A 128382-nucleotide genomic window follows, 5' to 3' on the forward strand; every position below is an offset into this window, starting at 1 on the left:
TTTTGAGTTAAGTGATGATTTAACCCTTTCGTATTGTATCGATCTCCAGCTCGGGAACGTCGGGAGGAGAGAGAAAACTAATGCCAACAATAGAAGAAGAGCTAGAAAGAAGATCATTACTATACAGCTTACTAATGCCAGTGATGAGCCAATTCATGGGAGGCTTAGAGAAAGGCAAAGGAATGTACTTTCTCTTCATAAAATCAGAATCCAAAACCCCAAGTGGGCTATTGGCTCGACCCGTCTTAACAAGCTACTACAAAAGCGCCCATTTCAAGCACCGCCCATTCGACCCATACACCAACTACACCAGCCCCAACGAAGCCATCCTCTGTTCCGACGCCTACCAGAGCATGTACGCCCAGCTCCTCTGCGGCCTCCACCACCGCACCGACGTCCTCCGCGTCGGCGCCGTCTTCGCCTCCGGCTTCATCCGTGCCATCCGCTTCTTGGAAAAGCACTTCCACCTCCTCTGCCACGACATTCGTACCGGAACTCTGAATCCCCAAATCACCGACCAACCCATTCGTGAATCCTTAAAAAAAACCCTGAAACCCGACCCGAAATTGGCGGATTTCATCGAAGGGGAGTGCAGTAAAAAATCATGGCATGGGATTATTACCCGGATTTGGCCTAATACTAAATATGTCGACGTGATTGTTACTGGGACAATGTCGCAGTACATTCCGACATTGGATTATTACAGTAATGGGTTGCCGCTTGTTTGTACGATGTATGCTTCTTCTGAGTGCTATTTTGGTGTCAATTTGAACCCAATTTGTAAGCCTGCGGAGGTTTCTTATACGCTTATTCCAACAATGGCGTATTTTGAGTTCCTCCCTGTTAATAGGAACATGTCGTTGACTGAAAAGGAGCTGCAGCTCGAGCTCGTTGATCTTGTCGATGTTCAGCTCGGACAAGAATACGAGCTCGTTGTCACCACTTACGCAGGTAAGCGTTTCAAAATCAAATGATTATCAAACAGCTCGTAGCTCAAGAACATGAAACATGACATGAATTTGATGATGTTTGTTCTGTTTTTGGTTGCAGGGTTGTATAGGTACAGAGTGGGGGATGTACTAAGAGTGGCAGGGTTCAAGAACAACGCGCCTCAATTCAATTTCATTTGCAGGAAAAACGTTGCTTTAAGCATTGATTCCGACAAGACAGACGAGGTTGAGCTACAAAACGCTGTCAAGAACGCATTGAGCCATTTGGTGCCATTTGATGCGACAGTGAGTGAGTACACGAGCTGTGCTGACACTTCAAAGATCCCAGGCCATTATGTTCTCTATTGGGAGTTGAGTGTTAACGGAGCTAAAACGACACCGATCCCGCCCTCCGTCTTTGAGGATTGTTGCTTAACGATCGAAGAGTCTCTCAATGCCGTGTACCGTCAAGGTCGGGTCTCTGATAAGTCCATTGGTCCTCTCGAGATTAAGATCGTTGAAACTGGAACGTTCGATAAGCTCATGGATTATGCTATTAGCTTAGGAGCATCGATAAATCAGTATAAGACACCGAGATGTGTCAAGTATGAACCCATCATTCAGCTATTGAATTCGAGGATCGTGTCGAATTACTTTAGCCCTAAATGCCCTAAATGGGTTCCAGGTCATAAGCAATGGAGTTGAAAATGACATTTTTTTTCTCTCGAGACGCCCGCGTAAGGATGTCAATTCTCATTAGGAGATCGAACCAAGGACCTATGAAAATCGGGGCTACCCCTACCCATGGCCAACGTTCGCTCTCTTCTTAGAAATGTACAAAGAAAAATTGTTCCTTTCTTCGTGAAAGTAGTCTTCTTTTTCTTTCCCTTTCCTTTACCCTTAACTTTTTATGATTATAACCCTTTTTCTTCCTTATCTAAACAATAATGGATTGAAAAAAATACCGAGCTTGTCGATATTCGAAACCCTAATCCTTTGACAATCGAATTCGGTTCTCGCTTCACGACGGGTAAGACTCCTCTCAACTTCAAGGAGCTCGACTTCAACCCACAAAAGTATTTTTAATTCTGCAACCCCAACAAACTGAATCTCGTCCAGAGCAAAAAAAAAAAAGAGGTACACGAATAAACCGATACCACATCCAAATAAGATGAATGAACGAAAGAGCTTAAAAGAACGGAGTTACTATATTGGATGACCTCTTGAGAATTTTTAAAAAGTATACAAGTGAGTGACAAAACATACTGAAATGACTCACGTTGGTCTGTGACAATGATTTTTATTCTTAAAAACAACAAACAACATGATCATGTTCGTGAGGGAATGTCGGGACTATTAAGACCTAACCCACGAGCCAAATATTAATAAATTAAATTATACGTGTCATCCGTAATCATTAAAATATTTAATCTTATGATTAAACAATAATATAATAATGTGGATTAAGTTGTTTTTGTGACCATAATGATCACGTTTTATAGGGAATTAGATTCTCTTCTTTAAGTGAAAATCTCATGCATTTTATCCATTAAATAGCATAAAGATAATAAATACCTTTTCTTTCTTTTTTTTTTATTTTTTATTTTATTTTTATTAAATGAAAAGGACACCAACTTTTTTAATTTCATATGCTGTTTTCCAATTAAATTTTAGTGTTTTTTTTAAGTGTAATTTTTATTTATTAATTACATTTTTTTTATAATTATTTTTAAAAATTAAATAATCACTTTTTAAAAATAATTAAGTTAAAATATAATCATTATCAACGTCTGATCTCACATAGGTTGGAGAGAGGAACGAAACATTCCTTGTAAGGGTGTGGAAACCTTTCCTTAACAAACGCGTTTTAAAACCGTGAGACTGACGGCGATACGTAACGGGCTAAAATGGACAATATCTACTGTAGACTGTGAGATCTTATGAAGCTTTTCTTATAAGGACATGGAAACTTCTCCGTACTAGACACGTTTTAGAACTCTGATGTTGATGACAATATGTAACGGGCCAAAAACGGACAATATCGACAAAATTCGAATCATTGGAAGTTTGTCTATGGAACACCAATGATTTGAAATGACATACATAATGGAAACTCTCTAATACAAAGTTATGGTTTGTAATACGGATTAAGCACCTAACGACCTTCATAGTCCCCTTACAACAGTGAAAATTGTTTATACAAATCAACGTGAGTCATTTTAAAATAGTTTTTGTTCTCACTCGTATGCTTTCAAAGGTCACTGAACGTAATTGTTCTATACCAAGTGTCACAATCGTACTCTTTTGGAACTCGCAATGCAATTGTGCAACAGTTACTCACACCTTTCGAGTAAGTTAGCCAACTAAAACTGTAATAGCTCAAGGTCACCGCTATCGATATTGTCGTCTTTGGGTTTTCCCTTTCGAGCTTCACTTCAAAGTTTTAAAACGCGTTTACTAGGAAGAGATTTCCACACCTTATAAGAAATGCTTCGTTCTCGTCTCCAACCGATGTGGGATCTCACAATCCACCCCACTTGAGAGTTCAACGTCCTGACTGGCACATCGCCTACTGTCTGGCTCTGATACCATTTGAGGTTTCCACACCTTATAAGAAATGTTTCGTTCTCCTCTCCAACCGATGTGGGATCTCACAATCCACCCCGCTTGGGAGCACAGCGTCCCCGCTGACACACCGCCTAGTGTCTGGCTCTGATACCATTTTAGGTTTCCACACCTTATAAGAAATGTTTCGTTCTCCTCTCCAACCGATGTGGGATCTCACAATCCACCCCACTTGGGAGCCCAGCGTCCCCACTGACACACCGTCCAGTGTCTAGCTTTGATACCATTTGAGGTTTCCACAGCTTATAAGAAATATTTCGTTCTCCTCTCCAACTGACGTGGGATCTCACAATCCACCCCGCTTGGGAACCCAGCGTCCCCAATAGCACAGAACCCAGTGTCTAGCTCTAATACCATTTGAGGTTTCCACACCTTATAAGAATTCTTCGTTCTCGTCTCCAACCAATGTGGGATCTCACAATCCACCCCACTTGAGAGTCCAACGTCCCCGCTGGCACATCGCCTACTATCTGGCTCTGATACCATTTGAGGTTTCCACACCTTATAAGAAATGCTCCGTTCTCCTCTCCAACCAATGTGGAATCTCACAATCCACCCCACTAACACACCGCCCAGTGTCTAACTCTGATACCATTTGAACAGCCCCAAGTCCACCGCTATCAGATATTATCCTCTTAAATCTTTCTTTTTCAAACTTCCCCTCAAACACGTATGCTAGAAAGAGGTTAATTTTCACACTGTTATAAGAAACAATTCGTTCTCCTCTCCAACCGATGTGACATCTCACAACGAAAAATGAAAAGGGCACAAACCAAAATACTGTTACTAAAACCGAGAGAGAGAAAGCGGATAAGAAAGCGGTAAAGAAAAGACACAAAAGAATATATTTCGCCCTATTTCCTCTTCCCCACACTCCATTATTTTGTCTTAGAAAACAAACAAAACTAAAAGCAGTTTCCTTTGAAAGACAAGAAACCAGAGAGACAGTTTCATGAGGACAAACAAAAAAACACTTCAAATTTCAGATAAAAGCAAAAAAGCTACTCTTACTGCTACTGCTACTCCTCCTCATGTTAGTAGATAAGGCCCTGTTTGGTTACGTGTGTACCCATATTCCTTTGTCCCATCCACTGAATTATTTTTTCTTTGACCCAAACACCCCCCTTTTCCCCAACTTGAATTATTTGCATCTCATATACAATCAACTTCAAATTTTTAAATACTATAATATACGACGATTAAATACTAACATGACATGTCGGTTAAATTAACTATATTTATTTTTTTATTAACTCGACGAGTAAGATGGAGTTAAGGTGTTCAAATGACTCGATAATCCGACCAACCCCAGTTAGTTAACCCAAAATATAAAGTTGGGTTGGTTTAGATTTTTTTTTTCCAATCTGGGTCGGGTTCAATTTTTAAAAAATCAAAATTTTGAGTTGGTTTGCAAGTTGACGTTTTTTGGTCGAGTCAACTAAAAAATAGAGTTACAACTCAATTCTATTTTAAAGATTATTATGAAAATTAAGAATATTTGACGTATGTAACCCAAAATATAAAGTTGGGTTGGGTTAGATTTTTTTTTTCCCGTCTGGGTTGAGTTCAATTTTTAAAATATCAAAATTTTGAGTTGGTTTGCAAGTTGACGTTTTTTGGTTGAGTCAGCTTTTTTTTTTTTTTTTTTTCAGTCTAGTTTGGGTCGGGTTCAATTTTTAAAAAGTTAAAATTTTGAGTTGGTTTGCAAGTTATGTTTTTTGGTTGAGTCAACTACCGAGTCAACCAAAAAATAGGGTTACAACTCAATTCTATTTTTAAGATTATTACGAATATTAAGAATATTTGAGGTTTGTAACCAATGTCAGTGATGTCTTCTGACTTATGAATGTTTGATGTTTGAAGTTTATGAGATTTTAGTTAGTACACTTATGAATGTTTGATGTTTGAAGTTTATGAGATTTTAGTTAGTAATGTACTGTGGATTACTAGATTTTTAAAAAAATAATTATAAAAAAAAAACCCTAAGTGGATTATGAACTCTATTCGAGTTGGGTTGTATCTATTTGGGTTGTTCGGGTTGCTCGGGTCACCAATCCAACCAACTCAAAATTTCAGCTTGGTGTAAAAGATTTCTCTACCAACCTGTATACAACCCTAATATGAGATTTGAACGCTCGATTTCAAGGGAATAAGTACATATCGACCATGGTTATATTTACGAGCGTGTCCGTGACTACAAAATAAAGTAAGTTGTACTTCGGGCCGAGAGTAGATTATTGATATATGATTATTATTATTATTATTATTTTCTTTTGGTAAGGAAATAAAAAGATTTGAAAAATGGGTGGGTCCCACAGCGCACTTAGTAGTATAATCCGAAAAAAAAGAGGAAAATAAAGAAAATTAGACATTTACATGTAATTTTACAGATGCTTCTGCCACTGGACCACAGCTTATTTCTAATTTTTTGCCACGTATTTAATATTTATCTACTCACCAATCACGTATTTTTTTTTTCCTTAATTAAATTCTAAAAATTAAAAAAATTATTTATTTTCCACTCCTTCGTGAGACATTGATCTCGATCTACCTAAAGTAGAAGTTCCCGTGAAAGAGGCTCTCGAACTTTACATGGATGTGTACGGAAAAGGGAACTAGCCTGCATTAGATCGCTCGAAAAGAGAGCCCGGATAAGAGTTTTTGAAAAATTAGCCCGTCGGTAAGGCTTGTCTTGCTCACATTTCAATCTCTCCAACCTAAACCAGCATGCACGGCTCTTTGATCCTGATCACTAGAAGAAAAAAAACCCTTTTTTTATTGTTAACGTATCCTAAGATTTTTAAACTTGTTTTATGACTAGTTCAATTCTACGAGATCCCACATCAATTGGAGAGATGACCGAGTGCTAGCAAGAATGCTGGCTTCCAAGAGGGTGGATTGTGAGATCCCATATTGGTTGAAGAGGGGAACGAACGAAAGATTCTTTATAAGGGAAGCCCGAAAGGAGACAATATCTGCAAACAGTGGATTTAAGCTGTTACAGGCTCGGTTTGGTTCATAAATACTTAATATTGCGTTGCTTACCTCTCTAGTACCGATACTAATAAAATCAACACGAAATTTAAAAGAAAAACGTAAATGATAGAATATTTTATTGATATCGAAGATAAGCGTGAATGAACTTAGAGTTTAGGGTTTAGGGTTTAGGGTTTCGGGTTTCGGGTTTCGGGTTTCGGGATTAGGGTTTGAATATAAAAAAGGAGGGAGGCAATAATAGGGCGTGGAATTGGTAGGGAGAACAAGTGAGAATCTAGGGAAGAAGAAGATTAAAATCTGCCACGTCTACAAATATCTCTTCCAATTCCGCTTTTTCAGGGTCTCCAGTTACTAGTGACGTGGCGTCAACTATATCATTTATACCCTCCTTACTTTTCAACTTCTCAAATCACTCCCCATCACTTTCTTTATTTATTTTATTTTTTAAATTAGTGGTTCATGTGCAAATTTAAAAAATTTAAGCCAATTAAATTAAAATATTAAAAATTAGTTTTCAATATTTTTAAATAGTGAAAGTTTGGGGATCTATTTGTAATTAAAAAAAATAAAATAAAATGTGAAATATTTCTAAATTAATAAAAATACTTTAAATTTTCAAAAGTTTTAATAATACTCTTAAATTTAAAAAAATCTAAAAAAATACCCGTTTCAAAAATACATTTACCATTAATTCTAAAGAAAAATATTAATATTTTATTTCAAATATACCTTAAATTTTTAAAATTTTATTAATACATTTAAATTTTTTATTAAATTTTTTTTAAAAAATACTCGTACCATTGATATTACGTTTCAAAAGTAACATTAAAAAATTTAGAGATTATATATGAAGTCTTGATAGACTGACAAGAATTTTATAAATTTTCTTTTATTGATGTAAGAGTTTTTTTAAAAATATAATAAATATTTTTTATTTTTTTTTTAAGAAAATTCGATATTAATGAAACTTTTTAAAAATTTAAGGGTATTTTTTTAAATAATGTAAAATAAAGTTTTAAGAGTATTTTAAAAAAAAAATTAATATTTAATTTGGAAGTATTAAATGGGATTATGGGCCAATAGAAGGGCACAAACTTCACGTGCAATTGATTACCTTTTGAAATATATGGTAATGGACACGTGCGTGCACATCTTTGACTGTTTTACTCCCGGTGGCCCCACCCACACGTGGCAAATATCAAGGATTTGTTTTCTTGCCGGGTCTTCTACCCGGCCTTGATCGGCCCAGTTAGGGCCCATGTTTCTGCTCATCCACAGTTTCAAATCCCATCCACATAATATTTTTTTTTATATATTATATAAAGAAATCTAAACATATCTATTTGTGCTTTAGATTATGATTTTAAATAATATCATCGTCTTAATATTATTACTTAAATGTTGAATTTGACGTATTGATTAACGAACGAATGATGATTTGACACGATACATATTTCAACGAGTGGTGGCACAATGAAGATGATGGACGAATGAGCAAGTAGTTAATCTATTAGGGTTGTACACGGGTTGGATTGGAAAAGTCTTCTGTTTCAAGTTGGTCGGATTGGTGACCCAAAAACTCGAATAAAGTTCACAACCCAACCAAACCCGGCTCGATGGTCGGGTCGGGTAATTGGGTTATTCATAATGTATGTTACATTAATAACTAAAATCTCAAACGTCAAACATTCATAAGTAACAACGAATCACTATCATCAGTAACAAAAGTCAAATATTCTTAATTTTTCATAATAATTTTAGAAATAGAGTTGGGTTTGGTTATAATATCTTTTCGGGTCCAAAAAATATCGATCCATGAACCAACTCGAATTTTCGATTTTCAAATAGATCAGCCTAACCCAAATAAAAAAAAAAAATTAACCGAACTCAACCTTTATGGTTTGGGTTGAGTAGTTCAGGTTAGTAGGGTTCTCGGGTTATATGAATACTCATATCTACTACGAGCAAGAAATTAATCAATTTGGCTTACTCACGTGTATTATTTTATACAATTGATATGCTCGTTTGTGTTCCACCGAGTAGAATAATCACTAGTTAGTCAAAATAGTAGTTAGAATAATATTTCTTGACCTCTTAAAAAAGTTGTTTTCTTAGGGGTATAATTGGAATTTACATCTAAATGCTCGCTTTTGGCATAGCGGGTCCCAGCGGAAGGCCCGCACGACGGGCTATTAGCTCAATGGTAGAGCGCGCCCCTGATAATTGCGTCGTTGTGCCTGGGCTGTGAGGGCTCTCAGCCACATGGATAGTTCAATGTGTTCATCAGCGCCTGACCCTGAGATGTAGATCATCCAAGGTACATTAGCATGACGTACTTCTCCTATTTGAAACCGTTTATTCTCCTCAGAAGGATAGATGAGTCGATTCAGGTGAGATCCAATGTAGATTCAACTTTCTACTCACTCGTGGGATCCGAGCGGTCCGAAAGGACCACCTCAGCTCCTCTCTTCTCGAGAATCCATACATCAGTGAAGTATTAATCATCTCGATTATAATAGAATACCCTCGTAAGTATAATTAATTTATTGTGAGAATCATATAATTTAGAATAAGACATGAATTTTGGAGTATTAAATATAAATATATACTATGGTCATGTGCATTTTGTCCTTGTGTTTCTATTTGACAATGCATAAGATCATGAACTCTTGGAAAATGGTGCCATTATTCTCTCATCCCCATCCACTAAATCATTTCATATCCCAATATTAGAAATGGGGAACAATACAAATCGTGACCAATAAATTTTCTCAATCAATGTAACATCCATTGATGTTAAATTTAAGATGCCGGGAGAGAACTGATACATGTCGATATCTAACCACTGGTTCTTAAGTTCGTCACGTGGAGGTGGAAGTCTGAATTTTAGTTTTATTAGTCGAGAGTATATGGTCTAAACCAATTGAGTTATGCTCAAGTTGACATAAAATCTAACTACTTAAGGATATTAAAATCGTACCCGTTAAGTAAAACCCTAAACGGGTCGAATTCCATGCTCAAAATAACTAAGAAATAATGAGAATTGAGATGCATAATATAACAGCTCAAGTCCACCGCTTACAGATATTGTCCTCGAGCTTTCCCTTCAAGGGTTACTCCTCAAGGTTTTTAAGGAGAGGTTTCTTCGTTGCCCTCTCCAACGGATGTGGGATCTGACAATCCACCCCCCTTGGAGGCTCAGCATCCTTGCTGGCACACTTCCCGGTGACTAGCTCTGATATCATTTGTAACAATCCAAGCCCACCGCTTCTAGATATTGTTCTCTTTGGACTTTCCCTTCAAGGGTTACCCCTCAAAGTTTTTAGGGAGAGGTTTCTTCGTTCCCCTCTCCAACTGATGTGGGATCTCATAATCCACCCCCCTTGAAGGCCCAGTGTCCTTGCTGGCACACTTCCCGGTGACTAGCTCTGATATCATTTGTAATAGTCCAAGCCCACCGCTTCTAGATATTGTTCTCTTTGGAGTTTCCTTTCAAAGTTACCCCTCAAGGTTTTTACGGAGAGGTTTCTTCGTTTCCCTCTCCAACCGATGTGGGATCTCATAATCCACCCCCCTTGGAGGCCCAACGTCCTTGTTGGCACACTTCCCGATGATTGGCTCTGATATAATTTGTAGGAGTCCAAGCTCAGCGTTACCATATATTATCCTCTTTGGACTTTCCCTTCAAGGGTTACCCCTCAAGGTTTTTAGGCAGAGGTTTCTTCGTTCCCCTCTCCAACCAATGTGAGATTTCACAATCCACCCCCCTTAGAGGCCCAATGTCCTTACTAGCACACTGCTCGGCGACTAGCTCTGATATCATTTGTAACAGCCCAAATCCAGCATTACCAGATATAATCCTCTTTAAGCTTTTCCTTCTAGGGTTTCCCCTAAAGGCTTTTAAGAAGAACTTTCTTCATTCTTCTCCCCAACTGATGTGAGATCCCACAATCCATCCCCTTTGGAGGCCCAACTTCCTTGTTAGCACACTGCCCAGTGATTAGCTTTGATACCATTTGTAACAACTCAAGTCCACAGCTAGCAGATACCATTTGTAACAACTCAAGTCCACAGCTAGCAGATATTGTCTGCTTTGACCCGTTACACATCGTCATCAACCTCACGGTTTTAGAACACATCTACTAAGGAGAGGTTTCCAAACCCTTATACAAAATGCTTCATTCCACTCTCCAATCGATGTAGGATCTCACAAAGTCCAAAAAAGACGATATCTGTTAGCGGTGAGCTTAAGTTGCTACTGTTCGAGATGGAGATAGAACACAAGAGAAAATGATAAAGTGAATGAATAAGACTCATCTACTCCCACCATTAACCTAAAATTATTAGTTTCTTTCTTTCTCAAAGCTTGAAAGCTCCATTTCACCATCTCCATCTTCTCCCCCCATCATTTTCTCCATTTTATTTGCTTACTTTTCAATGCTTTGCTGTTAAAACCCTAGAGCTAGCTAGGGTTTTGTGATGATCTTGCATGCCTTTAAAGTCATATAAATAGTCCTATTTTGATGCTAGCTATTCAAAATTGACTACACATTACATTATGGTGCTTTCATTATTGTATCCCAATCAAATTTCATTTTGTTTTCTAGCGATTCGATTGGTTGATAGTGCCTTTATTAAAGTCACTTTAGTCAATCATTGGCGTTAAGGATAAAGATATATATAGTCAACAACCTTAGGTTGACCATTAAAGTTACATTATAAGTCTGATGTAAACGAGACTCGAAAAGAAAGAGGCCCCAAGTTCAATTAAACCTAAGAGTAACACTCCTCGGTTAACTAGCCCTGAAAAGCTAATCAACCCATCGAGCTTAATGGGTTTTGGGTCAAGCCTCGAATTGTTCAGTGTACCAATCATGAACCTAGGGCCGGAAGCATGAACGTTAAGGAGCAGACAGGATAAACCCTTGTCAAGGGATGAGGAAAGTCTAGTGTCAAATTTGAACTTCTTGGGGTAATTCACGTTTACGAAAGAAAGCTCTCTAATCTAGCTTTTAAGCTTCGAAACGTCTGTGACAAACGACACGCCAATCTTGCGAGAATTCAGCTTTGAATTTCTTTGTCGATCGCATACGAATCAAGTGGATTCGTTTCGTTAGTTTCAGGTATCGACCTGCAAGAGCGGGTTAGTTAATCGAGAGTTTAGTTGGAGGTTAAGAGTTAACTAGGGTTAAGTTCCCTTGGTTTTCATTGTTTCCTAACATCATTGGACATTGACTTTATGTACAATATAACATATTGGGCTTGAATATTGGGCTTGATTTTCACCTTGGCCCATAACATATTGGGCTTGAATATTGGATCAGACATGTTAGTTAATGGGCCGAAACCATCCACGGCCCAAATTTTTTCAAAAATATCTCATCCAAAGCGTGAAAGCGCTATCCCCTTCCAAAAACCTCATCTTCTTCCTCGAAATTTTCGGTATCCGCTTCGTCTCTCTGTAATGCTAATGGCTATCAATCTCTCCTTTTCTCCTCACTCTCTAATTCCATTTCAGAAGCCTTCGCTCTTACCGCGCCAGGAACTCGGTCGCTTTCTTCAGCTCAACTCAGTGAGTCGGATTTCGAATGTTCGCCTTCGTTCTGGCTCTCAATCGGGGGTTTTGGTTCGAGCCGCTTTGGATAGCGATTACTCGTCAAAGAGGAGCAGTAGCAATGAGGAAAGGGAGACGTTTATGTTGCCTGGTTGTGATTATAACCATTGGCTTATTGTCATGGAGTTTCCCAAAGATCCTGCTCCAACGAGGGAACAGATGATTGATACCTATCTCAACACTCTTGCTACTGTTTTGGGAAGGTTCTCTCTCAATCTCTCTCGCTTTTGCTCTCTCTAATATGCATATCTTCGTTTTCGTTTCAAATGTTTGTATGAGGATTCCATTTGTGTAGAGGATTAAAGAATCTCTGCTACAGTATGTTTTTGTGTGTCTCTCGGCTGAAGTGTTTGGAAATTGATATATTAATCGATATGAGAGCGTCTTGTGTTGTGGTAAATATGCGTTAGGTAACAGGTGGGAGTTTGGCGGGGTTTGGAATTTCATTTTTGAAATGGAATTAAGAACAATCAACTATCAGTTTGCTCGAGAGATTTTTGTGCTGTCTGTTTCTTTGTTCCCGGGGCTCTTCTTTGCTTCTTTTACTTGTAGAGCAGCTCCTATAATAAGAGAAATGATTGGTACCTTGCTCAGATTGGCAAAATGATTGGAAATTATAAGAGATTTGAACAATGGGGCGGCAATTTTACACAAGTTGATATATGTGAGAGAAATCACCAAATGCATCTTGAACCTACATTCAATATTATGCAGGGCATCACAAAATTAAAGGTTAGAAAGACCTTTGGGCCTTTGGTTCTTAATCGCTCAAGCCTACCGCCAGCCAATATTGTCCTTTTTGGATTTTCCCTTAAGGGGGTTTCACCTCAAGGTTTTTAAAATGTGTCTACTAGGAAAAAGTTTCCACACTCTTAAAAGTTAATGTTTTGTTCTCCTCCCTAACCGACGTGGGATCTCAATATCCACTCCCTTCGGGGCCTAGCGTTCTCGCTGGCACTCGTTATCTTCTCCAATTGATGTGGGACCCCCCAATCCACCATCCTTCGAGGCCCAACGTCCTTGCTGGCACACTGCCTCATGTCCACCTCCCTTTGGGGCACAGCCTCCTGGTTGGCACATCGCCAGGTGTCTAGCTCTAATACCATTATAATAGCCCAACCTACCACTAGCAGATATTGTCCTCTTTGGGCTTTCCTTTTCGGACTTCCCCTCGAAGTTTTTAAAACGCGTCTGTTAGAAAAATGTACACCCTTATAAACAATGTTTCATTCTCATCCGAATGTGGGATCTCACATAAAATTAGGTTTCCTTTTAAATATAGAATTCAGATTTACACCCCTAATAAATCAATTACTTATCATAGATTTATTAGACACAAAATTGAAGTTTAGGTAACTACTTTTGATCGCTCAATAGACACAAATTCAAAATTTCATGAATTGAACTTGTAATCCTTAAATCTTTATTTTATTAGCGTTCAGTGACTCTGAAAAACTTAGAGATATGAACGTTCTGGGATTTTCGCAAATGGTTGGTCAAGGATTTTTTGATCTCTCATGTGAAAATTTTCTTGGAAACAGCATGGAAGAAGCCAAGAAAAACATGTATGCTTTCAGCACCACCACCTACACTGGATTCCAATGCACAGTGTCCGAAGAAACATCCGAGAAATTTAAGGGTAAGTGTTGGTTTATGAATTTTTCTTGGAAGCCCTATTCTAACAGCTTTGCTGAGAGATGCTATTTGAACTTTTCCATTGCAGGACTACCTGGAGTTCTTTGGGTGTTGCCAGATTCTTATATAGATGTCAAGAACAAAGATTATGGAGGTTTGGTTTATATCCTCTCTCTTAGATGTCAAGAACAAAGATTAGGAGCTTCTTTTAACTAGTTTTGTCCAGATTAACTTAGTTTCATGTTGTTAACTTTTAGGTGACAAGTACATAAATGGAGAAATAATTCCATCCAAGTATCCTGTTTATGAACCAAAGAAACGAAGAGAAACCAAATATGAAAGTAGGAGATATGAAAGAAAACGGGATGGCCCTTCTCCTGAACAACGAAAGCCGAGACCACAAGCAACAACCAGAACGGAATCAAATTCAGGATAAGGTAATGTAGTGATTTTTCCTTCCAATATTTGTAGTGCTTGCATGGGAAAGTAGAATGTTTTTGTTCATTTTCCTTTGCAATCCATTAGTGTATGACTTGAGATTGTGCTTTGAACTCTACTAAGAATGATATGATGCAGAATTAAGAGGTAGTAATCCGCATACTTTCATATTGTTCTTGGAATTTTGTACATGCTGTTCTGTATGTAGTTCATTCATGTTCATCCTTGAAAGGACTCTTGTATTGTGATGTGACCTTGTAGCGCAGAATGTCATTGGAGAATATATGGTTTAGAACAGTGATTTCTTTTTATGAAGACTCTTATTCTTTTTATGAACTTCCCTTCAAGATTTTTGAAACGCGTATGCTAGGGAGAGGTTTCCACACCCTTATGAGAAATGCTTCGTTCCCCTTCCCAACCAATGTGGAATCTCACAATCCACCTCCCTTGGGGACCCAGCATCCTTGCTAGCACACCCCCTAGTGTCTGTCTTTGATACCATTTGTAACAGCTCAAGTCCACCGCTAGTTGATATTGTTTCCACCTCCCTTGGGGACCTAGCGTCCTTGCTAGCACACCCCCTGGTGTCTGGCTCTGATACCATTTGTAATAGCTCAAGCCCACCACTAGCCGATATTGTTTCCACCTCTTTTGGGGATCCAGGATCCTTGCTAGCACATTCCTTGGTATTTGTAACAGCTCGAGCCCACCACTAGCAAATATTGTTTCTTTGGGCTTTCCCTTTCGGGCTACCCTTCAAGGTTTATAAAACACGTCTGCTAGGGAGAGATTTTCACACCCTTGTGAGGAATGTTTCGTTCCCCTCCAACTAATGTGGGATCTCACACACTAATACAGTAAGTTTGTGGGAGTAAGCAAAGAGAGAAGTTAAATTTGGATTGATAATTAGTATCTTATCTATGAAATGCTCGGTAAAATCGAGCTTTATTCTTGATTTACTTATTTGACCTCCATAGGATCAAGGTTGAGATTACAGTTAAAAACTATCCATTGATGGATATTCTCTACTCTTTTGAATATAACACAATAATTGTCTCTGTTCAACCTTGCAGAAATAACAACTTCAGAGACAGGTAACTACGGCAAAAATAATATAAACTTCACATTAAAGAGTGTTTATTATCATTATTGTTATTATTATTAATTCAACCATTAATGATTGCTTCAATAAGTTAAAAAAAACAAAGTAGTTGCAATCATTGACACAATTAATGCTTGTTTTATTTTTTGTAATTATTTTTTTTTATAGAAAATGCATTTATATAATTTTTTTTTTTATGAGGACATTATTGCATAGGCTGTTTTTGTTTAATATCTAATAAAATTTTAATTTCTTTTGAAAATATCGTATATATGTCGTATAATTTAACGTCTAATAAAGTATTATTTTTAAGTTAGGGTAAATAAAAAAAGTGTTTGAAAGACTATGCAATATAATCATATTGTATATAATTTGTCTATCTTATGCTAATATCCTTACAGACAGATTATCCAATCCCTTAATTATTCCTAATTGCTTTTTAATTACTTTTCTTAATTCTTAATTACAAGATTACTGTTGTCTCCTTTGGACCGACGGTCCAACTTCGATTCCTGCTAAAATCACCCTCTCGGTGTCGGAATGGCAGGTGCCATTCAATTGTTTGGTCCACGTGCGTTAAATCAGTTCGCTATGGTCACTGTCACCCGTTCCTATCAGGTAACGTTATCATTATTACTCCCCTCGAATTATTATTATTATTATTATTATTTTATCGTAGGCGCGTGACTTAACAGTGGCGTATAATTGTAATTAACGATGTTTATGATGTCTAGTTTTGGAATTTCACACACCGGAAATTATCCCGGGATTGGGGATTGGCCAATACCAAATCCTATGTTTCACGAGATTTTTATAAGAATCTGTTGTGAGGTGCATTTACCGTTTTGCCCCTTTCTTTTTATTTTTAATTTTGTAATGCGACAACGTTTTGCCGTTCGTCTTCCCCTGTCTTCTCCTCTGCCAGATGTGGCGTTTTTCTTTTTTTATTTTCACACTGAAAAAAAAAAAAAAAAAAAAAAACCTGGTTTTGGGTTGGATTTTTATGGACCGAAATGCCCTTTTTGTGTTATAATTTGTTTCCTACCATGTTTATCGAGAGAAAAAAAAAACGTTGCACTTTGTGTTTATTTGATCTCTGAACTTTTTAAAATGTCTGATATGTCTCGAAACGTTCAATTATGTGTAGAGTAAACTCTTGAACTTTCAAGTTTGTGTTTAATTACGTTTAGGGTCATTCGGACGGAAAACTGAAAGTGCAGAATAGACCAACTGAAGATGGAAGAGTGGACGTTGTGGACAACCTTTTTCGCAATGATTTTCTCTACGTTGGGAACTTGGGCGGGCATAATCAACTAGACCCAGTGCGAGATTCCTTCAAATCCAGAATATAATGCTATCTAGATGAGTGAGATAATCTCAGCCATCTTTAAACTTTCAATCTCGTATCTAATAAATTTTAAAAATATTAATCGATAATTGATTTGTTAGATAATTAGTTGACTTTTATTCTAATGACGTTGGTCAATGACTTATCATTGAAAATTTTATAGATCTATTATACATAAAATTAAAAAATTTATTAGACGTTTTAAAATTGGGGGAACCAATAAACATCATTTTGAAAATTAACACTTTATTAGTCCGTTTTTAAAGTTTAGGACTTATTTGACATTGGACGGAAAATTCGTAGGCCAAAATTATTCAATTAGGCTATCACAATTTGAACCGATACAAATTTTAAAATATTTTATTTCATTTTCCCTCACCTACCTCTAATATATAATTATATATATATACACAAATTTGGGGAAGCCCTAGGAAAAATTCAACACAAGGACACGACCGTAATTTCACAGTGCCCTAAGCTCATCTAATTGTTCCCATAAACAGTCTCTCCACTTTTTCTCCCTCACAAAAACCACACCCTCATAAACCTCGTCCCCTCTGTCTGTCTGTCTGTCTGTCTCTGAAATTCAGCCATGGCCGACTTGTTTGGCAGCTGGAATTCCAGAATTCGGATCTCAATTATCATCTTGTTTGTGGGTTTCTGTTCTTCCTGTTGCTGCAGCAATTCTCCCAAAGATTCCTCTTCTATTCACTCGCTCCTGCGCTCCATGGGGCTGCCGGCAGGGCTGGTGCCCAAGCAAGTGAAATCTTACACACTGGGTGAAAATGATCGGCTGGAAGTGTACTTGGATGGGCCATGTATGGCCAAATATGAAAACAGAGTGATTTTTGAAAGTGTTTTTAGTGCTAATCTTAGCTATGGGAGCTTGATTGGAGTGGAGGGTATGTCTCAGGAAGAGCTCTTTCTATGGCTGCCGGTTAAGGATATCATTGTTAATGATCCTTCTTCTGGTGTCATTCTTATTGACATTGGTGTCGCGCATAAACAGCTCTCTTTGTCGCTCTTTGAAGATCCTCCTGATTGTAACCCTCAAGGTGAATTTTCACTTAGATCTCTTTTGATTTTTGTTGGGTTTTGATTCTTTTTGTTGATCTTCCATTAATGGCTTCTCTTGGGTCTGTTTGTTTTTGTTGATCTTTGGGATCATCCATGGCTTCTTTTGGCTCTGTTTCCTCTGTTTTGGCATTTGCTGCTACTTCTTGTGTTTCTGCTATCATCAATGGCTTCTCATGGATTTGTTTCCTCTGTTTTTGGCTTGGCTACGTCTTTATTTCCTCTCTGATTCACTCTAAATTGATGGGTTCTTCTTATTTTTCATCGTTTTTCTCATCCATGGCTTCTTTTGGCTCTGTTTCCTCTGTTCTAGCATTTGCTGCTACTACTAGTGTTTCTTATCTCAACAATGGCTTCTCATGGCTTTGTTTCCTCTGTTTTTGTCTTGGCTACATCTTTATTTCCTCTCTGATTCACTCTAAATTGATGGGTTCTTCTTATTTTTCATCGTTTTTCTCATTCATGGCTTCTTTTGGCTCTGTTTCCTCTGTTTTTGCCTTGGCTACCTCTTTTCTTTGATGGGTTCTCCTTATTTTCATTTTTTTTTCTCATCCATGGCTTCTTTTAGCTCTGTTTTCCTCTGTTTCTTATGAACTCTGTCACTAACATTCATTATTTTTTCTGTAAATTGCTGGGTTCTGTTTCCATTTGTTTCCTCACAAATGGGTTAATTTTGATCTTGTTTTTTCATACTTGAATTCATTCCTCTGGCTCTAACGTAGCTTCTCAATCAACAGTTCTGTTGGCTCTGCCTTCCTCTCTCTAGATTGGTTGCTTTCTTCATCTCTTTCCCTTCATTAATGGCTTCCCTTGCCGCCATTAATGGCTTCTTCTTCTTCTTCTTCACTCTGTAAATCAATATTTGGTGACACCCATTTGCAAGCTCGAGTTCATTGTTTTAGACAGAGAGATAGAGATCTGTTCTTGTTTTGTTTCTTTCCATGACTGAGTTTCTTTGTGTCTGGTTTTTTGCAGCTGCACTGACGAATCCTTTGAGGAAGCGAAGAGACTTTGAATCTCTTAGATAAGAGGGCCAAACAAAAAAAAAAAAAACAAAAAAAAAAAAAAAAAAACAATGTGAAATTCAAGTTTCCAACTTTTGTATTTATATTATTTTGTTGCAATAATTTTATTTTTAACTTTATAAAGAAATCATTTGTCACACTTTAGTGTATAATGAGAGCTTGTGTGGTGAAATTTTGGAATTAAAAATACCTTTTTATGTGTGTATCGTCGTCGGTCTCACTGTTTTTAAATCACGTCTGTTAGTGAAAGGTTTCCACACCCTTATAAGGAATATTTCGTTCTTCTCTCCGTGAAATATCACAATCCACTCCCGGGAACCTAACATTCTCGCTAGCACACTGTCTGGTGTGTACCCCTCTTCAATCGATGTGGGATCTCACAATTCACTCTCCTTGGGGACCCAATGTCCTCACTGCACACCACCCAGTGTCCGACTTTGATGTCATTTGTAATAGCTCAAGTTTTATCGCTAGTAGATATTGTCCGCTTTAGCTCGTTACGTAGCGTTGTCAGCCTCATGATTTTTAAAATGATTTGTTAGGGAAAAGTTTTCACGCACTTGTAAGGAATGCTTCGTTTTCGTCTTCAACCGATGTGGGATCTCACAATCCATTCTCCTTAGGGACCCAACGTCGTCGCTGGCACACCACCCGGTGTCTGGCTTTGATGAAATTTGGAACAGTTCAAACCCCACCGCTAGCAGGTATTGTCTACTCTGGCTCGTTGCGTAGCGTTGTCAGCCTCATGATTTTTAAAACGGTCTGTTATGGAAAAGTTTCCACGCCTTTGTAAGGAAGGCTTCGTTCCCTCTTCAACCGATGTGGGATCTCACAATCCATTCTCCTTGGGGACCCAACGTTCTCGCAGGCACATCACCCGGTGTCTTGCTCTGATGCCATTTGTAACAAAACTCAAGCCCCACCGCTAGTAGATATTGTCCGCTTTGGCTTGTTGCGTAGCGTTGTCAGCCTCACGATTTTTAAAACGGTTCGTTAGGGAAAAGTTTCCACGCCCTTATAAGGAATGCTTCGTTTCTCTCTCCAAACGATGTGGGATCTCACACAAACCCTCCCTCTCCAACCGTTAGGGAAAAAATTCCTTTTTGTGACGATCGAGCGAGATATATGAATGAATTGAGATCACGTCAAAATGAGATGAGAGTGCTCTTGAGAACAGTATGGTTGAGAAAATCTTAAAAGAATTGAAAGTTACTATCTATACCCATAAAAAAAACCTTCAAAATTAAGCGTTTTTGGGTTGAAACAATCTTATATTGTGCGTCTTTTTAGTAACTTTCCTAAGAAACATGTGAGCGAGATCAAACCATACCGAAAATAATCAGTGGATACCATCTTTACTCTTAGAAGCAACAAACAGGTAACATAGTCATGTCTCAAGAGAATGTCGGGGTCATTAACGAAATCATTACTCCTATGAATTTTCCTCAGAAGCATGCGAGTCAGGATAAAACATGTTAGATGACTCGTGTTGGTGCATGAAGGTAGTATTTACTCTTTGAAGCGACAAACACATAACGTCGTCATACTGTAGAAAAATGTCGGGATCACCGGGCGCTCATTTTTAATGTTCTTAAAATAATTTATAAAGACAAATAATTAGACAAGGAACCAAAGCAAAGGATATTGTAATCTAATTAATGTCTTTTTTAAGGTAATGTTTGGTTCTATTGTACTCTAAATTAGGATTTGTCTCTTTCTTTTTGTTCAATATCGATATTTAAAATTAAAATTAAAAAAAAAAACCATTTATTTATTTATTTATTTTCTTTGATTTTCCCATCAAATTCACCCCTTTTGTTTTTTCACATTTTTTTTATTTTTTAAAAAATAAAATATTTTGGATTAATTAATAATTATATTTAATTTATTGGCATTTTCCGCCGATAATCATGCAATTTCCTTAGCATTATTATAATTTTCAATTTTAATTTATATTTTTCGTCAATAATTATGCGATTTTCTCGGCATTATTATCCAATAGTGATGAAAAGTGGGGTCCACTAGTTTTGTTTTACGCGAGAATGTGGGTCCAACTGACAGATGGTTTAGGTGGGTCCCACCATTCACATGCCTAATTTCCAGCGTGGGCTCCAGATAATTCCAGTTTTGCCACGTGTCATATGGCTATTAGTGGAAACGAACGAGTTTAAAGCGAGTTAATGTGGGCCGATATTTGCACACTGTTGACGTGGACTTGACTTTTATAAATTTATTAAAAAATAGAGTTAGATTTAATATTTTAAATATATGTTTGGTAATAATAATTTAAAATTATAAATTAAAATTGAAAATTAATTAATTTATAGATATATTTTATGTTATAAATTTGGTACATTACTAATTTTATAATATATTATACATAATTTAGTTTATCGAAAAAAAATAATAAATTTATAGCATTTTGTATCGAATAATTCAAAAACAATTTTTTAAAAATATATATGTTCTTCGTTAAATCCATTTAACTTTGAATTTTAAATTATAAAACAAATGTTCGTGTTACTATTTTTTTTTTATTAATATTCAAATGTTCGTGAACTTGGCTTAGTATGAATGCTAGCGGCGTGCTTGACACATGCAAGTCGGACGGGAAGTAGTGTTTTCAGTGGCGGACACGTGAGCAACGCGTAAGAACCTGCCCTAGGGAGGGGGAACAACAGCTGGAAATGGCTGCTAATACCCCGTACGCTGAGGAGCAAAAGGAGGAATCCACCCAAGGAGGGGCTCACGTCTGATTAGCTAGTTGGTGAGGCAATAACTTACCAAGGCGATGATCAATAGCTGGTCCGATAGGATGATCAGCCACACTGGGATTGAGACTGAGACACGACCCAGATTCCTACGGGGGGGCGATAGTGGGGAATTTTCCGCAATGGGCGAAAGCCTGACAGAGCAATGCTGCATGGAGGTAGAAGGCCTTCGGGTCGTGAACTTCGTTAACAACTATATTGATAAATTAATAGTTTGATTATAAATTTGGTCCAAAAAGTTTACACAATTTCAATTTGGTCCCTATACGTGTAAAATTTCAATTCAGTCCTCATAATATCGAGATTTGAACTTTTGGTTTCAAATAAAGTAGTACAGGGCATGTCTCGATTTGAACCATATGGTAAAGTCAAATCTCACAAACCTTCACGTTTTTACCCCTAATTTTTCTAATATTACGAATTTGACCTTTATATTATATAGATTCAGCTCTCGACGTTTAAACGATAACAAATGTCTCACCTAATAAAATATGTTCGAGACGATATTGAAATATTAAGTAAGTCGGGAAAATGATGACGAATGGGGCCTTTCATGGATGTGAATCATCACCTATCCATGCAAAACATATTCATTATTGTGGGACCCAAAACCTTCTCTCTCTCCCATTTAAAGAAAGTAAACGACGTCGTTTTCCTTTGACCTTTCTTCACCTTCCAACCTTAAGGCTTAAGGCTTCTTTTTATTATTAAAAAATGCTTAATTAATAAATTTATAGTATATTATTTCCCTATTTAGTATAAAATTCAATATTTATAATTTTTTGTAGAATAATTAATTAATTTGAAATTTAATTCCAACTTTCCATATTATATTTCGTTTTAAATCATTATTTTGATAAGATTTTGAGAGAAAATTAATTTAATTTAATTAATTTTAAATTTAATAAAGAAAGAATACAACCGTTTTAATTCATTTATTTATGAAAAATTAATAATTATATTTTATTAATTTGGAGCTTTAATTAATATTACGTTGAGAATCGAAATAAGAATATCAAAATAATATTTTAAAAAGGCCGACATCTGATCCACCAACTAAATGGGCCGGCCCATATGACTAAAAAACTCTTCCACGTGGAAAATTGGATTTTAAAAAATAATTAAAATGAATGGGAAATTGTGCGGATGACCCAAAATATTGGGACTAAATTAGATTTGACCTAGTTCCAGCGGTTGCCACGTGTTGCTTAGTGTCAAATATTGTGGAGTGGATTAGATCGTATGCAACCGAGTGCATAGTAACCACTTCGGTAAATTACCTTCCTCTCCAACTTCCTCTCTAAAAATTATTTTTTATTTTGTTTAGCATGTGTGTGTGTATATATATATATTTGCGAGCTGTTATTTAACTGCTTTGTATGACGTGGCGAAATTTGATTGGTTGGTTTATAATAGAGCGCGAAGCACTTTATTATTCCTCCAATTTTACAAAAATAGTTTCAGGAAATCGTGTGACGTGGCAACCCAAAAGGAAGCGCTTTTATTTAACTGCTTTTTGTGACGTGGCGAAATTTGATTGGTAGGGTTTATAATAGAGCGCGAAGCACTTTATTATTCCTCCAATTTAACAATTAAGCAAAGGCTCTTCGATTCTCTCGTTGTAGTTTCAGGCGATCGTTTCACCACAATGGGAGGAGGAGAATTTGTTAGGGCGGCGGCGAAGATGGCCGGAGCCGGAGTTGTTAACGCCGGTTTCCGAGGATCATCGATGGTGCCTCAGTTTGGGCAATTGCTTCGCAGCGCGTCGAAGGCATCGTCGGTTTCCGTCGGATCGTCTTCTCGAGTGCCGTCGGCGAAGGCCACTGCCGGTGCCGAGGTGGACGTTGTGCAGAAACCGATGCGGGAGATAGATGACTGGGAATTCGCCAATTTTGAGGACGATTTGGCCGTGGACGCCGATGGACCTGAGCCGAGGATTGTGTTTGGGACGGTTCCTAGTTTTGAAGAGGCGAAGGAAGCTGCAGCAGAGGTGAAGGAGGCTTTGGATAGGTATGCCGTGAATTTCTATTCGATTGAGTTTTGTTTGAATCGATTAATGAATGGTTCTGCTCTGTGCTCTGTGCTCTGTGCTTTAATCCGTGCTTGGTATCGAATCTGCTCGTTTCCATTTCATTAGGTTGTGAATCGTTTGTGTAATTGTGTGTTCAAGAAAATAAAGCTAAGAATTAATCATAACCCTCCACATATCAAAGGAAGAAGTATGTTTTGAGTCTTTTCATTGTTATAGACTATTGTCCGGTAGATATTGTTTCTTTTGTGAAGAATTTTCTGTTCGGTCGTTTTTAGAATGGTATGCTAAGGAGAGATTTCTACACCCTTGTAGAGATGTAAGATCTCACAATCCACAGGGCTTTCTACACCCTTGTAGAGATGTAAGATCTCACAATCCACAGGGCCTGCGTCCTTAACGCTCGTTCCCTTATGTGGGACCCTCGAATCCTCCCCTATGGGGCCTTGCGTCTTTATTGACACCACCTTGTGTCCACCCCCTTTGAGGCTCAGCTTCCTCTCAGCTTCCTCGCAGACACATTGCCGGTGTTTGGCTCTGATACCATTTGTAACCGTCCAAAACCCACTTTGAGGCTCAACCTTCTCGTTTGGGCTTCCACTCATGGCTTTTAAAATATGTCTCCTAGCAAGAGGTTCCACTTCCTTATAGAAAGGCTTCGTTCTCCTCCCCAACCGATGTGAGATCTCACAATCCACTCCTCTCGGGACCCAGCGTCCTCGCTGGCACTCGTTCCCTTCTCCAATCGATGTGGGACCCCCCAATCCACCCCATTTGGGGCCAGCGTCCTTACTAGCACACGTCTGTGGCCACCCCTTTGGGGCTCAGCCTCCTCGCTAGCATATCGCCCTATGTCTGGCTCTAATACTATTTGTAACAATCCAAAACCCATCGCTAGTAGATATCGTCCTCTTTGGGCTTTCCCTTTCGAGCTTTCCCTCAATATTTTTAAAACGTCTCTCTTAGAGAAAGATTTTCACATCCTTATAAAGAATGCTTAGTTTTCCTCCCCGACCAATGTGGGATCTCACAGCTTTAATGTGCTATTTTTCGAGCTTAGTTTGTAATCTTTGCTCTAATTTCCATCATCTCCTGGCCACCTATTGGCACCCCGAATCAAAACCATGTTCTGGGGTGGCATTCTCTATTCTCCTTGATGTTTTTGGTTGATTTTTTCAGGGTATACTTGTCTTCTTCACCAGAATCTGGTGGATCAAATCTGATTGTCTGTTCATACAGTAAGCCAGAATCCGAGTCTTGTTTATCCATTGAGGTAAGTTCACAGCCGCAGACTTCAGTGCCTCAGCATGCAATTCAAGCATTTAGGCTGCTCAAGGAAAGTGCTGAAGCTCAGGTAATCAAACTAATGCTCTTCTAGTATGAATATTAATTTCTTAAGCTAATGTCAAGAAGTTCTTACAAGAGGTTCGAGTCCCTCTTTGAAATGCACCCCCCACTCCCCTCCTCCTCGAGTATATGCTTCAACATGAATTAAACAAGGGTAGATTAATACAATAGAGACTACAGTTTTTGTAACTGCCCAGGTCCACCGCTAGTAGATATTGTCTTCTTTGGACTTTCCCTTAAGGTTTTTAAAACGTGTCTGTTATGGAGAGGTTTCCATACCCTTATAAAGGGTGTTTCGTTCTCCTCCCCAACCGATATGAGGTCTCACAGACATCGTTATGTCAAAAATAACATACTAATCGGAAGGCATGCGTGGTTATCCACTTTGTGAGATCCCATATTGGTTGGGAAGGAGAACAAGACACCCTTGAAAAGGGTATGGAAACCTCTCCCTAGCAGACACGTTTTAAAAACCTTTAGGGGAAGTCCGAAAGGGACGTTTTAAAAACCGTTACAGTTTTTGTTGTCCCTGCCACAACTGTTTTTCATATGAATAACATTATTTAAAATCTTGATTTTTGACCCTACGATCTTTTTCTTCTTTTACAAGACTTTCAACGTGTCATTTAGAAGAAATTCAAGTTTGATAGAGTTTCAACACTTAAATGAGTCCTGTTTTTTTCCTATACAGACTGTTGTTGCCTCAATAGCCTCTGACCCCAATGTCTGGAATGCAATGTTGGGCAATGAAGCGCTAAAGAGCTTCTTGCAATCCCATCAGACCAGTAAGGCTTAGTCTATAATAGCTCTGTAAGCATGCTTTTCTCGTCTCTAATGGCACGATTATACTCGTTGCAGACAAGGTACTCGAGTATCACGAAGAACTCTCTGAGGAGCTTGAAGAAGAGGCACCAATTGTGAACCATGCTGAGGAGTCGAGAAACGTCTTTGACGAGACGTTAGAATATATTACGACTTCAATTGATGACATGCTAGCTAATGCATCCAGTTTTCTTCAGAAAATATTTGGAGGATCTGAAGTTTCAGGAAATGACAAAGCAGCCTCTGGATTCTTTACTACAGAGATAGCCATGGGATCATCAATTATGGGACTGGTTGTTCTCGTCATCGCCTTACTGGTTATGAAGCGGAATTAGATGTCGATATGATGTTCTTTTCGATAAATTTGTCGTCATTTTGGTCTTCGAATGTCTTATTCTATTCTATTGATATGAGACGTATTACTGGGTTGCATACATGATGGTAGGAATGGTTGTAAATATTGGCTATTGCGCTTTTCTTTATGGTATTTGCTGGACTTTTTACGTGCATGGGGAGTTTTATTGTATGTAACGTTTATATGAACGTATAATTCGTAAGTTGTGAGATCTCATGTCGGAAGTGAACAAAATATTTTTTATAAAGGTGTGGAAACCTCTCTTTAGTAGACGCTGCGGGAAAGCTTAGAAGGGAAAGCGATAATATCCGTTAGCGGGTTTTGGCTGTTACAAATGGCACAGAGTCAGGCACCAAGTGGTGTGCCAGCGATGATGTTGGCTCCCAAAGAAAGTTACAACCAAAACTTACTATGATCTTTACCATCATTGCATAGAGGCATTGAAGATAGACTAACAGCCAGTCCATTACTAGCATATATTGCCCGTTTTAGCCCGTTAGTTGTCATCCTCATGATTTTATAAAACATGTCTAATAGGAAAAGGTTTCCACGCTCTTATAAACATGTCTACTAGAAAAAGATTTCCACACCCTCTGTCTAACTGACATGGGATCTCACGGTTTCCACATCCCCTATCTAACCGACATGGGATCTCACGGTTTCCACATCCCCTATCTAACCGACATGGGATCTCTCACGGTTTCCACATCCCCTATCTAACCAACATGGGATCTCACAATCCACCCCTGCTTAATGCCTGACTCTGATACCATTTGTAAAAATTCTAGCCCACCACTAGCAATACTGTCCGTTTTAACCCGTTATGCAATGTCGTTAGCCTCACAGTTTTCTCACGGTTTCCACATCCCCTATCTAACTGACATGGGATCTCACAATCTACCCCTACTTAATGCCTGTCTCTGATACCATTTGTAAAAATTCTAGTCCACCACTAGCAATACTATCCGTTTTAACCCGTTATGAAGTGTCGTTAGCCTCACAATTTTAAAACGTGTCTACTAAAGAGAGATTTTGAGAAACACTTCATTTCTCTTTCCAACTGATGTATTCCTCTCTCCGACTAATTTTTATTAAATCAAATTATTAAAATAATTTTAACTAATTAAATTTGGATTTAATTTTATATTATTCATATTTAAGTGGATGCAAAAGTCACTATTCAATATTAAATATTAATAATTATTCTCAAACTAATGATTTATAAAAATAATTTATAAGAATACTTAAAAACAGAAACAACAATAAACATAAATAATTGAAAAAAAAAAATTTTTAAAAAAAGAAAGAAAATCAAGATAAATAAATAATAATAATAATAATAATACAAATCAATATTTTTGCAAAAAGGGGCCTCATTTAAAGCAAAAATGTAAAACCGTAAATATTTTTGGGACTTTTAATAAATTACAAAATTTGTTGGGCCTAAATGGAAATAACTTATAATTCTGGACCTGTATCCAAACACCCAATCTAGGGCAACCCATCAGCCCTCTTCCCTTTCTCTTCTAAAAACCCTAATCCTCTTCCTATTTATCACTCCATCGTCTGCGCCCCTCATCCCCTTCCCCTCCCCCCCTATCCCCGAAACCCTAATTCCCATCCTCCAATGGGTCGTGTGATCAGAGCACAACGTAAGGGAGCTGGATCGGTCTTCCGATCTCACACCCACCACCGGAAGGGTCCTGCCCGTTTCAGGTCCCTCGATTTCGGCGAGCGAAATGGGTACCTGAAAGGTGTGATCAGCGAAATCATCCACGATCCGGGTAGAGGTGCACCGTTGGCCCGTGTCACCTTCCGACACCCCTTCCGCTACAAGCACCAGAAGGAACTTTTCATTGCCGCTGAGGGTATGTACACTGGTCAGTTTGTTTACTGTGGGAAGAAGGCTAATCTCGTTGTTGGTAATGTGCTTCCCATCCGAGCCATTCCTGAAGGTGCTGTGGTTTGTAATGTGGAGCACCATGTGGGTGACCGTGGTGTGTTCGCTAGGTGCTCTGGTGATTATGCTATTGTTATTAGCCACAACCCGGATAATGATACTAGCAGGTAAACTTGGATTTGTTAACTTTATTTTTGTTTTTCTGAATCGAAGCATGGCTGTTGAAGAATTTATGGATTTGTTCTTGGATTGTTTGAGTATGGTTGCGTATTTTGCTTGACTTTCTTTGCTATGTTTGTGCTATAATTCGTTAAATGAAACTTGACCTGAATCGAACAAAAGGGTTTGATTTGAACAAACCTTTTGTGGTTTGGTTACAGATTTCATTGAACATTTATTTTGATTTTCCATCGTAAGATTTTCCGTTTACTTGAAGTTCCATTTGTGCTCAAATTGACAAGAAATAATCGGATTGATATGTGGGAATTTTCTTATTAACGCCATAAAGTACTTTGTGTGGAATATGATGATTTTTGAAGGAAGAGTGTTTGAAAGTGTTGTGGTTGTAATACTTTTTCGCCTTTTGGAGTTCATAGTGTCATTCTTTTGCAACTAATTCATGTTGCCAATTGTTCCTAAATGAGCATTTCCAAACTCCCAATAATCTTATGTGGTTTCTATCATTGTTATAACTCTTTTGCCTTGGTGATTGTTCCTCTTTTCTCATGAACATGAACATCAATACGAACGATAGAACTTGTACTCGCTCGATTAAAACTCTCCATATCTATGTTTACTTGCTTAGTGATTTGCTAGCTGTGGCCAATGTGTATTCATATCTCTCAAGAAGGCAGATGAGGAGTGTTCTCATTGGAGTGAGCATAGATGATATGTTCTATCATATTAGTGAGATGAAAAACAGGGAAAAAGCTCAAAGAGATTAGATATTTCTAGTCAACTACAGTTTTGTTTATGAAATGATTCAATTCGATTCCTACTCTGCCTTCATCTCAAAATTCTGTATTTTGCAGGATCAAGCTACCATCAGGAGCCAAGAAGATTGTACCAAGTGGGTGCCGTGCTATGATCGGTCAGGTTGCTGGAGGAGGAAGAACAGAGAAGCCACTTCTCAAGGCAGGTAATGCATACCATAAGTTCCGTGTGAAGCGCAACAGCTGGCCCAAGGTTCGTGGTGTTGCTATGAACCCAGTTGAACATCCCCATGGTGGTGGTAACCATCAACACATTGGTCACGCCAGTACCGTTCGTCGTGATGCCCCACCTGGTCAAAAGGTTGGTCTCATTGCTGCGAGAAGAACTGGTCGTCTCCGTGGACAGGCTGCTGCTACTGCTGCTAAGTCCGACAAAGGTTCTTAGAGCAACTCATTCTGTTTTAAGCTTATTTTGCTTAATACTTAGCCCCTTTCATTATGTTTGATCTGTTTCGCATTATGTTGAAGACCATATTTAGGAGTTTTTGTTTGAGTTTTGTTACAAGATCCTTTTTGAACATATTCCCTCTCTCCCTTGTTTCTTGTTGCTACAATGAATTTGAATATCTGGTGAAAGATCTGAGCTTCTTCAAGGGAGTTTGGAAATAATATTAGATCACCATTAAAAGATTTGATGTAGACCATGAAGAACAAATAGAATTTGATGTCTTTATAAAAATGGTAGTGCATTAATGGAGAAGATGAAGAGACCAAAATGAAATTTGATCAAATTTTTAATTATTTTTATGTTCTACACCAATTCTTTCGACTCAATCGACGGGTTGAGATGCATTTCTTGTTAATTGGTGTGCACGTTTGTTTAGGGTGTAATTGAGACTAAATTTAAAACATCATGATCTAGCATGATCTAGTATTTGTGAGGTGAGGTTGATGGCAATACGTAATAGTCAAGGTGATCAATGCCTACTAGTGGGCTGTTACAAATGATATCAGAGTCAGACATTGAATGGTGTGCCAGGTGTGCCACGAGGACGCTGGTTCTAAAGGGGGTGAATTGCCAGGTGTGCTACGAGGACGTTAGTTCTCCAAGGGGGTGAATGACGCTGGTTCTAAAGGGGTAGGTGTGCCATGAGGACGCTGGTTCTCTAAGGGAGTGAATGACGCTGGTTCTCTAAGGGAGTGAATGACGCTGGTTCTAAAGGGGGTGAATTGCCAGGTGTGTCATGAGGACGTTGGTTCTCTAAGGGAGTGAATGATGCTTGTTCTAAAGGGGGTGAATTGTGAGATCCCATGTTCGAGATACATTTTTTATAATTTCACATGGTTGAAGAGGGAATACTTTTTTTACATGGGCGTGGAAACTTCTCCCTAATAGTCGCGCTTTGAAATTGTGAGGTTGATATAACCTCCCTAATAGTCGCGCTTTGAAATTGTGAGGTTGATGTAACGAGCAAAAGTGGACAATAAGTGGTGAACTTAACTGTTATAAAATATTTTTCAATCTTATTATAACAAACAAATCGATTGATACAGAATGAGATGGACTGTTCGAGTTGAAATGTCAATTGAAAGAAGTCGTGTACTATGTAGATAAAATTATGATCGAAACTATAGATGTGAAACATCACGGCCTAATAATCGAGTCGTTTATATGAACACATTTTTCACCTAAAGTCACCACTTGCGAGTAATTACAAGTTTGGTATTTAAACCTTAAATTTCGTGAAACAAATATTACACCGAGGAATACTTATTGGGCCGGTCGTTACAAACAGAGGCCCATATAAAACAGCTACATGGGCCTCAATTTTGTGCCCTACTAACCATAAAGAAAACCAGCGAAAATGACAGAAAGACACATTTACCCTTCAACAATAAAATCGTTTCGCCAAAGGCCAGGATATTTCGGTAATTTCAGCTAATACCCTCTTCCTCTGCGTTAAAGCAGAGTCCCCATCCGCCCCAAGACTCTGATTTTTCTGTCTAGATTTTTCTTCCCCTTCCAGAAAGGGTTTAGTAGCTTAAACCCCAAGGCCATGGCTCTCAGATCGGCGGCGGCGGCGGCACCTCGGAGTTTGAGGCGGCTCATTACAGGTACTTCAGCTCGTACTCTACCGATATTCTTGCAGGCTATTCATGATTGCGAGAAACCGACGCCGCCCAACACGAATGCCTTTGTTTCTGGCCGGCTGTTCTCCAGTGCTTCAACTTCCAGTTTTATTCCTCCGCCGCTTCCTCCGTCGGCTCAGCAGCGTGAGCAGCCTGAGCCTAGTACTAACCTTTTCGTTTCCGGTAACTCATTCTTTCTTAATCTAGTTGACTTTCGTTTATTTGCTTTGAAAACCATTAATTTGTCGCGTTTATGCGTTTTGTTAATCGTTCCATTTCTAGTCGTGACTCTGCTAATGATATTGTGTTTTATGGTTTCATTCCCGCTGAATTTTTATCTATCCGGCGTTGGTGGGGAATTTCATTTTTGATGTTGTTCTTTTGTCGTCTTTCAGGCCTCAGTAAACGCACTACTACTGAAAAACTTAATGAAGCCTTTGCAAAGTTTGGGGAAGTTGTTCATGGTCTGTTCTTTGTCTTTCCCTATGTTTGATTGGTGCTTAGGTCTGAAGAATTGCCATTTTTTACCTTTGGTTTTCCCTTCTGTTTACAGCAAGAGTCGTGACTGATCGAGTGACTGGATATTCTAAGGGATTCGGTTTTGTTAAATATGCCACTTTGGAGGATGCGGCTAAAGGCATAGAGGGCATGGATGGCAAGGTCAGTTATTTGAATATGTCTTCATTGTGTTAATCAAAATATCACACAAATAAATACAAGATTCCTGAATATGGTGTGTATTGTAATCCACAAATGCGTACAAGTCAGCATTCTAGAGTATTTGATTGGCAGGCAGCATATAGAACATATTACATCTTACAGAACTCTGATTTGACTATGATACTTGCTTTGCAACCTTGAATCTTTATTTACCTGGTTTGGGCTGATAATTTTGCTTCAATTTCCCATCTGCAATGGTGTCTGCTTGATGTAATTCTTTCAAACGTGGCATTATTATGATACATGCTTCTCTTCTATAATTTGAATCCTTTGCCATTCGAGCAGCATGGTGGTGAGAGTAGCTTGTTATTTGGCATCTAGGCTGATTTTTTTATTTATTTTTTATCTTTGCATAGTAATGGATGTTTAAATGTTTTTTTTAATATTCGATGTACTCTTTAGAAGATTAAATTAAAATACGACCACTATATGTTCGTTGAAGTCTAAGAGAATTAGAAATGTTTTTCTTTAATGTTGGAAAGACGAAATGTTTAAGTTTAGCTTAGCTGCCCAAGCTTGGAAACATTATTATTACTATTATCATCAATTTTTACAACTATTGCCAATGGCTAAATGGTTAATAAATCTTTATAGTCAAAAGGTCCAGAAAGAACAGACTTTGACAATGCCAAATGATTGTTGTTGAACAGTTAATGATCTAGTTTCTTTTAAATCCACTTTGTCAAACTATATATATAACTTCTACGAGGATGAAGCATTCCTGGTAAGGGTGTGGAAAAATCTCCCTAACTGACGCGTTTTAAAACCTTGAGGGGAAGCCTGGAAGAGAAAGTCCAAAGAGGATAATATCTGCTAGCAGTGGGCTTGAATTGTTATAATGATATCAAAGCTGGACATCGATTGTGAGATCTCACACCGGTTGGAGAGGAGAACGAAACATTCCTTATAAGGGTGTGGAAACCTCTCCCTAATAGTTGAGTTTTAAAACCTTGAGGGGAAGTCTGGAAGGGAAAGCCCAAAGAGGACAATATCTGCTAGCAGTGACCCGTGTTTTGCATCAGCATAATTTTTAACATTTTAGCAGAACATTCCTGTTATTAACCATTCCAATTGATTTGATTCCATACCTCCTTGATGTCCAGTCAAAACATCTACCTCTGATAAACTTCAGAAATTAGAATGCTTGGAAATAGGACTTGTGAAACCAGGTTGATGGTAGCTTTTGAACACATGTTGCAATTTGTTTATTTACAATTGAATGATGACGAATTTCTATTTGTCTTCCCTCTTAATGATCCAGTTCCTGGATGGTTGGGTTATTTTCGCCGAGTACGCAAGGCCGAGACCGCCTCCCGAGCACAATGCAGTCCCTCCATATGGCCGGCAATGACTCTCGTAAACTTCTGCAATGGAGGGTGCTTGCCCATCCATTAAACTATTTTGGTCTGCAAAACGGCACCCAACATTATTTACATGATTCAAGTTCTTTCTTCAATGGAGGTTGGTTCTTCTCTTCCATTGCTGTGAGTGAACCTTTTTGTTATACGTACCATGTATGACCTATTTTTGAACACATTCAGTCATAGCTATTATAAATGTATGTTCGCAAATATACTTTTTTGCACTTTATTCTTGTTGATGATAAGTAGCCATTGTTTGATGTTGTCTTGAAGTTAGTTCTTACGTTGCTTTGATGGTTCATTAATGCACTTCAAGACATGTAGTTGATGTTAGCATGCTAATTTCGAACCCTTTTTACTTATTAGATATGCATTTACAATACAATAGTGCATGACCATGACCGATCATCAAATTATGTCTACACCCACAAAGGCTATAATATAATATGGTGGGATGTGACTAGTTGTCAATTCTTCTTACTCGGATTTTATACTATCAAAATCATTGTTGTTGCTTATTCATTCTTAGCTTATAACATTGATTTCTTTCAAACTGTTTTCAACGCACTTTCTCGTTCTCGCTCACATTTTCTAAAACATTTCTTGTACTTGATTCAAGGCTTGATCATACTGCAAAGTACAACTTCTGTACGGCTAACTTGTTTGTCAGGATAGAACAAGTGTTGTACAATCACTATCCCACTGCCACAAGAGTGCAATTGTGATATTGAGCCTTCTTTCCAAATTTAACCTAAATGTTTATAGACAACAATAGTTTGCATGCGTTTTTACGAGATCTGAAAAGTGATTTGTAAACCTTTTTTCCTTTACATTTAAGTGGACCTTGCCTTGATAGTTGAGCACTAACAGGTCGGAGTCTACATTGGTGGACCAGTACAACATTAGCACTCTTTTACGATCTTTTATCTTGATTATATTATTGTTCCAGGTCAAAAATTTTACGTCGCTTTATCTATTTTTTTAACCTTCCAATCATTGATTATACTATATCTGAAACAAGAACCCGAGACATTAATAGGTCAAACATTACTTGAACTCACCCGCACAACATTGTTGGAGGAAGGTGAAGCAATATTAGTATTCTCTCCATCCTCCAAACCAGCCAAAGTATCATAGAAAGGTCTATTAAGAGTCTCGGGCAGAAAAAACACAAGCATTCCACCCACAATTCCACACACTCCAAACACAAGAAATGGCCACCTTCCCCCCATAACCACCACAAAAGGTGCCAAAATGGCTCCCATTTGTGTGGCTTGTGAAGCACATCCCAAGGCCACATTCCTCACCACCGTCGGAAAAAGCTCCGCCACATACAGTCCCAACAGGTTGTAGTTCCCAGCCATCCCTGATAGCCCTAATAGCCCACAAACCATCTTCAACACTCTCCATTTCCCTTCACTATTACTCTTTATCATACTTCCCATCAAACAAAACACCCCACTAAACCATAACGTCCAAATCCCCACCCCTCTCCTCCCCATCTTCCCTAACAACGCCGCCGTGACCGCGAACGCGGGCATCTCCACGACGGCGTTCAGAAGAACATTGACGTAGAGATTTGTCTTCAAGTTCACGACGTTTAAGCTTAACCCGTAATATACTACTGCGTTCATGAAATTCACTCCCACTCCAATGATAAGCCGCATTCGAGTGGTGGGTGAACGCATTATGTCAATAATACTCTTGTTGCTGTTGTTGTTGTCTGTTCGACTGTTTTTTGTGTCGAGTGAGAGAACGACTCCTTCTGGGATGTGCTTTTTGTTTGTGTTTGCTATGATGGTTAGAGCTTTCATGGCCTTGTCGAACTTCCCTCTTACTAGAAACCACCGCGGAGACTCGGAGAGGAACGGGACGACAAGGATAAGGTAAAAGAGCGAAGGAATTGAAGAGATGATATAGAGTTTACGCCATGATTGGAAGATGTAGGCAATGCCAGAGAGTAATGCAATGCCACCGGAGAAGAAGTAGCACGTAGACATTGCCGCCGTGCAGCGTCTCGTCGGACCAATAGGCTCTGTCGAAAGAACAAAAGCGCAAAGGGCATTGCCGGCCGTGCTAACTCCGGTCAATAGTCGGAGGAGGACATAGATCCAGTAAGAAGGAGAGAGAGCTGTTAAGCAGCCAAAAATGGTGTTTAGGATGCATACTAAAATCAGTGACCGTTTTCTTCCAAAGCTCGAGTCTGAGAGATGCCCAAAGATTCCTGCTCCTGTGAATCAAACCTAACGTTCATCAACACGATAAACAAAAAATATGAAAGTTTACGAACATATTAGACATATATAATTTAAACCGAGTATTAGTTTCAAAATTAATGATCAAATTTTAACGTTCACGAACACAACAAACAAAAAATATAAAAGTTTAAGAACGTATTAGACAGATGTAATTTAAACCGAGCATACTATATACAACATTTTAGAGAGACCTAAAGTGCATCCAACGAAGAAAATGGCTTGAGCCAAACCAACTTTATACTTGTTACCACAAACCAAACCCCACTCCACCACCGTTGAGCTTCCACGGCCACCAACCCACTCCCATGAACCAGGTTCAAGCCTACAAACATCTTTCTCCGCCGCGTCGCAACCGGAGTGATCCAAACACCGCCACGCCACGTCCCGGTCGGCGAAGATCATAACCATAGTATGAAATGCCTCAAGGGTACAACTCAAATTGCTCAAGAAGAAATTTTTCAACTGCCACGGGCCGAACTCGCCACAATACTTCTGCAACATGGCATCGACAGTAAGCCTCTCGGGCACCGGTTCAACGACGGGTTTCAGCTCAAGTTCCTCGAGGCCATTCCCCATCTCAGATTTATAGTATCTTGGAAGAGTGAAAAAGAAGCAAGTTTTAAAAGGGTGTCTTTGAAGCTGTCGGGAATGTGTGTGATTTTAATGTTGTTTTTTTTGGGGAGGTCTAGGTTTTGTCACATGAAAGATGTGTTTTTGAGCTGGAAGTGGTGGTGCATGCTTTAAATGAAAGGCTAAATCTTTGTTTTTTTTTATTATCCTAATAATGTGTGTAAGGCATGAACATGAATAAAAAAAAAAGAACTTTGTAGGTGAGGACCTTATTTTAGGAGAACTTTCTGTAGTGGTTGTAATGGACCAGATATTAAATGAAATAATGTGGTGAAACTGGACGTGCATGCTTTTCATGATTGATGTCTCTCGTTCACGGTTCATTGCCTTCGACTTTGTCACTATAGTCGAGTTGTATACAAGGCGTCGAGTCTCGGAATTTGCATTTGCATCTTCGATCGTTGCTCTGTTGCTTGTCTTTTATAGACTAGTGTTGGTAAGTGCGTTTTCGTTTAAGTCTTTGGTTTGATATCGTTTTGGTCTATTGTTTCGGTTGATTTCAAGTGTTTCTCTTTGTTATTTATTTTCTTGGCCGAGTGGTACTATAGTACGCTATGGCGGGTGTTTTAGAGGAGTAGTTGTTGCAGCAACGTGTTAGATATAACAGCCAAAGTCTAAGTCCACCGCTAGCAGATATTGTCCAAAAGTTAACGTGTCTGCTAGGAAGAGGTTTTCACACCAGTTTCCACATCCTTATAAAGAATGTTTCGTTCCCCTCTCCAACCGACGTGGGATCTCACAATCCACCCCTCTAGGGCCTAGTGTCGCTAGCACTTGTTCCTCTCTCCAATCGATGTGGGATATCACAATCCACTTCTATTCGGGACTCAGCGTCCTCGTTGGCACATCGCCCAGTGTCCACCCCCTTCGGAGCTCAACGCCCTTGCTAGCACATCACCCGGTGTCTGGCTCTAATACTGTTTGTAACAGCCCAAACCCAAACTCACCACTAACTGATATTGTCCTATCTGAACTTTCTATTGGGCTTCCCCTCAAGGTTTTAAAATGCGTGGAGAGGTTTCCGTACCCTTATAAAGAATGCTTCGTTCTCCTCTCCAACTAATGCGGGATCCCATAATCCACCCCCTTCGAAGCCCAGCATCCTCGTTGCCCCTCGTTTCTCTCTCTAATCGATGTGGTATCTCACATTAGACATAGAAGTTTTCATCGCACCCGCTAAGGAAGTGTTTTTGGGCAGAGTCTGAGAAAGTGTTGCTTACTCAGGTGGTCACCCCACTACAGGTTGCGTCCAAACGACAGTCAGGAGATCGCTGCAGAGGGGTTAACGACCTTAAATCAAGTAGAAAATTTCGGGTCCGGTATATTTATCTCCAAATAGAACTATTTCTCTTACAGTTTTCAGCATTGAATCTCCAGAGAAAAAAATGAATGCAAAATAGAACTTTTAACTAAACACTTATAATCCATAAACAGTAAGCAGATATCAATTGAATGTCAAAGTCAGTATAATAGCAAGCCATACCCCGTCGTCACGAGCTCGGTCTTTGTTTAGCTGCATTCTCGTGCTCTCAATTCCATGCCGAGGCCGATATCAGGTTCCTGTTTTTCCATCCCAGCAGCATCGCTCCATCCTTTTCGACAAGCGTGTAATGCTCCGAATAACACCTGAGAAGACTTCTAATGACGGAGTTGACATAAGAGCTCAACGGGAACTGGCGAAACCCTGCCATTGTCAACCTTGATTTCCACTTACCGAAGAGCTCGTGTCGCTCTTCTCGTTCCCTCCCCTCGCAAGCAATGACGTTAACGATATCTTTTGCTAAACAATGTTGCTCGACGTTGATACGCTTCTTGTTGTCTCTTGGTAGAGTGACATCAATGGACTCAAAGATTGCTAAGTAGTAATCTAATGTTTCAACAAACCTGTTGAAGAAAGGGGTTGTGTTGGTGTTTGATTCTTGCTCTACCAAAGTTACAACCTTTGGGGATAATGACTTCACCAGCCTTAGCAGCCCGTCCCGTGGATTGTTCACGTCCACGCTTTCGTCTGGGGTATGATGAAGCTGCAACGGGAAGTTTACAGCTAGAGCCTCCCCCGGTCTGATGTCGAGCATATCACGCGTGATGTTTGGAGCGAAAACAGGTACTCCATGAAACTCTACCTGTATTCCATACTTTCTCGAGATCTCGGCCAACCTACTCTCTACGACCTCCAACCCATCACCACGAGCATATTTAGAAACAGGGTCGTCGATACCAGTTATCCTCACATGTGGAGCTCCACTCGGTCTAGCTGCAAGTGCCTGAAGAAGAGTTAACCATTGTGTCCCTTGACTAATCTGGAAGTCTATAATGTGAATGCGATCTTCGTTTCGACAGGCTTCGGCGATCGCCCCGTTTGCTGCCATGTAACCGAACTTCAAGTAGGGGCAGATTTCATATAGCATATGCATATAAGAAAGCAAATCATCACTTGCAGGCTCTCTACAGTTTAGAGCATGGTATATATTCGCCCCCGAGTCCTCTTTCCTCGCCACCAGTCCTTCAACCATGTAAGCACCGAGACGTTGGATCGGTTCACCGCCGATAGACACAGCACCTCGTGCTGCAGTAACCAATTTGTCGAAATCCTCCATCCTGTACTCAGCTAAAGCTTTTGCACAAGCAATCAGCAACTCCTTAAGATTATCCGATGGCAATCCATCCTGCTGCAATATTGGTTCATCCATCGATTTCTGGCGTTTCCCCAATCGAACTTCTTCAGAACGCTGGCTTCTCGACACCGGCGACATCTGAGACTGAACAACATACGACGACCCACCACATCGATCTTGGCTCCACGAGTACGGTCTCTGCCCCATCATCTGTGGCCTGCTACTCTCATCAGGCTTGTTCACAACTTCCTCATTATCAGGTTCCATCAAAGCACTCTCCAATTGTTTCAAAGCATAGCTTATATTCTCAGTAGAACAACCCTCATAAACAAATGCATTTGTTCCCAAATACGACGAAGCTATTCGATTAAAGCTACTCGTTTCGAACGATGAATTACACGAAGGGCTAAGTCCCGAGAGATCATCCGGGGAATTCCTTTGATCCTGGTTATCACTTACAGTCGTCGTCGTAAAGGAATCCGATTCGAATTGCGACGAAAATAGCGATGAAGACACAGGGGAATTTCTTAAGTTGAAATTCACAGGTCCAAGCAAACTATTAGGTAAAGATGGAACAGAGGAATAAGAAGATGTATATGAAAATTCTGCACTATTAACCCCAAATCCAAACAGCTGGTGAGAATCCATGCTATACACTTAGCATCAGCTCTTCTAGCAGACACGACAAAGATTCAACAATGTTTTTGTCTAAAACCTAACAACAAAATTGTTTTTCAATATCCAACAGAAGAACAACAAGAATCAACCTGCGACAAACAAAAAACACACAAACAAGAACAACATAAGGTTTTCTACTTGTTTCAGACAGAATGGGACAAAGAAATTCAAATCCAAATCGCAGAAAAACATGAATCGATTAAGAACAGAACAGAGTAATGTTGGGAGATTCGATTGTCACCTGAAATTTGGGGCTGAAAATGGATAAGATTGTGATTCCGCTTGTGGGTTTTTTGGTGAAGGATTAATGGAAGAATTTCTGGGTGTTCTGTTCTTATGGGTGTTCTTATTTTGAAGAATTAGTGAAGAACAGAACGGGTTGATGTTGAAAAAACTGAAGCTGAAGGGAAGGGGAGAGGGTTTTTATTGTTCTTGACGGGATTTAACGGTAACGGTGGGGTGACGGTGATGTACCGCGGGGAGTGACGGAGGTTGGACCGGACTTGACGGCGGAAGACTTCGCCGACCACACGGTGGGGAAAGGAGTCTGAAAATTCTTGGTTTTTTCTTGTGGGTTGTGTTTCTAGAAAGATTTTAAACCACGCGCCTCTTTGGAAAGTGGCTGACACTTCCATTGCCATGTCATTATTATTTTAAAATGTGTTGGATATATTAATTAAGAATATTTATCTAAGTTGGGTTGAATTTTTCGAAAACGGAAAGATCAGTTGGTTTGCGGGTTGACATTTTTCTTGCGGGTCAACCCTACCAACCCGAAAAATTGAGTTACAACTCAACTCGACTCTACCCTACTTTTAAGGTTATTACAAAGATTAAGAATATTTGGAGTTCGTAACCGATATTAGTGATGCGATGTGACAAACACATATTATAGATAAATATAATTTTTTAAAAAATCCTCCATCTCAGCCTAATTTGACCTAAAAACAGAGAATTGGGTTGTGAACTCTATTCAGATTGTTCAAGTCACCAACCCAATCAATCCAAAATTTCGGGTAGTGTTATTTACATGAATACAGAGACGGTGCACGATTGGACAGTGTTGATATTCAATGAGTTAACTTATAGCCTACGGTCGACCGACCGACCCTTGAATTAGTCTCGAATGACTTAGGAATCAATTTTGGATGTCGATTTCATTAGCTACTTGAACTCGTTCTCGTGATATTAGCATTTCAGCCAACTTTATTAGTTCGTGAAGAGTAGTAGATCATTGAACCGTTACAATCACGTCGTTATTGGAGACTCGAATGATCATTTCAAGACCAGTTTAACGATACTCGAGTTAGAGTGGAGATGAAGGCACATGTTTTTTTTAATCCAATTTTCCATTCATTAGGGCATACCAAAAATTAGTGAGTGGGGTTCACGCGCAAGGAAGTGATAGTGGGAGTTGGACGCACTTTATCATAAATGGCGCTAACTGGTCCGAGCGTATTTGACGGTATTGGCATCACGTGATATGCACGTGATGTTAAAACTGGATTTCACGCCGCCACGTGGAATTTCTTTTTTAATAAGGAAAAACAGCCACGACAGCAGTGACACTATCTTAAAAAAATCAACGATGACACGTGGAAGTCAAAAGGGAGACCTCTGACCAATTCTTACTGGATTACGTGGCACGCGCTTCATTTATCATCAATTAAAAGAAGTCAAAATTCAGTTATTGAATCTATTTCAATTATATTCCACCATTTTAAAAAAAAAAAAAAAAAAAAATCTTTTTATTATTCTTTAATTTCAATTATATATCTTATCCAATTTTTTATTAATTTTAAAAATTCTATTATTTTTTCAAATTTTTTAATTTCTATTTATTGTAAATGACTTTTAACTATTAAAAACATATATTTTTTTAAAAATTATTTTAGATTTTGACATTTAATCTATTGAAAAGCCTGCAATGACAGAGACTACCGACCATTTTCTTGTTCTTAGCGGTTTGTTACAAGTCTATAGGTTGACTTCCTTATATAGCACCGACAACCGAAGTCAATAGGGCAAGAGAGAGTCTTCCCTTACTTGCTTAATCGTGCACAAGGCATAGTGCAAGACATCACTACGGTAGATTCGACCACAGAAGATCAGTTGGGTCCTTTTATTATTGACAATTCTTATCTATGCATACTTCAATAATATGCAGATATTTGAATTTTGAATTTTTAACCTTTTAGTCGAGTATATATATTTTATGTCAATTGAGCTATACTCGTGTTGATAGTTCATATTTATGTCTAGATCAACCCATTACCAATCTATTTAAAAATTATAAAAAATAAAAATAAAAAATAACACAAAAAATTATGAGTTTTTAAAAGAATGTATTAATGCTAAGTTGTAAAAAATAAAAATAAAAATAAAAATAAAAATTTAATTTAAGAGATTATTTATAAGGAAAATAAATCCATTTTTTTAATAATTAAAGTGAATCTAATTATTGAGTGAAGAAATGATTCCACCAATGAAAACTAAGGGCTTAATGATGTGATGGCAATCTTTTTCAGGAAGACAAAAATTACCAAAAAACCCTTCAATTAATTTTAAAGCTATTTTTTTATTTATAATAATATACAATAAAGCATCATTTTCAATATATCATATGGTTTTGATAGGGACATGAAATTCATAGGAAACTTTATACTAAAAACTTTATACTAAAAGAGGCATTAAAATAAATTTGTAAATTGGAGTAACCAAAGGTTTAGAATCTTCCATCATTGCATCTATAATTCCCTGTTCGTTTAGAGGCTTTCAAGAGTATTTTTCACGGAACTTTCGTGTTCTTTTAGGGTTTCGCATTTTTTTTTAATAATATGATACTTAATAATCCCGACATTCTCTTGTATTTTCTACAATATAGTCACGTTATTCACTTCTCGTTGTCTCTTGCGAGGTCAGCCCACAGACCAACACAAGTCATTTCAACGTGTTTTTGTTGGATGATGAAAATTCTGTCCCACATCGGCGAATTTAGGGAATGATCATGAGATTATAATCAAATAATACCCTCTCCATTGGTACGAGGCCTTTTGGGGAAAACCAAAGCAAAACCATGAGAGCTTATGCTCAAAGTAGACAATATCATACCATTGTGGAGAGTCGTGTTCGTCTAACATGGTATTAGGGTCATGCCCTTAAATTTAGTCGTGCTAATAGATTGGTAAATCCTCACATGTCGAACAAAGGACTCCAAAAGAAAAGGAGTCGAGCCTCCTCGAATATCATACCATTGTGGAGAGTCGTGTTCGTCTAACATAGTATCAAGGTCATGCCCTAAATTTAGTCGTGCTAATAGATTGGTAAATTCTCAAATGTCGAACAAAGGACTCCAAAAGAGAAGGAGTCGAGCCTCCTCGAAGGCAGTAAAAAATGACCAAGACTCCTTTGGAGTCGAGCCTCGATTAAGGGGAGGTGTTGGATGATGAAAGACCCACATCCCACATCGGCGAATTTAGAGAATGATCATGAGTTTATAATCAAATAATACTCTCTCCATTTTAGGATCACGTCTTTTTTATTTTAATAATGATAATAATAATAAAAAAAAGGCACAATTTTGACCAATTCATTATTATTATTATTTTATACTTTTTCTATGTATTTATTATTATTAATTAATATTTTTGGGTAAGTCGAACCGTTAAAATTCTAATAAATAGAATGAGATTAAAATTCACTACAAGATTAGAGTTCAACGGGTGCAAAGAACGAACTAAACTAGGTAGTTGATGAACCATCTATTTTCGCAGTAATTTGGACTAGGTAGAATCGAATTGGTTCAGTTCGATTTTTTGTGAGATCTCACATCGATAGGAGAGAAGAACGAAACATTTCTTATTAGGGTGTGGAAACCTCTCCCTAACAGACGTATTTTAAAACTATGAGGTTGGTGGTGATACATAACGGGCCAAAATGGACAATATCTGCCAGCGGTGAATTTGAACTATTACAGATAGTATCAGAGCTAGACAACAAGCAGTGTAACAGTTATGACACTGGACCCCTAAGGGAAGTGAATTGTGAGATCTCATATCGGTTGGAGAGGAGAATAAAACATTCCTGATAAGAATGTGGAAATCTCTTCATAACATACGCGTTTTAAAAACTTTGAGGGAAAACTCGAAAGAAAAAAACCAAAGTATATATATATATATATATATATATATAAATTTATTAAGAAAGTAAGTTCTCACTGCTTTATTTTTTGTTTCACATAAAGGGTCTCGTGCTAATGAAGATGCCTTTCATCTAGCCGATTCAAGATTTTGGTTGCTGTGAGATCCGGTATTGGTTGGAGAGTATCATTATACATTTGGGATTTGGTTGTTACAAATGATATTAGAGCGAGACACTAAACGATGTGCCAACGAGGATGCTGACTTTCAATGGGAGTAGATTGTGAGATCAAACATTTGTTGGAGAGGGAAACGAAGGATTTCTTATAAGAGTGTGTAAACCTCTCTTTAGTAGACTCGTTTTAAAACCATGAGGCTGACAATGATACACGTAACGGGCCAAAACAGACAGTATTTGCTAGCAGTGAGTTAGAGCTGTTACAGTTGCATTCCCAATAATTCTCTCACCGAACTTGAATCATCGAGTCTTTCCTTAAACAATCATCAATTTTTCAAACTATAAATTCATGTTAACTCTTCTTCCACGGAGAACATCATCAGGTCGATAAACCTCAACCGTGCATCTCCAAATAACTACATCATTTAAGGTTCACATGACGAATTCTTTACTCGACACCGAAAATTTCTACTAACATTGCTAAGTTAGAGACATGACTCAAATTCGTTATTTTCTCGTATCTTTGACCGAGTCTACAAGTACGACAAATTATGAAAGCAAAGGCTAATTTTTTAAAATTTGGTTCATATTTTGAAACATTGAATAAAGCTTAATTTTTTAAAAAAATATAAAAATAAAATAAAATCTTAATTTTTTTAATATAACTAAAAATTAAAATAGACTATTAATATATAATTTAAATTTTAAAATCTATTAATCATCCAAACGCCACGTGGCCAAAACAATTAATAAATATTCCACAAAAAGATTCCAAATATGGGGGCCGAAATCTACCGAGAATAAATAAATATTTTCAATTTAAAAAAAAAATGAGACAGGAAATATCCACGTGGGAAACGTGACGTGTGAAGTCGGTGACGAGTCATTTGATATGGCGTTCCGTGTTCACATTTATTAATCCACGTGTTTGTTAAATATCCTTAATTTATAATTAAATTATAAGTTGTGTGTACATATATTTAATTTACCAACTTTTTAAAATATTAAATAACTATTTAACTTCTTAATTTTATATTTATAATATAAAATTGTCGGATAAATTTAAATTTTTAAAAATTAATTCATCTATATTAAATATATATATATATATAATTATAAATTTTTATTTTGGGTTTCTTTTTATTTGTATTAACTTTAAATAGTTTCAAAAATATTCTTGAACTTTTATAAACATTTTTTTAGTTATCGTGGTGGAGCTTCATCAGTTTTAGACTGAGATCGACTCTTTGATTTAAGCTCTCACGAGAGATTACTACACACCGTCTAAGCTTTATTAGAGGCTTTCTTCAAGTCTCGAGAGTCTCCAATAACATCGCCCCCGTTCTCACAATTCATGCTCGGGGACATTTTGGGAACGAAATTTAGTTTGAAGTCGACCTCGGGCTCTTGATGTCTTTCGCATTATTGCATTCTATTCTTGACTTTGTTTCGTCTTTATTTATACAGTCAAACAATTATTTAATGGATATATTCAACCGTAATTTTTTATTTTTTTAAAATTAAATTAGAGATAAAAAAATATTTTAATTTATCTATTAAATTATATTTTAACAAAGATCTTTATTAGAGGAATTTTTTGTAAAAAAAAATCTCATTGAAAATATCTAAAGTTTGTTTAATATTGATTTCTATATAAATATTTATTATCCAATTATTTATGACATAAATCAGTCGTCATTATTACATAATTTGGAAAAAATAAAATTATTTTAAAAATCCAAAAGTCATTTTTATTTAATTCATAGGATAATATGTTATGACTAATTCAATTGAAGATGTGTTGACTAAATTGATGACAAATAAATGTGACCACAAATTAGTCAAACTCCAAAGAAGTCAAAATTATTAAATATTCTCCAATTTCCACTTTAATTTTCATTTTTTATTTATATATATATATATATATATATATATATATAATTATAAATATTTTTAATTACTTTCTTTTTAAAAACTCAATATTTATATGGGGGCAAAAAAATTAATTATTTGTTCCCTTTTTGCCATTATGCTATGGGCTCATACCATGGCATTAAGTTGGGCTTGGGCTTGGGCTCCATCGATTCGGTCGTTTCAGTCGGACTCTATTATGGATTTCTGACCTCTTTCTCCATAGGACCCTCTTATCTCTTCCTTCTTCGAGCTCGGGTTATGGAAGAAGGAACCGAGAAGAAAGTATCAGCAACAACAGGTTTTATTACGGGACAGCTCATGATGTTCATATCGATCTATTATGTGCCTCTGTATCTAGCATTAGGTAGACCTCATACAATAACTGTCCTAGCTCTACTGTATCTTTCGTTTCATTTCTTCTAGCTATTTGTTAGAGGTGTTCAAATGATTCGATAATTCGATCAATTTGGACTATAGAAATCCAAACTATAAAAATTGAGTTGGGTTAGTTTTTTTTTTCTTTAGTTCGGGTTGGATTGAATTTTCGGAAAATAAAAAATTTGGTTCGTTAGTGGGTTCGACATTTTTTTGTCAGGTAAATCCCACCGACCTAAAAAATAGAGTTGTTACCCAAATCAACTCTACCTTACTTTTTTTATTAAAAAAAAATTAAGAATATTTAACGTTTATAACTCATGTTAATGATACGTCGTGACTTGTAAATATTTGATATTTGAACTTTATGAGGTTTTAATTATTAATATAACATTTAGGTTACTCGGGTATGAGATCCCACATCATTTGAGAGGGGAATGAAACATTCCTTATAAGGGTGTAGAAACCTCTAGCAAACTCGTTTTGAAACCGTTAGGCTGATGACAATACGTAACGAGCCAAAGTGGACAATATCTATTAGCGAGTGGGCTTGGGTCATTACAAATGGTATCAAAGCTAGTCACCGAGCAGTGTGCAAGTGTGAACGTTGGGCCCTCAAGGGGGATGAATTGTGAGATCCCACATCGATTGGAAAGGAAAACGAAGCATTCCTTACAAGGATGTAAAAATCTCTCCTTAGTAGACACATTTTAAAACTATGAGACAAACGACAATACGTAACAAGCTAAAACAGACCATATCTGTTAGCGGTAGGCTTGAGCCTTTACATTAGGTCACCAACCCAATCAACCTAAAATTTCGAGTTGTCTAATTTTTTTTTCCAATTATACCCATATAAACAAATAGATAAAATAATAAATAAATAACTAAAAATGATTTATTATTAAAAAAAATAAAATATTAATTACGAGACTTTAAAACATAAATCCTAACATACAAACTCGAGCTTATTAAAACTACGACTCAAACATCTTTTAAATAATGCAAATTTTATCGAGCGCCACGACAATAATGAAATAAATAAATAAATAAATAAATAATTATAAGGGAAAAAGCACGTGAAAATAAAAGAAGTGAGAAGTAGGGGATTGCTTCAAACTCATGCTACAATAAATAGTGTGGGGGTAAAGAAGTCTTTGCCTCAAAGCTAAATATGAATTATTTAATTTATTATTTATTTATTTATTGGTGCTCCACTCCGTTATAAAGGGTGTTTCGTTCTCCTCTCGAACTGGTGTGGGATTTTGTTATCCTCTCAAACTGTTGTGGGATATCACAATTCACCCCTTTCACGGTCCAGCATCCTCACTGGCACTCGTTTCTTTCTCCAATCGATGTGAGACTCCCACCAAATCCACCTCCCTTCAGGGCCCAGCATCCTTACTGGCACACCCCTTCGGAGAACAACCTCCTCGCTGGCACATCACCCGGTGTCTGGCTCTAATACCATTTGTAATAGTCAATGCCACCACTAGCAGATATTGTCAACTTTGACCCGTTACGTATCACTATCAGTCTCACGGTTTTTAAACGTGTCTACTATGAAAAGGTTTCCACACCCTTATAAAAGGGTGTTTCATTCTCCTCCCCAACTATTGTGGGATATAATAATTCACCCGAATTAGAGCCCAGCGTCCTCGCTGACACTCATTCCTTTCTCCAATCTATGTAGATCTCCACCAAATTCACCTCCCTTCGGGGCCAAGCGTCCTTGCTGGCACACCGCCTCGTATTTACTCATTTCAAAGAACAACCTCCTTGCTGGCACATCGCCCCGTGTCTGGCTCTAATACCATTTGTAATAGTCCAATGCCACCACTAGCAGATATTGTCCGTTTTGACCCGTTACGTATCGCTGTCAGCCTCACAGTTTTAAAACGTGTCTATTATGGAGAGGTTTCCACACCCTTATAAAAGGGTGTTTCGTGTTTCGTGTTTCGTTCTCCTCCCCAACTGATGAGTGATATCACATGAACTTTACAATAATTTAACTATTAATATAACATATATATATATATATATCGTACATACATAAGATTTTTTTAAAATAATAATTAAAAAACAATCGAAGTTAGGTTAAAAATTGTATTATAATATTTCTTGTTCTTAGTCATAATTAATATGATATACGTCACTCTTTTGGACCACCGCCCTACAAATTAAGGGCCTCATCCAAGTTGGGGTCATGGCCTTTAATTCCACAACCTAACCCTATTCACATGTAAATATTTATGATTTATAAATTATTTTCAATAATTTCATAGCTTAGTTAATACAACAACTCCCAAATATTCTTTTTTATTTTTTTATTTTTATTTTTCCTACCCTAATTTCTTAATATTTAAATTAATTTACGGATTAAATTATTTTTTACTTACTGATTAATTGAATCTAATAACGTTCGGGGATATACAAGTACAGAGATCACAAATGCTAAGATTTCAAATCATAATTTTATCGTGAGAATTTAAGTTAACTTGAACGGTTGTTATACCCGTAAATATCAAATATTTAAATCTATCTGCCAGGACAGAATTTAAAAAAATAATAAAAAAATAATACGCTAATTAATAAAAATATATTTAAACTTTATATTTTACTTTTTAAATATCTTTAAATTTCAAATTTTTTAATAATATTATTAAACTAAAAAGAAAAACTCTAAATTTACCGTAAAAAAATACACTTGAACTTAGGCGTTTAAAAAATACGTTTGAAATTTAATTTTTTTTATTAATATCTTAAACTTTTAATTTCTTTTTTCAAATCCAAATTATATTTAAAAAATAGTATTAAGACGATATTAATATTATTATTTAAAAATTTATAGATATTTTTTAAACGCAGTACTAATAGTTACGTCCTTTTTGTAATTGTTTAAAAAAAATTTAAGGGTATTTTTGAAACAAAGTTTATTTTTTATTTTTTAAAATTTAATAAAATTTGATATTTTTTAAATTTAGTGTAAATACTATCATGTTATTGTGATATATTTAAATATTATAATTAAAAGTCAAAATAATTAAAGCTTGTTCATGGTCGATGGCATAATTGTTTTAAATAAATAAATAAATAAATAAATAAATAAACAAAACCCAATACTTCATTCCTTGCACGAGCTGGATTCCCTCCTCAGCCTTCATTTCCTTCGTAACAATACTGAGAATAAACAAAATTTCAAACGAGAAGAATCCCAAAATCCGAAGCATTTTTGATCAATTCTTTCCCCTTTTGACATTGTAATGTAATCCAAATCCAAATCCAACTTCCCGAGGTAGATGACAGATCGTAGTTCGACTTTGGTGTTCTTGAATACAAATTTCGTCTTCTTATGTCTTCTCCGTCTCTGATTCTTTTCTCTGAGTTGTGTTCATCGAATCTCACTACATTTTTTTCTCTTATTTGCTTGATTGCAACGCCACCCATTTCTCTGAATTTCTTATTTCTTTGGAATCAGTTCACTTCGAAGGTATCTTTCACTTACCCTGTTTGTATTTTCTGAAATGGAAATGGAAAAAACTCGATTCTACTTCATTTACTGTTGATATGTTATCTGGGTTTGGTTTTTTTTTTTTTTTTTTTTTTTTTTTTGCTTTGTACTGGTGATGAACTGTTGGAACTTAGCGGATTTGGTTTAGTAATCTCTGACCCATTTATCTGGGATTTGTTTCTTTTGCCTTTTTTTTTGTGTTGGATGTTGGAAATTTGAAGTGTTTGAGCGTTGGATGTTTGATTGTTGTGCTTGAGAATTTTTTGAATGAGATGCAGATCAAGTGTTTGATGAAATGGAAGCGAAGATATGGTGAAATCTGAGTGATATTGTGATTATTCATGTTTGTTCTTCTTTCATGTTTTCTCTTTTTAATACGTGTGTATTGTTTAGTATGAGTTATGAGTCTTCTTCTTGCAGGGTTTTGTGATGGATTAAGCCAGTGGATTGATAATTGGGAAGCAGGAAGGGAGGAGATGAAGGGGGAGTCATCTGGGCTGATTATTGGAATTTCTATAGGAGTTGTGATTGGTGTTCTTTTGGCGATTTCGACTCTCTTTTGCTTTAGGTACCAACGGAGACGATCTCAGATAGGAAATAGCAGTTCCCGGAGGGCTACGACGATTCCTATTCGTATCAATGGTGCTGACTCTTGCAATATTCTATCAGACTCAACCTTAGCTCCAGAGTCACCTGTTAAATCTGGCCACAATGGCATGTCACAATGGCTTGATGGATTCAGGAAAAGTAATGTGGTTGCAGCTTCTGGAATATTCGAGTATTCGTACAGGTATGTGTTCTTACAAACTCTGTAGTGATAGGTTTGGTAAATGATCTTTTAATCGTTTCTGATATAGAGTGGCTTGATAGTTCTCGAGACCTGTGTTTGAATTCGATGTTATTGCTGGACGTATCTTGAGAACCACTAGCTCCTTAGGACCGGACCTTAGAGTTTTGTTCTTTGATATGGCAGGGATCTGCAAAAGGCTACGTCCAATTTCACAACTGTAATAGGACAAGGAGCGTTCGGCCCTGTTTATAGAGCTCAAATGGCAGGCGGTGAAACGGTTGCGGTTAAGGTGCTTGCAACTGATTCCAAACAAGGCGAGAAAGAGTTCCAAACAGAGGTGATTCATCATTCTTCAAATATTTTGATAATCTTATTCTTATGCTGTTTGAAGCCTTCATCTGGATAGACTGTTTGACAGAATTTAATGAATGTGCTCTGTTTTGTTGTGATATAATGAAAGATTTTATGCATCTTTATCTTTAAACAATCACCCATTCTTACTGATTGATTCATAACAGCTTCGTGCTTTTTGTTTATCCGATTCATCCATTAAACCTTCTTCGGTTTACCAGGTTATGCTTCTCGGAAGGTTGCATCATAGAAACCTCGTAAATTTGGTCGGTTACTGTGCTGAAAAAGCCCAACATATACTTGTATATGTGTATATGAGCAAAGGAAGCTTGGCTTCTCACTTATACGGTAAGAAGTCTAATATAAAGTACAAGCATTAGTTAATTTAAATGCAAAATGAGCCAAACATATATTATTATAACATCTTTCTTCATGCATACGTTTTGAGAGGGCTATCTGTGAGATCTCACATCGGTTGGGGAGGAGAATGAACCATTCTTTATAAGGATGTGGAAACCTCTCCCTAGATGACACATTTTAAAAACCTTGAGGGGAAGACTGAAAGGGAATGCCCAAAGAGGATAATATCTGCTAGTCGGGGCTTAGGCCGTTACAAATGGTATTAGAGCTAGACACTGGCGATGTGTCAGCGAGGAGGCTGAGCCCCGAAGGGGGGTGGACACGAGGTGGTGTGCCAGTAAGGACGCTGGGCCTCGAAGGGGGGTGGATTGTGAGATCCCACATCGGTTGGGGAGGAGAATAAAATATTCTTTATAAGGGTGTGAAAACCTCTCCCTAGCAGACACGTTTTAAAAACCTTGAGGGGAAGCCCAAAGAGGACAATATCTGCTAGCGGTGGGCTTGAGCCGTTACACTATCCCTCTCCCTAATTCCCACAAATGGACAATCCACCAAAATGACTCCCCTCTAAAGTCCCTAAACCCCCCTTTTGTATAAGCAAACCACCTTACCTAATCACTACCATGCACTTACTAATATCCTACTAATATTCTTAATATGACGCCTATTAGTACTCTCACCGCGTCTCCTTGAAGGAACGTCTTTTTTTGGTTAAAATGACGGTACAATATACTTCTTTATCAGTTTCTCGGGAAGTGACATACTCTCTTTGGTTTGCAGGAGGTAAGAATGAACCATTGAGCTGGGATCTGCGGGTTCGTGTGGCATTAGATGTTGCACGGGGACTGGAATATCTCCATGATGGTGTAAGTTATGATATAACCTTGATGGACACCGAGTTTACTAGCTTTTGCAACCTTATAAATCAATCTTGGGGTATTTCTATGATATTACTGCAGGCCGTTCCACCGGTAATACATCGGGATATCAAGTCTTCAAATATTTTGTTGGATGATTCCATGAGGGCTAGGGTATGTTTTCTTTCATTTGTCAAAGAATCGATATGACGAATTATAATTTGTTCTTGAAGTGTTTATATATGTTGTTTGCTTATTCTTGATCAAGCAGGTTGCCGATTTCGGGCTTTCCAGAGAAGAGATGGTCGAGAAACATGTATCCAATATTCGTGGAACTTTTGGGTACCTAGATCCCGAATATATATCTACTAGAAAATTCACAAAGAAAAGTGACGTTTACAGCTTTGGAGTATTGCTTTTCGAGCTTATAGCTGGCAGAACCCCACAACAAGGCCTTATGGAGTATGTTGAACTTGTAAGTTCTCTATCTTCTCGTCGTCAATATTTTCGACAAAAATAAATATTCTTTCACGATTCTTTTCTTGAATGGAAACATTTTTTGAGACATGAAGCTTGTTTAATTCCCGACTTTAGTCTGCCAAGTTAAGGCCAAAATTGGCGTTCCAACTTATATGTATTTTCGTTACGAGATGTATAGGCAGCAATGACTTCGGATGGGAAAGTTGGGTGGGAAGAAATTGTGGACGATCATTTAGATGGAAACTTTAATGTACAAGAGCTGAACGAAGTTTCATCTCTTGCATATAGATGTGTTAACCGTAGCCCTCGAAAACGTCCTTCCATGAGAGATATCGTACAAGTGATCTCACGGATTAACAACTTTAGGCTCGAGCAAAAGCATCATAGAAAATCTCTGTCAGCCATGACAGATGATGTTTCTATTGATATCGACCACTCCGAGCACTTTAGAAAGGATTCAATGGACAGTGCTTCTGATACCCATGAAATCTAGACCATAGCTTCCCTTTTTGGTTTTTCTCTTGATTGTTTGTCTTGTGATTCTATTCTCTTTGACTGTGTATGATAGCTGATTCTTCCATTTTTCTTTAATGACCTTGAAATTTTGTACATTACTCAGAATAGAGAGCTTTGTATAGTTTCATCATTGTAATGACTCACAATTGTGAATGAGAACTTTCCTCGAGTAGTTTGTGAATGAAAACATCAAAATATTGTTCGTTTTTGTCACTTTCTATATGCAGTAGGTAGAACTTTTAAAGCCTACCGCTAGCAGATATTGTCCTCTTTGGCCTTTCCCTCTCGGGCTTCCCCTCAAGGTTTTTAAAACGTGTCTACTATGGAGAGGTTTCCACACCCTTATAAAGAATGTTTCGTTCTCCTCTCCAACCGATGTGGAATCTCACAATCCACCTCTTTGGGGGCCTAGTGTTCTTACTGGCACACCATCTCGTGTCCACCCTCTTCAGGGCTCAGCCTCCTCGCTGACACATCGCCCGGTGTCTAGCTCTGATACCATTTGTAACGGCCCAAGCCCACCACTAGCAGATATTGTCCTTTTTGGGCTTTCCCTTTCGAGCTTCCCCTCTAGGGAGAGGTTTCCAAACTCTTATAAAGAATGATTCGTTCTCCTCGCCAATCGATGTGGGATCTCAAAACAAAAATCTACCTTCACCATTAATAGTCAATGTGGGCTTCGCTGGCTCGAGAAAGAAAGGAAGATAGAGAGAGCCATTCGCGACGATAAGATGACTGAGAGAGATATGTTTGGAGCAGTTAATGAACAACATCCTTAGTGAAAACTGATTGTAGGTGTTGAAAAATAAAGGCAATCACACCTAGATCTAGGCTGGTAACTGGGGCCAGAGCAATTAAAACACAGGGAATGGGATATGTTCTTTCCTTATAAGTATCATGGAAAATCTTCTCTTTGGTTAGTTTTCATACGAGTTGGCTTATTCACACAGAGTAGATGTGAGATCCCACGTTGATTGGAAAAGGGAACGAAACATTCTTTATAAGGGTGTGGACGCTGAGCCCCGAAGGGGGTGGACACTGGGCGGTGTGCTAGCGAGGACGTTGGGCCTCAAAGGGGGGTGGATTATGAGATCCCACATCGGTTAGAGAGAGGAATGAAGCATTCTTTATAAGGGTGTGGAAACCTCGTCCTAGTAAACGCATTTTAAAAACCTTGAGGGAAAGCCCAAAGAGGATAATATCTACTAGCAGTGGACTTCGGCTATTATAGTAAACGCATTTTAAAAACCTTGAGGGAAAGCCCAAAGAGGATAATATCTACTAGCAGTGGACTTCGGCTATTACAGTGGAACTAGAGTTAAAGCTTACACAAGTCTACTAATGTGAGCTCATGTGAAAGGAGATACTCATATCAAACAATAGAAAAAGTCGAAAAGTCGGTTTAGAAGTGCAACAAAAGTCCTCATCTCTCGAGTAACCGAGCACTTGCCCGTCCTCTAAAATCAACATCGCTATGGCAAGTGGAAGTAACCCCACACAAGGAGTCGAGTCAAAAATTCAAATTTTGAATTGAGGTTCATCTACTCCCAAACCAACCCCATTCCAACATTTAAGACTCTCATTCAATTCCTACTGTCCAAGAATACTATCCTTGTTCTTTTCTCTCCAAATGTTCTATTGCTGTCCATGTGCATCAATGGAGCTTTAAAAGCTGTACTGTCCTGATGTAGCAGCAAAAGTAAATGATGTTCTATCATTTAGGCTTACCCAAATTAGTTGCATATGGTAGATGCATTTCTTTAAATACACCTCCCATGTAGTGTCGAGGTTTTTCACAACCCGTTCTACAAAAATCGAGCCTTTGATTTATTGATATGTAGAAGTACGTGTTTTAGTATAATGTTCGAGTCTCAGGTCTTAAGCATCTTATTATTACGACAATGAGTTCGATTAATCTGCTTATTCCAGTGAACAAAAGAAACTCCATGGGTAGGGCCCAATAATCAAAAGAGGGCGAACTTGGTTCGTTACAGGACAAGGAAAGGCTAAACTGGAACCATTACATTTGGAAGAGAGGACTGATTTGAGTTTGAACTCATCGTTTGATTCAGAGTCCTACCCTAGAGCTAGTTTGTTATACTACTTTGATTCAGAGTCCCGCCCTAGTAGGAAACTGCAGGCTTGAGAGACCTCCTTGCCTGAAAGAAAGAAGGGAAGAGCTAGTCTCTGCCTTTCGATCGTGCAAGTTAGTCTCTTTCCCTTGCTCGTATTTCATGCATCTGTGAAGGTGAAGATACTCAGTATAGTTTCACCTTGATCGTTATATATATGAATCGGGAATCCTTACATAACGATTCGAAGTGGAATTCGAATGAGTTAAATAATACCGTTATAAACTCGAAAACAAATGATAGACCACAAACTTTGTGTTGGCTTCCTTATCTTCATGGTTTGCAAATCACAACAAAACAAGGAAGCAAAGCTTTAGGATTGAGCAAGTAAAGCTCTTCAATGGTGGAATGTAATCCCACTTTGCCAGCCAAAGAGTCAAACCCTGCTTGGCCAACCATATCTTTGATGTTCTCCAATGGCCTATGAACCCTCCCTGCAATCACTCTGCAGATTATCAATGCTTTCTTCACCGAGGTTTCTTCGGTTGTTTCAATGGTTTCGAAAGCTTTCCCGCTCGTCGAAGTCGTGAAAACTCCTACTCCTTCTTTCATATCCTTCTCTGCTGAGAAACCATTCCTTATAATTCTGCAGACACTGCATTTCTGTGATATGCAGAGGGTGGACGAGCCGTTTAGTCCAAGAGTGCAGGCTAATGTCGTCCCGTAAAACCTCAGCAGCTCGTTCCCATCCGCGAGGCATCGAGGGTGTTTCTTTGAAAGCTTGCTTGCCTTGATCTTCACCATTTCCCTGTGTTCTTCAAATCCTGCTAATGCTTTTTGCATATTGTGAACTTTGAAAACTCGTTCGATTCGGTTACTGTTGTTCTCCGACTTCGACAAGTTTGTTCGACATATTATTTCGACAATCTTCCTTGATGAATCGCCCTCCACAAGCTCGGTAACTGAGAAAAAAAGAACAGAAAGAAACGTGAAACTCCATGAACGTCTGAACACGAAGACGAGTAGCCATTTTGGCAAACCAATAGAAACATTATCAGTAAGGATATGTATCTAACCAGCATGCTTGGAGAGATGGTGAGACTCAGCAGCCTCCAATTTGCAGAACTGCTCTCCACATTTATGGCAAGTAACCATCGAAAACGTCCTACCGTTCGATTCAGTTAGCGGCATGAACCGTTTGCTCGTACGAACTTCCCCACCTCCCTTGGATTTAGCAGTACTCCCATCTCTATAGGACAAAAGAGAAGGAAGCTTTCTTGTTGCAGATATGGAGGTAGTACTAGAAGGGGAGTTGGACCCCGGACCGGGAGTTCCGGGCCTTAGTGTACCGAAAAATGGCGAATTCCCGCCTCCACCCCTGCTAAGATCAGAATTTCCCCCACCCTCTTGGTGGAAGCTTCCAAAACCAGTGATCTTGAGCTCACACTTTGAGTTGCTTAGTATTACTTCATGAGCAATCGGGTTGAGGAACTCGCTGCTACCGATCGACCTCGGGCTGCAAATTGGCGGGTTTTCGATGTGCCTCTTGCTTCCATGGATGACGTCTTTGAGATTCGCTATGGACCTTGAACAGCCAGACCTTCCTGAAGAACAGCCTGACTTTTTGGCTGCTTTCTTTGTTGTGATTGTGTTCAGTTGTTTCCTGCACTTTGGATCATACACTTCTGATGGCTCTGGTTTGCAGGGGAAGGACTTTTTCAGAGAAAACCAAACTTTTGGCATGTTTTCTTTCTCCTCTCCCTTCAAATCATTGGAACGTTACGCTCCTCCACGTCTCGACGTCCAACCATTAAGCTTGGCAAGCAGCATCGTGTCGAAACAGGTCGAAGAAGATGACCCAGGCGTCGACAGAGATGAAGGAAACAGAGCAGCTATGGATGCTAGAGAACATAGAGAGATGCAGAGGAAAACAACATCTATATATACATGTGTGTGTAATTTATTACTGAAACTCAAATAATTATTATTTCTATAGGCCAAGAACTCGGACCTCTTAACTAGCCTACTATTTACGATAATTTTTGCTTAGTACTGCGACTGATCGTGGCATTGAGACCTACAAAAAGAACGTTGGAACACCATGTAGAGCTTGGATACTACAACGAAACGAAACGACAAACGTTGTGCTTATGAGTTGCTAGAACTCATACGTTATAGGTAGTAGTAGATAGCATCTCAATGTTCGTCTCTCGAGTTTTGTATCTGTTGGGTGTCTCGAGATTTATTGGTCAAAAGTATTTGAATTTCTTGACATATATGGAATGGTACTCTGGCTAAGGTAACATAATTTTACTACTTAAATTAGGCTATTTAAGTTTAAATTATTATTATTTTCTTAGAATTTTGTGGAGTAATTATACATTTTCTCGGGAGACTAAATTAATAAAATTATCCAAGTTTGTATGGTTGTAAGTTCAATAATTATTTGAACTTTCTAAAAAAGTTAAAAATACAATCACGGTTATGTTTTGGATGAAAATTATTAATACTTTGTTAGGACATATGGACCATATCGATGGAGATCGAGATGACAAGATGAGATACGACGTTGCATCGAGAGGCCTTGGCCCCCAGCAGAAGCAAAGTCGAGCCGAATGACTTGGCCTAATGTAGAGGCAAGTCGGATGTGTAGTAGACGATTAAACAAGCACGCGCCAGCGGCGTGTGTGGTTGAACAAGCTTGGATTCCGCACAGACGATGTTCGATTGACGAAGACAAACCTCGCCTAAGGTTCGACGAAGCCACAAAGCAGGGGCGAAAAATATATATGGGGCTTAGTTCCCCTTAAGGCTGGTCGTGAGCGTTTCAAGATCACGACGCCGTGCGGTAAAAAATGTAGGACCGTGACAATTAAAACTAATTGTAATAATATTTTTTTTAAAGAATATTTTTGTAGATAAAGTTATAAAATTTAAAAATATTTTTATTAATTTAACTTTAAATAAGCAAAAAAAAAAAAAAAAAAAAATCATAAATTATTTCAATAGAAAACGAGGGGCCTTCCCGCCACTTCACATGCACGCTGACGTAATCCATCCCCTCGCGGCATCTTCTAAGAAAATTGAATCCTCATTCAAATCTGGACCGTCCCATCACTCATCCATCCAACGGCCGCGATTCCGATCCGCGTACTTCAATTTTATTGGCTCATCTCACGAGACCCATCTCACTATATATACCAAATACTGTCTCCTTCCTTATCGTGATTATTTATTGCTCTCTCTCTCTCTCGCGACCTTGCCGGAAAATTGCTTCCTATTTTCTCTTCAATTCTTTCGTTCGTCTTCTCCGTCCAACAGATCTTAACTAATGGCCGGTAGAGGCAAAACCCTAGGATCCGGTGCCGCTAAAAAGGCCACCTCAAGGAGTAGTAAAGCCGGGTTGCAGTTTCCCGTCGGTCGTATTGCTCGTTTTCTCAAAGCCGGCAAGTACGCCGAACGTGTTGGTGCCGGTGCTCCGGTCTACCTCGCTGCCGTCCTTGAATACCTCGCCGCTGAGGTATGCTATTTTGGAACTTTTTCCTTTTTTTTTTTTTTTTGGTTTCTGTCGCTGTGAGGGTTTTGTGAAATTGAGCACGCCGTATGGATCTAGGGTTTCGAATTTTCACCCAATTCGTGTTCTATTTCTCAATTCCTTCATAGGCGTTTGAGAATTAGATTGATTTTCTTGCTTTTGGGATTAACTCGAAGGATTCTTGATGTTTAGGTTTTGGAGCTCGCTGGAAACGCTGCTAGAGATAACAAGAAAACGCGTATTGTTCCTCGTCACATTCAGCTCGCTGTACGTAACGATGAGGAGCTCAGCAAGCTTTTGGGCGATGTGACTATTGCCAATGGCGGTGTTATGCCCAACATTCACAATCTGCTTCTACCCAAGAAAACAGGGACTTCATCTAAGAACGCTGGTGGTGATGATGAACCCTAAATTTGTTTGTAGTAGCAACGGATGAACTGAATCATTGAATGCTCTGATGAAATTTGGCTTCGGTCATGACAGTGCTCTCTCTTACTCTGTTAGATTTTTCAATTTCCCCCCTTCTTTTGACATTATTTTTCTTAGATTACGGATCTTTGCTTATGAAATTTGTAACAGTTCAAGGTGTAGTGCTAGAATTTCACTAGTGTTGTGAATATCATCATCATCACCATCTATTAATATCACCTCCTACTTGTTCTTCATACATGATCATGGAAATCTTGAACTTTGGTTGCCATATTTAGTGTAGAACCCTTCTTTAATATCGAGCTTTTGGGACTCTGGTGACATCAAAATTGAAGACAAGAAATATTTAACTGATAATCTTACACAATCTATATATACAAACTATGGTGAATAATGCTCCAACTGCCAAGAACTTCAAAACTAGATTTTTTTTTTACAGAAGAATCAACAAAGGTGAAAAAACTTCCAAGAATTCTAATTGTGCTCTGGGCACATTGGCAATTCATGGAGCTTCTTCATATTGCTAAAGAATTTGCCTATGTCCAAAATGGAGCCTAACAATTCAGAGAGTTGGGCACCTTTTCAATGGCTGATAAGATAACCTATGGACTTTCATCATCTGAACTTGAACTTGAGCTACCCATCCGACGATCAGTAATTGCAGGGAAAATCAGCTGGTTTAGATTGGGAGGAGGTGGGTGGCGTGGGTCAGAAACTGGAGCTGAAGGGGGCTGATTGGTATCAGAAGACGATGATGGGGGAGGAGGTGGGTGGGGTGGACCAGAAACTGGAGCTGAAGAGGGTTGATTGGTATCAGAAGACGATGATGGGGCAGGAGGTGGGCGGCGTGGAGGAGGAGGTGGTGAGTGGCGTGGAGGAGGAGGAGGAGGTGAGTGGTGTGGAGGAGGAGGAGGAGGTGAGTGGTGTGGAGGAGGAGGAGGAGGTGAGTGGTGTGGAGGAGGAGGTGGGTGGCGTGGAGGAGGGGGAGGGGGTGGGTGGCGTGGGTCAGAAACTGGAGCTGAAGGGGGTTGATTGGTATCTGGAGTCGACGACGACGACGGGGGTTGATTGGTATCAGGAGACGACGAGGGTGGTTGATTGGTATCAGGGGACGACGACGAGGGTGGATTGGTATCAGAGGACGACGACGTGGGTTGATTGGCATCCGAAGACGAGGACGGGGGTTGATTGGCATCCGAAGACGAGGACGGGGGTTGATTGGCATCCGAAGACGAGGACGGGGGTTGATTGGCATCCGAAGACGAGGACGGGGGTTGATTGGCATCCGAAGACGAGGACGGGGGTTGATTGGCATCCGAAGACGAGGATGGGGGTTGATTGGCATCCGAAGACGGAAGGGAGGGATTGATATCAGAAGAAGATGCTGCCTTTCTGTGCCCCTTCGCCTGCTTCACCTGTTTTTTCTGTGCATCCTTTATCTCCCGGCATGTCTTATCTATCATTATCAAGAAATCTCGCACTATTACGAACAACCTTAAGCCCTCATCCTTCCCAGCATTTCCATGGAAGTAATCACCCGTGCTTTTCACCATTTCCATGATCTTTTTTTCTTCTGCCAGGAGAGCCATGATAGTAACCTCAGCATTCTGCACAAAGCTTTTCAGTGTCCGATGAAATCGACTTTCTTCACCTAGATTCTCCATGTCTTTGTTCAAAAAGTCTCTTGAAGTCAACAGTCCATGGCCAAGTTTAGAAACGGTACCAGTCAAGGCATCGGCATCTATGGTCGCTGCTTTCCTCACATTCTGAAGTTCGCCGCTCAACCCCGACACGACCTCAAGACCCAAGTTACGGAAATGCTCGTCTGGATCGTGAGTAGTTCCATCCAGCATCTCCTTTGATGAGGTGCTTGAGAAGCTTTGGCTTCCAGTGGCATTCCTGGCGGCTCTTATCCCTTCTGTGCGGATTATCTCCTGAACTACAAAGTGCAATAGTGTAGTCTTCCCATCTTTTCCTTTCACATCTGACAATTTTAAGAGAGTGTCCAATTTGAATGCTTGCGCCCCACCTCGAAAAGTTCCATCGTTCATCCGATTACCCGTCTTAAGAACAGCTTCTAGCAGTTTGAGGAACAGCCTGCTGCTCTTAAGTTCCTTGCAAGCGACCTGTCCAGTTATGATGTAAAGTCGACCAATCCAAAGTTAGGAAGTTCAGGGACAGAGGAGAAACAAACTCGTTCGATACCGATATCGGCCTAACAATGATATTGAGAGTTCTAAGTACTAAAAAGTAATAGTGGCAAATGTTGTACCTCCAAGTTAGCAAAGGACTCTTTAGTGATGGCGATGTCCTCCTGAATAGTGCTCATGAATAGCAGAGATTCCATCCTTTTGAAAGCAAATGGGATATCGACTATCGTTTTAAGGAACCGCTCGGCATTTCCGAGTTGAGAAGTCTCCCCACTGAACAGTCTAAGCTTGAGTTCTTCTTCTGGTGTTGGTGCCATCCTCAGTAAGTTCTCAAGAAGTTCAGCAGGAAGATCAGTTCCTGATACACGTTAGAATATGATCAAGACCATATCATGAGAATATAAGATGCGCAGCAAAAAAAAATTATGCATGCCATTGAGAAAATGGCTGCTGAAAACAGGCAGATAAGTAAGATAGATATGTTATGTAGATTACAGAGGCACCTTCCTTTTTACCTTCAGGAAGATTTTCTTCCCGCCACACGGTGTTCAATAACAATGACACGCGTAATAATTCCTACCGTTATAGAAATGGCACCAAGAAACTAATTAGCAAATTTGTAACAGCCAAAATCCACTAGATATTATCTTCTTTGGGCTTTTTGTTTCAGATTTTCCCTCAAGGTTTTTAAAACGTGTCGGTTAGGAAGAGGTTTCCACACTCTTATAAAGGGTGTTTCATTTTCCTCCCAACCAACGTGGGATCTCATAATCCACCCCCTTCAGGAGCCAGCGTCCTTGCTGGCACTCGTTCCCCTCTCTAGTCGATGTGGGACCCCCCAATCCACCCCCTTTGGGGCTCAGTCTCCTCATTGGCACATGCCTAATGTCTAGCTCTGATACCATTTGTAACAGTCCAAGTCTACCGCTAGCAGATATCGTCCTCTTTTGACTTTTCCTTTGGGACTTTCCCTCTAAGTTTTTAAAACGCGTTTGCTAGGGAGAAGTTTTCATACCCTTATAAAGGGTGTTTCGTTCTCCTCTCCAACCGACGTAGGATCTCACAAATTTGATTCTCAACCCAAGGAGTATTGTGAGTATTGTCTTAGGTATGCCAGCTATTTTGTTTTTGCATCATTCAATAAGCTAGAGATGAGAGGCTCCTACAATTTATAGGCTCAATAGGCTCAAGAAAGTCAATATCGGGTAAGATTACCTTCATGAAGTGCATCACAAACTTCTTCTCTTGTCACATTCAGTGCTCGTAAAAGAATGGACAGATTTTGCGCTTTCTTTGCATCAATGATCTGAATGAACTGCTGTACAGGATCTTTTGATGTTGTCTCCTTCTTACCATCAGTTTTGCTTTTATCTGCTGGTGCATATCCAAAAAGAGTTTCAATCATCTCCTCGTTGAATCTGTATGAATTAGATTAAATGCTTTCAGCAACTTGTAAAACTATTTAAAAGCAATGGTGGTGCAAAAGGAGTGAAACTTATAATAACATACTGGAAAGACCCTGCTTTTATCTGATGCCAGACCATGGTATTATCTGGGTTTGCAAGAACTTTGTCCCAGAAAAACGGTTTCAATTTGGCTTTGGGGACACCCGAATCGTCCATACCATTATCACCACCTAAAGCAGAACCCCTTGGAGGTCGAGGTGCATTTCCACCTTTGGGTGCAAATGGCGGTGGCCGAGGAGCATTACCACTTCCGGGAGGTGGTGGTGGGCGAGGGCCTGCCCTGTTGGCTCCAGGTGGTGGAGGTGGAGGAGGTCCAGAAGGGCGTCCTGAATTTCCAGGAGGTACAGGAGGGACAGCTGAATTTCCAGGAGGTACAGGAGGGACAGCTGAATTTCCAGGAGGTACAGGAGGGAGACCTGAACTTCCAGGAGGTACAGGAGGAAGACCTGAACTTCCAGGAGGTATAGGAGGAAGACCTGAAGGAGGAAGACCTGAACTTCCAGGAGGTACAGGAGGAAGACCTGAATCTCCAGGAAGTTCTGGTGGTGGTGCAGGTGGTGGAGGCAGAGGAGGAGTAGCCATGCTGGATGGAGGCTTAAAAGACTTAGGGCGTTCAGGAGGCAGGGGAACAGCCCTGCCAGGAGGAGGCTTCAGAGGAGGCATAATCTCTGAGTTGACTGGCACTGCTCCAGGAGGAGGTGGCAGCAAATTATTAGAACTCCCAGCCAAATTCACTGATCCAAAAGATGAATTATTGACAATTCCAGCAGCTTCAAAAGATGGAGGCCCCTGCATCGAAATACGTGCACCATCAGAGACAAGCTGCAGGCTACCATCCAAAGATGGAGCTCTCTGGTGTTGACTCAAGCTAGATGCTTGATTCATGAACTTGTCTTCCTTATAAGAATTCCCGAAGGCAGAAAAATTTGGTGAAGAATCTGAAAGGTCATGAAAAAACGTTAAGATAAACTAAAATAGAGTTTCAAAACAAGCTTGTAAGAACACAGAATAGAGTAGTACTCACTTATGCTCAAGCTTAGGAGAGGCCTTGCATGATTTTCATCATTTTGCTTCATTCTGGAGCTAATACTATTATAGCATATAAAGAGCAGAGCTACAATAATAAAAGTCACTGTTGCTGTTACAACAACAGCAATGATAATTGTTTGTTGATGATCAGATTTCTTTTCTTTTTGACTACTTGTGCTAGAAAGTTTTATTGAAGTATGTTCGAGATCTGAAGATTTCGACACTTCTTTAGCACTTCGATGCCATCTCGAACTTAACTTCCTTCTAAAACTACCAGGCATCAAAAACAATGACTCCAGATATGTGGTGTACCAAGCTTTAGAATTGTAGTCGTTTCCAGAGACGTGAAAATTCTTTCTTAAACAATCTAAAAGAGTTTGCTTCATCTGGGGATGCATGGCGCTTAGCATTCTGTTTGTTTTTCCTTTCGTCAGCATCTGACATTCAAAATTAATACCATTTGTGCTTTCGGGTCTTTCTTCAAAGCACAATTCAGTACCATCTGCAGCTTCCTTTAACTGAAGCAAATCCAAGTTGCATTTAAACAGTAACAGCTCAGCCTGCAGCAATGTTTTGAATTTAAAATAAGTAAACCTCAGCTTAGGATGTGTGCAGATCTTAAGCCACTAATAAACCAAGAGACAGAAGACACATAGAAATAAACAAAAGGGTGAGGTACATATTTTTCTAACATAGCAGTTGGGAATAACTATTTTGTTTTTAGTTTTTTGCTTCTAAAACATATGTGGTAGGATTCAAGACTGCTCAACGATAATATCATCAGTACACAACTTTCGAAGATATAAAGCCAGAAACAAATTAGTAATTAAGGGTACGAATGCATATGTGACATCCCACATCAGTCGGGGAGAAGAAAACCTTGAGGGGAAGCCCGAAAAGGAAAGTCCAAAGAGGACAATATCTGTTAGCGGTGGGCTTGGGCCGTTATAAATGGTATCAAAGCTAGACACCGGGCGAGGAGGCTGAGCCCCGAAGAGGGATGGACATGAAGCGGTGTGTCAGCAAGGATGCTGGGCCCCGAAAGGGAGGATGGGGGGGGGGGGGGAGGGTCCCACATCGATTGGAGAAGGGAACGAGTGCCAGAGAGGACGTCAGACCCCGAAGGGGATGGATTGTAAGATCTCACATTGGTTGGGGAGGAGAACGAAGCATTCTTTATAAGGGTGTGGAAACCTCTCTCTAGCAAACGTGTTTTAAAAACCTTAGGGAAAACCCGAAAGGGAAAGCTCAAAGAAGACAATATCGGCTAGCGGTGGGCTTAGAAATTCCTATCACTAATCACCCGACCCCAAGATAATTTCCTTCACATTATGCTCTTCTCACTTATTGGGATTATTAAATATAACACAAACATGGTGAAGAACAAGCATAAGATCAATTATCTCCAAAACTAAACATAATTGCTGCACTTAATCGGTCTAAATAACATTCTAGAGTTGCAAGATCATATACTTTAAGCAAGGCAAAAAGGTTTAAGACAGATGAAGCTGAAATACGAACGAAAATTTGTTGTTCTAAAGAACATAAAAAGATATTAGTCTCATTCATATCATAAGCATAATTGCTCACCATCTCTGTGTCGATATCCCCAGTAATTGAGTCAGCTAGTTGACTCAGAATCAGCTCCTCTTCCTCGTGATCCTTCAAGCAAGTTGCTAAAGAAACACAGACAAGAATCACCAGAACAACCAAACATCTCCTTTTGGCAACACCCATAAGTTGTGGAAATGTCATTATAAAAGCATAATATCCTCACATTTTCATCTCTCCCCAACCCTAACTAAGATAACTCATCCAAACAATTCCAACCTTCAACAAAATCACCTCAAACTTTCAGAAACACGAATCCACGAAATCGCAGAACATCAAAACAAGAATTCCTGATAAAAAAGAAAAAAGAAATCGCAAAACAGAGCTCGACGATGATCGATTCCAATCATTTATTCCAGAAACAATCGGATAACGCAAGCAACCAAGGAGGCGATTCCATATTTAACGAAAAGATTGACAAAATAAGAGCGATGAAAGCCCCCTTACAAAAGACGAATCGATGATAATGAAGAGCAACAGACGCATTGGAAAGGCCTCCAATGAGACTCCGATTCTGACCAAATCCACCAAAAGAAGGTCGGAGGATTCGCCGACGCTGGAAACATTTGACCAAACGCGTTGGAGAGTTTTTTTGGACACAAGGTGCGGAAAACGAGACCACATTCAACGGTGGTATTGATTTTATTCAATTCGTTTTCTCTAAAACTTCTCAATCTAAATTCGTGGAGATTGCAAATCAGACATTTCCATTTCCTTCCTCAAAATTCTTCAACTAAATTTTGCCATTAAATCCACATTCCAAACCTCATAACAAAATACATATCAATTACGGTTAAACTATAATAGATACCACAATAGACATTATGAGTCTATATATCTGCTTCGATGAATTAGATTTTTATTAGTTATTACAGCTCTTACCGGTTTTTGTTTTTGTAGGTGTGATGTCCCACATTGGTTGGGGAGGAGAACAAACCACCATTTATAAATGTGTGCAAACCTTCCCGTAGCATAGGAGTTTTAAAGCCTTGAGGGGAAGCTCGAAAGGGAAAACCCAAAGAGGACAATATCTGCTAGCGGTGGGCATGAGTCGTTACAAATGGTATCAGAGCTAGACACCGGACGATGTGCCAACCTTCTCGCTCTTCCCCTAAGAAGGGTAGACACGAGGTGGTGTGCCAGTAAGGACGCTGGCCCCAAAGGGGGTGGATTTGGGGGTGGTCCCACATCAATTGGAGGAAGTAAAGAGTGCCAGCGAGGACGCTAGGTCCCGAAAGGGGGTGGATTGTGATGTCCCACATTGGTTGGGGAGAGAGGAAGGAAAGAGTACCAGCGAGGATGCTAGGTCCCGAAGGGGGGTGGATTGTGATGTCCCACATTGGTTGGGGAGGGAGGAAGGAAAGAGTACCAGCAAGGACGATGGGGTCCCGAAGAGGGGTGGATTGTGATGTCCCACATTGGTTGGGAGGAGAATAAACCACCATTTATAATAGTGTGGAAACCTTCCCCCAGACGCGCTTTAAAGCCCTGAGGAGAAGCCGGTGGATGTGAACAGTTACAGTAGGTATCGAGTTTTTAAATAAGATTTAGATTTGGATAATTTGTTACTAAATTATAATATTTTCTCGTATATAAACAATTTTTTGTTATTAAAATTCTCGCTCTATTTTGATATGGAAATTAAATTTTATTTTTTCTTCCAATTATATTTTATAAAATTTTAAGATTTTTTTTAATTAACAGCTAAATGAATATATATATATATATATATATATAAAGAAAAAAATATGGAATTTATGACTTTTTATTTTTATTTTTAAAGTCAATATGATATATTTTATTCACTCCAACTACACACAAATTGGTCGTTTTCTAAATTAAATTATTATTTTAAAAAATGTATGAAAAAAGCCATCCACATGGAAATGGCGTTTTCGATGTGGGCCCGCAATTTTTAAAAAGTCTCCAATTGGTCAATTTTGAATATACCGCCCCAAGGCGGGAACCCGAAACCGGAAACCGGAAACCGGAAACCTATTGCCTACTCCAAATTTCAACTTTATAAAATATTTTATTTATTATAATTGAATTTTCATTTTTTTTTATTTTATATAATTTTAGAAAATGTTTAATAAATATTTTTTTTAGTCATGTGAGTCGAGAATTTGAACTCCTAACTTTCGATAATACTGTATTTTAGTCAAACGTTGACAATTACATTGCATTTTTAAACGTTTTGGTTGATGATATATATTTTAATAAGTTGAAAAGTGTTCATATTAGCACAATTACAGGTCGAATGCACGACCTTGGATTTTCTATCGAACATCATGAGCTACATAATGTCGATTTTCGAACAAAATTTTAATTAACTATTTAGAATTTTAGAGGTATTTTTATTAATTTAGTCTTTCGATTTTTATGAAAAATATAAAAATAAAAAAAGAGAGGAAAAATAAAAACAAAATAACTATAATATATATACTGAGACATTCATCAATGGGGATGTAGCTCAGATGGTAGAGCGCTCGCTTAGCATGCGAGAGGTACGGGGATCGATACCCCGCATCTCCATTTCTTCCCCTTTTTTTCCCCCTTTTTCCAGAAGTGGGCTTGGGCCAGATCCAATCGGCCCAATCCTAATGCTTCCAATTTTCCTCATATTAATTTATTACTCTTCCTTTATTTTATTTTAAAAATTCCCTGAATAGCATTTAATAATTAATTATTTAAATATTAATTGACTTGATAAAACAGTGGTGAATTAATAATACCTTAAATAAATATAAAAATGTGTTGATATTGACTTTATTTATAATTAAAAATGAGTAAGCCAATAATTTATTATAAAATATAAGAATTTAAATTTATGACTTGCCTCTTTTTTATTTTCTAATTTTAATTTAATATATTTATGACTTAGTCATTAATTGACATTGATAATGTTCATAATTTCCTCTCTTTTTTTTTATTACATAATTATTATTTTCTCTATAAAATTGATTTTTTTATTAAAAAAAAACTATTTAAGAGAAATAGAAAAGGCCTGCCGACCTTGTAAATTGTTTGATGGAGTCTTGGCATCTCTTTTATTTATTTATTTATTTATTTATTTATTTATTTATTTTGACATTTTCAAATTGTGACAATTTAAAAAAGAAAAAAAAAAAAATATATATATATATATATATATATATATATATATATATCATCACAATTTTTTTTATTTTTTATTTTACTATCATTGTCTCAGGTCAAATGGTTTTTTTTTTTTTTTTTTTTTTTTCATTTTCAACTAATATTGTGAAATTAATTTGATATTCAAATTAAAAAAATCCATCATAATTGTAATGGCTCAGGTCCACCGCTAGCTGATATTGCCATTCGGGGCTCAAGGCTTTAAAACGCGTCTGCTAGCTAGGTGAAGGTTTCCACACTCTTATAAATGGTGGTTTATTCTCCTCGCTAGCTAGGTGAAGGTTTCCACACTCTTATAAATGGTGGTTTATTCTCCTCTTCAACCAATGTGGGACATCACAATCCACCACACTCTTATAAATGGTGGTTTATTCTCCTCTTCAACCAATGTGGGACATCACAATCCACCACACTCTTATAAAGTGTGGTTTATTCTCCTCTTCAACCAATGTGGGACATCACAATCCACCACACTCTTATAAATGGTGGTTTATTCTCCTCTTCAACCAATGTGGGACATCACAATCCACCCCCCTTCGGGGCCCAGCGTTATAAATGGTGGTTTATTCTCCTCTTCAACCAATGTGGGACATCACAATCCACCCCCCTTCGGGGCCCAGCGTCATCGCTCGATAGAAGAGCTTTTTTTGTCTCGGTCCCAATTCAACAATAAATAAGTCTGAACTAATTGAACGGTCCCAATTCAACAATAAACAAGTCCGAACTAATTGAACACTCTTTCCTTCCTCCAATCGATGTGGGACTGCCCCCAAATTCACCCTCCTTTGGGACCCAGCAAGAAGGCTGGCACATCGTTCAGTGTCTGGCTCTGATACCATTTGTAACGGCCGGAAAGGTTTCCACACCCTTATAAATGGTGGTTTGTTCCCCTCCCTAACCAATGTGGGACATCACAATAATTATCTGAAAACTCATTCAATCATAAATTCAATAAAAACCCGTCATAGTTATCCGAAATGGATAACATTTCAGACATATCAATTCAAGAAAACCCATCAAAAGTATCTAAAAGCTCAAGAAAACCCGTCAGAAGTATCTGAAAGCTCATTCAACAACGAACAACATTTCAGACATATAAATTCAAGAAAATCCGTCATAAGTATCTGAAACTCATTCAACAGCAACGAACAACATTTCAGACATTTTAATTCAAGAAAATTCATCATAAATATCTTAAATTCATTCAACAGCAGAGAATAACACTTCAGACGTTTAAATTCAAGAAAACCCGTCATAGGTACCTGAAACGACATTTAGGGTTTTGTTTAAATTGCAAAGTATTTAATATATGAATGTATACATTTATAGTCAAGTCCATTGTTTTTCCCTAGTGGCTATTATTATGTTTTGCATTCATATATATATATATATATATATATATATATATATATATATATATATAATAATAATAATAATAATAATAATAATAATAATAATAATAATAATAATAATAATAATAATAATAATAATAATAATAATAATAATAATAATAATAATAAAACACCAACCCTAAGTTGAAAAAGGCCCTAAAAAATAGGCATTTTTGGGACCTGTAATCTGCAATGCTTGAAGCTGCAGCAAATTAGGTCAACTTCTTATCATATTAAGCCCTAATCATTATTAATCTAATCACCATTATAATGTTTATAATTACCCTTTACATTATTTCATTTTATTTCTTAATTTTAACGTATATAATTCAACTGGTTAAGATATATACTATTCTCGATTAAGAAAGGTCAAAGATTCGATCTTGCCCATACACAAATAATTAATAATTTGTTTTAAAAATATCTTTGAACTTTCAAAGGGTTTCAACTATCACAGTCCTATATTTTTTATCGTGACCAGCCTTAAGGGAACTAAGCCCCATATATGTTTTTCGTCTCGGCTTGGTGGCTTCGTTGGACCTTAGGCGAGGTTTGTCTTCGCCAATCGAACATCGCTTGTGTGGAATCCAAGCTTATTCGATCACACACGCCGCCTGCGCGTGCATTCGACTTGCCTCTATACTAGGCCAAGTCATTCGGCTTGATCTTGCCTCTGCTTGGGTCCAAGGTCTCTCAATGCACCATCGCGTCTTATCTTGCCATCTTGATCTCCATCGACATGGCCCATATGTCTTGACATAATCCCGAGTCTCAAGGTGTCGTCGGTCATCACAACTCACTTAGTCATGCCATCGAGAACGAGCCCGCGTGTCGCTCATCTCATCGGGACTTCTCGAACATCCATCCATCTGGATTCTTTCGAGGCACTGGCCCTCACATGCCAATACCATGTTATTTACGGATACCGTGCCAGATAACGGGTGTATGTAGCAACCTCCAACTCGCGGACTGGGGCGCAATACCGGCACACACGTGTCGCCCAGTACTGTCCTTGAAAAACCCATTTCAAAGGAAGTCACCCAAGACACTCGTCTCGACACGCTCGCTCACATTGTGACACATGTATGTGCCACAGAGTAGCTCACAGGCCCAGGAGTGGTGGTTTTTTTTTTTTTTTTTTAATTAAAAAAATAATCTTTTTAAAAAACTCTCATAAATTTTCAAAAATAACATTAATACTCTTAAAATTCCCTCGAGAAAAAAAATTAAAGGGTATTTTCTAAACAAAATACTAACCGTTTCCATCCAAAATCACTCTTAAAGTTTTGAAAGTTGAAGAATATTTTTTTTAGATAAAGTATAAATTTTATAAATATTTTTTTTATTAATTTAACCATATTAAAATAACAACAAATATTTAAATCGAGAACTCGAATAAATGATTAATTAATACATTTAGTTAATTAAATTCACATTATTTCTTTTATATATATATATATATATATATATATATATATATATATATTTATTGCAGCTCATTATGGGCATTTTGGTAAAATCCAATCTTATAAATTTTGAAGAAACATGGTCCTAGACTATAATTTTTTTAAAAATATTTATGAAATTACAGAAAAGGGCTTGATTTAAAAAAAAAACAGTGGAATTATTGTAATAATTAGCACCGACAATTAAAAAAAAAAAAGGAATTAATTTTAATTTTGGAATATTAAAAAGGGCATCCATTAACATCAAAGGGAATAGGACATTAGGGATCTGTCGTTGTCTTTGTTCCTTTTGGTGAAGAAAGGTGTAGCTAATGCTTTTAAATAAGGACACAAGTCAATGTCTTTTGAGTTTCATATGTTAGTGTCGGCAGATTCAATTGTTTAAAAAAAAAAACATTTTTTTCGGGTTATGTTCATTTCGATTGATCGTAGCTACGTGAGTATCGAGAAAAGTAGCTTGTTCTAGTGCCGGAATATGGAATAAGCAAATAAGTTAATTTATGGGAAAAACACCGAGGTTGGAGAAACACTGCTGTCTACAATAACGAATTATAATCACACTGAATTCTCTTCCCGACCTCAATTACAAAAAAACACAGTCTCGAAACGTTATATGTCTCGTGTAACAAGAGTTTGTTATACTGGGTTTCAAGTGTTTGTTACTGGGACGGTTTGAAACCAAAGTTATAGACTTGTTCTTCGAGCCTATCACTTTATGATGAAAGAAAATTCTACTTTTTGTGTAAAATTTGAATAACTTGAAAACCGATAATACATGTTAATCCTACAATATTCGGAGAATGAAGCTTCGGGAGGATTTGAATATTTGACGTCGGTAGCCAGTTGTTGAATGATACTCAAATCGTTAAGTTATTCCAAAAGCCCGAGTATGTACTACAAAATCGAGAGAGAGAGAGAGAGAGAGAGAGAGAGAGAGAGAGAGAGAGAGAGAGAGAGAGAGAGAGAGAGATTATCTACTTTCGAGCATGGAGATTTGAACTTCTGACCGATGTTATAATACCTAAATGAGCTGAACTATATATTCAACTTAACCAAATTTCAAAAGCTCGAGTATTTACGAGCGTGCTGTGTGATAGGAATATTTCAAACGTCTTAGTCGATGTTATAATACCTTAACTAATTGAACTATGCTCAAGTTGACAGAACCTCTAACACGTGAGGATAAAAAATTCAAAACCCTAAAATCTCGGTCGAAGCTATAATGGGTTTTTACCGAACACATGTACCGACGTTGACAAATTTCAAAACCCGAGCACGTAGTACTAGATCGAGAGAGATAGGGTAAAGAAGAAGGCTTGTAAAGGGTTGCAGCTGAGCACCAAAAAATGAATTGAGATACCAACAACTTCTTCCTCATTGCCATTAGAGAAAAGTAATTATTATTTATTTAAATTAATACAAATATTAATAATAATAGTAATAATAATAATTGTAATTTTCTTAAAATTTTAATCAATCAATTATTAGGTGAGGGAATTTTGTCTTTAATATATTATTTTAGAAAATTTATTTCTTTTTTGAGGTGGCATTGTCTTCTAAGTAAGCAACCATATTTATTTTCTCATTTATTAATTACTTTTTTTTTTAATCCAACCAAACATTATTTTTACTTTTTACTGTTATTTTAAACTATTTTTTTTAAATTTAAATATTACCACAAGACCAGTCTCGTAAAATTAAACACGTTATTTTTACAGTAACATTTGAATTATTGATAATTAAAGTTCAATCAATTTAAGGTAAAAATTTATTATTTATGCATTAGTAGGTGTCGAGAATTTTCTTTCGTTTTTTTTACCTCGTGGTAAAAGTTGAGTCAATTTGAGCATAACTCAGTGAATAAAACGTCAATTGTCACTGAGAATCGATGACTCAATTTCTAACTAACAACTATTGAACTAAATTAACTCTCTTCTCTCTCGAGTTTATAAGTAAAAATTGATGTTTTTTTTTTCTTTAAAATATACCAACGTTATGTTTTTCCACCTTTTACGGTCAGAGACTAAAATTTTAACGTGAAACCAATTTGAAAATAGTTCAGTGAATAAATACATCATTATTATTCTAAATATTGATGGTTCGGTCTCTTACTCCTCCAATTATTGAACTTTAAAAACTCGAAGAAATTAGTGATAAACTAGTGAAACCAATTCGAACATAGTTCAGTGAATAAATACATAATTATCATTCTAAATATCGATGGTTCGATCTCTTACTCCTCCAATTATTAAACTTTAAAAACTCGAAGAGATTAGTGACGATCGCTTGCTCCTCCAATTATTAAACTTTAAAAACTTGAAGAAATTAGTGATAAACTAGTGAAACCAATTCGAACATAGCTCAATAAATAAATAAAAACTCGAAGAAATTAGTGATAAACTAGTGAAACCAATTCGAACATAGCTCAATAAATAAATAAAAACTCGAAGAAATTAGTGATAAACTAGGGAAACCAATTCGAACATAGCTCAGTAAATAAATAAAAACTCGAAGAAATGAGTGATAAACTAGTGAAACCAATTCGAACATAGCTCAGTAAATAAATAAAAACTCGAAGAAATTAGTGATAAACTAGTGAAAATAAATAAAAACTCGAAGAAATTAGTGATAAACTACTGAAACCAATTCGAACATAGCTCAGTAAATAAATAAAAACTCGAAGAAATTAGTGATAAACTACTGAAACCAATTCAAACATAGCTCAGTAAATAAATAAAAACTCGAAGAAATTAGTGATAAACTACTGAAACCAATTCGAACATAGCTCAGTAAATAAATAAAAACTCGAAGAAATTAGTGATAAACTACTAAAACCAATTCAAACATAGCTCAGTAAATAAATAAAAACTCGAAGAAATTAGTGATAAACTACTGAAACCAATTCGAACATAGCTCAGTAAATAAATAAAAACTCGAAGAAATTAGTGATAAATTATTGAAACCAATTCGAAGTAAATAAATACATTAATATCATTCTAAATATCTATGGTTCAAATCTTTTACTCATCCAATTATGAAACTTAGCAAAGAATTTAGTTAGAAAAACATGGGAAACACTAAACAATAATATACAATATATTTAGCTAAAATCTTTATCCAAACAAAGATTTTCTTTTGTTCTTATATTTATTTTCTGAGATCTGTCGAAATGGATTTATGGAATCGGCGGGACCGAAAACAAACGTGGCTTCATGATCTTCATCCCCTAAACAACAACTCACATGCTTCCCATCCGATTCTCCAAAACCCCATTTAAAAAAATTTCCCCTCTCCATTGATAACAGTAAAAAAAAATTTCAAAAAGGCCAGGAATCCGTGTTTTTCTATACCAAACAAGAACAACCCATGAAATTCTCTGCTCAAAACGCCAAGATCCCACGATTTTCCCCCAAAATCCCTCTTCCCGGCTAGGTTTTTACAAGTTTATACTCCAAATCTATACTCCCCAGAGCCCCATTTGGCCATTTCTGTGCACCCATTTGAGCCCCTTTCCTGCTCGTTCAAGCAAGCGGCTGCAGTACATATACATCCATAATCGTTAGCTTTAAATGCAATCAATGGCCCCACAACTACATGCTTAACTCTTTTTTTTGCCTCTTCTTCTTCTAATATTATATTGTTTTTCTGTTGATCTTCGCTTCATTCCCTCTCCCCATGTCTTAGATTCAGTATTTTCTTCCATTTTTCAAGATTTGAGCGATTTCCCTGTTCTGGGTTTCTTGTTTTTTGTGTTGTTTTTGCCTCTTTTGGGTTTGGATTATGATCCATCATCACCTCTCTGTTCTATCTCTTTTGGTAATGAACTGGGTGTTATAGATTAGGGGTGAGTGATTTTAGAGGCTATAATGGTTGGAACACCGACTAATGGAAGGGCTCGGTTGGCCTTCTCGGTGGTTAACGGCGGACAGGAGCTTTGTCTTACTAGTACTCCGACGAGCATTGCTGGCTCTGATTATGGTGGCATTGAGTTCACTAAAGAAGACGTTGAGGCTCTGTTGAATGAGAAGCTTAAAAGGAAGGATAGGTTTAATCTTAAGGTCAGTCCCTCATTTTCAGAGCTGATACCATTTTTTTCTTAGATCAGTTCAAAGGGTTGCTTGAATTTGAGAAGTTTTTGGTGGCTATGGCACTTTTTGATGATACCCTTTTGTTGGCTTTCAGGAAAAATGTGATAACATGGTTGAATACATTAAAAAGCTTAAACAATGCATCAAATGGTTCCAAGAACTTGAATATAGCTACTTATTAGAGCAGAAGAAGCTACAAGATGAGTTGGAGTCCTCTGAGATCAAGTTCAGTGAAATGGGTATCTTTCAAGATCTTGTGTTCTTGATGTTTTGTATGATTGTTAAGCCATTTTTGCTTTTTATTGACCGTTTTTTTGTTGTTGTTGTTTGTATTTGTTTTTCGATAGAGATGATAGTGAAGAAGAAAGAGGAAGAATTGAATTCAATTGTTGTGGAGCTTAGGAAGAACAATGCTTTTTTGCAAGAGAAATTCTCGAAAGAAGAATCGGATAAGTTGGTAAGCTTTGTATCGTGCTTTTGAGTGTTAGTGTTGGAAGTCTTGTTGTGTTTTGAAATCCCACGTCGGTTGGGGAGGAGAACGAAACATTCTTTATAAGGGTGTGGAAATCTCTCTCTAGTAGACGTGTTTTGAAAACCTTGAGGGGAAGCCCGAGAGGGAAAGCTCAAAAAGGATAATATTTGCTAGCGGTGGGCTTGGGTTGTTACAAATGGTATTAGAGCTAGACACTGGGCAGTGTGCTAGCGAGGATGCTGGACCCTAAAAGGGGTGGATTGTGAGATCCCACGTCGATTGGAGAGAGAAACGAGTGTCAGCGAGGACGTTGGGCCTTGAAGGTGGATGGATTGTGAAATCCCACATCGGTTGGGGAGGAGAACGAAACATTCTTTATAAGGGTGTGGAAACCTCTCCGTAGCAAACGCGTTTTGAAAACCTTGAGGGGAAGCCCAAAGAGGACAATATCGGCTAGCGGTAGGCACGAAACTTGAGGGGAAGCTTGAAAGGGAAAGCCCAAAGAGGACAAATATCTGCTAGCGGTAGGTTTGGGCTGTTACATTGTTGCTTAGAATTTGATCGTCACATCGGTTGGGGAGGAGAAAAAAAACATTCTTTATAAGGGTGTGGAAACCTCTCTGTAGCAGACGCGTTTTAAAAACCTTGAGGGGAAGTCCGAAAGGGAAAGGACAATATCTGCTAACGGTAGGCTTGGGCTGTTACCGTGTTGCTTAGATTTTGATGGTCACTGTCAGGCTGCAGTAGAATCTCTCACCAAGGAGAAAGAGGCTAGGTTGATCATGGAGAGGTCACAGGCTTCAGCCTTTGAGGAGCTTGCAAGGGCTCAACGTGAGCTCTCGAGTGCGAATCAAAAGGTAGAATCGAAACCGAACTGATCAATGTACTAAACACAACAAATGTTCTGACATTAACTCGTGGGAATTCTGCAGATATCGTCTCTTAACGAAATGTACAAGCGGTTGCAAGATTACATTACTAGTTTACAGCAATATAACGGCAAACTTCATACGGAGCTTTCGACAGCTGAGGATGACCTCAAACGCGTAGAGAAAGAAAAAGCTGCCATGGTGGAGGATCTCGGTATGATCAAGGGTGAACTTGCTCTATCTAAAGTGAGTATCGTTACTATAAGATTCGTCGTGCATTTGTACAGTCTGTCGTGAATCAGCAATGTCTGGATTGTGATTATAGGCTTCTCAAGACGAAGCAGTAAAGCAAAAGGATGCTATGATGAACGAAGTTACGTGTTTAAGAAGAGAAATACAACAGGTTCGAGACGATCGAGATCGTCAACTATCTCTGGTTCAGAATTTGTCGGATGAAGTAGAGAAGTGCAGGGAGTCTGCGGGAAAGTACTGCGAGGAGCTGAACGAAATGAAGAAAAAAACAAATGAATTAGAGGTTCTTACATTGATCCTTATTTGTTTAGAAGTCGGAATTTAGAAGTCGTTTAATGATCTTCGAGTTCTTTTACAGGCAACGTGTTCTTCACAAAGTATCGAGCTAAGAACATTGCAAAATCATCTAGCTGCTGCAGAAAACAAGCTGCAGGTTCGTAAATGACTTCAAAGACATCAAACTAGTTATTTTACGCTGAAAGCGTTTAACGTTAAGATGATCAAGTGGGTTTTGCATTTCTCGTGCTAGGTCTCTGATCTAACTGCGATGGAGACGATGCATGAATTCGAAGATCAAAAGAGGCTCGTACGTGAGTTACAACAACGACTTGCCGATGCCGAAAATAAGCTTATGGAAGGAGAGAAGCTTCGGAAAAAATTGCACAATACCATCTTGGTAATGCCCATGTTCTTGTCAACCACTGTATTGTTGATACTCATTTGGCTCTCCTGTAATACAGGAATTGAAAGGGAACATTCGTGTATTTTGTCGAGTACGACCTCTGTTACCTGATGAACGTTCTAGTCCCGAAGGAAATTTTATCTCGTATCCGTCGTCGGTGGAATCTCTTGGACGAGGGATTGATCTCGTGCAAAATGGTATACTTATGAACAATATTCATGCCTACCTTATTGTTTTCGTATGATACGTTGCCCTCGAGCTCTCGTAATTCAATGTGATATTGCATAATGTCAGGACAAAGACATTCTTTCTCATATGACAAGGTTTTCGCTCCAGAAGCAACACAAGAAGACGTCTTTGTAGAGATTTCCCAGCTCGTTCAAAGTGCCCTCGATGGATATAAGGTAATAATATAGCATCATCGAAGGATTTATTTCGATATTTTGACCGATTTTCTTGAATATTTGGAGCAATATCTTCCAACTTCTGACAAAAGGAAAAAAAAAACGAACTTGAATGGTCGATGAAAATAGTTTAGGAATCCGATTCGAGCACATGTGTTGTAACAGCCTAAGCCCTTCGCTAGCAGATATTGTCCTGTTTGGACTTTTCCTTTCGGGTTTCCCCTCAAGGTTTTTAAAACACGTATGTTAGGGAGAGGTTTCCACACCCTTATAAGAAATGTTTCGTTTTCCTCCCCAACCGATGTGGGACCTCACAATCCACCTCCCTTCGGGGCTCAGTATTCTCGCTGACACTCGTTCTCTTTTCCAATCGATGTGGGACCTCCCAATCCACCCCTTCGAGGCCTAGCGTCCTTGTTGGTACTCCACCTCGTGTCCACCCCCCTTCCAAGCTTTCTCCTCGCTGCCACATCGCCCGGTGTCTAGCTCTGATACCATTTGTGACAGTCCAAGCCTACCGCTAGCAGATATTGTCATTTTTAGGCTTTCCCTTTCGGGCTTCCCCTCAAGGTTTGTAAAACGCGTCTCCTAGGGAGAGGTTTCCACACCCTTATAAAGAATGCTTCATTCTCCTCCCTAACCTATGTGGGATCTTACAATCCACCTCCCTTCGGAGCCCAGCATCCTCAATGACACTCGTCCCCTTCTCCAATCGATGTAGAACCTCCCCATCCACCCCCCTTCGGTGCCCAGCGTCCTTGCTGGTACACCGCCTCGTGTCCACCCCCTTTCAAGCCTAGTCTCCTCGTTGGCACATCGCCCGGTGTCTAGCTCTGATACCATTTGTAACAGCCCAAACCCACCATTAGCAGATATTGTCCTCTTTGAGTTTTCCCTTTCGGGCTTCCCATTTTTCAACGAGTCTCCTAGAGAGAGGTTTCCACACCCTCCTCCCCAACCGACGTGGGATCTCACATGTGCATACCTAAACTTATATTTATCACTGCTAAAAGATTGCTTTCTGCAGGATATTAATTCAGATAAGACAATTGAGTTATTTCATCAGACTGTTTCAAGTTCATTAGTGAATGCTATTTCTGATAGGTTTGCATATTCGCCTACGGACAAACGGGTTCGGGAAAAACCTATACGATGATGGGTCGACCAGGGCTCCTCGAGGAGAAGGGACTGATACCTCGATCGTTGGAACAAATATTTCAAACGAGACAATCTCTTCAACTCCAGGGTTGGAAATATGAAATGCAGGTGAGAAAGAAAGAACATCTATTGTATGTGTCTCTTCTGTTGTCATATTCTAGAACATTTTTGTTGAACTTCTCAACGTCTTCTAGGTATCGATGTTGGAAATATACAACGAAACGATCTATGATTTACTATCAACAAATCGATCAGCTCCGGTCATGCTAAGAACTGAAAATGGTTCTCCTATAAAACCGTACGCAATCAAACACGATGCAAGTGGAAATACTCAAGTTTCGGATCTTACAGTCGTGGATGTTCGTAGCGCTAGGGAGGTCTCGTTTCTATTAGAGCAAGCTTCTCGGAGCAGGTATAATAATTGCTTCATTTGCGTTCATATGGACTTCCACTAATGCTCGTAACATGCAATGCACAATGCTCACTTTTTCGATGTAGCTATATACGTTCCGATTAGTATGTTATTTTCGACATAATGATGTCTGTGAGATCCCACATCGGTCGGGGAGGAGAACGAAACATTCTTTCTAAGGGTGTGGAAACCTTTCCCTAAGACGCGTTTTAAAAAACCTTGAGGTGAAGTTCAAAAGGGAAAGTCCAAAGAGGACAATATCTACTAGCGGTGGGCTTGTACAAATGGTATCAGAGCCAAACACCGGGCGATGTGCTAGCGAGGAGGCTGAGGCCCGAAGGGAGGTGGACACGAGGCGGTGTGCCAGCAAGAACATTGAGCCCAGAAGGGGACGGATTGGGGGGTCCCACATTGATTGGAGAAAGGAACGAGTGCCAGCGAGGACTCTGGACCTTGAAGGGGGTGGATTGTGAGATCCCACATCGGTTGAGGAGAACGAAACATTCTTTATAAGGATGTAGAAACCCCTCCCTAGTAGACACGATTTAAAAATGTTTAGGGGAAGCCCGAAAGGAAAAGCCCAAAGAGGACAATATCTGTTAGCGGTGGGTTTGAGCTGTTACAATGTCGTTGCTTATTTATCATCAAGCCTCACCGCAAGTATTCCATGTTTACTTGATAGACGTTCCTCTTAAATGCATTGTTTTTTTTTTTTTTTTCCTTAGATCTGTTGGCAAAACCCAAATGAACGAGCAATCATCAAGAAGTCATTTCGTGTTCACTCTCAAAATATCCGGTATCAACGAGGTAATTTACCGTCTCACCATTTATAATTCGAGTTCCTCTACTCCATGTTATCCATGCACTCGCTCTAATGATTTTGAATTCGCTAGAGTACCGATCAACAAGTACAAGGCATTTTGAACTTAATCGATCTTGCCGGGAGCGAGCGTCTTTCCAAGAGCGGGTCAACCGGAGATCGACTGAAAGAAACCCAAGTAATTCATTGCTACTCTCATATCTTTGTTATAAATTCCGCTCATAATCTTTTAATTTTCTTGTTTGGAATTAGGCCATAAATCGAAGTTTATCGTCTTTAAGCGATGTTATATTTGCTTTGGCGAAGAAGAAAGAACACGTTCCATTTCGAAACTCGAAGCTTACCTATCTTCTTCAGGTACCTGTTCATTCATAAATCCGTGCTCTTAAGACTGTATCTGGAATGTCATTTTCTCATATAATCGTTCTAATTCTAGCCATGTCTGGGCGGAGATTCGAAGACGTTGATGTTTGTAAATATCTCTCCTGATTCGTCCTCGGCCAGTGAGTCACTCTGCTCGCTTCGCTTCGCTGCCCGGGTTAATGCTTGTGAGATAGGTACTCCTCGACGTCTAACCAATACTCAACCTTAAGATTTATGCTCGAGCTTTGCCGAATCGATAGTGAAATATGAGAATGATTCTGACTTAGGCTTAGTTGTGTATAGCGATCGAGATCTGATTGTATTAATGAAAGTAAGATTCTTTTTATCATCAAATCTCTCTAATTGTGCCAAGCATGCTGCAACTTGTCGTTCTTGTTTGCCCGATCGGTATCGTCTTCCTTTCGAGATAGTTGAGCTATAATTTGTGACACTCACTGTGCTGTTTATCTTGATTTTGCATCTTTAAAGCTGCATTAAATTACATTTGCAAAAGGGAAAGTAATTATGAACAAGAACAGAAGAATGGTGGAAAAGGAAGCAGATCCTTCATAGATCCCATATTGGTTCGAGAGGGGAACGAGTGACAGTAAGGACGTTGGGCCTCGAAGGGAGGTGAGATTGTGAGATTCCACATCGGTTAGAGAGGGAAACGAAACATTCATTTTATAAGCATGTGGAAACCTCTCCCTAGTAAACGCGTTTTAAAATCTTGAGATTGATGGCGATACGTAACAGGCTAAAGCGAACAATATTTGCTAGCGGTGGGCTTAAACTGTTACAAATGATATCAAAGTTAGGCACCGAGCAGTGTGGTAACGAGGACACTGAGCCCCAAAGAGGGGAAAAGGGTGGATTGTGAGATCTCTTATTGGTTTGAAGGGAAAACGAGTGCAACGAGGACGTTGGACCTCGAGAGGGGTAGATTATGAGATCTCACATCGGTTAGAGATGAGAACGAAACATTCTTTATATAAGGGTGTGGAAACTTTTCCATAATAGACACGTTTTAATTTTAAGACTATGAGACTAACGACAATACATAACAGGTGAAAATGGACAATATGTCATGGTAGTGACATTGGACAATATTTATATTATAAAATTTAAAAATATATTCCCGTGTTTTCTTTTCAAATTTGACTAAATAAAATATAAGTTTTTTGGAAATTAGAATTCAAACAAATTCAAGGCTTTTTCATAGGTTCCAACAAGGGCACACATGCCAATGCGACAATATTTTGGCTCACCTCTCTGTCGATTTTCCGCCACCCGCAACCCTCCAAGAATGTTCGATGTTTGAGCCTGATCATCATTCCAGCTCTCTCTCGCTTGTCATTTTTGTTTCTACTGATGCGATGGGGCGATTGGATCACAGGAAACGAACTACCATTTGGAGCTTGCCATGGTTGACAAAATTTGCCATTCGCCTATAAGGTGTTTGATGAAATGACTCGATGAATTTTCACTCACCCTTTTCAGATTCTGTCTCTTGGGTTTCACTTTGATGCTTTTTGTTGATTGTTTGTTCACATTCGTTTGTGGGTTTTAAGTTTTATCAAGAGATGCCTTGCTTAACATGTTGCTAGAACTAAAAATGCATGCTGTTTTGTTGTCTTCACCATGTGACTTGTTAAGATTGAAGCCACTTTAAGCTTGAACGATTCATTAGTGATTTTCGAGTATTGTTTATAGCTTCATTTGAGAAGTCTAAGAAAAATTTAGGTGCATAGAGATAAGGTTGACAAGAATAAATTATTTGTTGAGATGGTCACAATCTGACTGATAATTTTTATCATTAAAGTAAATTCAATTTATATCTAGTAGGTATGCAAAATCCTTAATCCACGTTCAACAATGAATACAAGACAACCATACTGTGACAACCTTGTTGAATAGTTTGTTATCAATGAGACGAAAAGTGTACATGAAAAAAACTTGTCTTAATGTTCACATTAGATCCGTGTTTCTTTTGTGTTTTTCTTCTTTCTTTTTCCATATCATACGCCTCTTTAGAACAACTTTTACAGTTCTCAATATTCTAGAGAACCAAAAGATGGAAGGAGTATAAACGGATAGAACTTTTCTCTATGTAACTTCCTTAATTTTTTGTCCAAATCATGAGAAGACAAAGACAAAAGTTAAGACATGAGAGAAGGTTAATCATTATCAAGATGACCATGGAAGTGGATAAGCATGGTCCCTTCCCCTCTGGGGGTCCCTACCGTTACAGATTACATTCAACCTTCATATCCAGTCAAATTATGGTAACCCAATAATCAGAAAGCTACAAGCAGCTAAGGTACCCACAGGTTTGTAGCTTATCTTCATCCTTTATAAACTATATTTACTTCATAACTCAATCAACAGAAGAAGATCAAGGAAGGGGGAAGAAGAAGACATGGAAAGACAGAAGAAGATTGTGAAGAAGACAAGGGTAATCAAAGTTAGCTCAGAGGAATCATGGGATTGTTATGTTACAAAAGCTTTCAAACAAGGCTGCCCTGTGAGTCCTTCCCTTACTTTTCATATTTATACTCTTAGTTCAATGTTTGGTGAATTCAGTAATGTGGAAATGAATGTTATCCAAGGTATAAAGGTTGAAACGATGCTCATTTGGAATAATATTGCAGGTTGTAGTGCATTTTAGTGCTAGCTGGTGCACACCCTCAAGAGCCATGAGCCCTTTCTTTGAAGAGCTGGCCTTGCAATACAAATATGTTTTGTTTCTTTCCGTGGATGTGGATGAAGCTAAGGTAATTGTGATAATGGAAGCTAATGTGGATTATCTCTGATATTTAACTTCATCTTAGGCTCGAGTTTGTGTGGAGAAGATGTGAAAAAGAATTAACCAAGTAGAAAACATAGTGTTTGATCGATGGGAGTTCTTGTTTGTTGTTTGTGTAATGATAAATCTTGTCGAGAGTAGATAAATGTGAGATCTCATATTGGTTGGAGAGGGGAACAAAACACTTTTTATAAGAGTGTGGAAACCTCTTTCCTAGCAGACGTGTTTTAAAACTGTGAGGCTGATGGCGATACGTAACAGGACAAAGCGGACAATATCTACTAGCGGTGGGCTTGAACCATTATAAATGGTATCAGAGTCAGACAATGTGCCAGTGGGTTCCCAAGGGGATGGTTTGTGAGATCCCATATTGGTTGGAGAGGGGAACAAAATATTCTTTATAAGGGTGTGGAAACCTTTCCCTAGCGAACGTGTTTCAAAATCGTGAGGCTGACAATGATACGTAAAGGATCAAAGCGGACGATATATGCTAGTGGGGGATTTGGGCTATTACAAATGGTATCAGAGCCAGACATCAGGCGGTGTGCTAGTGAGGATGTTGAGCCTCCCAAGAGGGTGAATTGTGAGATCCCACATTGGTTGGAGAGGGGAACAAGACATTCTTTATAAGGGTGTGGAAATCTCTCCCTAGCAAACACGTTTTAAAACAGTGAGACTGACATTGATACGTAACGGGCCAAAGTGGACAATATCTACTAGCGGTGGGCTTAGGTTGTTACAAATGGTATCAAAGCCAGACATCGGGCGGTATGCTAGTGAAGACGTTGAGCCTCCCAAGGGGGTGGATTGTGAGATCCCACATTGGTTGGAGAGGGGAACAAAACATTCTTTATAAGGGTGTGGAAATCTCTCCCTAGCAACCACGTTTTAAAACTGTGAGGCTGATAGCGATACGTAACGGGCTAAAGCGGACAATATCTACTAGCGGTGAGCTTGGGCCGTTACGTTTGATACTGTTTTCTTTGATCTAAAATTCTTTTATCATATAACTATAAACAGGAGGTAGCATCCAAGTTGGAGATAAAGGCGATGCCCACATTTGTATTGATGAAGAATGGAGCCCCAAACTACAAGCTTGTTGGAGCCAACCCAGTTGAGCTGAGTAGAAGGATCAACGGCTTCATATATGGCTAAGTATCAAAAGACACCAAGAAGCACATTTGCCTTTAGCCTTGAAACCATTCAACTTTTAAGTTCATATTTCTTCAATTCTTGGTGGTATTGTTATTGCCTCTTAGTTTGTGGAGAATGAATTACTTCCCACATAATATGATCCCAATCGGTTTCTATCTGGGTCATTTTCTTTTTACGAGACCAAATGAGAGCGATTTTAAAGATAGAGTGACTAAGAAAAGCTTAAAAGAATTGAAAGTCGCTTTCCTTTTTAGTGACTCAATCATAGGAACTTTGTAATTAAACGTGTTTTATTTGGAGCAATTTTATATTGGTTAACTTGTTGAGTTCATGTGAGCAAGTATAAAATATGTTGGAACGACTCGTGTTGGTTTGTGGTGATAGTTTTCATGTCGAGGAGTAGATAACTTGAGTTTGTTGCATATGAATCCTAAACTATTATAAACGTACAAATATGAACCTAATTTAGAACACTACACACTAAACCTGCATGAATGATGTTATACATGATGTTGATATGTCTTAAAATGATTCTAATTGACTATGACTTTTTAGTCAATGATTAGTTGAACTATGCTGAAGTTGACTATTATAAATATTAGAACAAGTCAGTAACCAATATTAAAATTCAAACAAGGGTGTCTCCGGCTCATTATAGCCACCGTCATTCAAGTGGAGTCCCATCCCAATATCCGTTCATCATCGATCACTTCAAACAAGAGAAAAAGAAGCGAAAGTTTAGAACTAAAAGCCCACATTTTTTTCAACATAGTCCTACGATTAATCTAATATAGTTCAAATGACTTAAAAAGTTGTGTTGAAATGACTTAAGAAACGTTTTTTTTCAACTCTTTCCTCTTAGATGTCGGGAATCATTGTGGGTGGTTGTAGTAGTTATTGCTCATGAGAGTAGCGTTTAAAGCCCGTTTGTGGGTGCGGTTGTAGTAGTTTTCGCTCGTGATAGTAGCGCTTAAAGCCCGTTTGTGGGTGCGGTTGTAGTAGTTGTCGCTCGTAAGAGTAGCGTTTAAAGCGTGTTTGTAGGTATGGTTGTAGTAGTTGTTGCTCTTGAGAGTAGTAAATATTGTGTAGCTCATATAGTTGAGTATAGCTTCCATTAAAAGATTAAAAGATTCATTTTTTTTTTTTTTTTTTTTTTTTTTAATATGTATTTGGATGACGTGTCCCTCCCAATGGATCCCAATATGGCCGATCAACTGCCAGCAGTACCGCCAAATCCCTGATCTTCTACAAATTTTATCGCCCCCAATTTTCTCTCTTCAATCGCCCGAGCCCTAACCCTAATTCTGGTCCTGTAATTTTCCATCATTTATCATTCATCGTTTCTTCTGATTTGAAAATTTTCCGGTGATCCCACGTTCTTTTGTAATTGTTTGAGAAATGGTATCCCCTGAAAATCCAAATTGGTTGTTTGATTATAGTTTGATCGACGACATCCCTGTACCGGATGCGAATTTTCCGGTCATGAGTTCAAGCTTCTCCTGGGCTGTTCAGCCCTTTAATGGCTCCCCTGATGCCGGGTAATCTTCAGATCCCTGTCAATTACTCGTTTGAGCTTGTTTTTATTTTTCTTATTGAACTTAAATTGGGTTTGCTGCATCGAATGTACTTTTATTTTGGGGGAAGATAATACTTTCCGGATTTTCGTGGCATGTCAAAGTTGTTAGGAATCCTGCCGTCCAGATTAATTTTCGAGATTATTTCTTTAAAGCAAGATTTCAAACTTGTTTTGAACATTTTTATATTGAGTTAGTAATTGGTTCGTCCTACTTATGACATGAAGATTGAGAGATTTTGGGGGAATGGTGTATAGATACTATACTTCTAATTCTGTTTGGTGAAGTATCACATCGTTGACCAAATTGATTTAGTATCCACGGGGTTGATAGGTGTAAACAACAAGACATTGGGGGTATGACTATCCCAAGAACTATTTATTGTTGTGTTTTTGGAAACTGTAAGACTGTAAGGGTGATGAGCCAAGGATGTCATACCATTGTGCATCTTGGCTTCTATGTTTGTATATGCTCACTTCTTTCTCCTTTGATGTTATTCTAGTGTGGAAATTGATGGATCATTGGCAGATTTGGATGGTCGTCTAGAATCTGGCTCAAAGAAGAGGTATGAAACCTTCATTATTACTTTCTAATCTGGTCTGTTTGGTAGAATCAGAGCCTTTTGCCTTGTAATAGCATGCTAGGTTTGAATGTCTTCCCATAACAACAATCTGGGACTTGAGATCATTAGAAATATCTTAGGACTATTGTTATTGTCACAAGTAGAGCTGCATGGTTTGAATGAATCATCAGATTTGACTTCAGGATTTCTTGGTGTTTTAATTGACTTTCAGGAAGCATTTTAATTAGTCATCACTTGTAATTTTGAGTTCCTTTAATTTAAAGTCCCCAGAAGTTTGTATCAAGGTTATGTTTTAATGGCCTCAAAATTAGGCGTACAGGCTAAGCTGATCTCTTTTAGTGGTTGGGGGTAATATAAGGGTGCTATCGCTTGTTTTATGACTGATGGAATTTAAGCCTCTAAGATTTTTGTTGAGATGTAAGGTCTTTACCCCGTGCAGTGTCACGGTCGTATGTCTTGCGTGTGGGGGTCACAACCTACTTTCTCTAAGTGAGGTTGTGATACACAGCACACAGGATACCTGTCTCCTTATTGGTTGTGAGTTAACTGGAGAGTGGAGAGCATTTGGTTTGGTTGGGAGTTAGCGATATAGCTTTGATCCTTCGTTCAATCAGATCCTTCGATCAATCCACTGATTGTTTTTGGTTTCTATTGTAATTATTATATTGCATACAGTTGAAAGTTTCAAGTTGGTATTGCATATGATTTAGTAAAAGGTTGTTGATCCATTGGTTTGCTTTCATGTATGTTCTCCGGGGTGAAATTTGGCTAAACATGTTTAAATATATTGAGCTGATTTAAGTAAGCCTAGATAGAGCAATAATAACAGAACAGAAATTAGAAGTGGAAAGAGAGATCTAATATGGCATCAAATGAAGTACACGTTTTCTGCTGCAGGGTGAGATCTGAATCATGTAGTGCATCAAGCTCCAAAGCATGTAGGGAGAAATTGCGGAGGGATAGGCTCAATGACAAGTACTTCCCCTGACCCGAACCAATGGGCAATCATCGCACATTTGCCCGTTCTATATTTTTGACCATTATATGTTGTCCCAACAAAAGCATGATTCTTATGATGAATCTCATAACAGGTTTTTGGAACTAGGTTCAATTTTGGATCCTGGAAGACTACCCAAAACTGACAAGGCAGCGATTTTAGTTGACGCTGTTCGAATGGTGAATCAGTTACGTAGTGAGGCTCGGAAACTGAAGGAATCAAATTCAAGTCTCCAGGAGAAGGTTAAAGAGTTGAAGGCAAGTCTCCATGGCTTTTTTTTTTTTATGCATTTCCATGGAGAAACCGAAACTCGTGAATGATTATACAGTTTCCTCTCTTCCTATCTCGTGTAGGCCGAGAAGAATGAGCTTCATGGCGGGAGGCAGAAGCTCAAGGCAGATAAGGAGCAGCTAGAGCAGCAAGTAAAGTCCATGCCTGCTCAACCTGGCTTCTTACCTCCTCCACCAATCCCCACATTTGCTTCTCAGGGTCAAGCTCCTGGCAATAAGCTAGTTCTTTTCGTTGGTTACCACCCAGGTGTTGCCATGTGGCAGTTCATGCTACCTGCTGCAGTAGACACGTCACAGGACCACGTGCTCCGGCCACCTGTCGCCTAACTCGGTGGCAACTAAGGTTTGCCTGAGAAAAATCATTGGCAGCATCTGGTTGCTTGACTAATATACTAGTATTTCTTTAGTTAGTAGGGCTGTCAATTGATTTTGGGGTTGGCTATCTTATTTGTCATTGGACACTTGAGAACTCAAAGCCGTTTTGAGTTCTACAATTGTAAATGTATACAAAGAATTGATCATAAAAAGTAGATTATAAAGCAAAAGAAAATGGTGTTTATAAGCTTAATTTTCGAGAAACTAAAAACAAAATACAAATGGTCATCAAAATATTAATAAAATTCAAAGGTTATTTGCTTCCTATACCTATCCCCAAGTGTGCATAAGAGATTTGAAACGAACATGTTACACTTACAAGGTTAGTAAGAATGTTAGTAAGAATAAGAACTTAGGGACAGTGCCTCTAATTAGTGGACCTCCCAAATAAAGTGAGAATTCCTGAATAAAAAACTGAATAAAAAAGGTAAGGTAAGGGGAGTAGTTTAGTTTTGTGCATCCGAGGAAGTAGCTCCCAACTCTTGTAACATACTAGAGCCCTAGGTGGCGAAGAGGTGACATCGAGGTGCTAAATCTTCCCGTCGATGTGAGCTCTTGGAGAAGATCAACATGTCATCCCTAGAGTAACTTTTATCCATTGAGGGACGGTAGTCAACCAAACCTTTTTCATGGGGCAATTTGTTGAAAGAAACCTCCGATAGGACCTCGGTGACTAAAATGTATGCGAGGAAGTGTGTGAGATCCCAGATCGGTTGGAGAGGAAAATGAAGCATTCTTTATAAGAGTGTGGAAACCTCTCCCTAACAAATGCGTTTTACAAACTTTGAGGGAAAACTCAAAAGAGAAAACTCAAAGAGAACAATATTTGCTAGCGGTAGGCTTGGACCGTTAAAGTGTGGAGGGCTATTTTGGGTATTTTGTTAGGTGGTTTGTCATGGATGCTTTTGTAAGTGGGCATCCTTTTGGCAATGGTCTTGTGAATAGAAGGATGTGGAGACATGGGAGCTCTAGCATCCTCCTTGATATCAGAAAAGGCTCTATCAACCATTCAGCAAGGGTTAGACAAGCTAAGTTTATAACAAAACTAATACCTTAGCTCAAGGTAGATGGAGAATAACAACAAGAAAAAGCCCCTTACAAAGATCTTCCATTCTTTGTTAGTGGGTTTCTAGTGGCCCTGTAAAAGGGAAATCATAGATAGAACAAGACGGGTCTGATACAGACCAGCACAAGAACACCATCACATTCAAATTATTCATAATATCGTATCGACTATCGAAGTCGGTTCTAATGGCACGTCTATTATTTACATTACAAAACAGCTAGTTTGGAACAGAGATAATACTATAGCTGTGTTATTTACAAAGGTGCCATTAAACGAAACGCCATTAAACGAAACGCCATTAAACGAACACTGTATCAACTCTTCTCTATATTTGCCATATACACCCCATCAGTAAAACTTCCAGGAGAAACAAAAGAATGAACAGCAAACCAGAGGGATCATATTCTTATAGACCAACACTTTTCATCAGCAAAATAGAATAGTAACTAAAGAGATGAGAGTTGAGCAAAGTTCCTAGAATTATTTACCTCTACTCAAGCTCATCACATAAGTGGTCTTCATAATGATTCTCCACTCCCAGGCCACTTTTATGATTATTTACAGACTTGGGTTGAGACTCCATGCTTAGGCTCTCTGTACAATTATTTACATCATTAAGCTGGGTCTGTGACCTTGGGCATTCATATTCATTTACAGTACCCTTGGTTTCTGTCACCATCTTGTAACCATGCCTACCGGTTCCTTCGGGTCCGTTTCCGATAACAGAGCTGTGAGGAATCGTGACATTCCTCCATGATTGCCTTCCATTTTCAGATCGGCCAGATTTCGGGTCGCTACTACTATTTAAGAACCTGAATTTCAGAGGAAAAATTTGATGAGAAACAAAGAAACTTGCGTCGAGCACGTGTAATAGTAGGCATTCTATTCGCGTATAATTTACAAAGACGTTCTGTCTTCCTAAATAATGTAACAGCCCAAGCCCACCGCTAGTAGATATTGTCCGTCCCCTCACGGTTTTATAACGCGTCTTCTTGGGAGAGGTTTCTACACTCTCATAAAGAATGTTTCGTTCTCCTCCCCAACCGATGTGAGATCTCACAATCCACCCCCCTTCGAGGTCCAGTGTACTTGCTGGCACACCACCTCGTGTCCACCCCCTTCAAGGCTCAGCCTCCTCGCTGGCACATCGTCCGGTGTCTAGCTCTGATACCATTTGTAACAACCCAAACCCACCGCTATCAGATATTGTCAGTTTTGGAGTTTCCCTTTCGAGCTTCCCCTCACGGTTTTAAAACGCGTTTGCTAGGGAGAGGTTTCTACACCCTTATAAAGAATGCTTCGTTCTCCTCCCCAACCGATGTGAGATCTCACAGATAATGTCTGACTAAGCCGGTTATTTGAGTGTAAAAAATATATATATGGACATATATAAGTTCAACCCTCTTCAGATTCTTCTTAATCATGGCTCTTTTTAGCATGATCTTTTTGTTTCCTATGAGTCAATCACAAGCTGGAAAATAAAGCTCACCTTGTCTGCGGAAATTTGGGCGGCTGAAGATGGTCAAAAACTGGAATCAGGTCTTTTGACCGAGCTTCGATCATACGAGTAGGAATCCTTTCGATTTCGAGTTCTCCATAACAATCTATTTCATCTCGTTCAACTCCATCTCTTGCCATCACTTGAAAATATATCTGGTCATCAATAACAAAAAGTGCAGGCACGTAAATCTCAAACAAAAAACAAAGGCCTACTTCTTAAAGACATGAATCAAACAGTAAATACCTCAGGTTTTGTCCACAGTGGAGTAAGAGCAGCATGCATCTGCAGCTCCGCTTCTGAAATATACAGGTGATATTGTTCCTCTCCACAAGTCTCTGCCTTCAAGACAGTGCCACTAGCTTCAAGAACAATAGAGTTCCCATTCATTTCTTCACAATAATTTTTCTTGCAATCGAAACCTCCGCTGTCACCGTATATGTCGATGCTATTATCTTGAGCTCGACAGTTATGCTTTTGAGATATATTCCATTTCTGGATAGGTTCAACCACTAGTCTTGCATCCAGCTCGGGGGCTAATTCAAGAGCTGTGCTAGATCTCGGCAAAACTATAGTTGAATCTAAACCCACTCGCAATGCGTACTGTATCATATTGCCAGATGGAGAAAAAACTAATATGTCGTACCTCGCCTCAGACGATCCATTGTCTACGTGCAAAGCATTTCCCTTGCATTCATGGAAAGTTGAAGCAATAGCTCCCAAAACAATACCCGCTCGACCAGTTGCAGCGGCTGCAGCACTACTGACAGTGCCCCGCCAGCCATTACTTCCATGGTGTAGTCTAGTAATTGGAGAAAGTGTAGGTGGGCTACCAGTAGCACACAGGCTCTGTTTACTAGACACGTGCGAACCAGAGTCAACTTGTCGAACGATTTGTCGTGCAGGAACTACAGGACCGCCATTTCTAGTAATAGAGCTAATGTCAGCAGATGGGATATTCACCTGCCCTCCAGAAGGGTTTATAGCAAAGAGATGGCTCGTCCCTCTAGAGGAACTAATCATGATCCAGTTGCTATCGTAGCTGAAACTGATGTCTTGTATGACCTGAAAATCGAACCAGAAATATGATTACGATAATAAACAATGGCTGAAACAGTCCAAAATCGAACTAAAATTGCATTACTCTTACTGCGTTAGTGAAGCCTCTTTGCAGTCTGTACAAATGGCTATAAGATGCAGATGAATCCGAGCGCGAACTTGGCATAATTTTAAAAACGTTTACGCTATGACCCTGAACAGAAGCCGTTACCAAGATGATGCCACTCGGATTAAAGCATAGAGCAGAAATCGGGCTCTTATGTGCCTTAAACTGGGTGATGATCACTTTGCTGACAATGTCTTTCACAATAACCTGAAAACCAAAAGTAGAAGGGAAGAACAAGATCAAACATTGTCAAGAAAAAACACTACAGAGGAAGAAAAAGAAGAAGTTGAAGAAAGTAAGAAACAAACTAAAGATTAATACAGACCATTCCAACACTATCTGTATCTGCCGCATGGCCATTAAGAGCTCCAATACCCTGAGCACCTGATTGAAGAGAATTGTAGCTTTCGGGTAAGAGATCGGAGTAATACCTCGACAGTTTCTTAATACTCTTGTCGCCGAGCGTAACAATGCCCGCTGCAAGTTGTTTACTCGATTCCTTTGCATAGTGAGCAACTAAACTTCCATTTGAAGAAGAATGAGAAAAACTAGCAGAAGGTTTTAAATGCTGTGGAATCACTCGTCCTGTATTTGACACCGTGATCGGACTACCACTATAAGCCAGCCATCTAGGTCCGACTGCAAGGGGTCCATAACCTATACCTCCTCCAGATCCAGGAAAACCAGAAACAACAGGATTTGTAAGAATTATATGTTCCTTCTCCAAAGTTGTAGCATTGATGCAGTGTATCTGTTGCACAAACGACTCGAATTCTTACCAACTAAACTGTTTCCTGTTCTTTAATTGTTTAGAAACAGATTTGTGTAAGCAAACATACCTGAGTTGCCAGAGAAATGGCAACGACCAAGGGACTGCATCTCACCGAATAAACGACTGATCTAAATTTGAGCTCATCCACGTAAGTTTGGGACTTCAGCGAATAAAATCTAACAAAAGTAGGCATAAAATTCCCATCTACTAGTTCCTGGCCCTTCGAGATGGCTGCATTGCCAGAAGAGGCTAATTGATCCTGTATGTTAAAAGCAGCAGCAATGGAACCAGAAGCCGAAAGTACTAGCAATGGCCTACTTTCTGCAAACTTATCTCCTGATCTCATTGATGGTATTGGTCTGGGTAACACTTGCATGTACGAAACAGAACCATCATAACGAGAAACAAGAACTTGGACATTATTTGCTTCCTCGACATCCCAAACCTGGAAACCGGAACGAAAACCCAACAGAAGCACCCGTCGAATGACATTGTCATCCCTCTCTAACTTGTCAAAGCCAGCCCAGTTCACCTTCATTATTTGGCAATCGAATATGAATCAATAATCACCGATTTATGAACAAAACACAGTAAAATCGAAGGGCGCTAACGTTATACAGATAAAGATTACCAGATTTATGAGTAAAGTCAAACGAAACGTTACTGATCTTGGAGATATCTACTGATACTAAGATGCATTTAAAGCCAAAGAACATTCAGCATATAAGGATAGCAAAAAATAATTGAAATACTGAAGCAAAACTTCTTTAATTTCCAGAATTATTTCACAAAGGCTACTTCCATTGCTTCATCAATCAAGCTTTTAAAACGCAATAATCCACAGACAAGCTAACAGCTTCTGTTTTGCCTAATGAACAACTACAAGAAAAAATGGAAATAATTCCCAAATTTGGGCCATCAAGAACATGGTGAGTACCATTCCAATAAGTTGTCAAAGACATTACATGGATGATCTATGCCGGTAAAATCATATATACCAACACAGGAATACTCATTATTCCCAACTTGGCACACAGTACGTTGGTCAGGAACTCCACGGTAATTAGTAGATGGGCCATATTTGACCGAGAGCGAGTCTTACATACGAGCCCAAAAATTCTAAATAAGCATATAGAGAGTCAGTAACCTAAGCTAAAGATAGTTGAAATACCTTGGTGAATAAAACTTAAAAACAACTGGAAAGATAAGTAATAAACACCTTGGTGAATAAAACTTAAAAACAACTGGAAAGATAAGTAATAAACTTTCGAATGACAAGTTAGCTACTTACTAGTAAATTAATTATTCATCAAGATTATTTTAACTTTTCTTTCCAGATATAGAAGATGCAAGCCAACCAAGGACGAAACCAACGGGCTAGAGACTACAAGGAATCCATTTCTATACATGTGTTTTCATTGTTGAAAACTTACTCCGGTTATTTTGGTGTGGTAAAAAGTACTGGATTCACATGCTTTACTTGTTATGTATGAGTTTCAAGACTAGTTTTCGAAGTAAATTATCTCTGTCAGATGGTAACTCCTGTGCATCGAATTGTCGATGAGCGGTGTTACAAGTTGGTCGAGTGCATAAATGAGCTGCAAATGCTGGAAAAGGTTCACCAGCCCATTTCCATTTTTTATGCCGTATACATGCATCAGCCTATTATGAAATTTCACCATATAACGCTTCCTCAATCACAGAAACAACTTAAAACCACAAAAACCAAAAGGGCCCACCAGAACTCATCATTGTTCCAACAAATATCATAAATAAACAACAAATCATTATAAAATTCAAGTAGAAGCTTACCTGGGATCCTTTTGCTTCACCATCCTTATCCACCAAAGAAGATGCCACTGATGCAGCCGACCGTGCCACAGTCGAAGCACCAGAAGAAACGTTCTTCATGTAGCTAGAGAAGGCCCGGAATGAACTTGATATGAAACCATGAGCCCGCCCAGAGCGAGCTACGGATCCCTGTTGCTTTAGAGCTCCATCATTCCTCATCCCCAGAATCAAAGTGAACAAAACACCCAATACCCAAAACACAAGAATCACCAATTCTTCAGATTCCACTCTAATCATAACCCCAGGCTGTTTCTTCTTCAATCCCCAGCAATTACTGAAAGGCAAGAAACAGCCCCTCTAAATTTCAACACATTCGATTTCAAGCCCCCAATAACCCACAAAAAGAATCGATCAATACAACGAAATCGCTTCAAATCCGATCCTGAATCATTTGAATCACCCCAGTTTTGCGCAAAAACAAAAGGCAACGAAAAGGGTGCAGCAAACCCAATACACAAAATCTCAATACCCAGAAGAAAAAAGCAGGCAACAAAAGAAATTCGAAGTAAGTACTCTTTTCCTTACCTGAAACGAGCTTTTGGAACTCTCTTTAACTTTGCCAAAAGAATTTAAAAAAAAAAAACAAAAACAAAAACAAATCAAATAAAAACAAAAAGAAGCTAAAATTCAAAAGGGAAAATGAAATCCCAAAAGTTTAAATAATGAAATCAATCAAATATAGAACATATTAAGTCGAAAACCGATTAAGAAACGGAATACGGCCAAGAAATCACCGGAAAGGATCTGAGAAAAAGAGAGAATCAAGGAGGGGGAAGAAAAGGGGCATTCGGGTATTCGGATAACGGAGAAGAAGTAATTATCTTCGTTTCGGCAAATAAAAGCGACTCGTTCTTCTCTCTCTCTTCGAGAATTTGATATATTTAATCGCGAAATCAGGGATTTGAGTATTATGAATTTTCTTTCGATCACCCGAAGTCTCTGAAAACCAATCGCCAATTCCCTCGCACGTCTCTCCCTTTTCCCAACCCTATCAATTTCTCTCTCTAGAAACTCAAAAACTAAGAAAGTTATGAACTTTAGGGCCAAGGGAACAACAAAAACGCTCCTAACAAATGGAGGGTAGAATGGTCATTCAAAATATTTCGAGAATCGATCAATTTGGACTATAAAAGTTAGGTTGGGTTAGACTTTTTTTTTTACTTGAGTTGGTTTGCGGGTTGACATTTTTTTTATCGGGTCAACCTATGACCTTACTTTTAAGATTATTACGAAAACTACGTGTGCAACCGTTGTTAGTGGACGTTATGACTTATGAATGTTCATTAGTGTAACACGTACGGTTGATAAAGTATTATATTTATAAATGATTTTAAAAAAGAGCAACCCGACAACCTAACCCAGCTCGTGTAGGTTCTGAAAAATTACGTTAGAGATGGGTTTGAAAGAATAAGATTTGATTTTATTATCGGTTGAAATATGTCAATAAAATAATATCTAAGGAATAAATTTTAACATTTAGAAGGGTATAATTGGAATTTTTTAATATATAGAAATAAATTAAAAAAGAAAAATAATAATTTGTTTAGTCTATATAATCAAAATTCAATATTTAAATATTATTTTTAAGTTTTTAAAAACATTTTTTCATTTAAAATATTTTTTAATTTTTAAAAAATATATTTTATTTTTTCATAATTTATTAAACATATTTGAATTTTTGGTCACATTCTAAAAACAAAAATAATTTATTAAAAAAATATATTTTTTAAAATTTTTTAAAAATTAACTTAAATTTTGAAAACACGAGAACCTACAAGGTAAAGTAGTGTTTGTGCGTTTAATTTTTAAAATAGAAAAAAGATGTGAAATAAACTTTAAAATTTTTAGAATTTTAAAAAATTGTCTGTTACGTATCATCATCAGCCTCACGTTTTTAAGGTGCGTCGTAGTAGAACTGATACTTATTTAGATACTGTCTTCTTTGGATTTTTCCTTTCGAGTTTCCCCATATCTATCAACGGTGGATTTAGGCTATTACAAATGGTATCAGAGTTAGATACCGAACAGTGTGCCAACAAGGACACTAGACCCCCCAAAGGTTGGTTGAAGAGGGTAACGAAGCATTATTTGCAAGGGTATAGAAACCTCTCCCTAATAAACACGTTTTTAAATCGTGAGGCTAGCGGTGATACATAACGGGCTAAAGTAGACAGTATCTACTAACGGTGGGCTGTTAAAAGATTGAGTATAGATTCCCCGCCTTTTTTTGTTTGGCCAAACTATTCCAATTTTAGTCTCTTTCCAAATCACAACATCCAAAAGCAACATGATTGGATAAGCTACAAGTTGCAGGAACAATGTCCAATCTAACCTACAAAACACATCAACTTGTGCTGATGAGAAATCATGCACTTGTTCAAAGCATCCAACCTAGGAACATCTTTTACTTTGAAGCAAAGTTGTGACTAGGCAAGGATATCGCTGCTTGTCTTGTTTCGGAGGAGGTAAGAAAGGTGTAATGCCATAAGCCACTGCTAGCAGATATTGTCTGTTTTGGTCTGTTACGTATCGTCGTTGGCCTCACGATTTTAAAACGTGTCTACTAGGGAGAGGTTTTTTCCACATCCTTAAAAGGAATGTTTTGTTCTCTTCTCCAACCGATGTGGGATCTCACAATCCACCCCCCTTGGAGGCCCAACGTCCTCGCTAGCACACCGTCCGGTTTCTTAACTCAGATATCATTTGTACTACCCTAAACCCACCGCTAGCAGATATTGTCTGCTTTAGCATATTACGCATCGTTGTCAGCCTCACGATTTTAAAACGCATCTACTAGGGAGAGGTTTCCACACCCTTACCAGGAAGGCTCCGTTCCCCTCTCCAACCGATGTGAGATCTCACAATCCATCCCCTTGGGGGCCCAACATCCTCGTTGACACACCGCCCAGTGTCTAACTCTGATACCATTTGTATTGCCCTAAGCTCACCGCTAGCAGATATTGTCCACTTTAGCCCATTATGCATCGTTGTCAGCCTCACGATTTTAAAACACATCTACTAGAGAGAGGTTTCTACACCCTTACAAGGAATGTTCCGTTCCCCTCTCCAACTGATGTGGGATCTCACAATCCACCCCCTTGGAGCCCAACATCCTCGCTGACATACCGCCCGATGTCTGGCTCTAATACTATTTGTAATGCCCTAAGCCCACTGCTAGCAAATATTGTCTGATTTGGCCCATTACGCATCGTCAACCGCCTCACAATTTTAAAACGCATCTACTAGGGAGAGGTTTCCACATCCTTACAAGGAATGCTCCGTTCCCCTCTCCAACCGATGTGGGATCTCATAATCCACCCCCCTTGGGGACCCAACGTCCTTGTTGACACACCGCCTGATATTTGGCTCTAATACCATTTGTAATACCCTAAGCCCACCGTTAGCAGATATTATCCACTTTGACCCATTACACATCATCATAGCCTCACAATTTTAAAACAAGTCTACTAGGGAGAGGTTTCCACACCTTTATAAGAAATGCTTCATTCCCCTCTCCAACCGACGTGGGGTCTCACAAAAGGACTAGCTCACTAGTTGGTTCTTATAAGCCTGAAAAGCTGAAAGAACGGACCGACTCCTAGTATATCCAAATATTCAATATCTAGCATGAACCTGAACTACATAGAAGAAACAGGGGCAGGGAAGTCTAAAACTTTTCCTGTCTCATTCAAAAACATGTAATGTTCTACAGAAATTGTCCATTTCATAAGTAGGTTAGCTGTCTTTCCTGCATAAGTCACCATGTAATAATGCTAACATAAAGTGACTAATTATCTATACATGTTCTAAATGGCTCAAGAGGTTGTCATAACATCCCAGCGCCAAATTGTCCCATCTTCACAGCAGCTCAGAATTATACTGAAACACAAACCAATGTTTTTTCTTTTCTTTTTACATGTTCGATGTCGACTGAAACGAACGAGATATCGATAAATTGGAGAGTTCATATGTAACAAGAACATTGCTTACCTTCCATCAAAGGACATGGCTGTCTGTCTGATGGGAGACTTCGACTGGGCATGAGACAGCCTAGATGAGAAAATGAACAAGAAAACTTGTGAGTCATGCTGGAGTTAAGAAACCAGTGTTAAAATATAAAAGAGTTGGACAAACCTTGCAATAAGAACTGGGGGGCTTGACTGAAGTTCCCAAACAAAAATCTTTCCTTCCCTATTTCCTGGAGTATTAAAAAAAAGAACAGGGAGATCTCCATGGATCAGTTGACAATTTGAATTTACGAGAATTATGTTGTGAAACAAACCAAATCCACTGCTAGCTGATATTGTCCTCTTTGGACTTTCCCATTCGGGTTTTCTCTCAAGGTTTTAAAACGTGTTTGCTAGGGAGAGGTTTCCACACCCTTATAAGGAATGCTTCGTTCCCCTCTCCAACCGATGTGGGATCTCATAATCCACCCCCCTTGGAGGCCAGCGTCCTCGCAGGCACACCGCTCGGTGTCTAGCTCTGATACCATTTGAAACAGCCCAAGCCCAAGCCCACCGCCCGTAGATATTGTCATCTTTGAGCTTTCCAAACACGTCTGCTTGGGAGAAGTTTCCACATCCTTATAAGGAATGCTTCGTTCTCCTCTCCAACCGATGTGGGATCTCTGTTGCAATGCCTTGGCATGAGTTAGGTGATATGATTTCGAAGCATAAAACGATACATGGCACGGAATTACCTATCGCAGCTGCATTATAATGAAAATCACAGGAAAACTTGATGAACCAAATATCACATTCAGGAACAGGGTACTTCTGAAGAATATCCACAGTACCCTAAAGAAGAAAAAGATGGTAGACTTTCAGAATAGTGTGTGAATAGATCCAGAGAAATTGGTATGATATATCCCAGAAATAAAGTAGGTTTGAGGATCAGACCTCTCCAGGTGACTGCTCCTTCATTTTAGGTTCCCACAACACTATTTCATTGTCAACACTCTGGAATACACAAACATAATCCTTATTACAGGTACTGATAATAATATAAAAACATCTAATAACAACAATTTATCCATTATCTTTCTGGGGCCAAGGGCGTAACGGCTCAAGCCCACCGCTAGCAAATGTTGTCTTCTTTGGGTTTTCCCTTTTGGGCTTCTCCTCAAGGTTTTTAAAACGCGTCTGCTAGGGAGAGGTTTCCACATCCTTATAAAGGGTGTTTCATTCTCCTCCCAACCGATGTGAGATCTCACAATCCACACCCCTTCAAGGCCCAGCGTCCTCGCTAGCACTCGTTCCCTTCTCCAATCGATGTGCCACAATCCACCCCCCTGGGGCCCAGTGTCCTTGCTGGCACACCGCCTCATGTCCACCCCCCTTCGGGGCTCAGCCTCCTCACTAGCACATCGCTCGGTGTCTGGCTTTGATACCATTTGTAACGGCCCAAGCCCACCGCTAACAAATATTGTCCTCTTTGGGCTTTCCCTTTAGGGTTCCCCCTCAAGGTTTTTAAAACGCGTCTGCTAAGGAGAGGTTTCCACACCCTTATAAATGGTGTTTCGTTCTCCTCCCTAATCGATGTAGGACCTCACAAAGAAGATAGCCACATAGGCTTGTGGCTTGGGGTCCACGGAATCAGCATGCCAGTTCAAGATTTCTAAAACTAGAAAATCCTAGATATCTTCCAAAGTTGACATTAGAGCATGTCCATCGTAAACATATATAAGTTACGAAGCACAAAATACAGATGCGAGACACCGATACGACATGTCATATTTTTAAAATCTTAAACATAGACGCTGCAAGGACACATTTATTAAATAATAACTTTAAAATATATCACGTTTATACAAGAAGAAAATTCAAGGTCAATGTGTGTTTATATGATTAAAGAAGAGCTTGATGTACTTTGCTCTACAAATTTATTATTTTTGTCATATATGTGTTCATTTAGTATACTTAATAAGTGTTCGATGCATGCCTAACAAATATTGTAGCTATTTTGACTATGTACAACTAGTGTTTAAAACATCTATTGCACTAACAAGTGTCAGAGCGTTCAAGTACCTAACGTGTACGATAAATTATTGACTCCCCGTATTACAAAAATAGACTAAACAAATAAGCAAAGCATACCTAGGGTGTGTTGGGAATGTTACTAAACTAGAGTGCTTTTAACTCTTTCCAAAACATGAAATGTAACACGATAATCTTGGGTGAGAAGTGCTCGTGGGGTACGACAACAGTGCTTTTGGCACGGCAAAGACACTCCCATATATACTCTTAAAGTCACCTAGAAAACTCGATATCAACGGAAAGAGAAGCTGGCTGACCTTTGAAAGAATAAAATCACCAAGCCACCTACTGCAGTCAACATAATTGGAATGAACTGATGCTATGAACACCTGAATCAGCAAAACATATTTAGATTCAGAGGATAAATGTGAATCTGAAACATGAAAATGTATGATACTTACTGGGAACTGGACATACTTTGTGGGAAATTTTGATGGAAGATCTGTCCAGGTAAACGATTTTTCCACGTATGTCCAGAACTCTGAAGCAAGCAACAACACGAAGAGCTAGTTTAACAAAAACTGAAACTTAGCCTTTACACATTAGAAGTTCGAATCGATATCGTGGAACAACTTGGACAATGAATTCAGATAGAACGAAGCCACAGGGCACGAAAATAAGAAAATCAAAATCCAATGAGGTTCTGTTGGTTGAATTATAATTCATACTTGAACCAGTAAGACGAAAAAAGAAACTGAATACTTAATCTTAATAGAATATCATTGGCAATTGGTTTAAGCAAAGACATAAATGCAATGCCCTACCTTTCATTGACCAAATTTTTACAGTGTTGTCCATGCCACAGCTTGCGATGCGATAAATATCGGATGGATGGAAATCCTAAAGCAAATACAACGTCAGTAAAATTTATATACTCGGTTTCAAACCCGACCCAAAGATGAGTGCATAAAACTTCACTAAACATACAACTAGAAGATCGAATATAGTCTATCCTTACCACGCTTAAGACCTCATTACGATGACCACCTGCACCAGCGAATACCAAAATGCAAATACCTGTATGAACATTCCATAATCGAACAGATTCGTCCTGGACACTTCAAACCATTAGTCAAGGTAATTTTAAGAGAATGTAAGGATATATCTTAATTCTTATCCAAAACGAATCGAAGGGTATAGTTCGGCACCATACTTTGCTAGCAGAGATCACAAGTGATGGTTTCAGTGGCTGAGTCCTGATTTCGTTTATTGAATCACCATGACCAACAAAACTCTGCAGAGAAGAGCAGATCCAAGTAGTAGGAAATAAGTCAAATCTAAGCTCCATGGCTAGTTCATCTAGCTGACTACAGTATGCAAATATTATGTTCAAGAGCAGATCCATGTTTATGAACCTCCCACCCTCTCTTTCCCTTAGCTATGAATTGGATGGTGCTTGCAATTTTAAGGACTATTCATTTCCCTTCTGTATATAGACCGGCAGTATGCTGCTCAGTGAGTGAATTGTTTGTCTATCTCAACTATTTCCTTTCTGTCTATACCGGTTTCATGCTGTACGGGGTGGGTTGTTCGTCCACCTCTTCAATATCTTCAATTATCTTCCTCTTTTTTTATTATCGATTTGTTCATGACATTAAAATATATATAAAAATGGAGGGAAAAATAAAACATGTCCCACAACTGAATCAGCAGGTAACATGTGAGATCCCACATCGGTTCGGGAGGAGAACGAAGCATTCTTTACAAGGGTGTGGAAACCTCTTCCTAGCAGACGCGTTTTACAAACCTTGAGGGGAAGCTCGAAAGGGAAAGCCCAAAGAGGACAATATCTACTACTGGTGGACTTGGGCCGTTACACAACAAGTCTAGAAAAACACCATCCAGTTATATGCATACACATTCTTGAAGAACTACTTTTCGAACTTTCCATTGGAAAATGAAACTATTAAAATCTGACAGTTATGATCCAAAGAGATACCTTATATATCTTTTCACTGCCAGCATCAATAACACGGATTATACCATTGATTCCACCAGCAACAACAAATGGGGAGCCATCGACGTTGAACGCCCAGCTTACAGTGTAAAAAGACTCATCCTTCTGATCTACAAAGCACATGGGGAACTCAATGTAACTTGAGAATATAAATAGATCTGGGGTTGAACTACAACACAGTCACTCACATCTTCGTCGACGTAAGACTGCAACACGGCTATAACACCCCCTTCAAGACATTGATAAACTGTAACCTGCAAAAATATTAAGCAACATTAAAACAGCACCACAGTTTCAAATTCAGCAACCACATCATTGCGTGGAGACAATGTTAGGAACCATGACCTCCACAATGGTATGATATTGTCCACTTTGAGCATAAGCTCTCAAGGTTTTGCTTTTGGTTTCCCCAAAAGGCCTCATGCTAGTAGAGATGTATCCCTTACTTGTACACCCATGATCATCCCCTTAATTAGCAATTGTGGGACACTCTCCCAACAATCCTCCCCTCGAACAAAGTACAACATAGAGCCTCCCCTGAGGCCTATGTAGCCCTCGAATAGTCTCCCTTTCTCGACTCCTTTCTCTGGAGCCCTCGAACAAAGTACACCCTTTGTCAACACTTAAGTCACTTTTGACTACACCTTTGAGGCTATCGACTTCTTCGTTCGACACTTGAGGATTCTATTGACATGGCTACCATGTTAGGAACCACGACTCTCCACAATGGTATGATATTATCCACTTTGAGCATAAGCTCTCATGACTTTACTTTGGGCTTCCCCAAAAGGCCTCATACCAATGAAGATGTATTCCTTACTTATAAACCCATGATCATCCCCTTAATTAGCCAATGTGGGTCGCCCTCCCAATAATCATCGGCCGACAATTTCATAGCACCTGAGTTTTAGGTTACTTAATTAGCCAATGTGGGTCGCCCTCCCAATAATCCTCGGCCGACAATTTCATAGCACCTGAGTTTTAGGTAAAGTAACAAGCACCATTTCTCCTTCAGTAAATCTCAATTAACAAATATCAGAATGCTATTCCTTTATTTACAAGAGTACAATTAGAAGTGGAGGCATTTTAACCTAAACCAATCGGGTTTTACAGCTCAAGCATCACAATTGGGAACCCAAGACATCAAAACACAAACAAGCCCACTCAAAAATCAAACAAAATCCGAAGCCATACGGCGCAGCATTCCAACATATACAGTAAAATCGACGAACTCAATCACCAAGAACGCAATACTAATCGAAATTCATCAAACACTTCGAAAATAAAACATGGGTCACTCCCAAATTTTCCATTCAATGCTGCACAATCCTTCCCCTGCATATTCCAAAGAAATAAAACAACATGTGAAGCGCTCACCCGATTGCCGCCAACAGTGGCAAAGACGTTGAAGTAGCGAGAGTCGATGAAGTTGAAAACTACAGCATAAAGAGGCCTTTTCCCCTCTTGAAGCCGGTTGGTGACCCTGTATTCCCTCTTCCTCGATGGAGTTAACGAACCCACCACTGGTTCGGAGCCTAAAGAGTACTTCGCCATACGCGCAAAATGGCAGAGACAGAGACAGGGAGGGAGTTTGTATAGACGGGCAGAAAGAAGAAGGGCAAAAGTGAGGACTTCGGGCAGGTGATCCGCCCCAATTAATTTAATTTTTTTAAGTAACAATTTATATAAAATATAAATTTAAATAAAATTAATGAAATTTCTTAAGAATTTGTTTATAAATTCAAAGGTAATAAAAATTGACACTTAATTTTGATAAGATTTATCACGACACTATTTATTATAAATTTGACATCGTGAATACGGACCTCACCGAACGGGACGAAAAATTTCCGTTTAAACGGAAAATGGGAGAGAGTGGCTTAGTGATACCTTTTGAGATAGAATGATCTTAATTTTCGATATAGTTGTAAATAATACCAACAATACCTTCTAATTTTTACACATTAACTGTAACGTCGATTTTCATATTTTATTTTAAAGAAAAGCGTTTTTAGAACAATGACAAAGTTCAAAGGTATTTTTTCTGAAACAAAATGGATAAAAGTGAAACTTTCAAAGTCTAGAGTTACAGGTGTAACCCGCAACCCGACATGATACCATTTTTAACTACAAACATTTTTTTTGGGCAAATTTCGTTCGACAACACGACATTCTCGTTCAAATATAAGCCGGCCATACTTGTGATGGTTTCCAATGATCCAATATGACCACTTTGGTCTACGTTGTCATGATATTGTTCCATGGAAGCAGGTGGGTAAAAGTTCGGCCCGATTTTTTTTGGTGTAGTAGCGGAGGGATTGACATTTCTAATGCATATTCAGTCGTACCGGCATGGCCCCACTGATTTTTTTCGATCAGAGCATCCAGCAGTGCAACCCGATTCTACTTGACTAAGCCCCGTGCTCGTGACCAATTTTGACCCTGCAAGCATGAAAGAGTTCTTTTTCATCGGGTAATTAAGAGGATACCTATCATTAGAAAATTAGGACAAGAAGATGAGTCAAAATTGACCAATTCTGCACTTTCTGCTGTGTGTGTGAGAGAGTGAGAGGGAGAGAGAGAGAGGCATATTTTTAATGCAAAAACAATGTAAGATGACGAAGGAGATCCAACTCACTTGGTCCAATCCATCAACAAATGTCATAGAGAAAATCAATGAAAATGGAACACGTTACAAACGGTTCACGCACACCGTTAGCAGATATTGTTCTTTTTACACTTTCCCTTTCGGGCTTTCTCTTAAGGTTTTTAGAATGCGTCCGAAACATCTTTTATAAGGGTGTGGAAACCTCTCCCTAGCAAACGTGTTTTAGAAACCTTGAGAGGAAGCCCGAAAGGGAAGGCCTAAAGAGGAAAATATTTACTGGCGGTGGACTTGAACGGTTACAATTTTTCTTCTCTATCAGAGTTGCTATCTGGTTTTGTTCTTATTTTCTATGAGTTTTTAAGTCTTTTAACGAGGATGACAGGTTAACCTTTAGCCCCAAGACAACAAAGCATTGTTGCTTCATAGTCTCCTAAGTGCAGTCTTTTTGGCCTTATGCATTAGGAAGGGAGCAAAGATTGCAGGCAGAAAATGCTTAGTTTTGGAGAAGTAAACAACTGGAAAAAACCAGACATAAACATGGGCTAGCTAACAGATATTGTCCTCTTTGGACTTTTCCTTTCGGACTTTTCCTTAATGTTTTAAAACGCGTCCACTAGGGAGAGGTTTCCACACCCTTATAAGGAATGATTTGTTCCCCTCTCCAATCGACGTGGGATCTCACAAAACATAACCATAATAGTCATACAAAGCAGTCCAAAAGGCAGAAGAAGAAACAAAAACCTCAACCTATCATATCATTCAAGAATCTCAAATCAATCATCTTCATTTTTGAAGTTTTGTTAATGCATTTCTGAGTCCCAATAACCAGAAAGGAGAATCAGTCTACCCAAAGGCTTGAAATTGCTTGCAGACAAACGAATAGTAATGCCAAGATATTGACAATTAAGGAATCACTATGGCGCCGGCAAGGCTCAAATATAAAGTAGAATCATTCTTATCTCACCTGGCATTGGCCATTTCAGAGAATGCTGCTCCTCTCTTTCTCTCTGTCACTCTTCTAAACCACAAAGCTGAAAAAATGGCAGGCAAAAGCATGTTTCGGTATGCTGATGGCTTCGACAAGTTTCTGATGTTTTTTGGGACTTTGGGCAGCATAGGAGATGGATCACAGATCCCTCTCACGATGTTCCTTCTTAAGGATGTAATCAATGCTTATGGAGACAAGAACAGTGGCTTGACAAACGATATGGTTGACAAGGTAAGGCTTGCTCCTCTTTGGTATGTTGCCTTTTCTTATGGAAAACTCTGTCGTTGATTTGATTGAGAGGAAATTAACAATGAATACTTAAAACCAATGATAGTGGCTAGATAGAAAGGACAGAAGGTAAAGTGAACTAACTACACATTTGCAAAAAGCGAGAGAGAAGAACTGTGAGATTCCATATCGATTGGAGAGAGGAACGAGTGCCAGCGAGGACGCTGGACTCCGAAGGAGAGTGAATTGTGAGATCCCACATCGATTGGAGAGGGGAACAAGTGCCAGCAAGGACGCTGGACCCCGAATGAGTGGATTGTCAGATCTCACATCAGTTGGGGAGGAGAACGAAGCATTCTTTATAAGAGTGTGGAAACTTCTCACTAGCAGACACGTTTTAAAGACCTTGAGGGGAAACCCGAAAGGGAAAGCCCAAAGAAAACAATATTTGCTAGGGTGGTTTGGGCTGTACAAATGGTATAAAAAACAGACACCGGGTGATGTGCCAACAAGAAGGTTGAGCCCTTAAAGGGTGTAGACACGAGGCGGTGTACCAGCAAGGACACTGGGCCTCGAAGGGAGGTGGATTGGGGGGTCCCACATCGATTGGAGAAAGGAACGAGTGGCAGCGAGAACGCTGGGCCCCAAAGAGGGGTGGATTGTGAGATCCCACTTCAGTTGGAGAGAAAAACGAAGCATTCTTTATAAGGGTGTGGAAACCTCTCCCTAGCAAACACGTTTTAAAAACCTTGAGAGTAAGCCCGAAAGGGAAAGCCCAAAGAGGACAATATCGGCTAGAGGTGGGCTTGGCTGTTATAGAGAGACTGAAACAAAGATTATGTCCAACTAGACCACATACCATAACATAAAACATAATGTTCAGCCGACAAATCAACTAGACCACATACCATAACATAAAACATAATGTTCAGCCGACAAAACAATAACTTACAGCTCTCAATCATATATTGTTTGATCATAAGGCAACCAAAGGAGGCAGAGAAAGAAAACAGTTTCTACAATAGTGAGATGCCTTCCTGGCCAGAGGAAAAATACTAGAAACTGCATTTAATTATGAACTTTTGCATTTATTACCCAACCTACAGGCTAAATGCTGTTAGTGATATAGTTTGTACAGCAATTTGTTAACTTGCTATTCTAATATGTTTCAGTTTGCACTGCGACTACTTTACGCTGCAGTTGGCGTCGGACTTTCAGCCTTCGTGGGTGAGCCTATTTGCTAGAAATATATTCATGGGGTAAGAGGGTACTAGTTTATGTTTTTCTCACTAAGCTTCACAATTTGAACTTTTCAGAGGGATTGTGTTGGGCAAGAACAGCAGAGAGACAGACATCTAGGATGAGAATGGAATATTTGAAATCTGTGCTTAAACAAGAAGTTAGTTTCTTTGATACCCAAACCGGTTCGACGACTCATGAGGTTGTCTCCCTCATTTCCTCCGACGCGAGTTCAATCCAAGTCGCCTTATGTGAAAAGGTTCGGTCTCAGAGAAACTATCAATGAATATATTTGGCTATTGACATAACTACTAATTACCAGAAACTATGTTAGAGATATTTATCAGCAAGGTTTAATGTAACCCCCCAGATCCACCGCTAGCAGAAATTGTCCTCTTTGGGCTTTCCCTTTCGGGCTTCCCCTCAAGGCTTTAAAACGCGTTTGCTAGGGGAAGGTTTCCACACCCTTATAAATGGTGGTTTGTTTTCCTCCCCAACCAATGTGGGACATCACAATCCACCCCTCTTCGGGGCCCAGCGTCCTCGCTGGCACTCTTTCCTTCCTCCAATCGATGTGGGAACGCCCCCAAATCCACCCCCTTTAGGGCCCAGCGTCCTTACTGGCACACTGTCTCGTGTCTACCCTCCTTCGGGAAACAACGAGAAGGCTGGCACATCGTCTAGTGTCTGCTAGGGAAAGGTTTCCACACCCTCATAAATGGTGGTTTGTTCTCCTCCCCAACCAATGTGAATATATGTAGACAAGATTTTCTAATATGTTAGAGATCAAAAGTAAAGAGAAAGGATCATCCATAAATATGAAAAACACAGATAGCCCAAGAGATATCAATAATTTCATCTACCATCATGCAGGAATATCTCATTCTTTCTTTCTGTGCAGATACCTGACTGCCTTACTTACATGTCAACATTCTTCTTCTGCCACGTATTTGCCTTTATAGTATCGTGGAAATTCACCTTTGCAGTCATCCCGCTCTCGGCCATGTTCATTGGTCCAGGGCTTGTGTTCGGCAAGATTATGATGGACCTGATAATGAAAATGATTGAATCTTATGGTGTGGCTGGTGGGATTGCAGAGCAAGCAGTATCTTCAATAAGAACTGTATATTCCTACGTAGGAGAAAGGCAAACACTGGAAAAGTTCAGCCAAGCACTCCAAAAAAGTATGGAATTTGGGATTAAGTCCGGTTTGGTGAAGGGATTGATGCTTGGAAGTATGGGAATCATTTACGCTGGTTGGGGCTTTCAAGCTTGGATTGGCACTTATTTGGTCACTGAGAAAGGAGAAAAAGGAGGCAATGTTTTTATAGCTGGTTTCAACGTTCTAATGGGAGGGCTGTGAGTTTTCTTCATCATCTATATCCAGTTCATTCATTGCTGTAGTTAGTTTGCATAATTCCATTCACTTTTTCTTCTATAAATTCGACGTTTTCAGGAGTATATTGAGTGCATTGCCTCATCTAACCTCGATCACAGAAGCAACATCTGCAACTGCTCGTATCCTTGAAATGATCGATCGTGTTGCTGAGACAGACAGAGAAGACAAAAAGGAGAAAGCTCTATCTCACGTGAAAGGAGAAATCGAATTTCAAAACGTATATTTTAGTTATCCGTCAAGGCCTGATACGCCTGTATTACGAGGATTCAATCTGAAGGTTCCAGCAGGGAAGAGAGTAGGACTCATAGGAGGAAGCGGATCTGGGAAGTCCACGGTTATCTCGCTGCTTGAAAGGTTTTATGATCCTACTGATGGAGAAATACTCTTAGATGGACATAAAATAAAAAGATTTCAGCTAAAATGGCTAAGATCTCAAATGGGTCTGGTGAATCAGGAACCTGTTCTATTTGCAACTTCAATAAAAGAGAACATAATATTTGGAAAAGATGGAGCTTCAATGGAACAAGTGATAAATGCAGCTAAAGATGCAAATGCACACGACTTCATCGTTAAGCTACCAGAAGGTTACGATACTCAAGTAAGTTTTTGTCACGTATTTACTTACAGAATTAGGTTGCTGTCTAAGACTTCGCGGCTCGAAAACTAGTTATCAACTGCAAAACAAAGAAGTGTATGAAATAGATCAGCCTCTTGGGTAGTTTGAAACAAATACAACAATTTGAAACTAAAAAAATAATGGAATGTAGCTTAGTCTGCTTTAAAAAACCTTTGGTATGTCGACTTCTTTTCAGGTCGGTCAGTTTGGTTTCCAAATGTCTGGAGGTCAAAAGCAACGGATTGCCATAGCGAGAGCTCTTCTTCGGGACCCAAAAATACTGTTACTTGATGAAGCAACCAGTGCACTGGATGCACAATCTGAACGAATGGTACAGGAAGCAATTGATAAGGCATCAAAAGGAAGGACGACGATCACCGTTGCACATCGTCTTTCAACAATACAAACGGCACATCAAATTGTAGTTCTTAAAGCTGGGCAAGTAATTGAATCGGGTTCACATGATGAGCTGATGCTGTTGAACAATGGACAGGGTGGGGAGTATCGAAGGATGGTGCAGTTGCAGCAGATGGCAGTGCAGAATGAAACTTTCTATGATTCCAATATTGAAATGGATAGAAGATATCGCCATAGGATGAGTACTCCCACAAGCCCAATCAGTGTGAGATCCAGTGGATATAGTACTCCAGTATTATATCCCTTCAGCTCAGCAATGTCTGTCTCCATGGGAACGCCCTATTCTTACTCCGTCCAGTTTGATCCCGATGATGAAAGTTTTGAAGAAGATAAAAAACATCCAGCTTATCCTTCTCCTTCCCAGTGGCGTTTACTGAAAATGAATGCACCGGAATGGGGACGAGCACTGCTTGGATGTTTAGGTGCTTTAGGCTCAGGAGCAGTGCAACCCATTAACGCGTATTGCGTAGGAGCACTCATATCAGTTTATTTTCGCGCCGATGAGCCCAACATTAAGTCTAAAGCCAGAAACTTGTCACTTATCTTCTTAAGCATTGGCATTTTCAACTTCTTAACAAATGTCCTGCAACATTACAATTTTTCAATCATGGGAGAAAGACTAACGAAGCGGGTGCGTGAGAAAATACTCGAAAAGCTTATGACATTTGAAATTGGATGGTTCGATCAAGATGAGAACACAAGTGCAGCCATTTGTGCAAGGTTATCAACTGAAGCCAACATGGTCCGTTCCCTTGTTGGAGACAGAATGTCATTACTGGTCCAAGCAGTTTTTAGTGCAGCCTTTGCTTACACTGTGGGACTTGTGCTCTCATGGAGGTTAACTCTGGTGATGATTGCCGTACAGCCACTAGTCATTGGTAGCTTCTATGCAAGGAGTGTGTTGATGAAGAGCATGGCTGAAAAATCCCGAAAAGCACAAAGAGAAGGCAGCCAACTTGCGAGTGAAGCGGTAACGAACCATAAAACCATCGTTGCATTCTCGTCTCAGAAAAAGATACTCGGGCTCTTTGCTGCCACCCTTAAAGCTCCTAAGAAAGAAAGTGCCAGACAGTCTTGGATATCTGGCCTTGGCCTATTCAGTTCCCAGTTCTTTAACACTGCTGCAACAGCTTTAGCCTACTGGTATGGTGGGAGGCTATTGACACAAAACATGATATCCTCAGAGCACATCTTTCAAGCATTCTTGATATTGCTATTCACTGCATATATCATAGCCGACGCTGGAAGTATGACTTCCGATATATCTCGAGGAAGCAATGCTGTTGGATCAGTGTTTGCAATCCTAGACAGGAAGACTGAAATCGATCCCGATCACAGATCAAGACGGGATCTCAAAAGACGGTTAAAGGGTAAAGTGGAGCTCAGGAGTGTTTCTTTCTCATATCCAACAAGACCAGAACAGATAGTTTTAAGGGGACTGAGCCTTAAAATTGATGCAGGAAAAACAGTAGCCCTGGTGGGGCAAAGTGGCTCAGGAAAATCTACTATCATTGGACTTATAGAAAGGTTTTATGATCCCTCAAGTGGGTCTATACACATTGACGAACAGGACATTAAGAACTACAATTTGAGATGGTTAAGGTCACAAATAGCATTAGTCAGTCAAGAGCCAACTCTTTTTGCTGGAACTATCAGAGAAAACATTGCCTATGGAAAAGAGGAAGCAGGGGAATCAGAGATCAGACAAGCAGCTGTTCTTGCCAATGCTCATGAGTTCATAAGGTAAACAGAACTACATTTTTCCTAAGCTCTCTTCCTTCCCTTTCCTCATTAGAATAAAGTTCAAATTCATTTCGGATCTAGACCTGGTTAGAGGGAGTCCCACGTTGGCTAATTCAAGGAATGATCATGGGTTTAGAAGTGAGGAATACTATCTCCATTGGTACGAGGCCTTTTGGAGAAGCCCAAAACGAAGCCATGAGAGCTTATGCTCAAAGTGGACAATATCGTACTATTGTGAAGAGTCGTGATTTCTAACATGGTATCAGAGTCATGCCCTAAACTTGCCATGTCAACATAGTCCTTAAGTGTCAAACAAAGAAGTTATGAGCCTCGAAGAAGTAGTCAAAAGTGACTCAAGTGTCGACAAAGGGTGTACTTTGTTCGATGACTCCAGAGAAAGGAGTCGAGCCTCGATTGAGGGGAGACTGTTCGAGGGCTCTATAGTGTACTTTGTTCGAGGGGAAGATTGTTGGGAGGGAGTCCCACATTGGCTAATTTAGGGAATAATCATGGGTTTATAAGTGAGGAATACTATCTCCATTGGTATGAGGCCTTTTGGGAAAGTCCAAAGCAAAGCCATGAAAGATTATGCTCAAAGTGGACAATATCATACCATTGTGGAGAGTTGCGATTTCTAACATGGTATCAGAGTCATGCCCTAAACTTAGCCATGTCAACAGAGTCCTCGAGTTGTGAGCCTCGAAGAAGTAGTCAAAAGTGACTCAAGTGTTGAACAAAGGGTGTACTTTGTTCGAGGACTCCAGAGAAAGGAGTCGAGGCTCGATTAAGGGGAGGCTGTTTGAGGGCTGCATAGGCCTCAGAGGAGGCTCTATAGTGCACTTTGTTCGAGGGGAGGATTGTTGGGAGTGAGTACCACATTGACTAATTTAGGGAATAATCCTGGGTTTATAAGTGAGGAATACTATCTCCATTGGTATGAGGCCTTTTGGGAAAGTCCAAAGCAAAGCCATGAAAGATTATGCTCAAAGTGGACAATATCATACTATTGTGGAGAGTTATGATTTATAACATGGTATCGGAGTCATGCCCTAAACTTAGTCATGTCAACGGAGTCCTCAAGTGTCGAACAAAGAAGTTGTGCGCCTCGAAGAAGTAGTCAAAAGTGACTCAAGTGTCGAACAAAGGGTGTACTTTGTTCGAAAACTCCAGAGAAAGGAGTTGAGCCTCGATTAAGGGGAGGTTGTTCAAGGGCTCCGTAGGCCTCAGAGGAGGCTCTATAGTGTACTTTGTTCGACGAGAGGATTGTTAGGAGGGAGTCTCACATTGTGAGAATCCCACATTGGTTGGGGAGGAGAACGAAACACCCTTATACTTTATAAGGGTGTGAAAACCTTCCCCTAGCAAACGCGTTTTAAAGCCTTGAGGGAAAGCACGAAAGGTAAAACCCAAAGAGGATAATATATGTTAGCGGTGGGTCTAGGCCGTTACACACATTGGCTAATTTAGGGAATGATCATGGGTGTGTGAAAACCTTCCCCTAGCAGACGCGTTCTAAAGCCTTGAGGGAAAGTCCGAAAGGTAAAACCCAAAGAGGACAATATATGTTAGTGGTGGGTCTAGGCCGTTACACACATTGGCTAATTTAGGGAATGATCATGGGTTTATAAGTGAGTAATACTATCTCCATTGATATGAGGCCTTTTATAAAACAGGTGGGTCTAGGCCGTTACACACATTGGCTAATTTAGGGAATGATCATGGGTTTATAAGTGAGCAATACTATTTCCATTAATATGAGGCCTTCTAGAAAACCCAAAGCAAAGCCATGAGAGCTTATGCTCAAAGTGGACAATATCATACCATCGTGGAGAGTCGTGATTCCTAACCAAACGAGTGATTTCAATAAACAACATTACACTTTACCATATTTCTATTCTAACAGCGGAATGAAAGATGAGTATAACACATACTGTGGCGAGCGAGGAGCGCAGCTATCAGGAGGGCAAAAGCAAAGAATCGCACTGGCAAGAGCAATCCTGAAGAACCCATCAATCCTGCTGCTAGATGAGGCAACAAGCGCGCTCGACAGCGTATCAGAGAATTTGGTGCAGGAAGCCCTAGAGAAGATGATGGTAAACAGAACCTGCATAATCGTCGCCCACCGCTTATCAACGATTCAGAAAGCGAACACCATCGCCGTGATCAAGAACGGGAAAGTTGTGGAACAAGGATCGCACAATGAGCTGATTTCAATGGGGCGCCGTGGAGAGTACTATTCTTTGACAAAATCGCAGGCCGGAAACTTCCCTCCGCGCTGAATCGCTGAAATTTCATGTGGGGTTTATGGGTTTAAGCTTGTTGTAACTGTAAGCCCAGAAATTGAATCAGTTAGAACAATTTTTCTATGAACATGATGAACCCACGTCAAAAATTAAAATGGCTCTTTGTTAGTACCAAACTATGTTGAAGTGGAAATTACAACCCCTATTATAAAATAATATTAAAAATAAAAATAAATAAATAAATAGTGTCGTGCTTATCTAGAAATGTTCATTTAGTCTGATGGGTCTCGGGTCAGAAAATCCGAGATGGAAGAGATAGTTTTCAGATAAATAAAATGGAGGCAGGATTATAATTTTCATCCTCGTTTCCATCTCGAACGACATGTTCATTTAGTCTGATGGGTCTCGGGTCAGAAAATCCGAGATGGAAGAGATAGTTTTCAGATAAATAAAATGGAAACAGGATTATTTATTACTATGGTGTAATATTCAAATTTAAACAGTATAATTATAGGGTCGGAAATCTGAGTTTAAATCGAAGTGGGAAGAAATTTAAAAATTATATTTGTTAGACGAACACGACTATTGTCCACTTTGAGCATAAGCTCTCATGGTTTTGCTTTGGACTTCCTTATCAATAGAGAGAGTATTCTTTGTTTATAAACCTATGATCATTCCCTAAATTAGCCGATGTGGGACTTTCATCATCCAACAATATTTACTGTCACACTCTGTTATCGCTCCCAAATGTTTAATTATGTTAAAGAATTTTCGATATTAAAATTTAAATTTTTAGAAATTATGTTGGTAGAACGTCTCAAATATTAATAATTTTTTAAAAATTGGAACTAATAAATAAATATAAAATATAACTCTTTTAAAATTAAATATCTAACAATATTTATTTAATTGTTTCTCAAATAAAATTACAGACACTAAAATAAATATTTTAAAAAATTAATTTCTCGATCTTCTACCGTCGGCCGTGATTGGGCGGTGGAGACACTTCCGACTAAAGACGCCGCCCAAAAATTCCGTCAAATGACGTCATTTTCAGAAAAGTTTCCACAACACAAACACCCAAAAACTCCAAATAACCCTCACCGGCGAGCCGTCGGGCACGGCGGCGCCGGAGCTAAGCGTGATCCCTGGGTATTCCGTCGCTCCCTGCTCGTTGACTTTGAACTCTGCTCCGACTCTCAAATTCTCCCTCTTGGTATTCCAGAACAAGATCTTGAACCGGACCGCCGTCGCCAAATCCAGCCGGAAAATCGCCGACCCATTCCGGGAAACCGCCTTCCAATCCACTCCACGGGTCTCGATGGTCTCGTTTCTGAACGCCTTCTTGCCGCGGCCTTGGTGGAATCCGGGCACTGTCACGTTGCCCAGCGGCCGCCGGCCGACGAGTGTGAGGTTGAGATTGAGAGAGTCGTAGAAGACTGATTTGTCTTTGTTCTGGTTTTTGAGGCGCAGATCGAAGGAGACGGTGGAATTTAAAGGCGAATTTAGGGATTGATTTAAGGCTGGAATGTAAAAATGTTCGATGGAGCATTTGGGTTTGCGGGTTCGAAGGCTGAGCCATAAGAACAGAGCAGCGAAGCCGGAAGTTAAGATGAAGCTGAAACAACACCGGCAGCAGCCGCCGGATTCCGTCATGTAAGGCGGCGAACGGAGAAAAGGGATCCGGTGGGAAGGAGAAGAAGAGGAACTGGGAAGTTGAGAACAGGGGGAGTACAATAATGTTGTGGGGGTAGGCAAAAGCGAGCTGGGACCGACCACAAGAAGACAAAACTCAGTGGAGGAGTACAAAAACTTGCTAATTTAAATAAATAAATAAATAAATAATGTCTATTTAATGTGTGGGACCCACCCGCCACGAACCGTGTAAGATCGTGTTTGGGTTGAAGAGGAAGCGGGGATAGATTATTCCTCGAATTGTGACACCAAATGTGTAGGATCTTGTTTCGATTGGAGAGGAAGCGGGGATGGATTATTCCTTGTTAATTAAATAGTGACGAGGATGGAGATTGCATTCTCGAGCCACCGACTGTGTAGGATTGCGTTTTGATTGAAGAGGAAGCGAGGATGGATTATTCCTCATTGACTAAATGATGATGAGGACGGAGATTGCATTTTCCAGCTGCCAACTGTGTAGGGACCGTGTTTCGATTGAAGAGGAAGCGGGAATAGATTATTCCTCGTTAACTAAATGGTGATGAGGACGGAGATTGCGTTCTCGAGCCACCAACTGTGTAGGATCGTGTTTTGATTGAAGAGGAAGCGTGAATAGATTATTCCTCGTTAACTAAATGGTAATGAGGACGAAGATTGCGTTCTCGAGCCACCAACTGTGTAGGATCGTGTTTTGATTGAAGAGGAAGCGGGGATAGATTATTCATCATTAATTAAATGGTGACGAGGACGGAGATTGCATTCTCCGGCCACCAACCGTGTAGGATCATGTTTGGATTGGGAGGAAGTTTATCCATCGTTGGTAATGTTCGAATTTTAATTTTTCGCACATTTATCACCGTACTATTTTTTTCGAGTAATTTTTTAAAGCACGATTTTCTTTGGTTTTTTCGGGAAATATTTTAATTTTATGCATCAAATTGTTAATAAATATTTGTAATATTTATTTTATAAATACAAGTTGTATTTTTTTAGACTTTGAAATGTCATGGCATCAACTCATATAATAAATTAAATCCTAACCCTATATATATATTTCCAAATATATATATATAAATATAGTGGTGGGGCCTCTATTTAATAAGTGAGAAGGAAGTGGTCAAAAAACAACAAATTGAAAAGTTAATGACGTCATAATTATGCTGGTTGATGATGTAATAATATCATTCATTCATAAACTATTCAAAAAATTATTTTTATTTTCGGTCAAATAATTATTCGAATTATTAAAAATAATAATTAAATAGGTTTAAATATATATTTTCAATCAACGAACAAAGTAACCGACAAAAGTGACGATAACTCAAAAGAATGATATTCTCGTTCCACTTCATTCCAATTTCTAATAAGGACGTTGGTTGGTTCGAACTAACCCAACAACGAAAAATAGTCAAGACGACGACGTTAATATCCATATGGAAAGGAACAATAAACAATATCGAATTAACTAGTAAAGAAAGGAAATTCCCTCTACTCCTACCGTTCTCCAACTTGATAAGACGATAGCTTCCATTACTGTTTAGAAAGAACCAAATTTTGCTGTGAAAAAAAAAAAAAAAAACAGTTTATTTTTCTTACACACATGAGTCACGTGTTTGGACCGGCGCATCTAAATGGTTCTCACAAGAGATAGGGAGATATTTCATTCATCATCTTTGTAAGGGTACTCTTCGGGGATTTGCTTCAACAATTTTACTTGTAATTCGAAGCTGTCGTCTCCTCTCAGCATGTCACGTAGCCATGTTACTTCGGTTTTCATTGACACCTAACCCCAACACCACACCACAATTAGAAAAAATGACAGTTTAGTTCTTATACTTTAGTTCTATTTCGTCTTCGAACTTCAAAAAGTGACTACTATAACATAAAACGAAAAAAAAAAAAAAAAAATCATGATTTTTCATAAAGAAGAAATGAAGGAAACAAATTGGGAAAAAGAATAGAATCCCGAATAACACTTAAGCCGGGTTAGTGTGTCCTTGTCCAGACACACGTCTAACACTGGAACACTCTGACACTTGTTGAACACGTATTAGACACTTGTTAGTCCAATAGATGTGTTAGATACCAGTTCTACAACGTTAATACATGCCCGACATGTGCTAGACACATCAAAGACAATGTGAAATGCCTAAAAATGATATCTATTTTAATAAATGCATTCATGTCGTAATCATGTCCTAGATTTTAAATATAATGTATCAGCGTGTCAGCGTGTCCGTGTCGTATATGTGTTTTATATCCATATTTGTGCTTCTAAGAAGGGTAATAAGTAAGCTAAGATTAAAGAAACAAGAAGAGAACTCACCATCTCAAGGGCTCCTCTAATGACTCCACTTAAGATGTTGCAGTAATGTAGACCCTGGCAAGTATCAGGAAGCTCAACAAAGTCCACTAATGGATTGTCCTCAAGAACAATGCTGCAGCATGTGCCTTCAGCATCCCAGTTGGTTACCGTTGCATTCACTCCCAAAAACATTTTTAAACCGATCTATTAAAAAAGGAAGAAAAAAAAAAACATTCTAAATAAACCGGTAGGTTTGTAATATCTTAGGTAGATGGTCGACGTAGGTTTTCGAGAAAATAAGTTAATATCCCCGCACTTCAAAAGGCCTTAAACTTACATTTAGAATGGGTTAACAACCTAAGCCGCTAACAGATATTGTCTGTTTTGGCCCGTTACGTATCACTGTCAACCTCACGATTTTAAAATGTGTCTATTAGGGAGAGATTTTCACACCCTTGTAAGGAATGTTTCGTTCCCCTCTCCAACCGATGTGGGATCTAACAATCCACCCCCCTTGGGAGGCCCAACGTCCTCGTTGACACACTGCCCGATGACTGGCTCTGATACCATTTGTAACAGCCCAAGCCCAATATTGTCCATTTTGACCCGTTACATATCGCCGTCAGCTTCACAATTTTAAAATGTGTCTACTATGGAGAAGGTCTAGCCCTACTCTGACCAATGCCTCGCACCGTCCGGTGATTGACTCTAATACCATTTGTAACAGTCCAAGCACACCGCTAATAGATATTGTCCGTTTTGGCTCGTTACGTATCGTCGTCAACCTCACGGTTTTAAAATGCGTTTGTTAGGAAGAAGTTTCTATACTCTTGTAAGGAATGTTTCGTTCCCCTCTCCAACCGATATGGGATCTCACATAGATAAACGCAAATGCACACTCAAGAGCACTATGACTACCTAACATATCTACCCTCCCCTAGATATTATCTGCTTTAGCCCGTTACGTATCGTCGTTAGCCTCACAGTTTTAAAACGCGTCTTCAAGGGAGAGGATCTAGCCCTACTCCAACCAGTGCCTCGCACCGTCCAGTGACTGGTTTTAATACCATTTGTAACAGTCCAAGCTCACCGCTAACAAATATTATCCGTTGTGGCCCGTTACATATCACCATCAACCTCACGGTTTTAAAACGCGTCTATGAGGGAGAGGTTTCCACACCCTTATAAGGAATGCTTCGTTCCCCTCTGTAACCGATGTGAAGGCTTTCAGAGAGAATAAAATACTTCGGCACATGTACTAAACTACAACCTACCTTTGCAATCACGTCAGCTGTCTCTTTGAAGTCCACACATCTAGAGATATTAGATTTTGCTAGAAACTCATCAATCAGCCTGATTCCAATATTGTAACCCCTGAAAAACAATTGACAAAACAGTCAGATCACTGAATCTAATGAGTGTGTTATCACAAGGACATTAAGTTTAAGCACAAAAGAGTTTTTAATATTTCATCAAAATGAACTTAGGAAGAACTGTAAAAGATCATATGCTTAGTGTTTACCCACCATTCGCATGCACACTATTTCTTTTTTCATGAAAAACCAACTTTCTTGCACAAGATGAAAGATCGAAATACGAAAAGAGATGCAAGAAATAAAAAAACACCCGATCGAATAGAAGAATATAATTCTCATGCACAATTTTTTTGTCCACCGGACAACCTTTTGACACTACAATATTTGGTTATCAAGAAACTTGTGTAATTTTATCCTCCGTAAGTGGCCACTATAAAGTTTGCACCTATTCTCCCACGGTTCCTTAATTTTTTCACATGCCCCAACACATCTAAGCCAATCCTTGGTGGTTCTCATGCACCTTATTTCAAAATCTCAAACCAAAATTCAAGCAAATTTCATTACAATGAAAAGAAGTAAGCTTCTGCAAAACTGTTATGGTAGGGGTTTTCACAATGTTATTCAATTCAATTCAAGTTTGAACACTTTGTATACTACATAGGTGTGAGATTCCACATCGGTTGGGGAGGAGAACGAAGCATTCTTTATATGGGTGTGTGGAAACCTCTCCCTAGTAGACGTGTTTTAAAATCTTGAAGGAAGCCCGAAAGGGAAAGCCCAAAGAGGACAATATCTGCTAGCGGTGGGGTTGGCTGTTACAAATGGTATTAGAATTAGGGTGGACACGAGGCGGTGTGCTAACAAAGACACTGGGCTTCGAAGGGAGTGGATTGGGGGACCCACATCGATTGGAGACGGAAACAAGTGCCAGCAAAGACGCTTGTCCCGAAGGGGATGGATTGTGAGATCCCACATCGATTGGAGAGGAGAACAAAACATTCTTATAAGGGTGTGGACATCTCCCCTAGCAGACGCGTTTTAAAAACCTTGAGAGGAAGCCCGAAAGAAACTCAAAGAGGACAATGTCTGCTAGCGGTGGGCTTGGGTAAGATTTTTTTTTTGGTATGCACTTCCTTTAATTTCCTTTGCTTTCCCATGAGATCATACATTGATGAGAGCCAATGAATAACCAGAGAAATAACAAAGCAAAGACACAACGAAACAGCTAATTCAGACAAAAAAAAAAAAACAAGTCACCGGTGGACAAAGCAGAATTCCAAGTTATGAAAAAAGAAACTGAGTAATAAAGCACGTGAAGTGAATTAAGATTACATCTGATCGAGCTGTTTGTTAACCTCCTCAACCTCCTCCAGATCTGTAAGCAATTGACGGACAGTTGCTCCATAAGTCAAGGTAAACAGCTCCGCATTCTGCATCAATTCAACTTTAGCTTCTTATCAATGGAAGATGACTCAAAAACAGAAACGAAATCAAAGACCTAAAAATGTGTTTTCTCATCATGTACAGACTTGCCACTTCGGATCATCTGATCAAATTCCTCACCACTTCCCTCGCATTTGTTTAAAATTCCTCAGAACCCAAACAACAGGAACAATTAAGAGAGAGAGAACGGAAGTTGAGAAGCTTACCACTCGCTCAACGCTAGCGAAGATTGCATCACCAGATCGAGGACCAGCGGTAGGCATGATTGATATGAATTCAAAGGAACGTTTAGTAGACGCTTTGCTGGTTACCGCTACATAAGTGAAGAAACTTAGAGTTAGTCTTGTAGATTGTGGGCTGAATGACCTAAATCGCCTTCATAGCTCGAGATCAAAGCTTTGGGCCTTCCGAAGTGTTTATAGATCGATATCAAAATTAGAATTTTATTACATCTTTACAGCAAATCGATTCGATCCTGATGAAGGAATATATTAAAACGTATTTGAGTTCAGTCCGGACACTTACAGTTCCGGCGATCGGAGACGGAAGTTGATACCGGGAGCGAAGAGTGTGGCCGACGCCGACGGTAATCGCGGTTCCAATATGCGAAGTGGATGAAAACTGTGTGATGGATCCAGAAGGATTTGGAGCAAAGAATAGTTTCAACTGATGTCTATTATTGTTATAAAAGTGGTTCGTTCTCCTCTCCAACTGACGTGGGATATCCACCCATTCGGATCCCAACGTCCCTGCTAGTACACTGCTTTATGTCCACTCCTACTTCGTTCTCTTCTCCAACTAAGATGGGATCTCACAATCCACCCATTCGGGTCTCAACGTCCTTGTTAGTACACTGCCTTATGTCCACCCTTTCAGAGCTCAGTCTTCTTGCTGGCACGTCGATCAGTGTTTGACTCTAATATCATTCGTAACAACTCAAATCTGTCGCTAGCAGATATTGCAGATATTGTCCTATTTAGACTTTTCCATCCCGACTCAAAAACTAAACCTTTACAAAATCAATATTTGATTAAATTATAAATTTTTTTAATATGAATTTTATAAAATAAATGAGAATATATAAATGAACCGATATCACATTTTAATCAAGCTATCATAAAGATAGGATAATTAATAAATATTTAAAATAATTAAAAGTTATTATTTGTCCCAACAAAAATATATATTTTTTTTGAAGTTCAATTATAAGAATTTTACGAGCAAAATAAATTATTAATAATTACAATATTATTTAAAATCATTGCCACGATTAAAAGTATTATATAAATTATTTATATAATCATTTTTTCACATTAATTTTTATATCCATTTATATAAATAATTTTGATTTTATTCATTTTTTTCAAATGAATTTTAATTTTTATTCTTATAATTAAATATATATATATATATATATATATATATATATATAAAGGTTTCCGGAATCTCCAATAAACCAGGGGAAGTTATCCAAATGGTGGGTTGCAAGCCATGAACCGCCATTAAATTCGTTTATTCCTCCAAATCCCATCCCTAAAAATTGGCAATTGAACCCTATAAATTCACCTCTTGGTCGTCCCTAATCCTTCGTCTTCCAGTTTTTCTTTTAAATCTCTTTTTTCCCATCTCGTTGCGCTCTTTCTTCATCTCAAGGTATGATTCCGCTCTTTTCGTTTTTTCAAGGATGATCGGAGTTGGTGTTTGTTCATTTCTTTGATGTTCCGTCTTTATTGTGTCGATCTGGGAGTTTTTGCTATTCTGTTGCTCTTGAATTCGTTTTTAGGAGTATTTTTGCGGATTGATTTTGGATTTCTTGGAGTTTCTCCTTTTTCGTAATATCTGATTATCTTTCTCCAAGAAGCGATTGAATTCGTATTCGTTTACGATGTACGGATTACGTTGCTGTGTTTTCTTAATTCTACTGTTTTCAAGTTCGTTGTAAGATCTTGCAGAGAATTCTCTCGATCTACAGTTTCGTTTTCGCAAATAGGAACTTGATTTTTTATCTCGGCTTTTATATATTCGGATCGATTAGAGGTTCTAAACTAATAGGAAGGATCCAAGAAGTGACAGAAAGGGCTGATTGGTTTAAAAAATTGAATTGAGAAGCTAGGATTTTGAAATTTCTTTCTAATTTGAAGATTTCTGGCTTGGTCCTGTAAGTTCTTCTAATTCATCGTTTTCAGTGGTCTTTTCGCTTATGGATTTGGTTCTTGAGCTATTTATGATCTGATTGATTAAACAAATTGAATCGAGAAGTTAATATTTTGAAATTTCCTTCTAAGTTGAAGATTTCTATCTTGGTCCTGTACTCGAGTTCTTCTCATTCATCGTTTTTAGTGGACTGTTCACTTATGGATTTGGTTCTTGAGCTATTTATGATCTGATTGGTTAAAAAATTGAATTATTTTGAAATTTCTTTCTAATTTGAAGATTTCTGGCTTGGTCCTGTTCTCGATTATGATGGATTTGGTTCTTGAGCTGTTTATGATCATGTTACCTGATTCAATCCATATTATTGCCATGATTTTCAATAGAACTTTCATTGCTGTGTTAACAGATGCAAATCTTTGTAAAAACTCTAACCGGCAAAACAATCACCCTCGAGGTGGAAAGCTCAGATACAATCGACAATGTAAAAGCTAAGATTCAAGATAAAGAGGGAATTCCACCCGACCAACAAAGGCTTATCTTTGCTGGTAAGCAACTTGAGGATGGCCGAACGCTGGCCGATTACAACATCCAAAAGGAATCTACACTCCATTTGGTGCTTCGACTTCGCGGTGGGATGCAAATATTTGTGAAGACCCTTACTGGCAAAACCATCACCCTTGAGGTGGAAAGTTCTGACACAATTGACAATGTCAAGGCTAAAATCCAAGATAAGGAGGGTATCCCCCCTGATCAACAGAGACTAATTTTTGCTGGTAAGCAGCTCGAAGATGGTCGAACTCTTGCTGATTACAATATTCAGAAGGAATCTACTCTGCATTTGGTTCTTCGACTTCGTGGGGGTATGCAGATTTTTGTGAAAACTTTGACTGGAAAAACGATCACATTGGAGGTAGAAAGTTCAGATACCATTGACAATGTGAAAGCTAAGATCCAAGATAAGGAGGGCATTCCACCAGACCAACAGAGACTGATTTTTGCTGGTAAGCAGCTCGAAGATGGTCGAACTCTTGCCGATTACAACATTCAAAAGGAGTCAACGTTGCATTTGGTGCTTCGGTTGCGCGGTGGGATGCAGATTTTCGTGAAGACCTTAACAGGTAAGACGATCACATTGGAGGTAGAAAGTTCAGATACCATTGATAATGTGAAAGCTAAGATCCAAGACAAGGAGGGCATTCCACCAGACCAACAGCGGTTGATCTTTGCTGGTAAGCAGCTCGAAGATGGTCGAACTCTTGCTGATTACAACATTCAAAAGGAGTCGACGTTGAATTTGGTGCTCCGATTGCGCGGTGGAATGCAGATTTTTGTGAAGACGTTAACGGGGAAGACGATCACATTGGAGGTCGAAAGCTCGGATACGATCGACAACGTGAAGGCGAAGATTCAAGACAAGGAGGGCATTCCACCAGACCAGCAGCGTTTGATCTTTGCTGGTAAGCAACTGGAAGATGGTAGGACTCTAGCAGATTACAATATCCAAAAGGAATCGACATTGCACTTGGTGCTTCGGTTGCGAGGTGGAATGCAGATTTTCGTGAAGACGTTGACAGGTAAGACGATCACATTGGAGGTCGAAAGCTCGGACACGATCGACAACGTGAAGGCAAAAATTCAAGACAAGGAGGGCATTCCACCAGACCAACAGAGGTTGATCTTTGCTGGTAAGCAACTGGAAGACGGCAGAACTCTAGCAGATTACAACATCCAAAAGGAGTCGACGTTGCACTTAGTGCTACGACTGCGTGGTGGAATGCAGATCTTCGTGAAGACGTTAACAGGGAAGACAATCACATTGGAGGTTGAGAGCTCGGACACGATCGACAACGTGAAGGCAAAGATTCAAGACAAAGAGGGGATTCCTCCAGACCAACAAAGGTTGATCTTCGCCGGAAAACAATTGGAGGATGGTAGAACTTTGGCTGATTACAATATTCAGAAAGAGTCCACCCTCCACCTTGTTCTCCGCCTGCGCGGTGGCTCTTAGGGTGGCTCCGCCGTGTTTGTGCTGGACTTGTGTTGTCTCCCATGGCCCCTTCTGAATGGTTGTTTTATTACTTTTATTTCAGCGTCTGTTCATATATAAATAATAATATGCTGTTTGTTGCAATGGCCTAACGGGCCATGTTAAAAAACGGCTTCTAAAATGAATGTATTATTATGAATTTTTAAATTAATATTTTGGTTAAATATCTTTTCTTTTGTAAATATTCTTAGAATGTGGGTCTAATTTATTAATAATTTCAATGTGTATTCTCTCTCTTTTTAAATAAATATTATATATTTTTGTTATTTTTGATTTTTTTAACAGTTAAATAGTTCATAAAAATAACCAATTTAAAATTAATATATATAGATAATATGTTGGCAATTAAAATATAAATTATTGCGTCATTTTTCCTTTTCTTTTATTTAAATATTTAAATAATTATATAGAATGTAAAATAAAATGAATACTAATTCTTATTTAAAATAACACATTAAAAAAAACCACTCATAATAAATAAATAATAATATGAAAAGATTTATTTTTTAATTAATATATTAATGAAATAAAAAAAATATGACAGTTAAATTAATGGAATGCAAAAAATCTTATTTATTTTAAAGTTTTAAGGTATTTAATATATATATATATAAAGTTTAGATAATTTTTATTAATTTACGGTGGAAAATCTGTTTTATATTTTTTATGAATTAAAATTTTAATTTAATTAAGGAACATGGCAGATCTGAAAATATAATGGGCATATAAAGCCGAACCGGAGAAGCCGGTTCGAACCGCTTTAAGTAGTGAAGTCAGAGAGGTGAAAACGGCGTCGTATATTGGCCGGTCTTCCGCCTTCCTCTTCGTTATTGTTTGTTTTGTTCATCCTGATCGGCGATCTTCACTTCTGAAGCGCCAATTTCTGGGTATTGTTCGTCATCGCGTTTGATGTCGTTTTTAATCATAATTGTTCTGTGCCAGAAGTTTGATCTGTTTGAAGATGTTTTGTTTGCGATTGTTTTAAGCGATTGAATTTTTGGTCATAGGTGTATAGAAGTTGGAAGTTGGAAGATGGAGGAATTTATTGTGGCAGTTCTCTCGATGCTGCTCGTTTTTGCGTTGGTTCCTTTGTTTCTGTGGAGACGCTATCAGGACTCCCGCTCAGATCATGCACATGAAGATGAGAATCAGGTGTGGTTTTTTGGAGGCTCGGTCAGGGTTTATTTATTTGTTTGTTTTGTATTGAAATGCTATTGCTGAGGTTATCAATCTGTTTCGATGAAAGGTTCTCGGGGTTTTTACTTGGTTGTTGGAATTTTTCAGGTTCCTCAGAGAGAAACTGTGGTTCGGGCCACTGCTGGTGGCCGTCGAATGCGTCGGAGACCTGCTACGGCTGCTAGTTCGTCGAATGCAGGGCCATCTCTGGAAGGTTTGCATCAATTAGCCTTCTGTGTTTATTTTCTTTCCCTCTATCCGAGATTTTCTTTGTTTAGTTTTAATTGTATTATTCTGTCATGTAATTCGGTAACACAATTGTGAGGGAGTATATGAGATCCCACATCGGTCGGAGAGAGGAGCGAAGCATTCTGTATAAGGATGTGGAAACCAATTCCTCGCTGACGATGATACGTAACGGGTCAAAACGGGCAATATATACTAGCGGCGGGCTTGGACTATTGCAAATGGTATCAAAGCCAGACATTGGACAGTGTGCAGTGAGGACGCTGGACCCCTAAGTGGGGTGGATTGTGAGATCCCACATCGGTAGGAGAGGGGAACGAAACATTTCTCATAAGGATGTGGAAACCTCTCCTTAGCAGACACGTTACCGTTAAAAGTATCCAAAATGACCGAAGACCGTACACAAGGGAAATAGTATACAATCTGGGATAACAAATAGCTATAAAGGGAGATCACTTTACCTAACTGTCTACCCAAACCATATCTGTTTCTCTTATATGGTATTTATTTATTTTCTCAATCACAAACATTTATGGTATGTTTAACATAACATTCTGTAGTTTGCTTGGATTTTATGTTTAGGTTCTCCGATATAGAGTACACATTCGGTACGAGATAGTCAATCTTTACCAAGTAATGAAGAAAATGTACTAATGAACGAGAGATAGAAATTGAGGGTTGTCGACCCTTCGGTATTGGTGTATTGAGCAAAAAAGCACTGGAATATGAAGGTTTTACATGATTATTGTAATAAGTAGCCAATATGGAAGAAGTTGGGAGTGCTTTGGTATAATCAAATGTGGTCTTCTAAATTAGGAATTCATTACATTGAATGTGGAAACTCTAACAATTATTCCTGATGATTCTGGAACAGAAAGTGCGGATGGAAGTGATGAAGAAATGGCGGATGAATACAATGAAGGTAGAGTGTCAAAGAAGAAAGAAAAGAAGCGACAGGAGCGCGAGGCACAGAGACAGGTAACGTATGTGAAGTTTTGACGTATTTATGGGTACAGGACTATAATATTAGGAGAACCAGTTCGAAGTCTATTTTTCTGAAATTGTTGATGTTGAAAGTTGAGATTGTTTACGAACTGCATCTTCGTGTGTTGAAAACACGAGTCGTATATATGATTTCACTATACTTGAAAGAATGCAGATGTCTTTAGGTTGTTATCTTCACTGTGTGGCTCTTATAGTTTTTTTTTCTCATCATCATCATCATATTTTCTTACATTTTGTTCTCTTTTATACTCTATTGGTTAACTGTATACTAGTAAAAAATATTGTTTTGTAGGCCGAACAAGCTTCCCGTGACTCAAGGTGGACAAAACAAGACCGTTATGCAGAAATGCGGAGGAAGAAGGACGAGGAGCGTGAGGAGCAGGAACGGTTACTGGTTAGTTAATCAATCACCCTGTCTTTCGAGAACTCTGTCGTAGACACGTGCGAGGTAGGCTGGAGCTTCTGTGGTTGAATGGTGATGGTCTCCTTTCTTTGTTTAGGAAGAAGAAGCCAAGGCTCGGAAGGCCAAGGAGGAAGAGGCTGCTTCACTTGAGTTTGAGAAGTGGAAAGGGGAATTTTCAGTTGATGCCGAAGGTACGACGGAAGCTGATGTCGAAGGCGGAAATCAAGATTTGCTCTCTACTTTTGTGGAATATATAAAGGTGAGTCTGTCATGTTCTAATGATTCAGTATTTCACCTTATAGGAATCTTAACGTATTCTTGTTCGTATTTTAGTATAGGTCGGGAATAAGATCTGCCCATGGACTACTAAA

General features: G+C 38.8%; 22 protein-coding genes, 1 long non-coding RNA gene and 1 other non-coding gene across 35 annotated transcripts in view; 15 read left to right on the top strand and 9 right to left on the bottom strand.

Annotated features, from left to right (window-relative positions):
- LOC111796606 (indole-3-acetic acid-amido synthetase GH3.6) overlaps positions 1–1816 on the top strand; it is a 2540-nt gene extending 724 nt beyond the window's left edge. The window contains exons 2-3 of the mRNA XM_023679303.2: positions 50–951; positions 1051–1816. Of these exons, the coding sequence (XP_023535071.1) occupies positions 50–951; positions 1051–1634 (1486 nt within the window). The 3' untranslated portion in view covers positions 1635–1816. The remainder of the gene's footprint in view (positions 1–49; positions 952–1050) is intronic.
- A 10128-nt stretch (positions 1817–11944) lies between these two features.
- LOC111796647 (multiple organellar RNA editing factor 9, chloroplastic) lies at positions 11945–16793 on the top strand. 4 transcript variants are annotated; one of them, XR_002815382.2, is made up of 6 exons: positions 11945–12368; positions 13707–13804; positions 13889–13954; positions 14058–14237; positions 15811–15958; positions 16531–16793. XR_002815382.2 is itself a non-coding variant. In XM_023679364.2 (5 exons), the coding sequence occupies exons 1-4, from the start codon at positions 12016–12018 to the stop codon at positions 14234–14236; spliced, it is 696 nt and encodes a 231-aa protein (XP_023535132.1). In that variant the 5' UTR covers positions 11946–12015; the 3' UTR covers position 14237; positions 15888–16176. The 4 variants fall into 4 exon arrangements, 2 of the variants coding, with proteins under 2 accessions (XP_023535132.1, XP_023535131.1); XR_002815381.2 differs by having other exon boundaries at positions 11946–12368; positions 15888–15958; XM_023679364.2 differs by lacking the exon at positions 16531–16793 and having other exon boundaries at positions 11946–12368; positions 15888–16176.
- A 308-nt stretch (positions 16794–17101) lies between these two features.
- Positions 17102–18924, top strand: LOC111796654 (uncharacterized). The gene is made up of 2 exons (XM_023679371.2): positions 17102–17743; positions 18738–18924. Exons 1-2 carry the CDS (start codon positions 17281–17283, stop codon positions 18788–18790), a joined length of 516 nt encoding a protein of 171 aa, XP_023535139.1. The 5' UTR covers positions 17102–17280; the 3' UTR covers positions 18791–18924.
- Positions 18925–23154: 4230 nt separating this feature from the next.
- Positions 23155–26265, top strand: LOC111796632 (uncharacterized). The gene is made up of 4 exons (XM_023679347.2): positions 23155–23568; positions 24767–24941; positions 25626–25719; positions 25793–26265. Exons 1-4 carry the CDS (start codon positions 23207–23209, stop codon positions 26089–26091), a joined length of 930 nt encoding a protein of 309 aa, XP_023535115.1. The 5' UTR covers positions 23155–23206; the 3' UTR covers positions 26092–26265.
- Positions 26266–27666: 1401 nt separating this feature from the next.
- LOC111796640 (large ribosomal subunit protein uL2z) lies at positions 27667–29633 on the top strand. The gene is made up of 2 exons (XM_023679355.2): positions 27667–28178; positions 29043–29633. The coding sequence occupies exons 1-2, from the start codon at positions 27739–27741 to the stop codon at positions 29386–29388; spliced, it is 786 nt and encodes a 261-aa protein (XP_023535123.1). The 5' UTR covers positions 27667–27738; the 3' UTR covers positions 29389–29633.
- Positions 29634–30916: 1283 nt separating this feature from the next.
- On the top strand, positions 30917–33426 carry LOC111796653 (organelle RRM domain-containing protein 2, mitochondrial). Its single transcript, XM_023679370.2, has 4 exons — positions 30917–31256; positions 31469–31537; positions 31627–31733; positions 33055–33426. The coding sequence occupies exons 1-4, from the start codon at positions 31001–31003 to the stop codon at positions 33142–33144; spliced, it is 522 nt and encodes a 173-aa protein (XP_023535138.1). The 5' UTR covers positions 30917–31000; the 3' UTR covers positions 33145–33426.
- Positions 33427–34184: 758 nt separating this feature from the next.
- LOC111796615 (organic cation/carnitine transporter 4) lies at positions 34185–37658 on the bottom strand. Of its 3 annotated transcripts, none has more exons than XM_087124737.1 (3): positions 37526–37658; positions 35604–35904; positions 34185–35384 (listed from the first exon to the last, which is right to left on the bottom strand). In XM_087124737.1, the coding sequence occupies exons 1-3, from the start codon at positions 37559–37561 to the stop codon at positions 34195–34197; spliced, it is 1527 nt and encodes a 508-aa protein (XP_086980863.1). In that variant the 5' UTR covers positions 37562–37658; the 3' UTR covers positions 34185–34194. The 3 variants fall into 3 exon arrangements, with proteins under 3 accessions (XP_086980863.1, XP_086980862.1, XP_023535088.1); XM_087124736.1 differs by lacking the exon at positions 37526–37658 and adding an exon at positions 36251–36377 and having other exon boundaries at positions 35604–36004; XM_023679320.2 differs by lacking the exon at positions 37526–37658 and having other exon boundaries at positions 35604–35988.
- On the bottom strand, positions 37339–39735 carry LOC111796608 (scarecrow-like protein 21). The gene is made up of 2 exons (XM_023679308.2): positions 39577–39735; positions 37339–39424 (listed from the first exon to the last, which is right to left on the bottom strand). The coding sequence occupies exon 2, from the start codon at positions 39303–39305 to the stop codon at positions 37572–37574; it is 1734 nt and encodes a 577-aa protein (XP_023535076.1). The 5' UTR covers positions 39306–39424; positions 39577–39735; the 3' UTR covers positions 37339–37571.
- A 9323-nt stretch (positions 39736–49058) lies between these two features.
- LOC111796622 (calcium/calmodulin-regulated receptor-like kinase 1) lies at positions 49059–57181 on the top strand. 5 transcript variants are annotated; one of them, XM_023679331.2, is made up of 9 exons: positions 49062–49236; positions 49420–49431; positions 49873–50242; positions 50426–50579; positions 50815–50941; positions 51734–51819; positions 51913–51984; positions 52082–52285; positions 52469–53012. In XM_023679331.2, the coding sequence occupies exons 3-9, from the start codon at positions 49929–49931 to the stop codon at positions 52781–52783; spliced, it is 1272 nt and encodes a 423-aa protein (XP_023535099.1). In that variant the 5' UTR covers positions 49062–49236; positions 49420–49431; positions 49873–49928; the 3' UTR covers positions 52784–53012. The 5 variants fall into 5 exon arrangements, with proteins under 5 accessions (XP_023535101.1, XP_023535099.1, XP_023535096.1 ...); XM_023679333.2 differs by lacking the exon at positions 52469–53012 and adding an exon at positions 56584–57181 and having other exon boundaries at positions 49059–49431; XM_023679328.2 differs by having other exon boundaries at positions 49062–49431.
- LOC111796621 (uncharacterized) lies at positions 55069–56621 on the bottom strand. The gene is made up of 2 exons (XM_023679326.2): positions 55955–56621; positions 55069–55840 (listed from the first exon to the last, which is right to left on the bottom strand). Exons 1-2 carry the CDS (start codon positions 56619–56621, stop codon positions 55212–55214), a joined length of 1296 nt encoding a protein of 431 aa, XP_023535094.1. The 3' UTR covers positions 55069–55211.
- A 920-nt stretch (positions 57182–58101) lies between the features above and the next one.
- LOC111796656 (histone H2A.6) lies at positions 58102–59080 on the top strand. The gene is made up of 2 exons (XM_023679374.2): positions 58102–58398; positions 58606–59080. Exons 1-2 carry the CDS (start codon positions 58210–58212, stop codon positions 58822–58824), a joined length of 408 nt encoding a protein of 135 aa, XP_023535142.1. The 5' UTR covers positions 58102–58209; the 3' UTR covers positions 58825–59080.
- Positions 59081–59171: 91 nt separating this feature from the next.
- Positions 59172–65815, bottom strand: LOC111796590 (uncharacterized). The gene is made up of 6 exons (XM_087124734.1): positions 65078–65815; positions 63483–64047; positions 62502–63396; positions 62208–62410; positions 61115–61350; positions 59172–60968 (listed from the first exon to the last, which is right to left on the bottom strand). Exons 1-6 carry the CDS (start codon positions 65240–65242, stop codon positions 59445–59447), a joined length of 3588 nt encoding a protein of 1195 aa, XP_086980860.1. The 5' UTR covers positions 65243–65815; the 3' UTR covers positions 59172–59444.
- Positions 65816–67560: 1745 nt separating this feature from the next.
- On the top strand, positions 67561–67633 carry TRNAA-AGC (transfer RNA alanine (anticodon AGC)). The gene has a single exon. It is a non-coding gene; the product is annotated as a tRNA-Ala (tRNA).
- A 6688-nt stretch (positions 67634–74321) lies between these two features.
- LOC111796601 (kinesin-like protein KIN-14N) lies at positions 74322–80988 on the top strand. Its single transcript, XM_023679296.2, has 16 exons — positions 74322–75172; positions 75297–75441; positions 75550–75659; positions 76412–76531; positions 76607–76789; positions 76869–77078; positions 77154–77228; positions 77325–77471; positions 77536–77674; positions 77772–77881; positions 78986–79147; positions 79234–79451; positions 80177–80258; positions 80345–80449; positions 80524–80628; positions 80708–80988. Exons 1-16 carry the CDS (start codon positions 74981–74983, stop codon positions 80861–80863), a joined length of 2259 nt encoding a protein of 752 aa, XP_023535064.2. The 5' UTR covers positions 74322–74980; the 3' UTR covers positions 80864–80988.
- A 1520-nt stretch (positions 80989–82508) lies between these two features.
- On the top strand, positions 82509–84752 carry LOC111796658 (thioredoxin-like protein CXXS1). The gene is made up of 4 exons (XM_023679375.2): positions 82509–82954; positions 83023–83158; positions 83286–83408; positions 84461–84752. The coding sequence occupies exons 2-4, from the start codon at positions 83054–83056 to the stop codon at positions 84593–84595; spliced, it is 363 nt and encodes a 120-aa protein (XP_023535143.2). The 5' UTR covers positions 82509–82954; positions 83023–83053; the 3' UTR covers positions 84596–84752.
- A 431-nt stretch (positions 84753–85183) lies between these two features.
- Positions 85184–88607, top strand: LOC111796646 (transcription factor ILR3). 3 transcript variants are annotated; one of them, XM_087124499.1, is made up of 6 exons: positions 85184–85907; positions 86035–86133; positions 86672–86734; positions 87650–87727; positions 87844–88006; positions 88103–88607. In XM_087124499.1, exons 2-6 carry the CDS (start codon positions 86078–86080, stop codon positions 88364–88366), a joined length of 624 nt encoding a protein of 207 aa, XP_086980625.1. In that variant the 5' UTR covers positions 85184–85907; positions 86035–86077; the 3' UTR covers positions 88367–88607. The 3 variants fall into 3 exon arrangements, with proteins under 3 accessions (XP_086980625.1, XP_086980624.1, XP_023535130.1); XM_087124498.1 differs by having other exon boundaries at positions 85184–85902; XM_023679362.2 differs by having other exon boundaries at positions 85184–86133.
- A 966-nt stretch (positions 88608–89573) lies between these two features.
- Positions 89574–95792, bottom strand: LOC111796593 (autophagy-related protein 18f). Its single transcript, XM_023679283.2, has 7 exons — positions 94728–95792; positions 92983–93447; positions 92469–92894; positions 92129–92350; positions 91225–92043; positions 90970–91133; positions 89574–90292 (listed from the first exon to the last, which is right to left on the bottom strand). The coding sequence occupies exons 1-7, from the start codon at positions 95001–95003 to the stop codon at positions 89971–89973; spliced, it is 2694 nt and encodes an 897-aa protein (XP_023535051.1). The 5' UTR covers positions 95004–95792; the 3' UTR covers positions 89574–89970.
- A 2636-nt stretch (positions 95793–98428) lies between these two features.
- On the bottom strand, positions 98429–104390 carry FIE (Transducin/WD40 repeat-like superfamily protein). The gene is made up of 13 exons (XM_087124606.1): positions 104139–104390; positions 102950–103015; positions 102744–102866; positions 101958–102038; positions 101763–101855; positions 101569–101644; positions 101206–101285; positions 101062–101133; positions 99668–99727; positions 99469–99565; positions 98901–98964; positions 98757–98816; positions 98429–98645 (listed from the first exon to the last, which is right to left on the bottom strand). Exons 1-13 carry the CDS (start codon positions 104313–104315, stop codon positions 98582–98584), a joined length of 1113 nt encoding a protein of 370 aa, XP_086980732.1. The 5' UTR covers positions 104316–104390; the 3' UTR covers positions 98429–98581.
- Positions 104391–106334: 1944 nt separating this feature from the next.
- LOC111796663 (putative multidrug resistance protein) lies at positions 106335–114489 on the top strand. The gene is made up of 7 exons (XM_023679381.2): positions 106335–106588; positions 107758–107812; positions 107902–108083; positions 108726–109183; positions 109281–109821; positions 110036–111999; positions 113903–114489. The coding sequence occupies exons 1-7, from the start codon at positions 106409–106411 to the stop codon at positions 114276–114278; spliced, it is 3756 nt and encodes a 1251-aa protein (XP_023535149.2). The 5' UTR covers positions 106335–106408; the 3' UTR covers positions 114279–114489.
- LOC111796665 (uncharacterized) lies at positions 108747–114271 on the bottom strand. Its single transcript, XR_002815388.2, has 3 exons — positions 110011–114271; positions 109849–109897; positions 108747–108872 (listed from the first exon to the last, which is right to left on the bottom strand). It is a non-coding gene; the product is annotated as an uncharacterized LOC111796665 (long non-coding RNA).
- Positions 114490–115098: 609 nt separating the features above from the next.
- Positions 115099–115994, bottom strand: LOC111796650 (protein NDR1). The gene has a single exon (XM_023679367.2). It carries the CDS (start codon positions 115896–115898, stop codon positions 115296–115298), a length of 603 nt encoding a protein of 200 aa, XP_023535135.2. The 5' UTR covers positions 115899–115994; the 3' UTR covers positions 115099–115295.
- A 1239-nt stretch (positions 115995–117233) lies between these two features.
- On the bottom strand, positions 117234–121643 carry LOC111796651 (uncharacterized). Its single transcript, XM_023679368.2, has 6 exons — positions 121506–121643; positions 121187–121293; positions 120870–120967; positions 119496–119595; positions 118243–118425; positions 117234–117699 (listed from the first exon to the last, which is right to left on the bottom strand). The coding sequence occupies exons 2-6, from the start codon at positions 121241–121243 to the stop codon at positions 117577–117579; spliced, it is 561 nt and encodes a 186-aa protein (XP_023535136.1). The 5' UTR covers positions 121244–121293; positions 121506–121643; the 3' UTR covers positions 117234–117576.
- Positions 121644–122425: 782 nt separating this feature from the next.
- On the top strand, positions 122426–125347 carry LOC111796612 (polyubiquitin). The gene is made up of 2 exons (XM_023679316.2): positions 122426–122633; positions 123541–125347. The coding sequence occupies exon 2, from the start codon at positions 123541–123543 to the stop codon at positions 125140–125142; it is 1602 nt and encodes a 533-aa protein (XP_023535084.2). The 5' UTR covers positions 122426–122633; the 3' UTR covers positions 125143–125347.
- A 584-nt stretch (positions 125348–125931) lies between these two features.
- LOC111796633 (DDRGK domain-containing protein 1) overlaps positions 125932–128382 on the top strand; it is a 3319-nt gene continuing 868 nt past the window's right edge. Inside the window, exons 1-6 of the mRNA XM_023679348.2 lie at positions 125932–126068; positions 126189–126333; positions 126466–126571; positions 127478–127581; positions 127901–128002; positions 128109–128270. Of these exons, the coding sequence (XP_023535116.1) occupies positions 126214–126333; positions 126466–126571; positions 127478–127581; positions 127901–128002; positions 128109–128270 (594 nt within the window). The 5' untranslated portion in view covers positions 125932–126068; positions 126189–126213. The remainder of the gene's footprint in view (positions 126069–126188; positions 126334–126465; positions 126572–127477; positions 127582–127900; positions 128003–128108; positions 128271–128382) is intronic.

Source organism: Cucurbita pepo, chromosome 6 (genome assembly GCF_057944985.1).
Source record: "Cucurbita pepo subsp. pepo isolate OVF chromosome 6, ASM5794498v1, whole genome shotgun sequence".
NCBI lineage: Eukaryota > Viridiplantae > Streptophyta > Magnoliopsida > Cucurbitales > Cucurbitaceae > Cucurbita > Cucurbita pepo.

Excerpts from the sequence above, each read along its gene's own strand:
- LOC111796647 (XM_023679364.2), top strand. The coding sequence starts at position 12,016 with ATGCTAATGGCTATCAATCTCTCCTTTTCTCCTCACTCTCTAATTCCA. Across the intron at positions 12,369-13,706 it reads CTTGCTACTGTTTTGGGAAG|CATGGAAGAAGCCAAGAAAA; the intron begins GTTCTCTCTCAA and ends TCTTGGAAACAG. Across the intron at positions 13,955-14,057 it reads CAAGAACAAAGATTATGGAG|GTGACAAGTACATAAATGGA; the intron begins GTTTGGTTTATA and ends GTTAACTTTTAG.
- LOC111796601 (XM_023679296.2), top strand. The coding sequence starts at position 74,981 with ATGGTTGGAACACCGACTAATGGAAGGGCTCGGTTGGCCTTCTCGGTG. Across the intron at positions 77,472-77,535 it reads AATTGCACAATACCATCTTG|GAATTGAAAGGGAACATTCG; the intron begins GTAATGCCCATG and ends CCTGTAATACAG. Across the intron at positions 80,450-80,523 it reads ATCGACTGAAAGAAACCCAA|GCCATAAATCGAAGTTTATC; the intron begins GTAATTCATTGC and ends GTTTGGAATTAG.
- LOC111796663 (XM_023679381.2), top strand. The coding sequence starts at position 106,409 with ATGGCAGGCAAAAGCATGTTTCGGTATGCTGATGGCTTCGACAAGTTT. Across the intron at positions 106,589-107,757 it reads CAAACGATATGGTTGACAAG|TTTGCACTGCGACTACTTTA; the intron begins GTAAGGCTTGCT and ends AATATGTTTCAG. Across the intron at positions 109,184-109,280 it reads AACGTTCTAATGGGAGGGCT|GAGTATATTGAGTGCATTGC; the intron begins GTGAGTTTTCTT and ends CGACGTTTTCAG.
- LOC111796640 (XM_023679355.2), top strand. The coding sequence starts at position 27,739 with ATGGGTCGTGTGATCAGAGCACAACGTAAGGGAGCTGGATCGGTCTTC. Across the intron at positions 28,179-29,042 it reads CCGGATAATGATACTAGCAG|GATCAAGCTACCATCAGGAG; the intron begins GTAAACTTGGAT and ends TGTATTTTGCAG.
- LOC111796590 (XM_087124734.1), bottom strand. The coding sequence starts at position 65,242 with ATGACATTTCCACAACTTATGGGTGTTGCCAAAAGGAGATGTTTGGTT. Across the intron at positions 63,397-63,482 it reads TCTCCTAAGCTTGAGCATAA|ATTCTTCACCAAATTTTTCT; the intron begins GTGAGTACTACT and ends ATGACCTTTCAG. Across the intron at positions 62,411-62,501 it reads ATAAAAGCAGGGTCTTTCCA|ATTCAACGAGGAGATGATTG; the intron begins GTATGTTATTAT and ends TAATTCATACAG.
- LOC111796622 (XM_023679328.2), top strand. The coding sequence starts at position 49,929 with ATGAAGGGGGAGTCATCTGGGCTGATTATTGGAATTTCTATAGGAGTT. Across the intron at positions 50,942-51,733 it reads CTTGGCTTCTCACTTATACG|GAGGTAAGAATGAACCATTG; the intron begins GTAAGAAGTCTA and ends TTTGGTTTGCAG. Across the intron at positions 51,820-51,912 it reads TGGAATATCTCCATGATGGT|GCCGTTCCACCGGTAATACA; the intron begins GTAAGTTATGAT and ends ATATTACTGCAG.
- LOC111796656 (XM_023679374.2), top strand. The coding sequence starts at position 58,210 with ATGGCCGGTAGAGGCAAAACCCTAGGATCCGGTGCCGCTAAAAAGGCC. Across the intron at positions 58,399-58,605 it reads TTGAATACCTCGCCGCTGAG|GTTTTGGAGCTCGCTGGAAA; the intron begins GTATGCTATTTT and ends CTTGATGTTTAG.
- LOC111796632 (XM_023679347.2), top strand. The coding sequence starts at position 23,207 with ATGGGAGGAGGAGAATTTGTTAGGGCGGCGGCGAAGATGGCCGGAGCC. Across the intron at positions 24,942-25,625 it reads AGGAAAGTGCTGAAGCTCAG|ACTGTTGTTGCCTCAATAGC; the intron begins GTAATCAAACTA and ends TTTCCTATACAG. Across the intron at positions 25,720-25,792 it reads CTTGCAATCCCATCAGACCA|ACAAGGTACTCGAGTATCAC; the intron begins GTAAGGCTTAGT and ends TACTCGTTGCAG.
- LOC111796654 (XM_023679371.2), top strand. The coding sequence starts at position 17,281 with ATGGCCGACTTGTTTGGCAGCTGGAATTCCAGAATTCGGATCTCAATT. Across the intron at positions 17,744-18,737 it reads TCCTGATTGTAACCCTCAAG|CTGCACTGACGAATCCTTTG; the intron begins GTGAATTTTCAC and ends GGTTTTTTGCAG.
- LOC111796621 (XM_023679326.2), bottom strand. The coding sequence starts at position 56,621 with ATGCCAAAAGTTTGGTTTTCTCTGAAAAAGTCCTTCCCCTGCAAACCA. Across the intron at positions 55,841-55,954 it reads CCATCTCTCCAAGCATGCTG|TTACCGAGCTTGTGGAGGGC; the intron begins GTTAGATACATA and ends TTTTTTTCTCAG.
- LOC111796658 (XM_023679375.2), top strand. The coding sequence starts at position 83,054 with ATGGAAAGACAGAAGAAGATTGTGAAGAAGACAAGGGTAATCAAAGTT. Across the intron at positions 83,159-83,285 it reads CTTTCAAACAAGGCTGCCCT|GTTGTAGTGCATTTTAGTGC; the intron begins GTGAGTCCTTCC and ends ATAATATTGCAG. Across the intron at positions 83,409-84,460 it reads TGGATGTGGATGAAGCTAAG|GAGGTAGCATCCAAGTTGGA; the intron begins GTAATTGTGATA and ends AACTATAAACAG.
- LOC111796646 (XM_023679362.2), top strand. The coding sequence starts at position 85,994 with ATGGTATCCCCTGAAAATCCAAATTGGTTGTTTGATTATAGTTTGATC. Across the intron at positions 87,728-87,843 it reads AGGGATAGGCTCAATGACAA|GTTTTTGGAACTAGGTTCAA; the intron begins GTACTTCCCCTG and ends ATCTCATAACAG. Across the intron at positions 88,007-88,102 it reads AGAAGGTTAAAGAGTTGAAG|GCCGAGAAGAATGAGCTTCA; the intron begins GCAAGTCTCCAT and ends TATCTCGTGTAG.
- LOC111796608 (XM_023679308.2), bottom strand. The coding sequence starts at position 39,305 with ATGGATTCTCACCAGCTGTTTGGATTTGGGGTTAATAGTGCAGAATTT.
- LOC111796612 (XM_023679316.2), top strand. The coding sequence starts at position 123,541 with ATGCAAATCTTTGTAAAAACTCTAACCGGCAAAACAATCACCCTCGAG.
- LOC111796650 (XM_023679367.2), bottom strand. The coding sequence starts at position 115,898 with ATGACGGAATCCGGCGGCTGCTGCCGGTGTTGTTTCAGCTTCATCTTA.
- LOC111796615 (XM_087124736.1), bottom strand. The coding sequence starts at position 36,366 with ATGAACCGTGAACGAGAGACATCAATCATGAAAAGCATGCACGTCCAG. Across the intron at positions 36,005-36,250 it reads GAAAGTTCTCCTAAAATAAG|ATACTATAAATCTGAGATGG; the intron begins GTCCTCACCTAC and ends CACTCTTCCAAG. Across the intron at positions 35,385-35,603 it reads CTTCGTTGGATGCACTTTAG|GAGCAGGAATCTTTGGGCAT; the intron begins GTCTCTCTAAAA and ends TTTGATTCACAG.
- LOC111796651 (XM_023679368.2), bottom strand. The coding sequence starts at position 121,243 with ATGCCTACCGCTGGTCCTCGATCTGGTGATGCAATCTTCGCTAGCGTT. Across the intron at positions 119,596-120,869 it reads AACAAACAGCTCGATCAGAT|GGGTTACAATATTGGAATCA; the intron begins GTAATCTTAATT and ends ATTGTTTTTCAG. Across the intron at positions 118,426-119,495 it reads CAGCTGACGTGATTGCAAAG|ATCGGTTTAAAAATGTTTTT; the intron begins GTAGGTTGTAGT and ends CTTTTTTAATAG.
- LOC111796593 (XM_023679283.2), bottom strand. The coding sequence starts at position 95,003 with ATGATTAGAGTGGAATCTGAAGAATTGGTGATTCTTGTGTTTTGGGTA. Across the intron at positions 91,134-91,224 it reads CACTGTGGACAAAACCTGAG|ATATATTTTCAAGTGATGGC; the intron begins GTATTTACTGTT and ends ATTGATGACCAG. Across the intron at positions 90,293-90,969 it reads CCCAAATTTCCGCAGACAAG|GTTCTTAAATAGTAGTAGCG; the intron begins GTGAGCTTTATT and ends TCTGAAATTCAG.
- LOC111796653 (XM_023679370.2), top strand. The coding sequence starts at position 31,001 with ATGGCTCTCAGATCGGCGGCGGCGGCGGCACCTCGGAGTTTGAGGCGG. Across the intron at positions 31,538-31,626 it reads GTTTGGGGAAGTTGTTCATG|CAAGAGTCGTGACTGATCGA; the intron begins GTCTGTTCTTTG and ends TTCTGTTTACAG. Across the intron at positions 31,734-33,054 it reads TAGAGGGCATGGATGGCAAG|TTCCTGGATGGTTGGGTTAT; the intron begins GTCAGTTATTTG and ends TTAATGATCCAG.
- FIE (XM_087124606.1), bottom strand. The coding sequence starts at position 104,315 with ATGGCGAAGTACTCTTTAGGCTCCGAACCAGTGGTGGGTTCGTTAACT. Across the intron at positions 101,286-101,568 it reads AAAAATTTGGTCAATGAAAG|AGTTCTGGACATACGTGGAA; the intron begins GTAGGGCATTGC and ends TGCTTGCTTCAG. Across the intron at positions 98,965-99,468 it reads TTATAATGCAGCTGCGATAG|GAAATAGGGAAGGAAAGATT; the intron begins GTAATTCCGTGC and ends TTAATACTCCAG.